Source organism: Scophthalmus maximus, chromosome 14 (assembly GCF_022379125.1).
Source record: "Scophthalmus maximus strain ysfricsl-2021 chromosome 14, ASM2237912v1, whole genome shotgun sequence".
Taxonomy (NCBI): domain Eukaryota; kingdom Metazoa; phylum Chordata; class Actinopteri; order Pleuronectiformes; family Scophthalmidae; genus Scophthalmus; species Scophthalmus maximus.
Window position 1 is genome coordinate 7056889 of NC_061528.1, and position 141781 is coordinate 7198669.

The following is a 141781-nucleotide window of genomic DNA, read 5'->3' on the forward strand; positions in this document are numbered from 1 at the left end:
AGCTTGTTTAGGCAGCGCAGACTCTTTCTCTTTTTTTTTTTATACATCTTTTTTTATTATTATTTGTCGGAGCTGGCAAAAAACAAATTGCACGACGTTGCGTTTCGTTTGACGCGGGGGTTTCGGGTTTTGTTGGCGATGAAATAAAAAATGAAAACGCACACCTGGTAAGTTCCTTTATCCCACCATCGCCTCTGACCTCACCGTCGGTGATGTTGTTCGAGGGAGTTGGTTTTATTTCCACTTGTCTCGTGTGTCGCATTGTGGCTGTCGAGGTGCGTTTGCGGTCGTCACGTTACTCCTGACAGCTCTTGTGTTAACGCGACTCCGATTTAATAACGAACCCCTGATCTTATCCAGGTGTGGACTACTATGGCCTCGTGTGTGTGTGTGTGTGTGTGTTGTTTGTTTCAAAATGTGTAAACCGGATCTGAATATCTCAGATCAACGGCGACTGATCGACGTGGCTCCGGGCCAAGTGACAGCAGCCATAGGTCGCAACTTCTGATGGTCCAACTTTTTTAACAGGGATGACTCACGACCACCAAACGACGCAGTAAAGTTGAATTAACGCCAGTTAATTAAAAGAAGCACACACATACACACACACACACTGTTGTTTGTTTGTTGTGGTGTGCAGCAGCAGCAGCAGCTCAGGACTCGAGGGGTTTTGCTTCATCGTGGTCTGATGTTGGAGGCTTCAGTCATTTTGCCTTTTCTTTTTTTTTTCTTTTTTGAAATTGATGGAATTCAACTGCATGTACATTAAAGGAGGGAGGGGTCTAATCGGTTTAGCAAAGGAGTGACAAAACGGACCCCTGATCGTTGCATGTGTGTAATGTAATATTCCGCCTTGTGCTTCTCATCTTCAACATGACTGCTTGTCTATCAGAGAGAGAGGAGGGGAAGAAAGACAGGCTCCATATAATTGTGCGTCTGAGCCCGCCCCCTTTTACTTCCTCCTAAGTAGAGATCGGTTTAACGTGTTACATAATGTGAGGCCTTCCTATCTTTTATTTTTTTATTTTTTTATTTTTATTTTTTTACAGTGTCACGCTTATTTACAACAAATAATCGTCCACATTGTCAAGTGTAATGTTCAAACCTGTTAAAATAATCAAATCCCCTGTTCACATTAACCACAGGGAGAACGTGGAGGGAAGGAGTGCAGCCACTTCTGTCCATTTTCCCCTGGAATATCTGTTTCCTGGGCCGGTCACATCTGACTGTGTGCGCACTAATAGCATTCCCCCCCCCCCCCCCCCCCCCCAGGATTTTTCATTTTCTCTTACATACTCTGCGGCAGTAAGGCAGAGACTTGAGATTATACTTCGATTTAGATATGCATGACCCAAATTAAAAATTTAACCAAATACCATAGTTATAAGTACAGTTTGTCTTGAGTGAAATTGCAGAAAGGGTGATACTCTAACAGCATTTTCACCCTTAAACCTCTGACCTCCATACAGTAATTTTTTGTTTCTTTATTTGGAGGGAAATTCACTATTGTGTAATTGGAGGGGAAAGATGTTGTCACCGCTTCATACCAGAGTCAGGAGGTGGAGAGGAAATTATTGTATTATGAGACCTGATGTGTCACTTGGAAGAAAACTAAAAAAAAATGTGGGTGTATGAAACATAATGAATAATACGATGACTGAAAATGTGACAGGCAGGTGATTTTGTTCTCTAAGAATAAGTAATTGTGTTGGTATTTACTGTACACCACATGGTGTATTCAAAAATGATGCGCAAATTATACCTAACCCAAGTTCTCATTTACACTATGAGGTGTAGTTGTGTCAATTGTCATGCTCCTATATGAAATGCACACAATGTTTTATAAAATCACCAATTTTATTTAATTGTTATACAGGAGATATTTTTTTGTATTATTTTTCATATAACCAGCTAGAAGGGCTGTAACTTAATGCCTGGATAATGTAATTATTCACATTTTAAAAAGCAATGGATTTGTAAAAAAAAAAAAAAAGAAGGATGATAGGAACGGTGTATGAATGTATGGATACTCGAAAATATTCCCAATCTAAATTATTCAGCCATTTTATGTTTTGCTTACAGTTGAGAGTCTCTGCCTGCCTTGTCATTGTGTAATTTCAGCAAAATTGTCGAAAGCCATTTTAAAGATAGGGAGTCAAAAAGCTTTAATGATGTGAAAGGATAAAAAAAATATTGCTCAAGTTTAGCTGTGTAGATGTGGAAAAAAGAAATGTATTTTATGTTCATATTATCGTTTTTTGTAAAAATGGAAAAGAAGACTGAAATGCACACCATGTTTCAGTTGAGGCAGCATTAGAGCTTATTTAAATCCAGTTTCATCAAATTTAGCCCACAGAAGCAATATTCTGATATCTGTTTTACAATATCAACTGCAGTGCGTGCCGATTGCTGATATTATGGTTTCATAAAAACTAGAGATTTTAATTTGTAGATCTTATCTCTAGGCGGGAGGAGGTAGCATTTTGTCAAAGTGGAAATTTCAAGATCAAGAGTCTTAGTAATATATAAACTCAGTGGTTACTTAGTTTTAGACTGCATATCTATTGTGCTCACACAGGTGAAAAATATGTGTTCATGATTTTGCTCTTATTGTGTTGAAAGGGGATTACAGCATTGTTGACTCTATGTCTGTGTGCAGTTGTCAGATTAGTACTGGTGTGTTTTAACAGTTTTTATTCCTGTAGTGCCAACTGTTAATCTCCTGTAAATGCTACAGGTCCATGTCTCCCCTCCATTTTCCTGGTATTTTCCCATTTCAATCTCTTTGTGGAGCACCGCTGTGCTGTTTCAGACTGTTAGCATGACATTCTGTGACTCATCATTCTGTCTTCTCAGACCCCTCCGGCAAAATGGGCTCCCACCCCCATTTCCTGGTGAAACTGTGCCTCTCTTCTTGTACTTGCTCACATGTGTTGTAGCCAGGCTACAGAGAACCCCCCCCCCCCCCCCACCACCACCCTTCTCTTCCTCCTTTCTGCACCACTCAGCATAAACTTTATAGTATTCAAATTTGCTGTGATGGGAAAAGGTTTTCACGGCTCACGTTCGTTGTTTTCCAGAAAGTGGCCTTGGTTTCGGTTGTGTGTCTCAGCAGCATTAAATAGAACCTGTCAAAATGGTTTTATCTGCTTTAGTCAGTTCCCTCGCAGATGTGATTTTAATCCTGGAATAGTCTAAATAGTGTTCATTCTCAGGGAACCTTAAGTTGAGATGTGATTTATAGTGAAACGGAATGTCTGTTTATGGTTTTTGGTGAATTTAACCATACAGTTGAGGCTGATAACACCAGTGGGAACAGTGCAGCATATGAGGGTGCCAGGTCCTTGCATGCTTCTTACAAGCATATGTTTTGCATTGGCTTTGGTTTTTTGCATATAGTGTGTGCTGCATCACTGAAGTGCATAGGGCTTTACACCTGTTTCAGCAAATGCAAAAAATTGATATAATTATATAGTTTGTAGGAATGGCGGTGGTGATTTTTAAATGATTGTCAGCAATGTGCCTAACTGCTGTTATGGTTTGTGTATACTTAGTAGATTCTGTAAGTTGAAATGGTCAGTGGTGTTTGTGTCAAACTAAAGCAAAAATCATCTGTTGTGAAAAACTGTTGTATTTATGATGGTCAATTAGCTGCTTTATGATATTAGTAAATTTCTAACATTTTTATCTAAAAGTTACATCTTTTGTGCCCATTTCAGTTAGAAATTTGTATATTCCCCTTTGTTCATTTATTTATGTTAATTAAAAAAAATTACTCTTTATCCCAAAGTGACAAAAAGTACTTTTACACTTGTGCGGTGTATTTAGGATGAATATGTAGCTGTTTCGGTGCTGGTGACTTCTTTGCTTGACAATTAATTTTTAGGTAGTAATATGATAACCAGCAACAGTCCTGGCAGTAAGATTTGATACAGGAAGACAATTCCTCCATCTCACTAGACACACATGGAGTTTTTTTTATTTCTGCTGCACTGGCTTTTTTTTGTTTTACCTGAGGGTGTTAGATTAGTCCACAGTACTAATGTGTAAGTGTTCCAATTTGATTAGAAAAACTGATCCTAAAATATTGGTGACTGTTGGTGTATTTCTGTATTATTAGCACTGACTTGGTAAAGCACACAACACATCATCCAATGATCCGGAGTCAGCCAGTGTGCTTGATTGCACACAGAGCAGATACTTTTACACACAAGTGTGACCAACAATGTCTCCAGTTCAGCCAGTTTTTTAATAGTTTGATTCAAATAGATAATTTGATATATTTTCAAAAGTAATATTAGCACCTATGCGTTTTTGTATTTACCGATGTAACCCACGTGGACCAGCTGGTGTGTAATTGTCACTGTATATACAGTAGGTAGGTCAAGCCTAGCAAAGGAATGTGTGGAAATCAATACAAATATTATTAATGGCCGTGTTTACATGTAATTTTTTTTTTTTGACACGCAAGAGCCGTAATACACTCTTTGCTTATTTATTTATTTGTCTCAGTGTGTAAACTCAGTTAACAGTGAGACAAAATATTTAAGTCAATGGGAAATCTTTTTATTTAGGTTTGAAAGATAAAGTGTAATGTGTTTATCAATTTTTTTTACACTGAAAACCAGAGTAATGTCAGTAAACAGAATTTAACCTAGGTAGGCATTTATTGTGTGTGTGTGTGTGTATTTGGTGTATGGGTGTGTTGTTCAATTCTCACACTTAAGCTTTGCTTCCCCTTTTACCCTCTCTTGCTTATGTGTGTATGCACATACAATATACAGTACACACTTTACATGGATATTGATTTCAGCCTTACTGATGATTCTGTAAATGATGTAAATAGTGAAAAAAAAGTGGTGGTAGTCATGTTAAAGGTTGTGGAAGTCTTCAAAACTTAATTTGATTAGTTGGTTGTGGCCATGCTTTTTAAAAAATATAGTTTAATGCTGTTGGTCAAGTGACAATCAGGATGTCACGTACTTTTTAAATTGCATCACTGTGTGCTTTGTGTGCATCCTGTTTATAGCTGCTCTGTCTTTCGTGGCAGTGGGCGGTGGCTCGAGATTTTGTTCAGTAGTAAATAACTGGAGACATCAGAAATGAATTTGCTGACAATTGGCAATAATTAGAAAATATTAATAAGTTAAAAATGCTTTGTTCATACAGTAGGAGCAGGAACAGCAAATGTGTGTTTGCTTTAAATATTTCACCACACATTGTGTGTGTGTGTGTGTGTGTGTGTGTGTGTGTGTGTGTGTGTGTGTGTGTGAGTGGTGTGACAGACACTGCTGTTGGTCTTGGAGGAACCTTATAATCTGGTCCACACTTGCAAAAAAAAAAATGGCTTTGGCAATTATTAAGTCTTTAAGATGTGCCCTTTTGTAGGACATGCTCTCAGTGACTAATAGAAAATGGCACAATGAAACATTAATCATTGCTGTACTTTTTAGATTACTATTGTGCTTCCACCAGCCAGTTTCAGACATTGGCTAAATTGTACTTATTATTTAACTGAAATCAAATTAAAACTTAATTTTTAATCCTGGGTTTCAGATTATTGTGTTCATTATTAAAAGTATTGTGTACCTCGAGTGTAAGTATTCCTTGTGTAACAGTCACACCTGCCAGTCAATGGAGGCGTTGGTGTGTGCCTGTGGGGTGTAAAAATTACTCCGAGGTCTCTCACATATCTACCAGTAATGCCCGGTGAAATAGTCTTAGTCAGGTTTGTTTCTGGAGTTTTCTATAATTTATTTGGAAAGACCTGCCCGCAGCTTCCCAGTCACTATTCCTGTGTTCTGCCGGACAGGTTTTTTTTGTAACCGGTTTTTCTAGGATTGACAAACCCACTGCAGTAACGTGACCGAGTGTTTCATCGGTAGCATCCCGGTTCTGCGAGGAACAATCACACTTTTCAGCACCCTCTGTGCTGCTTTTAGACTTCACACGCCCTCCAAAGTGTTATTGCTTAAAGGTGGTATTAATTTTTTTTCCAATCATTAACATGTCATCACAGTCATCTGCTTTGTCATAATGCAAGAACTGTTTTTTGTATTGGCTTGGAGAGATCACATACTGTAGTGTGTACATGCTGCCCCAGTAGCTGATGAAACATTTGTTACATCTAAAGTTGTGGCATAGTGTACATGCTATATTTTTACTGCTTGCCAAACACGGGACAGCCATGATTTAGGTATCCTAGTACCTGCTGTTCATCTGTTTTAAGATTACAAGTGATGGATATTTAATTCATTTTGTAGATATTTTTTGTTTTTTGCACAATACACCTACTTTTACATTCACTCTATCCTGGACTTAGTCTTAATACATTCTGAAACTAGTATTAATTGGTAATTTTTTAAATGATGACAAACTAAGTGGCTGTGTCTGCATATATTTAATTTTGAGTAGCTTCCTTCCTTGCACCGATGACTTAGCGGTATAAAGCATTATAAACACAAGGAGAAGCTCAAATTTGCACAGATGTTTTCGTGTGGATGAGATGTGATTGCCAGTCAGGTTTATTTTTTCCCCACAGACTAAGATGTCATTGCAGATCTCCCTTTAGTTTGTGCTTATACAGGCAGAAGACTGAGAGAGGCCAGCCCAGACCACTTGATCCGGGGAGGCGATGGGTTGTCATGTCCAGGTCCTCGTAACCGATGGGGTGTAGGAGGTTACTTGACCCTCAACCTCGGGGTCAGGTGACTCTTTGAGGCCATTGTGTGAGGAGCAAATGTTGTAGTAATGGGTTAAAAAGGCTGCGCAGGGAAGGTGACATGTCCGGACATGCTTCCTTAAAGGAAAGTGAGGAAAAATAGGGAGAGGTTAGAGTCCTTGATGTGAACAATTCCACTCGGACTTGTAGAGAAATTATCAGGTAAAAAGAAAAGTACACAACTTACCTGGTGAGTTCCTTTTGTGTGTGTGTGTGTGTGTTTGGTAATTTATAATGATGGACAAGGTTAAGTGGTTGTTTCATGACGACTTCGCATTAATTCATTCAGCAATGTCTGGGCCTGACATTTAAGACAAATGGAAATGATAAGTAGAACTTTCAGATGTTGGTGTGTTTCTTTTGGTTTTCTTCTTTGAGTCATAAAAAACACAATGTGTGCTCCCATGTGTAAAATGTCTGAGGGGGTGTATATAATTATATTTTAACCAACAATTATTTTCACTCAATTTATTATTTTCTCTTAAATTAAATTGGTAATTAATTATCTTTTCAAATGTTAGAAAAGACAGGTGCCCCCTTTTCCACCCCGGACTTTGCTGAGCACATTCACATTCAGAATTCTTATTGTCACATCTAAGACAAATGTTTCACTTCACAAAAAGAAAAACTGAAAATCTTAATGTTCAAGAAGCTGAAGATGTTTGGCATTTTTGTTACAAACTAGTGATTTAAAAAAATAAATATATATATATATATATTATTTATTATGTTCACTTTATTGGTTGCTCACATAATTTCGTAAAGCACTGCTTCAAACAGTTGCTTCAAAAAGCTACATTTTTTGCCAGGATATGTGGGATTTGACAGGTGATGTAGATCCAGGACTAAAAGCAGGAGATACAGTCACACTCCAGACATCTGACAGTAATACCCCCCCGATGTGAAGTTGTGAATTCACCTCAGTACAACATGTGGTGCATCAAATGCTTAAAGCTCAAGTTACACCTTAAACTTAGGTCATCAGGCCCAATTAGTGCAAAAGAGGATTTTTAGATGCAATGTGTAATTTATGAAATTGAGTTCAAGTGTGAACTATGTTAGTGAGGAAATGCTTCCTTTTCATACTAAATTACCTTTGTACCACATTTTTGCATGCTATGGTATTTAAGGTAATTTTTTATGTTGTATAAATTGTGCGCATAATTAAAGGTCCAGGCTCCTACTCGTCCAATAAAAAAAGAAAAGGGAAAAGGACGAAGTGTTCTGCATCCACTGGTGCTTCTGTCAGGTGTCTGCGTGTGGACAGCGTTGTTACATCTGTGCTCTCTACCTTTGTTAACCCAACAAATATCAGCTGTAATCATTAATTTTATCACCAAGAAGAATCTGCAAAAACCTACACATTTCATTATCACTTCCCTGTTTGTGAGAAGTATTGATTAACATTTTAAACAAATTGTATCTGTGCCGACGCCTTTGTAGAGAAATGCATATAGAGGAGGTAATGTTGGCCATGGACATACAACAACAATTGTAGTTTGTGTAGTAACTGTTAACATTTTTCTAAACTTAACCACAAGTTTTTTGATTGGATTCTGACCACTGCACATTTTATCTGTCGATTGTGCAGTTGATCATTTTGGTTTGTTGTTGCACATTAACTTAATTTGGAGCAGGGAGCAGGGGCCGATTTTAAAACTGCCGTTCTGTGTTTTTGAGGACACTGACATCCAGAGTTAATCAGAAAACAACCAAATTCATACAATCATTTCCAAGTGTTGAGCTTCTGACACTTTTCAGACTGTATTTACAATGGGAGCATTGTCAGTGCCATTTGCTGTGTAGGTGACAATGCAATATTAATATTTTTATATTTCAATAAATTGTCCCCATTCATAACCAGAACCCAAATGTAACTTGAGTAGAAGAATAAAAGCTACACATAATTAATGTAACTGTCCTTTAAGGAAATGAATGAGATGGCTTTTATAAAACTAGTCTTGTCTGAGCTGTGCTGGAGTTCGTGTTGGGGTTTTGTTTTATTTTTTCGGAAGAAAGACGTATGTTAGATGTGATCAGATCCAGACTCACCGGTCCATTTCAGACCAAGGTCATAATCACAGGTCCATTGAGACCTCTAGTGGCAACACAATCTGGACCCGATCCCCTGCAGGATTATTATCAGGACGGAGTTTAACACGTTGGCACACAAACAAGGATTTTGTTTTTAAAATTCTAAAATGGTGTCAATGTTTCTCTGGATAGACAAACGCCTCCCAACTACAGTCTTCTGTATGGAAGATGTACCATTAGGATTCAGTTGTTCCATGTGTGTGATCATGTTTTCACATGTGTGTGTTATAGCTCATTTACATACAGGAGTCTCTGTTGTGCGATGGATCATGATTATTATTGGACTAGAGCGCTCAACCACTGACGGAGATCTGCTCGCTCCCTCATCACCCACCATCTTTATAAATCTGGCCTCATCTGTCAATGGCACTGATGTGTGTAACAAGGGCATGAAAAAAAAATGCCACTGTATAATAGTGGTTTGCTGACAAGTGATTCAATTCTGAGTCATGCAAAGTACAGGCTGCTCTCTCTTTCTTTTTTTTTCAACCCTGCCCCCTTGTTTACACAAACAAGTGATCCCTCCCCCCCTCATTAGTGTTGTGAAATCATTTCGAACATCGGTTGTGTCACAAAACCACTCTGGCACAAATTGGCACATGCAGTTCTAAACATTGTAAAGTTGCGCAGCTTAATTTAAACGTGTAATAGTTTTTACTGTTTCTACTAAAACGACATAATGCAATGTTTAACTGTATGGGGGGGGGGGGGTTTGGGTCTGTGAAAGTCCTTGAATACAGTATGTGGACAACCTAATCCCTGTGCTGTTGTTTCATTGTTGCATGTGAGTGTCAGTAAGCAAAATCTCCATTTCCTGAATTTGGAAGTATAAGAACCACAACACTATTGGAAGCAATTGTGCCACAACTCACCCCCCCCCCCCCCCCAAAAAAAAATATCGCCAGGTTCCAAAAGGTTGTGATAGTTTTCCCAGAAGAGTTAACCAACAGCTTTGGGAGTGAAATATTCTGGGGTCCACATACTTTGGGCCATATTGCATTTTGCTGCAGGTCTGCACTTGCCGACATCTGACTGCCATCTTTTCTTCTCCTGTGTTTCAGATGGAGAGCCTGCTCTTGGACAGGAGGCGAACGAAGCTGATGGTCATCTGAACGTCTTTTAGGCAGATTAACACCACGAGGAGTTAAGTCTGCACCCGTCTGTGAACATGAAGCCTGGAAGACGAACAGAGAGCAAATAAAACGATGAGAGGGACCAGGCCTGAAGCTCGGGTGATGCTGTAGCAGCACGGAATGGTTTGTGGGTTACAAAGAGATACAGGCCGTACTGTGCTGCATCAGTAGAACCTGAACGTACCACACTTCTTCAGCCCCTTTGCTTTTTTCTGCGGTAATGATTGAAATAGGCTTGTTTTTTCTGTGACTTGTGCACATACAGTACTCCTTCTTCCCCCCCCCCCCCCCCCCCCCCCCCATAATAAAAGTTACGTCTCACCTGCTGGTCGTTTTACTGTAGCAGCACGTAAATATTGGAGTTAAGACTCTCGCTGAAGCCTCCAGTATTGATCGTGCTGCTGAAGCAAAGCTGACCACCCGCAATCGGTGCGAACCCACAGCTGAGTGTAGACTCGCAGCCCCGGAGGTGTCGCCACAGGTAAACTGTTTACCCTTTCAACACAGTCTTGTTGTGGTAGTTCGAAGTTGTTGAGCCATTTTTTTTATTATTTTTTTTTTTGTTGACGTCACTGTTTTGTCTGTGCACTTGCAAAAGAATAAATAAAAGAACAAAATCGGGTCTTGTCTGTATTGTGTATTGAACATGACGTGCTAAACTTGCAGTTGAGTCCTACTCACGTGTACTTTGTGTCCAAGTTATTGTGACGTTGTAGATTTTAAAGTGAACATCAACGTGTCGGGGTAACGTACCAGAGGAACAAGCCGCGGACCCCTCGGCCCGTGTGGGCGCCGCCGGGACGTCCGGCCTGTCCAGCACCGCATCTGAGAACAGGACAGATTTGATGCGGATTAAAAACCATTAGTCATTGTGCTGCGGATTACGTATGTACATCAAACGTCTTTCAGAAATATCAAGGCGATACATATAGGTCGGGGTATATTTATCTCTTGAAGTAATTTTATAAAAACCGATCAGTGGCCGGTTTAGGCCCGATCGCCACGGAGGTCTCACAACGACGCGGTCACTTCACGTCCATGTTGTCAATCGGTTCTGTTTCATTCATATCTGTAATATTCCGATGTGCACGAGACGCGTGACGCAGCGCGGCCTCCGTTCGAAGCGCCACGTGAGCGTCGTCTGCAGCGGGACGGACGATGACGATCGTCCCAAGTCAGATGTTATGATGACCATGAATTCAGATTCGTGCTGTCCCACCGGCTTCTGGGATTAATGTGTGATGACCGCTGGTCATTGTCTCTCCTAATCCCTGGGACCGCAACGAGCTCCAGGTAAATTAAATAAGTCGTGTAAGTGAATAGAGGACTTGTTTACAGAGATAAACGGACCAGTCCCTGCTTTTTGTTAAACACTGAATAGATACACTCGTGACATTTGCATTACTTCAGTGATAAACAAAAAAAAAAAAAATCCTAATAACACAACAGTAATATTTTGCTGTGCATCACTTTTCTTCCGTTTGGCCTTGTGGGCCTTTTGTAGCCTATTGATAATTCTGAATTTACGTAGATTTGTGCAAATATAATTCTTTTTTAATAAAGCAGATTACGGGATTTGGTTTAAAATAAAAAAAAAGTAGCAGTGTGTTTTGAAAAAGGGGAAAATTAGCATTAATTAGACATAAACAAACAGATTCTGTTTTTGTATGTATTTCTTTTTGTCATATTTAAAAGGGGATAACCCAGACTATAATATCCATTATTTTATAATGCCATAGATTTTATAATGCCATAGATACACGGTGGACTTTGAAAGTAAAAATGTTGTGAGTGTGTGTGTGTTGTGTGTCATGTAACCCTCAGTGACCTAATATTTTAGGAATAAGTAAATGTTTGTATTTTTGTCAAAGCGTAGTGATTTAAATCTGGAGCGTGTTGAAATGTTTCATGTCTTGAGGAAGAAAAAAAACATCTGTCTCCACACACAGCACATCAAAATGTGAAAGTGTAGTGTTGATGGTGACGTGTGGCTGGAAATTCCACATTTTGTCTTACAACTGTTTTTAAGCTTCCATTTTTTAAATTATTATTTTATTATAATATTGATGTTAAAATTGTGTTTTTGTATTTTTTTTCCCTGCTGTGACTTCGACCAGAGCCGCAGTGCGCCCGGTGGCACCGGTCACCGCCCCACATCTGTGCGCACTCATTGAACCAACCACAATTTCCAGAAAAGCTTGATGATCGATTTGTTTAAAAAACAATATTATAACAGTAGGAAATAACATCGGAAAACAATATGATTATTAACAGGGATAATTAAAAAGGTCTTCGTTTAAATGTACTATCCAAAGCTCAGAGCCACAGTGTGTGAAGAGTGGAACCTCACACTGGACACACTGACCGGAGTTTTCTGTTATTCGGTGATTTATTCATGTACATAGATTATAGGTGGCGATTAGAAATTGATTTTTATAATCCATCATGGGCCCACTTCTGATTTGAATGTCCGACTCTGCGCCCTGGCTTCATGGTCATGTTCCACAAAAAGTCTTAGTTATTCTCATTGTTAGATAAACATATATTTTTTAATTTGAATTGAGTCAACGTTTGTCAAGGCTTTATTTAAACTCGCGTGCCGTCCCAATTGAAATATTAATGCATCACGGTCGTCTTACTTTCATCCTATGTTTGCCTGGCAACACAAGTCTATATATATACATGTTCGAGCGTGTCGTGACGTACATCCTGAATTATGGTCAGTGCTGACATCACGGGATTCACTCCGTGGTCTGATTTGTATACGTCCACTCAGAGGGGGAATACATAAGTCAATAAATGTATAAGGTTAAATGATGAATTCATTATCGGTCCTTTTGGCTCTGACTTCTTTTCGATGAAGACCACAGTTGGTGATATAAGATCTTGAGCTGACTCAGAAGTCTTTTTAAAAAAATTTTTTTAATATAAATTCCATTTACACACACAATTGCAATTTTTGGATTTTTACCCTCATGCAAGTTATAATTTTCCCCTCAAATATCAGACGCATGGCAGGAAAAAGGGCCCACGCTGTACTTTTAATTCAACATCCTGCAGATATTTGACTTCAGAGACCTGACGAGTTACATAACGAACCTCCACTAATTAATGTTGCGTGGTAATAACGCGGCTATATATATATATATATATATATATATATATATATATATATATATATATATATATATATATATATATATATATATATATATATATTCTCATCTGTGCTGAAACACACCCGTCAGTGTTTTGTGTTTTTTTTTTGTGTGTGTATTTTATGAAAACATATTTTTGAAGGTCTTGCTTTGTGCCCTGCAGCCTGCTGAATATTTCACACGGGCCCATCATGTTATGTAACGTGTGTAACCTTGAAGGAGGCTGCAGCAGCCTGACTGACGAGGAGGCCACAGATGGATCGTCACACTATTATATCTCATCATAGTTAACTCACTTGTTTTATTTCACTGCCTCGCACTTGACCCTAAAAAATGTCCCGTAAGCTCTATGACAACAAACATGGAGGTGTCTTAAATCTCTTATAGTTTTTATTTATCAAGATCATCTTGGGAGAGGTATAAACTTGTCAGCGTTTTAAAAAAAATGAGAATATAGAATAGATTGTACATTCATGGACAGAGAAGAATTAAATTCGTGGATTTGCATCTAATGTAAATGAAGGCTGCAGCCTCTCATATGGAATAAACTGTTCGATCCTGTGGCTTCAGAGAGGTTTGGACTTGTGGGGGGAAATAATACAAAAGACACAGAGAACAGTAAAGTAAAACAAGCGTTTCCATAAACGCAGGTGCACATCTGTCAGCAGTTTTTTTCTTTTTTTTGGCCACTTGAGATAGAACAATTTGCTGTAGCTGTGCAAAATGCCACGGGGTTGTGTGTTGTAACTAAAACAGGTCACAACTGCCGATGAAAGATACAGCGGAGTCAATTATGTGCACGATGCATTCCTGGCCCGCGCCCACCAGACTGCTGCACGCGTCAGTCACCCCCTGCAGGTACACGGTGGTGTGGCCGAGGTGCGCGGACACCGCGCTGAGGACCGGCTGCATCTGCGAGGTGACGGAGGCTGCGGGGTTGTGCGGCAGCAGCAGCGGCAGCAGCGGCAGCAGCAGCAGCGCCGGCAGGAGAAAGCTCATGAGTAAGGCGATGCACCTCGGCGCTGCTGCCGTCCACCGCGAGCCCCCCACTCGGTACGAGCCGCTCTCGTGGGGGACCGAGATCCTGTCCACCTCCCTGAGCCTCAGCGAGTCCCACTTTTTCACGTCGAAATTGCGCACGAGGGGACCGACGTCCATCTCTCCTCTCCCGGCGGGCAGCGACGTCTCCTTGAGGACGCGGAACTTCTCGCGGAACTCCTGCATCTGCTGCAGGAAGCCCAGCGGGTCGGAGGCGCCCCGGAACGACTCGGCGAGGACGAGCGCCTGCCGCTGCTCCTCCAGCGCCGCGCCCAGCCGGGTGATCTCCGGGTCGTACGCCTGCATCACCACCAGCTTCAGCGTCTCGAAGTCGGACAGGATCTCGTTCTTTTTGCACTCGAGGGAGCTGATGAGCTTGTCGAAGTAGTCCGTCACTTTCTCCGCGTCCTTGGTCACCGACTGGAGAGCCTTCTTCTTACTGGTCTGCAGTGTCTCCAGGCAGGACAGGATGTCGGCGCTCTGCCAGCTCTCCACCCCGCGGAGCAGCTCCTCGAACGCCTTCCTCTCCCGCTCGTACGCCTCCTCCAATGAGCAGAACTTGTGCCCTCTGTGGTCATCTGTCGTGGCGCAAATCCCGCAAATGAGTTTCAGGTCCGTGGCGCAAAATATGTTCAGTGGCTGGCCGCAGTGGTGCGCGCAATCGGACATCTTGGGCATGACCCTGATCTTGCTGTACTTCTCCACGATTCCGCGCAGCGAGTAGTTGATCTGCAGGCTGTTTGCGCCGTTGTGCGGGGTCTCTTTGCGGCATGTGGGGCACTTGAACGGCGTCCTGAACGCGGGACCCCGGCTCCCCTCCAGCAGTCCCTCCAAGCATTTCTTGCAAAAGCTGTGCGAGCACAACAAGACCCGCGGGTCCTCGAAAAGACCGCAGCAGATCGGACACGTGAGCTCCTCTTCGAGCTGCTCCATGATGTCCTGTAAACACATCGTGCATGCGTCAAATTGGTGCCTTATTTACATAAACACCCCTCCAGCAAATCAACACAAACAATAAAAAAAAGAAGCAGGCTTCACAATACGCACCCACACTCAGAGATGCTGCCACGTAATAGGACAGCAGCAGCGGCAGTAAACTACCAGCGAAAACGCTGAAGCATCGTAAAGGATACAGATGTTCGCAGTCATGTTCCAGCTGCGCGTGAAGTATTCCCATCCTCAAAAGTGAAAGTGAAATCTCATCGTCGCTTCCAGAGGGCAAAACGTTGACATGCAGGGCTGTGCCAATGAAGGCTCCGCGTGCCAAATCTAATGTTTAACCACATCCTGATCTTGATGTGCGCAGAGCAAAAACAGCTGATGGCGTTGGGAGACACACTCGCAAAAAAACAGGCTGAAATATCAAATCAAAAATAACTTATATAATAAGTATAAGAGCACCCCCCCTGGCTTTGTATCGCAGGATAGCAGCACGGCGGTTAGCTCGCAGTTGAATCCTGAATCAGCGTCGCCTGAACCAATCCAATGCGACAAATTGGCGCTCGCGTTAAGCGCTGCTCCTGTTGGCAAGGTACTGACGGAAGAGCTGTGTGACAGATTTCAGCGAGCGCATAGTAACATGCAACTACTGGACCAAAAGGAATCACACTCACCAGCTGCCGAGACGCGCAGTGCAACGCAATCATGGCGCTTGTTGCCGTGCAGACTTCGCCCCCTTTTTTCCGGGCATGGCATGTTAACCGTTTCGGCGACGATCGGAAAAATATAAATGCACTGATTCGTCTGCCTTTGCGCGCACACACACTCCGGGGTGCGACATATAAATATATATATAAACGCCACCGACACGAAAGCTGCCGATGTGCGGATTTTATTTGACAGCTCGGCTTTGGTGATTTGGGGGGTTTTGCGTTTTTGTGGCGGCGGGGTAATTTGCAGGGGATCCCTGCCCGGTCGGATGGGGGGGAGGGGCTGTTGCTATGCAAAACATTACAGCGTGAAAAACTGTCAACTGGGTTTTTTAGTCTCATCTTAGCGTCACGTTTTTTTCTATATATATATATATATATATATATATATATATATATATATATATATATATATATATATATATATATATATACTGCCCAACTTCAGCCTCTCGTGTGAGGTCTTGTCAGTGGATGTAAACAGCCCACACCTGGATGCATCAGCTGGTTTAGATAATAAACTGTAATAGTCAGGTTGCACTGTAAACACAAGTGGAGAAAGAATCTGAGACAGATTTTTTGAAGCAACAACTATATTCACTTCCTCCTGTGACCAATTCAAACCAACTTCAAGGATGCTCTTCTTCAGCTATGAGTCCGTAGTACCAATTCAGCATTTGTCAACCACTCCCCCCACCCCCCACAAAACTCACTTTCGGTTCACTTGTGGTTATGTAACTTCGATATCCAATAGTTACTTAGTCACGTGTAGACATTTTTGACCTTGATTTTCTTCCCTTGTTTCCATGCCATCAGGAGCAACTGCCTATCTTAGCCGCTGTGATTGGATACAGTTGTTGTAGCTGGGGCTTATGCAGCGCCGACCGCCGCCGCGGGGGGTCGCTGTCGCGTGGCAGCGTGGCGTTTTTAAACACCAAGGCTCGCTCGTTGGTTTTTGTTCCCGGATGTTCAGTCTCGGGCAGGAATCATGGCAGCGATGTTTACGTGTTGTCTAGGCTGCTGCGGAGATGGCGGATCGGGGCATATCCCCCTCAAAGAAATGCCCACCGTTCAGTTAGACACTCACCACATGGGTACGTGATTGTGTCCGTAATCCTGCTGCGTGTCTTCACGCGTCGACTGCGTATGACTGATTTAATGGCCTGCTACTTCCGTTGTCGGCTAGCTGGCTAGCTGACAACGCTGTGACATGTTGATGTTGGGGAAGGGTGGTCGCAGTTGCGTGTGTGAACACCCTCCCCCTCTTTGTGTACATCCTATGAGGTTACACCACTTTGCTACATACTTCACGACTTCACGCAGCAAAATTATCAAACAGGAGAACACGTGAAATCTGAGATTTCCTCCTTGCAACTTAACCCCAGTGTTACACACCATCAACAACTCAACTTTAAAGATCACCTCTGAATACACGAGACACGACAAACAAAGCACTGATTGAATAGGTCTGATATGCTGTTGTACAACATGTTTGAATCTGCGACGATATGTAGGTTGTGAGGTCGCCCCCCCTCCCCCATACTGATTATCTCTGTATAAAAGCACTTATTCTTAGCAGAAACATTATAGTCCAAACCATTCCGAGATCACTCAAAATATAGTCAGCAGAGTCAATGAATATAATGTTATTGATCGTAGTTGATTCTGTAGTTGCATCTCAAAAATATCTGCCATGTCCTTGACCCGCAAAATGTATTCTTGCTTTCTTTTCTTTTTTTCTACCAGGCACAGATGTTGTCATCGTAAAGAGTGGTCGGAGGATATGTGGCACTGGAGGCTGTCTGGCCAACGCTCCGCTGCACCAGAACAAAAGTTACTTTGAGTTTAAGATCCAGTCCACTGGTAGGCATATGGGTTTTTGTTGGTTTCCATTACTCTTCTGCCTCTTTCCCTTCCAGAGTAAGCACCATTTTCTGGTGCATTCCTAGTGGTGGTTATTGATTCGGACACACTTGTTTGTAGAAGATACACATATCTTGCGATTGCATGTAAACTGGTGGAATTCTCTTCACTTACACGGACGGCATCTGAAACCACGAGACATTTTCTTTCTCACAAACATTCATAGTGTTGGTTGGAAAGAGCATGAGAACCCCGAGGCTAATACCATCAACCAAAGCTTATTGAAGTCAGGATTTAGGTCAATAAAGACTGGACGTGTGGTTCAGAGCTTCTTTGACTCAAACACATTCTCAAAACAATTTAAGTTTGCTGTTCACAAGAAGCATCCGCTGACAGGAACAGTTTCTCTCCCAAAGAAGTCTTCCGATCCTACTGTACAAATTACCTAGCCAGTAGGTTGGCATGTTGCACGTTACTTTGTGATGTAGATGCATCACGGGGAAAAAAGCCAGGGCTGCAAAACAAGGTGTTTCAGGTACTTCAGGAGCAGATTTGTCATTTAGAGAGAGGGGCTCCCTTTGTTGCAGCCATTGGCCTTTGTAATTTCACGCACAAAAAGCTGCACAACACACCATAGGAAAGAGGAAAAATATGGGCTCCTAAAATCAGAAAACCAGGTAACTCGACCGGGTTCAATTTTTTTTCATGCCACTCTAAACCCTGAGGCAAAGCTGTCCTCAAGCAGCTTCACACTTGTCACAGACTGACTAAACTTTAGTTTTAACTAGCACAATGCATGTGAATCTCGCCTACTTACTTTTTTTGCAGCTGTTTTTTGTCATAAATATGAATGCATTGTTGCCTTTGTGTTTAAAGTGTTTTTAAAGTAGCAGGAACTTGATTGTTGTGGTTGTGCTGTTCAGGTGTGTGGGGAATAGGTGTGGCCACGCAGAAAGTGAATCTTAATCAAGTGCCTTTGGGCAGAGACACAAACAGCCTCGTCCTGAGGCACGATGGGTCTGTGTACCACAACAATGAAGAGAAGAATCGTCTGCCTGCAAACAGCCTTCCCCAGGAAGGGGACATCATTGTGAGTGCCAAGTTTATACAAGTTTTTAATCACCTAATCTTTGAATTAAGCAGATAATAAAGAATCCATTTTTTTCATTTGAGTCTCCATCTTGTCACAACTACACAGAACAGAAGATATAGACACTGCAATTACTAATTAGCTGAAATCAGGCCAACCGGTTTCCATTCCAAAGATAAAGATTGTGTTCTCTTACATGGTTACCGAAGCAGATTTGTTAATTGAGATTGTGCGATCTCCTGGTCTTCCAAAAAATGCCTAACATTAGATTGTGTGTATTTACAATACGTTAATCAAACCTCTAACAGACTAATCATCTGCTACAGGCCTGCTGGAGCAGGCTGACCTGCAGGTCCCATGAGACCCACAACACCCCCCCCCCCAAGGCATCAGGCTGACAGCAACAGTCACATTGTAATGCATGGTCTAATGTGGCCTGTGTTGCCTTCTGTTTATTCCAAAGTTGACCACATTCCAACCAAATAGCTATTTTATTAACAAGTCTTTGGCTCAGCTCACACCTGGACTTTGACACATTTTACTTGTTAATAATCTTGTTTCTTCCTATTTCCCAAAGCTAAGATATAAGCAAATCCACAAATTGTTTTCTTGATTTATGCCAGTCATGCCATACACAATTCACTGATATTCTTTCCACTTTTGCTTGTGGTCCTCAGGGCATCACATATGACCACGTGGAGCTGAATTTATATCTGAATGGAAAGAACATGCATTGTCCTGCCTCAGGGATCAGAGGCACCGTATACCCAGTTGTTTATGGTAAGTCTATTTGTTGGCTCGACATGCTGACTAGTAAACCAACGTTTGTTAATCCTACATTACATTGTTTCCTGTAGCTCCATATTCTTGAAAGGTTGGATTTGAGAGGCAAAAACCAAGACCTTGAGAGTTTTTGAAAATATTTTTCTGTGGGTTAAGTGAACCTTGTCTGCATGTGCAAGATTCACACATTCACACCTGCTAACATCTGTAAAACCTGCGTGTAAAAATTCTTAATGTGGTAAAAGTAATTATCCTTTAACCATGTCTCAAACTATCGCATGTTGGGTCTTTTGAATTTGAGTGAGTTGGTCCTTTAAAGTCCCAGTTAATTCCTGTCAAGGTGTTGTGGGAATAGTGTGGATAATTTTTAACTAATTGTCTTAACATTGAAATAGTTGTATTCAAATGTTATTGACAGTAGAACTGCGTACTCTGGAAATGGCAATACAGCAGTTACACTTTCATTCCACTAGAGGGCTGCATTTGTACATTTTTACATAACCCCGGTCAATTTAAGTCATTAGTTAATAATAATAATAATAATAATGAATTTAATTCATAGTTGCCCTTAAATGTTTTTTATTACTATTTTTATTTTATTTTCACACGAACAGACTCTACATATTTAAGATTGATTTCATATGAACTAATGAAAAAGTGAAATCAACTGGCAAATAAAAAAAGAAATTGTGACTAGTGTCTAATTTGTTTGAGCTATCTAAAATGCTGCTAATATTTGTGAGCTAGAAAATAAACCTATTTTTCTAATCAGCATAATTTGTAATATACATTTTCTGAATATAATACATAACAAGAGCAGACCCCCGCCAAAGGCTGAGCAATCACCCCCTTCAAAATAAAAATCCAGATCTGGATCTGGAACACTTCCAAATATGTATAACTTGTTACCATGATCAAGACCTATCTTTGACAACATTTTCATGCCGATCCTTCCATAACGTTTTGAGTAATCCTGCTAACAAACAGACAAACTGAAAAAAAAAATCACATAATGATATTTCAATTAAAAATATCAACGTTTGATGGGTCAACCAATATATATCTTTGACTGTAAATCTAAGACTTTGAATCAGCAGGCATTTATCAGACAGCAGACATTTTGTCTTGTAATAATAGGAAAAGCCCAGGTGATATGAATAATACGGCTCTGTTCTATTCAAGTGTCCCAGTAAGTTATGGCAGTGGGCCAACATACACAATACCAGGAACCAGAAACTGAAGCAGCTAAATGGAATTTTAGCATCATTGTTTACACTTCCAAGTGTTTTCCTACTGTGACATGTCAAGTAGTCTTCGGTGAAAAAACACCAATAAAAATCAGGAAAGAAAAACAGATGTACACTGTGGTTCTACATGATCACTTTTTTGTAGGATAAGTTTGAACAGCCAGGGGTTTTTTTTTCTATACAAGATTTTTGCATTTGACTTTTTGTCTGTTCTCAATGGGCTCAACTAGAAAAACATATTACACAGCAATATGATAGCTAATGTTTGGTAATGTTGCCAAACTCTCAATCAAACCGGAAGAAAATCACACCCACACAAAGGTTTGAGAGAATATCCCTTCATGATAATATCTAAGGATTTATCTTTCCAGAATGTTACGTAGGAATGTTACAATTTAAATGAGTTAAATGAGTTTAACAATGTAAACAATGTCTAAGCTTGTGTTTTCCCTTCTGCCGTTGCAGTGGACGACAGTGCCATCTTAGACTGCCAGTTCAGTGACTTCTACCACACGGCTCCGCAGGGATTCGAGAAGATCCTCTTTGAACAACAGATCTTCTAAAGGAAGCACCTTCAGCCTTGACTCTACTTTACGTCGTCGTCCTACTCCATGTCTCATAGCAACCTCTGTGGCACCACAGTTTGACCATAATTGAATGTTCCTTATTCTGTGTGGCTTGAATGGCCGTTTTTTTTTGTTTCCCCTGATTGCTCTTTACCTCTCATTATCACTGCTCTTGATTGATGTTGGAGTATCCTTGAAGAGGTGGGGATTTCTGATCCTTGGTTGGCTGTGATTGGCTGTTTGAGTCTTATGCTGATGGGAAAACCCAAATCATCACCTTATGTCAGTGCTGTATTACCTGAAACAGTCCGAGTTGCTGCTTACATCCTTTGTCTGCGTGCAGATCAGAAAGCCGTGTTTGATTGGCATCGTCGTGTTTTCTCGTCATTGCTAACCTGACATCTCAGCATACACTCCATATTTATTCTTATTTATTGGAAACATCGATCAAAGTTTTGTTTTTCGTTGGTGTGACTTAAGATTAACTTTTTTTTGACTATTGTGCATTTGTGAACTAAAAGATGTACTTACACATCCGTCAACAATATCTCATTTACATGTATGCTGCCTTCTTTGTCTAAGAATACAATTAAAAGTGAAGATATTGCGGCATTGTCTCAATTTGATTTGACCCAAATACTTACTGCGTTTTGAACCTGTGCACAATCCAGTGTCTTGAGGTTGACTTTTCTTTGAGGTATGCTGAGGTGACGGTGCTAATCATTTCTTCAAACAACCCGTGAGTTCCCCCACACTCTTCTTGTCCTGAAATGTTTTTATGGAGTATTTAATTCTAAAATATCAGAAATATTACCAGAGCTGGTGCTGGTCGTCTCCGATTAGAGATGTGTGATAAAAAATGTCAATCTGTCGTGTTGTATTGGCATTGCATATCCTTTTGCTGCAGTGTGACAGTTAAATATTTCAAATGCTTGCCCATTGTTTGCACTAATTATTCCTGTTGTACAAGCAAATCCAAATATTGTTCATTCAATAAACTGTTGTGTCTAGAAGCATCATTTTTGTTTTGTTTTTTGGGCACGAAGTGAGTTAATAACCAAGATATGTTTTGTAGTTTGACATAACCTAACATTGACCATCCCTGGATAACCTGTACTACGAAGCTGGATATCAAGTGTCTCAGTCAACCCTATCAGGGCTATGAACAAAGTTTTCAATATGATGCAAAAAGAAGTGCTGATAGGTGCAGGTCAAATTGTTTCAAGTAACATGTAAATGTAACATTTTACGAAGTGAAATGAGAATAATATGATCAAAAATCTAAAACAAAAAAATGTAAAGTCAGCCTTAAAATATAATGTAAAATAATCCCAGGAATGTATCAAGTTAACTATTGAGTGAATATTTTTGTCTGATGACGATCAAACTATTATGAAGAGAAGATGAAGTGATGTAATTCTGTTGCGTCTTCTGAGGCAGAGGAGAGAATAAGTCTATCACACACTGTTCATTCATTATCATGAGAAATATTGATCAGTGTGTTGATCATTGTTCTAATAGAAGAGATTTATTTATGTACTAATATTTATCGTCATAGGCTCACCGTGTTGTTCCTAGCTGCCATGATATAATCGTGAAATCATTGAGTACTACAATACCCACAATCCTAGGGTCCAACATCGACGTCTCTGGTTGGTTGGAAAGCATTCGCAATGGTTTGTGGGATGTGTAGTTCCTTCACTCATAACATAACTACGGAGTCTTGTACCTTTTGACTTTTTTTCGTTTTCCAATTATATATATAAATATTTTTTGCTCCGGATAAAATGTTTTATTTCAGTCAGGATCCTGTACAATGATGTAGAGCTGCAACAGTTGATCGATTATTAATCGACTACTAAATTAATCTGCAACTATTAGTAGTTTTTATGAAGAAAAAATAAGTTAAAAATTCTCTGATTTCAGCTTCTTCAATGTGGATGTGTTCTGATTTCTTTGCTCCTCTGTGACTGTAAACTAAATATATATTTGGTGTGTGGACAAAACAACACATCATCCCGGTGGTTTGGGGAAACACGATTGACAAGATTTTCACCATTTTATGAAAGTTTTCTGAACCAAACAACTAATCGATCAACTAATCAACAGATTAATCCTTACTGTTAATAATCATTAGGGTTCGAGCACTACAATGATGACGCTGGTTTCCCCAGTGATCTGATTGGCCAGTAGTTGGCTTTGATCCCTTATCTTGACCCTGGCCCTGTCCGGAGCAGACTCGCCTGTTCATCAGACAGTTACCATGGTGATGTAGAGAGACGAGAACCTGCCTCGTAGGACGGAAGCCCCAGAGTTACACCTGAAGTCGCCTCGATAACCGCGTCGTGTTACAGGATCTCCGCTGTGTCTCCCGGTGGCGGTTACTCGTTTGAAGACTTGTGCTGGGGGGGCGGGGGCAACACATTTGTGGCTGAATTTGTTATTACTGCGTCGAGGAAGTCGTGGAAACCAGGACAGCCCATGAAGGAGGTGCTAGCTCCTCCCCTCACTCTGCGATCTGGTACGCCCCCCCCCCTCCCCCTCCCCCTCCTCCGCCCCCGGATCCAGCAGCAGCAGCAGCAGCAGCACAGGAGCTGCCGAGCCTCGTCCCTCACCGAGGACATCCCGACAGCCGGAGTAAATAGCGAAACACCCGTACAGCCATGGCAGAGAAGGCCGGCTTGGAGAACCACCGCATCAAGAGCTTCAAAAACAAGGGACGTGATGTCGAGGTGAGTCGGCAGCCGAGCGCCAGTGTGAATGGCACGAGTGGAATTAGTTTGGGTTTTTTTCTTTTCTTTTTAACGCAGAAAGCGGCTAGACTGTGTGGGCCTCGTCGGGGAGCCTGGCCCCGGCTGCAGCTGTCTGCCAGCTAGCCAACCAGCCAACCAGCTAGCTAGCTAGCTAGCTACTTTAGCTAGCTAACGTAAGCCACAGTGAGGAGTTCGCCATCAGAAGAGCTTATTAGCAAAAACAAAAAAAACATGTCCCCATGAGTAAGTGATCGTGCTGATAGTTGTCAAGTGAGCCGGTGGTGCTCCACCAACCCCCCCTGTCGGTGTTCGCTACGAGCCGAGCGACACCACTGTCGGGACCGGTGGACAATCGAGGGAGGGCAGGCGGCTGTAGCTGTCACCGCCGGGGCTAACGTCAACTAGCTCAGCTGGGATGGACACCGGTCGAGCTGGGCCCCGGCCCCCGGCACCTCAATCCCCGACACGTAGCTCCGTCCTTTCGTTTCGAACAGCCAGGCGACTCCAGATGACGCCGGTGCTACGTAACACACACCCGTCGTGGTTAGTCAGCCGCCGGGTTGTGTTGCATCGAAGCCCCTCGCTCGGTCCACATCCACCCCAATCCAAACACTGCCCCTCCTTGCTAGCCGTGCTAGCATGTTGCACTCAGGTGAGCCAGCTACACCGAGCTGCTAGCCAAAACGTGTAAACCGTTAGCCGGATGGGTCTGACGCGATAACGGTCATTTCTCATGTGAAAAACAGTGAAAGAAAACGTGTTCCATGAGCTTACTGTTCATCATTTGGAAATAGATATCATATACTTTGATTACATGTAGCTCGAAGTGCTCTTTGAATATAACTTGGCCTTAGATCTCATATTTAATAATGCTTATGCTTTGACTTATAACACGTTGTTATATCAACCAAAATGTGGAAAATGATTGTGGTGGTGTAACGTGTGCCAGTGGCAAAATCCACAAATCCTGAAACGCTGGTACGAGTATTGCAGCATCATTCCACCAAGAAGTCTAAAGAGGATTTCCGGTGGCGATATTTGTCTGTAATGCTCCATTTGCCACGAAGACTGAACCAGTTAGCGTGATGCTGTGTTCAGACCGACCAACAATAAAGGATTAAAGGAAGTTACAAAAAACACACACACATACATATATATATATATATATATATATATATATATATATATATATATATATATATATAATACTATAATACAGCTACTACAGCCTCATTGTTGACCTGCAGTTGGGCTGCTGTGATGATCTATCTGTAATCCTGAGATGATCCTTCAACAAAGGTGTGTCTGACAAACCCCATAGGTGGTTGTTTTGAAACTTCAGAGTCCGTGTGACGAGCACATGGCTACTATGACAGACAGACTCCGCTCGGTACATTCCTGGTGCTATTTCAGGCATCCTGGATGTCTGACCCGGGTCCTCTTACATGCCCCCTGTATGAATATGAGTTTTCCTAAAGGGATGACTCAGACTAAAGCAACACACACACACACACACACACACACACACACACACACACACACACACACACACACACAAAAGAAGCCAGTTTGGGTTTATATATTTAGGTCAGGCACAACAGATTCCTCCTTATTGCTGACATCATTGGTAACAGCTTTGAATTCCAACGCTGTAAAGTCTCACATGCTCCATGTCATGAACTCTTAAGATCCTCCTTTGTTGTCCAAGATATCGGATATGGGGCTATCGTGAGGATTGTTCAAGTGTTATCTAGCCCCAGATATCATGTCCTTCTCCCCCTAGTAAAAAGTCATATATATATTTGTTTTTTTCTTGAGTATCTACTGCCATGACTTAATAGGCTTTAGCAAGAATATCTTTATTTTAATTTTGTATTTAGGTTCACATTTGGGGTAAATGAATCAACAGAATTGGGCAAATAAAGCCAATATAAGTGTGTTGGGTTACATTAATTACCACTTGAGTCAGGCTGAACTGTTGTATTTTTAATAATCTGCTTTCTGTGAAGGGGCATATTTTGTTTGGGTCAGTGTGGTCCCATTGCCGTTCTAGCAGTGGTTTGGGAGACACCGCTCTGCTCCACAGCCTCCTGAGTTATGACTGTCCAAGGTTACGTAAAAGGCTATTTAGGACGGCAACATGAACCGTGTCAAACAGTCACAAGATGTTCGACCATCTCAAAATGTTCAGGATGAACTGGAAAACCAGTAGACGCACAATTACGGCGATTAGTTGAGCCGTATTTCGTCACTGGTGCCATTTTTTGAGTTGTTTTATGTAACACTTCACGATTTAATGTGTTTGTCTAAAATAAAAGTCATACATGTACTTGTTTAAAATTAAGAGTTTAAATTAATGGGAAAAAAATTGATTTGATAACTTTTGCTGATGGGTTTTTTATTTGCTCATGAATACATTTAATTTATTATTAGACCCTGCAAATGGCTCAATGTTTATTATTCCACAGTGGTAAATTTCTCAGAAATGTGTGTAAAAAAAAAAAAGAAGTTACATTTTCTGTCTTTGTTTTGTTTTTGTGTTACAGACTATGAGAAGACATCGAAATGAGGTGACAGTTGAGTTGAGAAAGGTGAGAAAAGATGCAAACATCCATCATTATCATTATTATTATTATTCACACTTATACTTTTTAGTTTTAAACACAGCACTTTAGATATTTCAAAAGTCAGATGTGTTTCTCAGATCAGATCTTTAGGATCCACTGTCAATGCTGTTATTTGCAAGGGTTCAGATAAGATCAGATTTGTGTGTCCACATCACCAACCCACCTGCATGGGTTGCTGTAGAACCAGCACAGCTACTGTCACTCTGAATTTAATGTTGTCGAGACCCAAAAGACACTTTGACATCCAGATGTGAGTATCCAGAGCATCTGGACTGAGATGCATCTTCACAGATCTGATTGGAATCACATCTTTGACCTCCTCAAGTAAAGATTTTATAAAATAAATCAGGATACCAGCCACACTTGAATCTACTGTTTCAAGTAGGATTGTTCAGTTGATAGTGAAGGATGATTTCCTGAAGAAACCATCCCTGGCAGAACATTAGTGGTACAGACACCGGCTACAATAACAGTCACGTTTTTATTCGGTCCTTTGGTAAACTGAAATAATTAAAATTAATTAGCTGCGGCAGATTAGATGAGTTATATTGTAGCCTATGCACGGTGGTGTAGTGGTTAGCGCTGTCACCTCACAGCAAGAAGGTTCTGGGTTCGAGTACCGGTTCAAACCAACCAGGGCCTTTCTGTGTTGAGTGTACATGTTCTCCCCGTGTATGCGTGGGTTCTCTCCGGGATCTCCGGCTTCCTCTCACAGTCCAATGACATGCAGAATGGGGTTAGGTAAATTGAAGACTCTAAATTGACCGTAGGTGTGAATGTGAGAGTGAATGGTTGTCCGTCTCTGTATGTGGCCCTGTGATAGGCTTGCGACCCGGCCAAGGTGTGGCCCGCCTCTCGCCCAATGTCAGTTGGGATTGGCTCCAGCCCCCCACCCCCCGTCGACCCTTAAGTGGATTAAGCGGTAGACGATGGATGGATGGATGGATGGATGGATATTGTAGCCTAAATAAAGTCACAGACAGGATGCTCAGACTACCCAGCGGTTTGTGTGCAGCAGGTCTGATTTCTTCTAATTCAACCATGAGCTCAGAGATTGTCAGACCCACAAAAGACTGAATTCGTTGCAACTTGAAGGAATGGCCGCAAGGCCAATTGTGTATTTTGCAGTAAAATTGGGTTTTTGTTGGACGTTTATTTTCAGTGGTCAATGACGCAAGCAACAGGCTAGACAGATTGTAATCAGTTTGGACGCTAAATTATGTTGCAGGGCAACAGAAGAGGGGGAAGAGGGGCCAAGATCATTTTTATATCAGCCTGTTGTGATTGTCGTTTGTACTGCATGGTGCTGAAAAAGAAAGAGGAGTTTCTTTTTTGACAAGGCACCATTGTCTATCTCGATTGTTGGTCGAAAACATGGGGGGGGTGCATATTCTTTTAGCAGTCGTACAATGTGTAGTTTGTGCAGTCGGGCAATCTAAGTTAGAAGGTTTAATACAGTTGGCTTTTGATATCATTTAAGTGTTGCTTAACTGTTTTAGTACTGAGAAATAAGTGCTGTCATGCACCTTTGCTCGGGTTACACTTCTTTGTTTCTAAAAAAGTGATATTGCTCTAACAACCATGACTTTCCACAGCACGTTTATTGGTCATTTTAGTAGTTTATTGGTCGCATCCTTATTGATTAAATATTCCCACATAAATCTTACTAGAATATCTTGAGTCATGTGATATCAGACAGAGTTCCTTCTCCATGGAATAGGAAACACGTGTGTAGGTAGTAGGAGGTGAAGATGCCCTCTGGAATAGAACTGTCTAAAAATAATAAATCACAGCACCAAACATCATCCCTGGGAAACTTAACATTTCAACGACTGACCAGATTCTCATGCAGGGACCTGACTCTGTGTCGGTCCAACTCTTGGCACACTTCAGACAAAGTCCTAGAAGGCTTGAACACAAGCTTGTGTGACAACACGGCCGTCAGCAGACGTTTTGAAAGTGCTGATGTCATAGCCGGGGGTATTAGAACATTGAGAGTGCTGAGGTGGTCTGAAGTCTATCACATTCTGTTTAGCTGGATCAGAGCAGCAAAAGAGGCACCGCACTAGCTGATTAGTCATCAGTGACGCACATCAGTGTGGTGCACAGGAATGTAGGGCAAGGGAATCTCCTCCTACCACTGACTCACTTGCCCGGTGAACTGATTGGGATGTGTGGGTCTTTTCTGCCCACACGTCGGTGGGTGTCGCACTATGCGCAAAGGTCCAATGTCCTTCAACGACAAGTGTGTTTGCTTTGTAGATTAGCCCGCAGGCAGATTGCTCAGAGTTGGCCACCTAGATTGGGATTTCAAACATTAAGGCCGCTGCACTCCAGAAAGTTAAAAGTTTGTAAGAGAGACATTGTTTTTGATGCCGAATTCATGAATGCATTAATGAACACTTTCATCTCCTCCCCTCATTGCTTTTCTGTCCTTTTTTATTTTTTTTCCTCTTGTCAGAACAAACGAGACGAACATCTACTGAAGAAGAGAAATGTCCCGCAGGAGGAGAGTCTGGAGGACTCTGATGTCGACTCAGACTTCAAAGGAGTAAGTGCGGTTGTCTGCGTATTTGTGAGAGATGTAGTGAGACTGTGCTGTGTGGATAACGGGTCCAAATGGCTCAAATCAAGTGGGCAGTGTATCGATTTGATTTCAGATTTTTTTATTTTAAATCTTTAGCTGAACTTTGCTGTCGAGATTGTTTTTTCTACATGATTTGTGGGCAGACGAAAGTATTTGTCTTCAAAGCCATTGATCTCTGATGACATTCATTAAGCAGTTTAAGGACACAAGTGAGAATTTTTCCGGCCTTAAGCCAATTTGTGCATTTTAATCATAAGTTGGAATTGAATTCTCAACTTGAGGCTCAGAGAGAGACAGGTGAAAATGTACTTTCTGGTAAATACAATAATCTTCAAAATGAGCAGCGACATCCCGAAACGATATCTGATCAGAATAAGATACAAAATATTTATTAATTGTAGTGAAGAAATGGATCATTTAGCAGATGTTGTGTGTCTAAAGCCACAGCTCTCGGCTTTGTTATTGTTGATGATCGGATCAGTTTTTTTAACTTACGACTCTGCTGATATCCATTTTTCATTTCTCCTTTTGCAGCAAAATGTTACACTTGATGCCATCTTACAGGTAAGAGTTTACATCATTCACACCATCCCAACACGGTGCCGTGCAAAGGTTTTAGGGATTAAAACTAAAGCGAGGATGCTTTCAAAAATAATGACACAAATAGTTTTAATTCATCAGCTAACATCATACAAAAAGAATGCTGTCATGCTGCAGACATCAGACGTCTCCATGATGGTGTAAGAATCTAAACATCAATCTAAACTAGTTCTTAAAACCTTTGCGCTGTACTCTGTTAGCCTTTTCCAAAACTCTACCAGTTTCTTAATTGTTGGCTAAACATGCTTCTAACATTTATCACGGCCTTCCACTCTATGTCACTGTAGAACGCTACCAGTGATAATGCGGTGATACAGCTCAGTGCTGTACAGGCAGCCAGGTGAGTGACGCACAGAATACACACACAGATGCCTGCAATTTTTTATATATGAAGCTCTTATTTCATTCATTTTTTTCCTCCCTGCTTTTTGTCAGAAAACTGCTCTCGAGTGACAGAAACCCTCCCATCGACGACTTGATAAAATCTGGGATTCTGCCCATTTTAGTCAAATGCCTGGAAAGTGACGACAAGTAAGTCCGCTCCCGAAATCGGTTTACTTGATGCTGCTCCAACGAGTCTTTGCCGCAACAGAGGCTTTGTGTGCATGGGGTTGTGTGTATCCTGCTGTGTCCACACGTGAGAGTGTGTGGAGGCACGCAGGGCAGTTGGCTGGTCCTCTCAGTGCAGGCCAAGCCAAATATAACAGCATTCCTATCTCTTGGAGTTCCCCAATTCCCAGGACCTTGTGTTCACCGAGGGGTGAGGGGGCAAATAGTTGGAGTTGAAAAAAACATTTAAGGAAGAAGTTGTCAGGATTTTTTTTTTGCCACAACAACCCACAACAGATTTCATCGCGTTGAACATGAGCTTATGTCGGACAATTGTGTTATTTTTTTGAGTTCGTGCAGAATGCAGCGGTGCAGTAATAATCCATGTTCATCCATCAAGAGGGAATAATTGTCTCCTACGTTGCTATAGCAGTATGGCAGAGAGCCAAGGCAGCTCAGCTTGACATAATGAGGTACAGAATTACAATGACATGTACAGCATGGAAGCCGGCAGCACTTGACACGAGCAGGAATAGACAAAAAAGACACGAGAAGAAAATAAAACCCACACCCTGTTAACTGTTTTACACCCCAATCTGAAACTTTACAAACCACAATGAACTGATATATCTAGTGGGTTTGGCAAACTTACTAACATTTGGCTGGTGGGTGGTGTGAAGCCCACTTGCTACTGTGTGCTGGCTTATATTTTGCGTTGCATTATATTTTAATAATTTCATGGTAATCTGCCCCTTTTGAGCACTGCCCCCTTGGTTTGCCAGCATGACATCCAGACCACGGGGGACCGCTGGTGTCAGATGCATTATCTACTGCACAGACGGGTTTTACCAGGATTTCACAGAGATTGCCGAGCTGATTGTTAATCTCTTTTTAAAGAAACCAGTTACGATAAAAATCTCTCATGAGCTACAAGCTTTTGATTAAAATAGTTTTGAGGTACTTTGCTCTAAAAAGCCCTTTTAGCACTGAAAGCGCATTAGGTGCTTAGAGGGATGAATCCGCCTTGTAAAGACATGTAATTGCAACTGGAAATGTCTTTTTTGTTTGTTATTATTTTTTTCCCTCACTACGTGGAATCCAAACAAGCTTTCTTTATGTCTTGACCTGTTCTTTTTTTATTATTCCTTTGTCTTGCAGCCCCTCTCTTCAGTTTGAGGCAGCTTGGGCTCTGACCAACATTGCGTCTGGGACTTCAGCACAGACTCAGGCTGTGGTTAAATCCAGTAAGTTGACCCCAGTGTTTGCCGTCCAGTCTGTGTTTTTGCACCGTCTGCAATTTGCCAAGCACATTCATTTGTTTTTTCACTCAATGAGGCACAGTCATTTTCATTTTTGGATGATGGCTTTGTCTCAAGATAAGAGTTCTGTTATCTAATGAAAACACGACTGGAGATCGGGAACCACGATCAGTACTCATGATTAGTATTTGTAAATAATTACTTAAACATTTCATACATTTTAATTGTAATAGCTAAGAACTAAGTTTGGTTTGGATGCATATTTTATTTTAGGATAAGTCACGAGGCCTCAGTCACAGAGGCCGAAGGTTTGATATTTTGATGTTTGTGTGTCCAGATGCAGTGCCCCTGTTCCTGCGACTGCTACACTCCCCCCACCAAAATGTTTGTGAACAGGCCGTTTGGGCTTTAGGAAACATTATTGGTAAGTATCGTAAGACAGGTGTGTGTGTCTGGTGTGTGGAAGCAACTCGGCAGAGTTAGGCTGACCTCTGCCCCCTTGCTTGCCCAGGTGACGGTCCAATGTGCAGGGATTATGTCATCTCCCTGGGCGTGGTCAAGCCCCTGCTGTCTTTCATCAACCCGTCAATCCCCATTACCTTCCTCCGCAATGTTACCTGGGTCATTGTTAACCTCTGCCGCAACAAGGATCCACCACCGCCCATGGAGACTGTGCAGGAGGTGGGTGTGCGTAGGTGTGCGTAGGTGTGCGTGTGTGTTTGTGCGTGTGCAGGCCGTCATGTGCCAGACAGATGGATGTGTTGCTTTGCAGTTGACTGTGTCAATGCAGGCTGAGTCACACAAAGATCTTTAGAAGCTGAATCCGCCTCATGTCCCGGGAGACTTTGTAACTATAAAGCTCTTGTGGTGCCACTTTAAGTCTGGTTTCGACAGCTATTCCTTTTTGTGATTTTTTTTTTTTTTTTGCTGCCCTGATTTTTGCCTTAATCTGATCTTTCTATGCCTCTCCTTACATCCAACCCACTCACAACCTACTTTTCTTTCCCCACAGATTTTGCCTGCCCTCAGTGTGCTTATATATCACAACGATATAAATGTAAGTATCAAGAGTGGAGATTGATTCCTTCAGTCATTAATCATTTGCTGATTCTCATCGTGTTGTCAGCATGCCATTCTATCTTAATGTTAAACAGCATAATTATTGCACATTGTCAGTACATGATATTAAGTTGTGTGACTGTCGCATTGTCTAGATCCTCGTAGACACAGTGTGGGCTCTGTCTTATCTGACGGACGGAGGCAACGAGCAGATCCAGATGGTCATCGACTCTGGAGTTGTTCCATTTCTTGTGCCTCTCCTCAGCCATCAGGAGGTGAAAGTTCAGGTGAGGTTTTGTTTTTATTGAGAAAATTAATTTGTTTTTGCCTTGCGTCTTCTGTGAGACAACCATTTTAATATTCATCCTCCATAAAAAAAATGCAGACGGCGGCTCTGAGGGCAGTGGGAAATATAGTTACGGGGACAGATGAGCAGACACAGGTCGTGCTCAACTGTGACGTCCTCTACCATTTCTCCAACCTGCTCACACACCCTAAAGAAAAGATAAACAAGGTATCCAAACAACGACCCTTTTCTTATTTTTGATTTTTGATTTGAAATACTTGTTCTTGTGAATTAGAGCCAGCTCCTGAGTTTTGGCCCCATTCCTGTGGAAGCTACTGTGCTGGTCTTGAATTTGTAATTGGTCTGTTTGCAGGAAGCTGTCTGGTTCCTGTCCAACATCACAGCTGGGAACCAGCAGCAGGTCCAAGCTGTGATCGATGCCGGATTGATTCCTATGATCATCCAACAACTGGCTAAGGTTTGTCTGTGGTGGAAGAGCATAAAAGAAATTCCTTAAGCTTTAAATCCTACACTCTTTATGTTGAGCTCTCTCAACAGATGGTACCAGACTCTAAATTTGGAATGGCATAATGTTGGCATCGCTTTTCATATTTATTCAGTTGCATCGACACACATACCATGTTTTGAAGCAAGAAAAGCAAAACAACTTATACTGATAAATGAAATGGGCACCGAAGGCAAACGTAGCCCAGATATTCCCCGTGCCCTGGCATCATGCTGTCGTGGAAAAGTCCTGCTATGTGCACATCTTAGTGACAGCCTGTCTCTCCATAGGGCGACTTTGGCACTCAGAAAGAGGCAGCGTGGGCCATCAGCAACCTCACCATCAGCGGGAGGAAAGACCAGGTGAGCTGGGCTTTGGGACCTGTGATGTGAAAATCTGGTGCTTTGTTGTTAAATATGTTTGCTGCCCTAAGTGATGTATTTTATTTAAACCGCAGAAACAATACATAGCATGCAAGTCAGTCTTTTATTATTCTATAATTTCAAATGAAAAAAAAATGTTTACCCCACCATTTCAAGTTCTGAAAGTCATTGTGAGTGAATAATAAATGCCTGTTCCACACTTGTAACCATGCACCTGTGTTGTAATCAAGTATGGATGTGGTGGGTATGTGTGGGTTTGTGTAGGTGAAGTTCCTGGTGGAGCAGAATGTCATCCTCCCGTTCTGTAGCCTGCTGTCGGTGAAGGATTCGCAGGTGGTGCAGGTGGTCCTGGACGGCCTCAAGAATATTTTCATCATGGCGGGTGACGAAGCCAGCACTATTGCTGAGATCATCGAGGAGTGTGGAGGTCTGCTCTCTTCATTCCTCTTACTCCAGGGTTCCCGCATATCCATAAGTAGTCATAAAATACATCATCATTCATTTTGTTTATTGTAAAATTTAGTAATAAATTCCAATTTTAGTGGCATTAAAAAAAGTCCCAAAGAGGATTAAATAATCCATATTTGTCTTCTACATATCGCATATTCTTTTTCTCTCTCTTTTTTTCCCCCACACTAATATTGTGCAAATGTCTTTTTTGCAGGTTTGGAGAAGATAGAGAATCTGCAGCAGCATGAGAATGAGGATATCTACAAACTAGCCTTTGAGATTATTGATCAGTACTTTTCAGGAGATGATGTGAGTTTAACCAACAGTGTTCTCCACCTCAAATGCTTCATTTGTTTTCCCTGCACTGTCAACAACTTACTCTGCTTTGATGTTCATGTCCGTGTCTGTCTCAGATCGATGAAGATCCCAGCTTGATCCCCGACACCACTCAAGGAGGAACCTTCAACTTTGATCCAGCTTCCAACATGCAAACAAAGGAGTTTAATTTCTAAAAGCCAGGATATCTGGTTCGACCAGCTGCACGGGTACTCTGTAATCACCCCAGACGTTCATCCATCTCTCCTCCAACCTGGCAACCTGGTACCAAAGGATTTACTTAGGATCACTTCAACATGGAAACTCACCACTGAAGGATTTACCCACCTCTGCACTGCGGGGTGTTTTTTTTTTTTCTTTTCACATCATTCACCAAACACGGCATCCATTCGTAGGAGTCCTGGTCACTCAACAGGCACCATCACCACCTGACTACCTGCATCAGGAGGATCGTCAGTATCCTCTGCCAGTGCTTCTAAGTATCAAACACAAATAAAAAGCAGAAGGAAGGAAAAAGCCTTCGGGGCAAGATATAATTGCCAAATGTCAAGTTCTCACAAAGACAAAAACACAAGCACATGTACACACACACACGCGCACACCTTTTGACACGTAGGATTTGTGTGCATACTTCTGTTAGAAGCCATCATATCACTTGTTACTTCACCCACGTGCACGCACACTAATATTCAAGTACACACACATCAACACACTTAAGTCACACTGACACCTGGCACCCCGATAACCCTCTCACCCAGTTTAAAGAGTTAATCCCAGAGCTAAGCCATGATTATCCACGGACCCCTACTGCCCTCCCAGGAGCGTCCTGGGCAGGTGGAGGTGGTGAAAGGGCTCCAAGGCTAAAAGAGGACTCCGTGGCAAACTGACTGACGGGACTTTTTACTCAGTGGCGTCACTTATTTTTTTAACGTGACCTGTGTTGAATTATCAAACTTAAGTTTGTTTTAAAAAAAAAAACAAATCAGCAAAAATGTGAAGAAAATGCCATAATACTCCCCCCCCCCCCCAAATACATACGACTTTGAGACCTGCTAATTGCCTGCTGCTGATTCAGCAGAGCAACAATTTTTTTTCTTTTTCTTTTTGGTATGTGAATACCTATCATGGGAGGAAGCACCTTACAGGGAAGGCGCAGAGACTTGAGAGAAAAGGAACATGTCAGCTGTAGCGTTTATCTCCCCCATAGGACGTCATTTCTGCAGCATGAGCTTGGTCACGTCCTCCGACCCAGTGAACTGTGTGCTCGGGACTCCCCTCAATGTGAAACTCGGAAGGGGGGTTCAACATCAACAACAACAACAAAACAAACAGAGAGAAAAACGAGCTAAAATCGACCTGAACTGCTTATCTGACCTTAAGCTTATTTTAATTTTGTTTATTTTGTATTTTATTTTTTATTCTCTCTGCAAAAAGATTTTTTTAGATTCATGTTTCATTTTCTTCTGGTCGAGTCTGTGGAGCTTCCATGTGTCGTTTTTTTTGCATTCTCCTTTTCTTCAGTCTTATGCACACGTCTGAGAGGCATATCGATGTCTGCCTGCAGAGAGGGACCGATACTCATCGAAGACTAAACTTGTATAAGGAGTATAGGTCCTGACATTTATAAAACTTAACTACTTTTTTTCGATGAAGGGGTCACGTCATCACTCAATTTAAATAATTGTACAAAACTGTAATGTGTATCTCTCCTTGCCGTCTAATGAATATATGAATATATTTACATAAAGCCTGTACAAAGCTGCTGCAGCTGACAGTCGTTGGATGGACGATAACTTTACTGTCAAAGATGGCTGGGGAGGGATTGTTTTTTTTTGTTTTTGTTTTTTTTCTTTGAAGCAATATTACTTTGTTTCATTGTTTTTATTTTTGACTTGCATACGTATTGTGATGACATGCTGATGAATTCGAAACAGGCTGTGTTTTTCTTCTCTTCATAGTGGTGACGGGCTGTTTTAAAATGTACCGTCCCGTGTCCCAGTCGGTGTGTAGGTTCGGGATTTGAGGTGTCAAACTCCGAGCCCAACCCTAAGCCCTGGTCTCGAAGACTTTTACGATCCTCCGGATGGCTGCTAACTACTGAGAGGGGGTCAGCGCAGGGGGTGGGCGGGGGGCTATCACACTGGGGTTTAAAATATTGTGTGGGGTTGTTATGAGCAGCCCAGGCTTGTTTATGGGACTAGCTGTTTATTACTGAACAAAAACTATAGAGAGGGTGTACAGTCATGAACTAGCAGAATAGACCGAGCCACTTTAAAGATTTACAATTTCGTTGCCTTGTATCTGAATTGGATACAAGCGTTATGTTTGTTGCAAGATTTTTACTTGCTGATGAAAAAGTTTTAAATGAAAATAATAGGAGAGAAGCAACAGACAGCGTTTTGGCCTCTGATTGTTTATATCTTTTTATAAATTTTAGATTGAATTCTTCTCTTTAAGGTGGCTCATTGATGCTTTCAACTCTTGTGCATATTAAAGAAAAGAATGAGTTGAAAATCATTGTGCCTTTTGTTTTTCATTTCAACTAAAACTAGGTTTTATTGAATAGAAAAAAAGATTCTGTGAGCGTCAGGAGAATGTGCGCGATGTGGCTACGGTCATGTGTGGCCCTCCGTGGTGTTGAAGTTTGCCGTCAGTCCTGCTCGCTGCTGTTGAGAGCCACTGCTCCCCTCCGATCGGATTCATGGAACATTGTAATGCACCATTTCTCCCACTCGACTACGCTCCTTCCCCCGAAACATAACAAACCATCATTGCCATATTTCAGTCAGGGGATTTTGATATCATTGCCTCTCATCTCGCCCTCAGGACATGATCTGTGTTTCTGATCCTAACCAAAATAAACTTGATGTTTAGCCACTGGATCGTCCGTTCTTGTAAGTTGTTGTGATTCACACGCACGCACAGTAGCTGTTATTTGAATTTAAGTTGAACCAGTTTGAATGGGACTAGTTTTAAATGAGGATGGATTCCAGGTGTTTGAGAGGAAAGGACCCAATTTTACTTGTGGAGTTTTTATGCTTTTGAATTGGTTGTGCTTCACTTCCTGTCTAAGGGCAAATTGATGTCATATCTTATCAAACTGAAAGTTTAAGTTCTCTTACACCTTCCTCTGTGACACGCCTCTATAGTACACATCAATATCTGTCGGCCACAAAAGACAAGATGGGAGTCAGAGGGTCATTATCTGTTCATGAGCCTCAGGTCTTCTCTGCCTTCAGCGTGATGTTTTTAAATGATTGATGATTGTGAACTTCCCTCCACCCAGAAATATCAAAACTCATGATTACTGCAGAGACAAGAACAGGCCAGTTTCTGGCGGGCACGTGTTCACTGCTGAGAATTGAGTAACGTGATGAACCCTTGGAATGGCCCATTGTGTATCAAACATGTTTGTTTGCTTAGTGGCGCAGTTTCCTTTTGCTGAATGTGTGTTGTCGAACACACTGATCAGAGGGTGATGATTAACTTGCAGACATTTAATCTGGATTTTGGACTGACTGTGTCACCAAAAAGTGCAATGTAAGACAACAGACTACATTAACGCTGCTCAACCCAGATTTAGATCACACAGTTTTACTGTGTCCTGTTTTGTAGGCTTGTGTCAGAATTAAATTAGAATGCCCTTAATATTTTCTGTGGATGTCATACTAACATACTAATAACTGTATGTGTACTTACGATAAACAGACACAGCAAGCCTGGGGCTGAAAAATATTCGATCTAAGAGAAATGATCTGATTTGAGATCTGAATCTCACGTTTTGACCATGAGATCCTGGGGATCTCCATCTGCAGAGGAAGACCGTTTAATATGATGGAGAGCTCCAGAACAGTTACTAAGTGGACTTTGTGGTGGGAGTTTGTTTCTGGGTCTCTAGGCAATATATGATGTTGCCATATGTTGTCAAATTTGAATGCTCAGCTTTGAATAAAAAAAATTGTCTTTAACCTCATTGTAAAATAAAGAAGATGAATATGCCATATATCATATATCTGGCTGCCTGTGACCTACAGGACATAATCCATATCCAGGCTGAACCAGGATGAACTCCGTCTACAATCGATTAGTTTGGTCTTCTTTTTTTTTTTTTTTTTTAAACACGTGACATTATTTTTCTTCCCCACTTCCGCATATCGACGGGAGCGGAGCGGAGCATGGCGGCGGCTCGAGCGGAACCACCGACGGGAACATTCCGCCACCGACCCGAGCTCAGCGGCCGTTAACGACACCTCACCACACACACACACACACACGCACACGCACTGGACTTTCTTGTTAACTGATTGAACAGGTGAGGTTCGACCGTCGTGTGCGTGTGTGTGTGTGTGTGTGTGGGTGAAGCCGATTGGCTCTGGGCTAATTTGCTAATGAGCGAGAAAACAACAACGTCAGCTCCAGATCAGAGAGACTTCTCCCAGCGGACGAGTCGAGTAGCGACTCCGTTCACGGTTAGTTTGCTGAATAATGCAGTTTGTAACAAGGGCCCCCGACGTGTAGCCCCCGACGTGTAGCCCTCCGCCGCCGGCGAGCCGCGTTCACGCGACCGCGACCTGGAGCTGCTGCTGTTTCTTTTTCAGCGAAGTTGTGACGACTCATTAAATCTCCCTGAGCTGACGTCATCGACTTTTAATAAATCCGTTAAATAATTCAAATGGGGGTTCATTGTTTTTTTTTATCTCACAGTGATATTTATGAATATTTTTTATATTCATATATATTTATATTTATATATATATATATATATATATATATATATATATATATATATACATTTATTTATTTATATACTGTATATATATTTATATATAAGATAAGATAAGATATGCCTTTATTCGTCCCACAATGGGGAAATTTGGACATTACAGTGGCAAAGTGGATAGAAGAATATAGGAAGACATTCAAAAAAGCAATAGGTATGTACAAAATATATAAAAGCAATAGTTACACATAGAAAATAAATATAAATATAGATGTGTGTGTGTGTGTGTGTTCTACTGAGAGCAGTATCTATATATTATTTTCTTTTCCATTTCATAATGTCACATTTTATGTGACAGTGGTTTTGTCAGGGTCCTCTCACCTTTTGCAAAAAGAACACACATCCCTCGTTAAGTCCCTTCATAAGCTCTTTTCACCTGAAACAGTGTGAGACATGCAGAACAACATGTCTGGTCTAAAGAGAAAGTAAGAAAAAAAAATCACGCCCTTTTCACCCTGTTTACATCTGACAGTGATATGGAGCTGCGACGATTAGCCAATAAAGTAGTTATCTATCTAACTAAAGTAATAGATAGATACATAGTAACACTTTGTTTCCAGCTTCTCACGTGATGATTTGATGCCTACTCTTGTCGTACTTGATAATAAAGTGAATCATATTTGTGTTTGGCCTGTAGGACAGACACAATCTGAAGATGTCCCCTTGAGCTGTGGGCAATTACAATAAGCATTTTTTTTGTATAGATGAAATTAATTATCAGTTAATCAGGAAACCAATCAGTAGGTGAACAATTAATGAAAGTATTTGCTTTGTTGCTGCCCCAATGTCTACAAGGACGTCTGGAAGTCAGAGACTAAAACTAATGAAGCTTTTTAGGTGACACTTCAAATTGACATAAGATTTGGGACATTTTAAGAACAGGTAGTTTTATTTGAATCTGGATAGAACAACATATTACCAACACTGCTTCAAAGGTGCTTTAAAAGGTTGTAAATAACTATGTTTGGCCAGTATTAATATATATATAGAAAATTAAGAACACTTATGGCAGACAAATAATCAATATAACAATTCTAGTACTCATTTTTTTTGTATTGTGGTTGTCTTGGTTTCACAACTGACTCTCATGCAGTACTACGCCCTAGTTGCACCTTTTCTTTACTACTTGTAGAAGTTTAAAACACAAAATTTTACTTTGAGCGGCTTTATACATACCGGCCCTGATCTCTTGGGGCTGATGTTACGCCACATGACCCAGTTTCTCTGTATAATCTCCTCAGTGAGACCGTGCATGGATTTAACATAATTTCTTACTAAGCTGAACATCCGTGTTGTTTCTGTGTGTGAAGCCCTTTGGTCCCAAAACATTCAGCATAAACATTACAAACAACCAAAAAAACCATCAAAATTCTTTGACTTTGTTGTCAATGTCTTTTTCCAGAGGTTTCAACATTTTCTGTCATCATGTAGTTTATCTTTTCCCAGATCAGTGTGTGTACATGTATTGACTGTTACTTTCACACACATTCACAACAGCGACTGGCAGCCTTCCCCACCCAGGCCCTCCCCTCTGTCCCGTCCCCTGCTCTGCTTTAGGATTGAGCTTCATCCCTCTTCTCTCTCTCTCTCTCTCTCTCTCTCTCCCTCTCCCTCTCTCTCCCCTCCTCTCTCTCTCCCCTCCTCTCTCTCTCTCTCTCCAAAGCCTCACAGTGAGCGCATCATGGTGGATGTAACCCAATGGCCCCTTTTCAGCCTGATGGGGCCTCACGAGCTCGCCACGATACAGAAAGCATGCGTGTTTGGAACGTCCGCTAATGAGGCCATCTACATCACCAATGACGATGAGGTGAGAGGTCAGAGGAGAGAAACATTGTTGTGTGGTTGTGTATTACAAAAAAATAAAGTCCTGATTAACCCAGGGGGCTGAGGCATCATGTACCTCTGTGTCCTAAGTGTCTGCACCAAAACAACAGACACTTAAAATTAGTAACCGTCTGGTGGACATATCGGAGCATTTATCAGCTTAAGAGACAGATTTTCTACATTTCTCAGCGCGGAGACCAAAACTCTGCCCAGACCCCAACCGGTTGAGGCAGATGCTTGGCCAACAACTGAGTGTGGCTCTGCTAGAAATGTCTTCCTGTTAAATGGGAGTTTCTTCTCTCCACATCCGCCAAATGCTCGCTGAAAAACCAAAGAGCCGGTGTTCCTGTTTGTCACAACTCTGTTTCAGTGTTGTCGCTCTTTATTGAGTTGCAACTGACATACACCTGCAGCTCTCATCAGCTGCTCCTGTTCATGTTGATGTTTTTGTCTGGTATGTGACCTGCTGTTACCTCCTCAGCTGACTTTGCTTATCCCTGCTTATCACTGATCCACATTACATGTTCTGCTTGTTTGTTTTTTCCCTGTCTGCATTCCCTCCTCTGGCCACACTCAGGTGTATGTGTTTGGGTTGAACTGCAGCAACTGCCTGGGCACGGGGGACAGCCAGAGCACCATTGTGCCCAAGAAGCTGGACTTCCTGAGTGGGAGGAAGGTGGTCAGTCTGAGCTACGGCAGCGGACCCCACATCCTGCTGGCCACAGAGGGTAGCTGCACAAAACATGTAATCCTCCCTTTCACAGTTGGGGTTTAAAAAAAGAAGGTGCTGCAGGATAACTAATCTCTTTGTGTTGCAGACGGGGAGCTGTTTGCCTGGGGACACAATGGCTACAGCCAACTTGGAAATGGGACGACCAACCAAGGAGTCGCTCCCGTGCTCGTGTCCGCCAACCTGCTCAATAAGAAGGTCACAGAGGTCGCCTGTGGCTCGCACCACTCGATGGCTCTGACAGACTCAGGGGAAGTAAGTGTCTGCGATAAAACGAATAGTTGGAAAATGACACAGGTGACTCAGCTTTGGTCAAAGGCAGCGCTTAGTCTCAGACCATTATGAGACGCGTTGATCCCCCCTGAGCTGAAAACTCAGAAAACAAGCTCAGCCACAAGGAATCAACTGTGCCTCTAACTGCTAAACACACACACAGTCAGACTGTTTGCGTCTTCCTGCTGCTCCCCAGATACAACAACAGTTTGTGTTGGAGGGGTTGAATACACAAAAACACAAGGATTGCTCTATTAGTGTGTTGTTAGTTATTAAAGGAATAGTTCAACACAAATTAGCTGAGTTGAACGAGAAGATAGATGCCCAGACTCATGTCTGTACATTCATGTGAAGCTGCCGGGAGCCAGCTGACTTCGAAATAGATAACTGGTACATGACCTCCTGTAAGATCTTTGACATAGCAAACAAACAATTAAACAAATTTCATACTACAGAACAGTGAATGGTATCGATTAAAGACTGGAGAATTATTATGTAATGTACAATACACCATGATCTCTTGTGACGGACACTGTACAGCTGATCCACTTTGATTCTAAATAAAATATAAAAAAACTTTACTGATTTTCTCAGTGATGGGAAAAAAGTGAATTAAATGTTTTCGACGATACAGTTTGTCTTAACCCCAAGGTTTTCACAATATATAGAGGTACTACTTCCTTTAATTATTTTTTACCCCTTATTTTTAAGGTATTTGTTTTGTTATTTTAAGTTTTCTTTTTTTGTAATTTGTGTTCATATATATTTTTTAAAAACATGTCGGTAATGATGAGAAGGATCAAAGATACAAAGAAATGTTGAAATGATCTATGAATGACTCTGAATATTATAAAAAAAACATGATTATGAACTAAATTCACTTGCCGCAAGAGAGGACAAACAATATTTTGTGAGACTTCGTAACATGCTGCACTTAATCTGTAACTAACGATCTCTCTCTCGGTCATGTGAATGTCTGTTTCACCTCTCGACCTCTCGTCCAACAGGTGTACGCATGGGGCTACAACAACTGTGGTCAGGTGGGCTCCGGCTCCACGGCGAACCAGCCGACCCCCCGCAGAGTGACCAGCTGCCTGCAGAGCAAGGTGGCAGTCAGCATCGTCTGTGGTCAGACCTCGTCTCTGGCCGTAGTGGACAACGGAGAGGTGATTTCTTGGTTCACAGTGGACATATGAAAGGTGATATCCAGCCCTGCAAAAAAAAACAACCAAACATCTATCTCTCCTTGTCACTGCAGGTGTACGGTTGGGGCTATAACGGGAACGGACAACTTGGACTCGGGAATAACGGGAACCAGCTCACCCCCTGTCGACTTATGGCACTGCAGGGTTTATGTGTGCAGCAGGTCTGAAATAACACACTCACCAAAACTCTAATACGCAAGATCAATTTATTCGCAGTTTATAACTTTTATTCAGACTTCGTCTGAAGCGAAAACTACTTTTTTAATATTACATCTGACAAGTTCCCCACCCCCCGTCCAGATTGTCTCAGGCTATGCCCACTCCCTGGCTCTGACAGATGAGGGGTTGCTCTATGCGTGGGGCGCCAACACATACGGACAACTGGGCACCGGCAACAAGAGCAACCAGCTGAGCCCGGTTCAGATCATGAGTGAGAAAGAGAGGTGAGCGAGACCGGCGTCATCATAGCAGGAAAAAAAAAATGGATCAACAATCCCACCACGGTCTCACACACACTCCTCTTCTCCGACAGAATTATAGAGATCGCTGCCTGTCACTCCACACACACGTCGGCAGCTAAGACACAAAGTGGTCAGGTGTACATGTGGGGCCAGTGTAGGGGTCAGTCCTTAGTGCTGCCTCACCTCACGCACTTCACCTGCACCGACGACGTGTTTGCATGCTTTGCCACGCCCTCTGTCATGTGGAGGCTTCTTTCCATTGGTAAGACGAGGAGCACGTTGTGAGATGGAAGTTATTTTGACGTGTTTGCTGTAAACTTTCTATTGCCGGACACTGATGTGTGTGTGTGTGTGTGTGTGTGTGTTTTTCCCTGCTCCAGAGCACGACGACTTCTTGACCGTAGCTCAGTGTCTGAAGAAAGAGTTTGACAACCCGGAGACAGCCGACCTCAAGTTCTGCATTGATGGCAAATACATCTATGTCCACAAAGCAGTTCTCAAAATCAGGTTGGGATTTTTTTTAATTTTATCTCACAGCTGTTAAAAGTCATGAAGCTGTCAAAATATGAAGAAGATCTGTAAGCCAAATCCTTAAACAACATGTCATGCAGGTGTGAACACTTCCGATCCATGTTCCAGTCCCACTGGAACGAAGACCTGAAGGAGGTGATTGAAATCGACCAGTTCTCGTACCCGGTCTACCGCTCCTTCCTGGAGTTCCTCTACACGGACAATGTGGAGCTGCCTCCTGAAGACGCTATTGGTCAGTCCCACACACACACAGAGGTGGAGCTGCCTCGTCTCATACCCTGGTATTCACCTGTCAGTCATTCTTACTTCCTGTGTTGCTGTCTATCTCTCTCTCTCTCTCTCTCAGGGCTGCTGGATCTGGCGACGTCGTATTGTGAGAACCGCCTGAAACGACTTTGTCAGCACATAATCAAGAGAGGAATCACCGTCGAGAACGCCTTCTCCCTGCTGTCGGCCGCTGTGCGCTACGATGCAGAGGTCAGTCGTCATCTGTGTTTATGTTTACAAGGTAAAATGCTGTTTACCTTGAAATACACATAAAACAGCTGTTGTAGAGTAAAAGAAAATAGAAAATGTTTCATCCGGTGAGCAGGAAACGGCATCTTTGTTTTTTTAGCATTAGTTTTTTAAGGAATTACACTTATTTGCTTTCTTGCTATGGGTTTGATGCAAAGGATTAGGGTTAAGGTTATTCATTTGATCAAACAAATACACATGACCAGGAAATCATGATTGCATCACCTCTTCCATGAACATGGGGGAATTATGACCTGAAAGCCGCCAAAACTGACTAATTGTTCAATAATTAGGCAAAATTCTTTCAATTATAATAATAATATAATAATAATAATAATAGTGTCTGATTCAACAATATTTTCTTCCGGCAAAGGAGAGTGAGGATGAGCCAGTGGGCAGTGATGCAGAAAATGATGTTGACATAAACCTGGATAAAAAAAACATGGACAGTTCAGGGTCAGAGTCAGGACAGAAGCAGAGGACATGGGTAGAAGTACTGAATGATTCATCCTCTAAGAGGTGTGTGTGTGCTCTCCTTTTTTGTCCCTCAGGACCTGGAGGAGTTCTGCTTCAAGTTCTGCGTGAACCACCTGACCGAGGTGACCCAGACCACTGCGTTCTGGCAGATTGACGGCAACCTGCTCAAAGATTTCATCTGCCGAGCGAGCCGCTGCGGAGCCTTCAAGAGCTGATCTCCATCCGTGGTTACGACGGCAACAGACGGAGCGGAGGCCGTGGGACGCCGCCGAAGTGAATTCTCAGAGGATGTCGTCGGCTCCGCGTTACCTTCGCTGACAGGTGGTTTACACAGTGGAGATCTGTAGATAATCACCACCGCTGTCGAATCTGTTATTCCTCTGGTTCCAGACGAGAACCAGTTTGTACATAACGTGAGCTGCACTTACTTCAACTGACCGGACGGAGCTGACAGGTAGTTACAGTTGGCGTTCGCCTCAGTGATACTGCCTACACGTTTACACATGTTGTGTAATGGAGGACACATTGTTGCTTGACGTAGTTGTTTCTTGACTTTCTTGAGATTTTTGCCAGTTGCCTTTTATCAATTAACTTTTTCTATTTTTCCTGTTGAATTGACCAAGATACTGCTTCATGTTCTTTTATTAGAGGACCTGGTTGTATCATTTGGACTCGTGGTTTTTCAGGTTGAGGTTTTGCACTTTCCAGATGTCAGGACAGAATTAGTATATTTGAAGACAAATCTAGAAAACGCACTCGGGCGTCCAAGGCTCGATTAAAGTCTGTGTAGGTCAAACTTCAGTCAGTGTTTATTTGTCCCAGTTTTTTCCTCAGCTGAGTTTAGCTCCTTTGTCTAGTTTGTAATTTGACCCAAAGATCAGATTACAGAGTGCGATTCCGAACAAAGTGATTCAGGGCCCAAACATACAACCGACGCAAGGGACACTGAGCACGGCGCGGGTGTCTTTGTTAGTTTCAGACCAACACAGATCTCGTTTTCCTTTCCAGAGCCCACGTTGTTTAAACAGCAAATGCTCTTAAGCCCCTAAGAGCACGTTGGTCTTAAACTGAGCTTAAACTGCACGTCACACACACACACATTTGCTTTGCAAAGTGAAGCTGTTTCCTGTGCAGAAAAGTTTCCTCTCTCACTCACTACCTGGTAAACCTGCAATGGTTCAGCTCACCTGGCTTCGAGAGGGAAGGTGGGAGGTGGCACTTTGATTGGTCAATCGAACGTTGTGCTCAAAACACGACCACGATAAAGAGACTTGAGTATAAGTGGTTCTGGACTAAATGGACTTTGCTCCAGATACCTCGCACAGAGTTCTTACATCGTTAAAATGTTCTTAAACTGTGGATTTCATTTAAAATTTATGGATTGCATAGGTTAGAAAGTGTTTATTATTTTTTTGCAGCTATTCCGTTTGGTTTTATTACACAAACCCGTCAACTGAAGGTCGCCCGGTTTCCAGCCGTAACAAATGTACGGAGCCGTTAAAAACCAGTTTGAGACTTGAGGCCTTTTCAGAAGCCTCAGCTGAGCCTGGACACAGATTCTGAGGATCTGCTGGGTGATGAAAACAATATTAACATTAATTACATCGTTTAGTGACATTTGCACTACTGCTGCGAGTATTCCGAAGAACATTTTTGAAATTGCTCATTTCTATGCAGGACATTTCTAATTTAAAATCAATAACAAAGTTTTATTGATTGATCCTGAGAATTATGAAGTGCCAGTGACTTTTTGTGACCTCTGCAAAATAAATGAATAAAAATATTGATTTGTGTGTTTCAGTATATAAGATGATTTTTTTCTGATCTAGGACCATATTTATTTTGAAATTAGTTAATCTGAATGGAAAATGATAAAATATTTAAGATCAGGAAACGTACGACATTTCACATAACAGATTTTATCAGTAAGTTGTTTTTCAGACTAAACAGTGAAGAAAAGTTTAAGCAGAAACATGCTTCAAAACACATTTTGGCAGAGCTTAATTCAGTTTGCTGGGTTGGACATTGTTTCACATTCGTTCAAATTCTTCATGTTCAGTAAATATTTTGAAATCCATTTTTCCAAACTTATTTCAAAATGACATTTCTGTAACTGCATCTTCAATATCATCACATCGCAGGATTCAGTATTTTAAACTTACAAGTGGACAGTTGTACCGTATATCCAGCCCTCTGCTGCTGTAAACATTAAAGCACATTAATCAATAAAAATAAAAAAACACTTAAAAGTATCGGTGAGAATAATAAAACGTAGTTTATAAAAGTAAACTGATGTTCAGCAGCTGCCGACAGACTCATCTCCTCAGCGCTGAGACGACCTTTGACATCGCAGCTGCTGCCTTCGTCAGCTCCATTTGTTTCTGCTGTAACTCTATGAATTATAATATAGAGTGTTATAATACAACACATTGTCATTTGAAAAAAGTCCGGATACTTCTGATAATGTGGTGCTGATGTGACAAAATCTTTATATTTTGTTATTTATTAAACCTACACTTAAGTACAAATTAACAAGTTGCTCCACATTCCTCATTTTAATGCAGGCGACAGGCTCGTGGCGTGGAATTATGACTTTAGTCTCTTAATATTACAACTTTAAACAAAATCTCAGGTTGTTTATGTTGAAATTCTGTCGTAGTTTCAATCCAATCAAATTGCCTACATTATTACCCATTGTCTAATCATAGAAACTGTATTTGTAATCTGTAAACTGTAATTTAACAGTTTTAGGGCCTAACAAAAGGCCATAAAAGTACATCTATTGCGTTTTTGCGAAAATGGTGTTTGGCCTGAGGGTGGCGCCAAAGGATATAAATCAAAACCTCAGCTGTGTAACACGTCAGACTCAGCAAGAGTTTCACCTCTACGTTTTTACAAAAGCTCAACTTTCATCGGTCCGAATTGTACTTCAACCTTCAATGCTTAAACTAGCACGCTCACCCGTTTGTCATGGTAACTCTAAACTACTCTTGACCACGTGAGGGACGAAAGGTTCCAGCCCCTCGTCCAACACCCGAAGAGTGAACCTCACCTTTCTGCTGCTCGGCCACAAGATCTTCCAGCTTCCCAGACGCCGCCATCACTCTCAGCGCGCGATCGTAATCTGTGGAGAGACAAGAGCGTCCTGTAAAACTGCAGAAGTGTCGTACCGTTTTCAGACATGAACTCCCGAGATTGTACGGAAAACCCGTTTGTTTTTTTAACCCTCTCTCACCCTCCTGACTGGCCTGGTCTGACTGGATTCTGTTGGAGATGTCGTTCATCTCATTAATGAAATGGGTAAAGATGGCCCGAGTACATCCGGCCGCGTTGCAGCTTCTCCAGAAGCTCGGGGAGTCCACGCTGGGCTCCTCCGGGTCAATGGGAGGGGCCGCGGGAGAGGGAGCGGAGGAGACCAGGGCGACGCTGGCGGTTTCAGGCGGAGCCGGGGAAATGGCCGAGCCGGTGCCGGTATCACCGCGGGCTCGGGGGCGGTCGGGAGAGGGAGGGGGCACGGCGGAGGTCTGCCGCGGGACAGAGGGTCCAGCGGTTTGTTGATCGGGACTGTGGACGGGGTTCTGCTTAGGACTGAACCCTGAAGAAAGAGAGAGAGTAGTTTACACAAGCCCTGTAAAACCACCAGGACAGTAGCAGAAAATGAATCTGGCTGCATTTGAAACATTTGCCATATTCACCTTGATCTTCTCTGCCCACGGACCAGACCAGAGTGACTTTGGTCCGCGCCGGTGACGACGCTGGAGGTGTGAGTGCAGAACTGGGTGGAACGACAGGAGGCAGCAGACTCTGTGACTCGTTATCCTGAGAGGAAGCAAATACAAATCTTGTTCTGCCAGTGGTGATGACATACCTTGTGTCAATCACATATGAAAATATATAAATTCTGTGATCAAGTGAAGTGACTGTGAAGAAACAGTAAACACTGGATATCAGATTTAAAATTTTTGTTTAGCTGTTAAAAAACCCACAATAAATGGTGCTATCATTGGACAATATGTACAGTAACGACTCACGGAATGGATTGTAATTTCATCTTCATCTTTATTTGTACTCTCATCCTCCAGGTTGATTCCTGAAGAGAGACAGCAGGAGTTTACAAACCGTGTGTGTGTAAAGCGACGTATTAATAAACACAGAATCTGCAGCGACAGTTTACCTGAGGGAGGTTCTGTGGGACTGACTCTCTCGGTTCTGTGAAGGAAGAACATCATCAAAAAAAAAAATGTATCTAGAAACTCGACACGTTAATGCGAATCATATACGACAGTCCTGTGATAGAAACTTATATAAATATGATAAATACGTTTTCTATGTGGTGACATTTGGGGCTGTGGACTGGGGTGGTGTGAGTTCAGATTTACAGATGCTTTTTAGTCGTAACGTGTAGGAGCTGAGCCAATGGTGATTTAATGTGTCAATTAATCAATCATTAACTTTTTGTGATCATAAGTCTTTTAGGTGTTTGTTTGATAAAATGTCAAAAAAATGTTTAATTACATTACAACTTCTGAGAGCCAAAGATGGCATCTTTAATTAATTGCTTTGTCTGAAACAAGAGTACAAATTCCCAAAGACATTAAATTTAAAAATAATATAATAATAAAAATACAGTTAAAATTCATATTTCTTGATTAAATTACTAGATTTTTACCAATTAATTTGTGGAAGACCGTCTACTAACTGATAAATCAACTACTCCTGTAAGCGCCATTAAGATCTTTCTGTTATTTTTGTTTCTTTTTGAAATGTGCTGTGATATATTTACGGCCACACAGTGTGTGCTTCATAAATTAAAACAACAAAATACAATATTGTAAATATTCTAAAAAAACAACTTAAAGCAGTCTTATTTAAATGAATCCCAGAGTATTGGTCTTACCTGACAAACTGAAGCACAGTCGGGAAGAGGAGAAGAACAAATGGTAGAGAAGATTGATATCAGCTTATGAAAACATCTCTTATGATGATATTAGTAGTAATTAGAAATAATCAATACATAAGATTAGACTTACTTGGTGCTCTGGAGCAGAATTTGCACTTTCTTCCAAGTCTGACTCTAAAGGGGCGAAGATTTCCATCTGTGTGTTCGGTTCATTCTCATCTGAGGAGGAAACGAGAATCAGATCAAATCTGTAGGTGAACTCGTTCATTTGAACCCACACACGTTTAAACAATCTCTCTCTTATTGTTAGTGGGATAATAACCTGAGGAAGAAATGTCAGATATTCTCCTCGCCCAGCCTTCGCGTTTACGCTTGGAGGGACTCATCTCCTGTCTGAGTCAAAGCAGAGACATCAGGGGTATTAACAAGTGTCCGTGGAGACTTTTTAAAAATAAATGTAAAGCTAAAAGTGTGGCTTCTGCACGAAACAAAAGAAATTGTATCAAATTGTACCAAAACACATTAAAGCCGTAAAAATGAGATTCTACACAAACAACTCAAAAGACTGAATGGAAAACGGTCGAATGAAAATTTTCACACACTCACTTGTCATTTACACTCAACCGTCTCTGTGTCAAACACAAAAAGCAAAATGATATTGATTAAATTGACCAAATCACAGATCTTAAAAAACTAGATTAGTTTACTTGTGAATAAAAAGTGTGAACCTTGGAGGGCAGATGTGTGGAACTGCCGGATGGGGCGCTGCTGTGACCCGACGGTCCGGCCACCGCGGGATCGTCTGTCGAGAAGAAAGACGTTTAAAAAACTGTTGGCGCTGAGAAGTAAATCATATTAAATAAACGGTGGTGAGCTGAGACGCACCATTAACGTTCCTCTGATGTGATGAAGGAGCATGTTGGTCACAGGACAACCTGTAAAACACACACTCAACGTGATCAGATTAGAAAATATCTGGACTTATAAAGGACGACGTTTGCAAAGTGTGAACATACTCACATGATTATGGTATTAGACAAACTTTCCGAGCGGATGTTTCCCTCTGTCTTCTCACAGGCGAGACAGTAAACCTCATGAAAGTAAACACTGTCTGTTAACAGTTGCTAAACCGAATCTGAGACCAGACTAAAACATCTGTCATGTGATGTTTCTCACTGGGTAACATTAAAAACATTGTTAAAACATAATTAGCATTTAATTCATGAAATACAAACATTTAAAAAAAATGCATCTATAGTGACATGATCCCATGAAAAGATCAAAACAAGAAGTAGTTGGTCCTGACTGAGCCTGTTGACATTTTTGTCAAAAAGATATTAAACAAAAAAATTCTGGGTCCAGAAAGTTAAGCCAACGCAGTGACTGAAACAGGTGTTCTCTGAAATGACCAGCAGAGGGCGACTCCCCTGGTTGCAAAAAGAAGTCGGTATCTGTATAAGTCTGTGAGAAATGACTCAACTTCCCACTTGATTTATAACAGTCTGTTAACTTTTCCTGAGGAGTTTATGGTCTTAATCTGGAGTTTCAAGTCATCTTCAATACGAGCATGTAAATCTTTTGTAAATTAGATTTGCCGTTCAAAGTGATGTGCTTTACATCAATAATTCCATAAATCAAACCTTAGATGATCCTGCTCTGTTGAGACTTTTGGAGGTTCCAGCTTTTGGTGAATAAAAGTTGAGTCCATTTACCAAACCATCGTTTTCTGCTCCTGGAGAAGAAGAAGAAGAAGAAGAAGAAGAAGAAGAAGAAGAAGAAGAAGAAGAAGAAGAAGAATTCCACACATGCGTTAAAAACAAGTCACAGGAAGAAGAAACATTCAAAGACGTCCACTTACTCTGTGGTTGTTCGTGGTGTTTGAAGCAGAATAACCTGATGCATAAAAAAGGAAAATATGAAAATGATCAATTGTTTAAACATTAAATAAACGTGCAGCTGCAGCACTTTTGAAAACATTTTTCTGGACCTACAGTTACAGACATGTCGGCCTCACCCGTATTTCCCCTTGACTGGATCTTCAATGATCTTGGCTCCCCTTTGAACGGCACAGGGGTAGTGGTAGGACTTCGAACAGCTGCGGACTTCACACCCGGCGGTGGCGCCTTTCCTCTTGCATTTGTTACAATTCTAAAGCAAACAAATGAGAAAAAAATTGATTAGCACACAATGAGATGATCGTGTGAAAATGTCTGCGATCTCTTCCAGATCTTTACCAGTTTTCTTCCTCGTTTGACCTCATCCAGCACGTCCTGCACGGAGAAACCAAACAGGTCGTCGGACAGCGGCGAGTTCTCACAGTACAGACCAGAGGAATATAACTGGAAAACACAGAAACAGAAACAGCCCCAGTGAGGAGAAATGTCTTGGGCAGTAACCCTCTTAACTCAGAGACACTTCAGTTGCAATTAAAAGCATAGATGAGGAGCAGCAGCACGGGTATCCAGTTGAAATGTAAATTAAAGGATCAACAACTAAATGAAAGTTTGGATATAATCTGGATTAAAGAGTGACATCTACATAAATATCAGATGACAATGATCATATCCGCTGTAGAGCTGCAACAGTTAATCGATTAATCTGTTAGTAATCGGTTATTAAATGAATCACCAACTATTCTGATAATCAATTTATCGGTTCAAGTAGTTTTTTATGGACAAAAAGGTCAGTATTCTATGATTTCATCTCAAAGTTTCCTCGCTCCTCCGTGACAGTGAACTCAGTATCTTCGGTGTTGTGGACAAAACTAAACATCAACTTGAGGTTTTGGGAAACACGATCGACATTTTTCAACTATCTTGTGACATTTTTTGGACCAAACAACTGATCGATTCATCGAGAAAATAATCGACAGGTTAATCGATTATTTAATTAATTGGTAATTGCAGCCCTATTTGACCGTGATGACGTCATCAAACCCTCGTGACTAAGAAATACAATCGAGATTGTGTGTTTGACATTTTACAGTTTAACCTTAAACTTTGTCATAAATAAAAACCACTTCCTGCTTCTCCTCCGTCTGCTCGTTGTTTTCATCATGACTAAATGAAGACATACGACAGGTGTGTGTTTACCAGACAGTTCTGATGAGCGGTGACCTGGTCTTTGTTGGACAAGGCTCCGGTCGTCACCGTCTCTTCGGAGCGATGACAGAGGATACACGACACCTTAGCGCCGACGTCCATCTCTGCCGACAGCTTCAAACTAACGCTTGTTTATTGATGCTAAATCTGGAATATTGTCTTTTTGAATGTTTCCACGCGGGTCCGACTCATCTGGATCGTCCATCAGATGATTCTGATTCAAACTGATCACTTCCTCCTCAAGTTTCTTTCCCCGCCCTTTTTTTTCCCCTTTCTCTTTCGGTTCAGTGGTTGGTTGCCAGGTTGTAGATATCCCCCCATTGAGGGGGGGAAATGTTGATACAGATCTTCACTGTATATATTATCTTCATGTTTCCTCATGTGGCCATGGTTGTAGACATACTGAGGTAATAAACTGAACTACCCCACGAAAGACTCAAATATTAACTCAACTAAGATTTAAAAGAAAAATACAGACTGTCATAATTTAGTCTATATGTTCTTCATATCTTCATGTTTATTTTTCTGTAACATTCATTTTGCATGTGGGGAATCCTCAAATTTGTAATTTTATTTTCATGTATTTCATTTGCATCCCCAAACAATTTAGGCTAAAGACGTTCCCCAACATGTGTTTTGTGAACAAGTCTCAAAATGTACAGAAATATAACTGTGGACATGACTTTGTCCTCCTCAGAGGAATATATATGGCTCCCTCATTGCTATAATATTTTTCATAAGGATAACAGTTTGATTAGCTCAGTTTAATTACAGTAATCGCTGGTCCTATATGAATTTATGATTCTAACTATTGGTAGTTTCTTAATATTTGGTGGCTCCCTTCAGCAAACATTAGAACAACTTCCCTCTGTTATGAACTCTGTCTGTATATCTTGAGATTCAGGTTGTTTAAATATCATTGAAATAATATTTTGGCATAATAAAATACTTGAATTATATCACATACGTAATTTTAAGGAGTCACAATCATAAAAAGCCACTTGTTTTCATCTTATCGACAAAAAATAATCTGATTCAGAAACTTGGTCACTAGCCCTCATTTCAGTTGGAATAAAAACAAAAATTAATGTGATTTAATAATATTATTCGTATTCGTATTTCTTCAGGGTAGTTTACTGAATTTGATCTATCATTTTCAGGTTAAAGTAATAAGGATGACAAACCTGGCAACCCAGTTGGACAGTTTCACTTTCATTTCTTTCGGTTTCCTCTTCCGTTGCCTCATGTCTCCGAGTAAAATCTGCCCATCATGTTCAAGGAAATAAAAAAATATATTTTTTTACTGTAACCAATGAAAAATGGATCAACATTTAGTTACATGAGAGACATAAGTGTTCTGTCCCTGGTGCGGTCGGGTTGGCACTGTATCAAGCCTGCAAAATCAAACACGCACAGAAACAGTGAGTGAATTACCCCAAGGCGTTTATATATAAAACATTTTCACCATACTTAATGTACAATATAGCATCTCCATTGATAAACATTTCATGACAGACGCATATTAATAAACAATATCTACATTCACAACATGATCCCTGCACAGGGAATAAGTTAGCAGCTATACAGTGACCTCGGATTATTCACACTGGGAAACATCTTCAATCTGCAGCGTACATGAAAAATCCCACAGAGTCAAGACCATGAAGGCAGCACAGACAACGTTGGGGCGGCTGGTGGCGGAAACAGTTTTTCCAATTACAGACGGACGACGACAGACGGGAAGAGAGTGAAAAGAAAGATGTGACGAAAGAAAAGAAGTGAAGCAAAATGAAAAATTGACTAAACATATGTGGTTTTTCTTAGAAATAAATAAACACAAAAGGTGAAAACGCGGGACATAGGGTGATTAAATTCTCAGAAGACATTGTCAAGCTAAAACTTCAGCTTCACCTCTTCTTCTCTTTATTTACAGTAACAGTGGAAATGTAAACTCTCGTCTAATCGCTAATCTTTCCTCATTCACGAGAACACAAACAGATGCATTAACTGAGATCAGTCCTGCTGAACCCATTCATACATCTAGTTCATTATAATCTCGGATCCTGCGTGAAAAAAAATGAATAAGAGTGTGAATAGAGGAAGATCACAACACATTGAATTTACTATATGTTACATATTCATCTCTTCTGTATCTTCACTGTGCGACGACACCGCAGTCAAATCCATCAACAATGTGCAGTTGTCTTGATATGTGGTGATAAGAATGATGTAAAAAATACAGCTTTCTGTGGAGACCTGGAAAAATACTAATGAGCACTGATGTTGGGTCGAGCGTTCAGGAAGTGCCGAGGCCTCTTCAGGGTTTGACGTCAGAGAAGCTGGTGTACGTCTCGCTGCAGCTGGACGACGAGCTGAGGTTTCCAGAGCCGCTGCCTTCTGTTAGGGACACACGTATTTTGAGAGATTGAGGTTCAGACGTCGAAACACTTGTTTATCATCTCACACACTTTTATTTGGGATCCTTCTGTGTGAATACCTGAGCTGGTGAGCGACTGGCAAGACTTGGACTTTTCAATGAGTGTGGTGAGATTAGCAGCAGGGATCCAGCCCTCTTTAGAGGAGCTCAGATTACGCACAAACCTGCAAAAACACAAAAACAAAGTATCAGAGTAGTGCTGCTGTAAGTGTTTTTATTTCTATTAGGCAGCGGTGAAGCTTCATGCTCACCACCGTCCGTCATCTCCCTCTTTGACCAGCTGCACCACCTCGCCGCTCTTCAACGACAGCTCGTGAGCGCCGGTCTTCTTGTAGTCGACCATCACCGTGTATTTTCCGGCACACTGTTCATCAAAAGAAGCAGACGCACTCAAATTACATAAGTTATAGTAACAAGAGAGATCATTTTGGCTTTCATCAGATAAACAATTTGACTCAAAACATTTGAAACAGCACTGATAAGTTCTTTGATAACAGTAAGAGGCCTTTTCAAAAACACGCTTACAAAGTGCTACACAAGAAGAATGACAACAAATCAATAAATGAAAAGTTGAATAATTGAGACAAAAACGCAGTTTTATGTTAACAATGGATCAAATGATGTTTCTTTTCTCACAGTTCTGAAAAACCAGTTGGTGAACTTTCTGCTGCCACCATGTGGCCAAAAGGGAAAAATGCAGCTGGTATTAAAAGAAGAATTTAAAAAAAGGAATCAATTTTTATTTATAATTTTTGCTGGAATATTAGCAAATAATAATCTTATATGTAACAAATTAGACTTGGTCTGGTCCCTTTTCTACAAGTTTAATTGATAAAATTATGTTTCAGATTTCAGAACTCTTAGTACCCTATTTTATGTCTTTTCTTTAATTTCTTTCTTTATTTTAATTTTTCCTTTTGCTGAGATACTTCCCTGGATACTTAGCTAAACCTTGAATTCATCCCAACAAAACCCTTAACTTAACAAAAAAGCCAAACATTCAACTGTTTACCTTGTTGGGATCAGCTGTTTGTCCCCATATAGGCGATGAGATCTGATTTTTGTGTAACCAGGCCTCAGTCCCCAGTGTGATTACCACACAGACAGGCTGACATGCTCACACACAGTGACTCACCAGCTTCTTGGCGTTGTCGTCCTCTTGGTCAGAGTTGAGAGGATCGTCTGCGCTGGAGTAACCGTCGTGCTCCTCTGAGGCGTCCAGCGACAGGGACGTCTTGTTCCAGCCTGAGGAGAGGAAAACGACCGGAGTTAAGTTTACAGCAGCCGGCTTCAACCACGTCATGTCCACCAGACATGCGAGTGACCTGCAGCGAGAGAGCTACAGGGGTGAAAGAGGGGGAAAAGGAAGAACCACAAACAAAGCTCTTAAGGTGGAACAGCTAATCCCGGGAACACCAGCATGACATGACCAGACCCACAGATATTATCAAAAACTTTACGACCGAGGAGCCGGACATGCAGCTCTGAGAAACAAAGTGGCAGGCAACCATTTCTCCATATCTGTGTGCATTTCTTTTGATTCTCACAAGGTCTGAGGGAAACATGGAGAAGTGAAAGTGAAAAGGGACGGTGTGGTCTAATAAAGGCATTAAACAGTGGATGCGTCTCTTTCCCGGGTACCTCTCCACTTTGTCTGTAAGAGACTGGATGTGCTGGACCACCTGGCCCTGCTCAGGTGAAGGGGGGGAGGACCTGCATCTGAGGGACAGGAAGCAATGGAGACACAGCCGGTCACTCAGCAGCAAGCTAAAGCCAATCAAACTCATCGGTGCTGGAGACCTCGGCCGTGCCCGGGCATCATGGATGAACATGGGGGGTGAGCGAGAAAACGCAGTTGTTGCTGAACGAGACAAATTAACCTTTGAAGCCGAAGGGCGTCGGGTCACTCTGGCGTTTCGTCTTGTGGTCGGGGCTCGTGGGGGATCCTACGACCAAGCAGGACAAAAAACAGAGACAAGGTCGGTTGTTGAAACAATGAGCAAGATAAAAAGGTTGATGAGCTCAGACTAGAAAGACGGACACACAAACTTACAGAGGTTGAGGAAGAACGAAAACAAGAGACAAACTAATTCTAACAAGCTACTGCAAAACGAAACTCAGTGTTACGATGCATTAAAGGGAGAATTTTGCACGCTAAGCGGAACTGCGCTGAATACATCTGGGATCTAGAGCTGCGTGATACCTGTCGACGGAAGGATTGTCACGGGTAACGTACAACTTTTATCATCGGTAGGTGACGGCTCTGTGGAGGGAAGCATGCAGGAGTTGACCAACCGACCCAATGTTCTTTAAAATATCTCTTCACTCAAGTTTTGTCCTTGGACATAGTTTGAGAATTTTGGTAAAACGCTTATTAGTTAGATAAATAGATCAATACCATTCTTATGTCTGTGTGGTAAATACAGTATAAGGCTACTGGCAGCAGTTGGTTAGCTTAGCGTAAATACTGGAAATGCAAGCATGGTATCTAGCTTGTCAAACTCTCAGCAAGAAATATAACAGGCATATGTTCTAGTCATTATGACGACGTGAAGTGACATGTTGGATGTGAAGTTGACGATGGCCTGCAGTTACCTTTCTGAGCTTTGAGGTTACTGAAACCTTGTAAGGTAAAGCGCTTTTTAGCTGCAGCAGCTCTGTCTGAGGTCGGGCTTGTCACAGCCTCGCCTGACACCGAGGAAAGACAAGAATACAGGACAGACACAAGGGAGGGAGGAAGGAAGGAAGAAGGTAAGTAGAGTAAATGTAAAATGAGAACATCAATAAAAGGGGAGAAGACAGAAGACGTGGGTTAAACATTAGAAGACGGAAAGCAAAGAGGTTTGCACAACAAATGCTAAAGTCAGATTTGTTGTGGGGAAAAAAAGTTAAAGAAATGTGGCACCTGTCTAACTGGTTCTTACCTTTTCCTGTGGGCTTTGATGAAGAAGAGTTGACGTCAGGGATGCAGGCCTCGCCTTTCTTCTCCTCTCCCTTCTTAAAGCTCCTCTGACCGGTCTTAAACGGACTGTGGGTTTAAAAAATGTTTTTAAATCACCACAAGTGAAGAGAACAAGTGCATAAAGAGAGTGCAGACCTCTGCAAGGGCTGAGGAATCCCCACCTATAGTATACTGCTTCACCCAAAACATACATTCCCATTTGTGTCAAGTTTCAAGATATGACTCAAAATGTCAAGTTTTCTCATGATGGTGAAGAACGCTTATGTATCCAGGTTCGGATATGTATCCAGGTTCGGATATGTATCGAGATTCGGATATGTATCCCTCCCCAAAATCTAATCTGTCACCTTGGCTGAGATCTTTGATAACATTTTCATGCAAATCCGTCCATAACTGTTTGAACAATACTGCTAACTAACAAACAAACTAACTGAACCAAACTGAACATTTCCTTCTTGGTCAAGGTAATAAGTCAGGTAAGGGGAATTCAGACTCACCTGAGACTTACTGCTCCACTGGATGCAGGAGTGGAAACCTGGTCTGGTGCCCTCTGCTGGCTCGCTTTTGAAACACAGAGGGAGGGAGGGAGTTTTAATTTCATAATCATTACAGCTAAACTGTTAATGCTTCAGTTTCTGGTTATGCTCCGATATTAGTATGACAATTACTCGACATTGGACTTAGGTGTGCATTCATATAAAAAACAAAAAAGTGTTTATCTTGTGTCTGTACCTCTGCAGGCTTCCAGCTGGGTCGTCAGAACTTTCCTGATCTCATTCACCCAGGTGGTTTTTACTTCAGATGTTGGTGCCTGAAATAGGACAGTTAAATATTAAAAAGCCCCAGTGTGAGTAGTGTAACATGTACCACTGTTACATGGAGATAGACAATTTTTTCCAATTCTGTACATTGTACTTAAAAGATAATCCATGTCTTTATTTTTGTATTTTTCTTATTGTCAAATTCCACTTATGGCTCAGTAATTCCCAGAAATAGCTGGACACTTGTTTTTTTAAGAACATTACAAAAACAATAGTAAATTATTGTTGATAATCTTCAGTCTCAGATTAATGAGTACATTCATGGAGCAGGACATAAACGAGGGACTGACTCAAAATAAACTACAGTAACTGTCACTGTGAATCATTAATGTGTTTTAAATAGGTTTGGGACAACATAGAGTCTCTGTGGTGAAGACGATTCAGTTTTTTTTGCTCTATAGACAATAGTTATTAAAAAGATATCATCACCAGACTATTCATTTCTATGTACCTGAACAATATAAACCTCTTCTCTTGAGTTGCACCAGACTTCAAACTTCTTGTTGTCTCCCTTTGCATTCTCAGTGATGCCCACAACACTCATCTGTTGAAGAACATTCAGCAAAAAAATAGTTAGGCAGTGCAGGACGGAAACGCCGCGAACATTCACAGCATCGCTCCTGCAGAGGTGCTCACATTCAGAGACTGTTTGAAGCTGTACGAAGGAGCCTTCTCATAGCCCTCGCCGTTCTCCTCCCTCCTCTTGCAGAAGAGCAGGGCCTTCTCGTGGAGGAAGAGGTGTCTCTGCATGGGTTTGAAACGGGCCAGATCCTTGACCTTGGCGTGACCCTTCTTGTGCTCCATCCACACACTGAACGACCCCTGCATCAGCAGCTTTCCCAGCTCACTCAGATTCCCCTGTGGAAAGGAAACATGCTGTAAGATGGAGCTGATTGACCACATACTACGTATGCTCTAAAATACTGTATAGACGCCGTTATCTTTAAAAAAAGTAATGCATTACTTAAACAAACATTATCATATTCAAAGGCAACACTCAGCGTTACTGTCTTTCATCGTCTATCAGTGACAAATATGAAGCATTTGCTCTTTGATTTGCCCGGATCCTGTTCAACGTCTTACCTCATATCCTGTAATGGCGATGAGGTGCATGGAGTCATTGACGGCCTTCAGGATGCCCAAGATGGAGGTGAGCGCCTCCTGCAGGTCATCTGTCCCCTCACAGCCCTTACTGTACTTCAGCATTTCCTGTAGAAAGCAACACATGAGCAATAAGCTAATTTAGCACAGTTTAACAATCCAGTCGACTTGTTGCTAACGGACCCTATCGTACCTTCAGTAGCAGCTGATATTTGGTAATCCTCTGAACAGGCTTCAGCAGATAGGAATCCAAACCCAGTTTATGCTCCAGCTTTTTCTGACACTCCTGATGCAATAAAACAGAAAGGGATTACGTAACATACAAAAAACATTAAACATTAAGTTAAAACCATAACGTCTGATCATCTGTTCACCTGGAAGAAGGCGCAGTCTGAGCACTGCCTCCAGAGGCTTTCAGAGCGAGGCTTGTTGTGACAGTACTTCTCATAGATCTGCAGATCTGTCATCTGAGGAAGGAAGAGCAAACACTTTATTTTCAAGAAACGGCATCAGCACTGCTGGAGTCACATCAGCTGATAATATGATAATTCACTCACCCTCTCGAGAAAACACCTTCCGACCAACTCTGGGCAGTCGGTGTACTGCTCCAGCTCCCGCAGAAACGTCCTGGAAACAAACAAAATCATGAAAGAGAAATAATGAGAAAGAATAAGTCAAAAGAAGATGGTTGATTAAAGGGCTTTGATGAGTCACTGTGCCAGTAATTATCAATGACAGCCAGATGGCACTCATTCACCTCTTGTGGAAGTGGTAAATTTCTGGCATGTTGCCAAACAGAACCTCCTTTTTGTTCTGCAAAGGAGCAGGGATGAGGTTAGACATTGCTGGATTATCCATCTCGGAGGCGTATCCCTGAAACATACAAAAACAAAAACATGAAATGGCAGGCACGCGTGAAAGGCAGATTGTGACTCCTCCATGTGTGGTGTACACACACCTGCAACACGCAGAGCAGCTCCTCTACGTAGGCTCTCTCGGTTTCCAGCAGCTCATTCATAACATGTCTGCAGACGGACGGATAACAGAGCGGGAATCAAAGTGAGATCAAATAAAGCGTTCAGTGTTCTCAGAAAAAGAAAGATGTACAGCTTTATAGAAAATGAGAACTGTGTTCACACAGTCCATCTGCTGTGTAATGTGATTACAGACGAATGAGCGACAGACGACTCCGCCCCCTCACCTCCTGAGCACAGCCAGGTTCTCCTCCTCCTCCGACAGAGAGGCATGTCTGCTGCTACTGCCTCCATTCTGCAGTTGGTCATTTCCCTGGGAAAGAACAACAACATAGGATTCGCCATAATAAGCGACAGAGGATACAAATTTTCAAGAACAAGTGGACGGACAATGTGCAGACACAAAAAGACCCCCCCCCCCCCCCCCACAATACTCACTTTCTCACAGTTGTTCCCAGGGTCTGTCTCTGAGCAGGTTTTCTCTTGCTGTGCTCTGTGAGCTAATGGACGAGGAACCAGAGTCAGTTTTTTGTCATTAAAAATGGTTTTTTTTCTAATGATATGGTGTTTGAGTTTTAATAGTCAAATCTTCAATTTCTATAAGACAGTAAGTTACTACTGTGTGTAAGATTAACGACAGCTTTTTTTCTACCTGGTCTTTATTGTGCTGATGGAACAAAAAAATTAAATTAAAGTTAATCCTATCTGCACATGTTGTATCTACCAATTATAGACATTAAAAGTAATTTTGCTGCTTCTTTAGCCAGCAAACAAAACAGATGTTGTTTAATTTAAGTATGTTATATAAATATATTGTCAGAACAACATGTAATGTATAGAAAGAGTTCCACTTATAGGGTTATGGTCTTGGTAACAAGTATAAACTATTCTGCCCTGACGTTATCTGAAGGCAAAATGTGCCCAAGCTACATGCTAAGAAAGATATTTTCTTAACCTTATTTGCCAATAATTTCATGAGGAAATAGTCTCTTGTGAGAGGATCATATTTTAAATTTTGTGTAAAACCAGTAAATACTCCAATAAAAGTCAAGTGCAATTCTTGGAAAATAGAACCTGATAATAGTGTGAAATATATGGTCCATGTGTGGCTGTGAGGAGACTGACCGGGTGAGTTGTGAGGGGATTTGATGAAGGCCTCAGGTCTGGGGGCTACCGGCTGCACCGGCCTGGTTTGTTTGGCTGCTAACTTTTTCAGGCTCACCCTCCTCTTGTCAAACATCTCCTGCATGGATGTCTGCTTCTGGAAATTCCTCTCCACTTGATCCTGACACGCGGGAAGAACATAAAAACATTTGACGCTTGTTTAGGTAAATTTTTCAGTCAGCAGGTCATATAAATTAACATTAAAATGTGTTCAGGATGTTGGCACCGGTAAAGCAGCTCCACAGTAATTTGACATCTGATTACATAAGAATAACGTATCTATCTTGTACCTTGAACTGCTGGTTGAGCACTGCGTCATATTCTTTCCAGATGGTACTGAGGTCTGTCAGCTGGTTCTGGCCTGGGTTATCCAGATAACGCTCCAGCTCCTGCAGGGCTAACTCAGCCCCCTCATGTGACTGACACTTGTCGACTGGCTGAGACGCCAGCAGGTAAATACCATCATCAACCCATTTAGAAGCCTGAAGAGGACAGAAGATGAGGAGGAATCAGAAAAAAAAAACACACAAGACGAGGAGAAAACACAAGCTGTGTCTGTGTGTGCTGCTGTTCCTCACCCTCTCCAAACAGTGATGCAGCTCCATGGCTTTGAGGAAATGGTCCTTCTTGTCCTTCAGGCTGCTGCTCACGTTCTCACCAATTGTTCTGAGCTCGCTGCATTTGGGCTGGATTGAGTCTTCAGCGTAGTGTGAGTTCTGGATGAGTTGCTCACCCTCACGAGACAAGGCCGAGGCTCTGTCCAGCACCTCCTGTGGAGCAGTTTGGTGTGACAGATATTACCTCTGCCAAGGAGGCTACTTTAGCATTTCTTTCCTCATCAGTCTTCCTGTAAACTTTATTTTAAATTTTAACTTTTAGATTTTAATGATCGCTACAATAATTATCTTCATGAGCTGGAAATTTGATACTTTTACACAATCCATACATTTTCTATATTGGTTGTGAATGAACTCCAGACTTTTGAATCCACTGTGCATGAACTGCAAATTTTTATGGCATTTTACTCAAAGGTGATGCAATAGAGCAAGTACAATGCTCACAACTCCATTTTGCACAATTAGTATTGTTTCATATCTGGTTCCAGATTAAGATAATTCTTTTTTAAATGAATGATGAAATGAATGATGAAATAACTATTTTTTTGTAAATGTCTAAATTTAAATTTAGATGCCTGCAAAGTCTTGGCATAGCAACGCACTCAGCTCTCTAGTTGTAAATAAATGCACAGGCAGACTCTATTCAGGTACTATGTAGACAAGATCATACAGCATTACGGATTTGATTATGTAGAATGACAAAAAAATTTGCAACAGTGACTGGCTCACTGCAATTTATTGTCTCCCACGTATTGCACAACATCTTTCCAAACACCTTTTATTAATTTTCTTAGCTCCTGATGCCAAAACCAGACTGTATGATTGATTATATTAGTTTTATCATAAGACATATCAGATATTGAATAAGTGATTTATTATACAAACAAACAGAATAGAGAATGTAATAAATCCACCTTATGCAGACATTATTCATGCCATGGGTAGACAAAGCTTTGTTTGTGAGGGGTTGGGTTTGACTTACACAGACTCTCTCCTCATAGGTGGTGAGTTCACAGAGGATATGCTCATCATGGGCCGGGCTGATTCCAACCTCAGAGAAGGTTGCAAGTTTCTCAGACACCTGGTCCAGCAGAGCTCTCACCTGCAGCAGAAACACCACAGTCAGTTTTCAGGTTTAAAAAAAAGGGATCATGTTGTCTTCAGAGGATTTCAGCTCAGCTGACGGTCTCCTGCTCACCTCTCTGTAGTTGTGCTCAAAGTGGCGCAGTTGGAGACACTGCTCCAGTTTGGTGTGATGCCTCACCCAGAACTCATCGAAAGCCCTTTCGGTCTCATCCAGCTGAGAAAGCAGTCTGACAGAGGAGCAGAGAGAGAGACAGAGATGAAGATGGACTTCAAAAAAAAAAGGCAGGTGAGTAACAAGGAAAAAAAACACAGTGAGGGGGAGAATGAATAGATGCAGCAGGGATGCTGCCAGAGATATCTGGATATTTCTGTATGCGTCTTTGCGTGTGTGCATGCTAAGTAGAATTAATGCCTGTTGACAAGGGAATCAGTGCCTGTAGCATCGCTCAAAATATTGACTGACCACAAAGAACTCTGCCTTGGGAAACTATTATTGTGACTGTATGATGGGAGGAGACATAAACACATCACCTGCCAACAATGCACAAAACAAAAGTCTTCTGGCTTTACTCTTTGTTATGTTAACAACTCAGATGCACCTCTGAGTTACGTAAATCTAATTTATTATCACGTGACTGTAGATTTCCTTAAATGTCTCCAGAGATTAATAATCTATCAATATTAATATTTTATTCTTCTAATTCAAACTAATGTATTAAAACAATGTATTTTTCCGTTCGTCAGCGAATTGCAGTGTTCCTAGTCTAGATAATCAAACCTTTGCACAGTAGCTAGGTTCTCCAGTTCATCCTGGTTCATGTTGTGGTCAGGGTCTCGCGCCACAGGCTCGTTGATGCTCTCCAACAGTCTTCTACCCTGATCCAGAGCCACCAGCAGATCCTCCTACAGACACATGAGACCGATGGAACCACATTCATAATCAAAAAAGACATAAAGCATAAGTGTATAGAAATGGTATTACCTTCATTTTGTCCTTCTTGCTGGTGTGCGTGCTGAGCAGGACACTCGTGGCGTGAATCTCATTTGGCAGTTCAGTTTCAGCTAGCTCAGTCCCAAACGACTGCAGGGTCTGTGCCGTTTTCTTCACCATCCGCGCAAAGCCTTCGATAGCCTGATGTGTACAAGACGCACTTTTTAGATTCAAGTGGGTTAAGTGTGATGCAGATATAGTGAGCCGTTCATGTTTGTTGTATTTTTGTTTGTATTTCTAATTCTTAATGTGCAGTCATTTCACTGTATATATATATTATATTCATTTATAGAGCTTCTTGAGGTACTTTGCCAATGCCAATTGTTCACATATAATCTGGTGTCATACTGTACAGTGTACACATACAGTGCGGTGAGAGATCCACTTCTCATGATTGTACTCCTGCGTGCCTCCGAGTTCCAGGGTCAGCTGGGAGCCGTCGATGTAGGAGTGCAGCTCAGTTACAGAGCTCAGCATGATCACCTGAGACACAAACACACCATCACTTACATGTCATTTGATTAGAAAAACTGTACATTAACTGTCATTGTTTTGTACATTGATAATTCTCCATATTACAAATATCTATTATCTATATTAAAAATTGTGTAATATATATAAACACAATATTTGCACGTGAGAGAGTGGCTGTACGCACCGGGACCTTCATCTTGAACTCATCCCTGTTGAACTTGAAGAGGATGTCGGACAGTGTGCGCTGCAGGAGGGTGGTGGGCCTCAGAACCAGAACCAGCTGGAGGTTCCCTGGGAAAGAGCCCTGAGATGAGAGAGCAAAGAGACAGTCAGTCACTTAACAAAAGACGACAGGATCCTCCTCCACCTCGAGTCCATTACAACATCACACTTCAGCTGGACAACCAGCAACCAACCCCACATCCCCCCAAGGTGTGTGGGGGGATGTTGGGCACTATCCTGCGGTAGGGACATTAATCTTCATGGCCGAAAGACGCTTCTGCGGGAACAGTGAGCTACAAAGATCCACCACCAACAGATGATGGCACATGGATTCAGGGTTTTATTTTCCCAGCTGGCACATTTTACTTTTACTCAGCACAAAGCAAAAACATGCTGAGCTAAAAGAGTTTGACTAAATGCTTGCTTACATCCATATTAACCCTCTTCATTTTTTATCACACTATGTATCCTCCATACACTCAGGTCGGCCAACAAAACCATTAAGCGCCATTTAAATATGTCAAGGCTGACGCCCACAAAGAGAAGAAGAAGAACTGCTGTGAAGGCAGTTGGATGATGGTTAGGGGTTGGACACTGATCTCTCCCCCACTGAGGCCATGCAACCGTTAATGCAGCTCTAATTAGCTAATGACCTAAATGGATGGTTCGCCTGATTGGCCACGAGTTGAAGAATGCTGGTCCGAGCAGAAATAAAAATGAAAACATTGTTAATGGAAAGAAGATGAAAAAAACCACACTTGGGATCTGGACTGTTAATGAAATTAATAAATCAATTCAGTGATTGTCCTCACTGACCTGCTGGATTTAAGGATAATAACTGTGTTCATTTACCATGAAAACCACAATGTGTGGGACATACAGGTGTTTTTTATATTATACAATAAATCATATGTATATCCTTCTTATTGTCAATAAATACCATGAAAAGACGTGTATCCAGTCGCGGCTCGTAGGGGCCTCCTCAGAAATTTGAGAGGGGGGAGGCGGGTAGGGGGGAAGTTATATGTGATGAAAATAAAACACTCCAGTTCAACATTCTGTAGTAACTGAATAAATAAAGTCCAATTTCGACTTGTGCGGTGGCTCACGTGACTGTGTGAGATCAGACGAGCCGTCAAAGGCACATGGACCTATCATGATCAGAGGAGGCTTGAAACAGGCTTTCCCTCCATTAAATAACCAATCAGAATTAAGTTATTTGCTGTTGGCAGGTAGAATTCCGTATATCTCTGACATCGTAAAACAAAAAGTTGACCGGAGGCTAGCGAGTGTGACCTTTCGACCAATCACAGAGCCGTTGATAGCTACGCCCTCGCGACATATGTTGTGTTACTTGTTAAAGAAAGTGAAGAGAAGCTCCAACATGGAGATTAACATTACAACACCAGCTACAAATCAAAAAAAAATTGAAGACCAACTCTTTAAAATGGATTCTTACTCGCGAGTGGAACGGTTAGCAGGCTCGGCTGCTCGATTGTAGTTGGATGCACTTACTTCCAAAAACCAGAAGTTGTATATACATGTTGCATAGTCTCCCTCCTCCGACCACTGATTTGGTCATGAATGAATTCAGGGGTAAGGGCCACAGGCAGGGTAGAGATGTTGCTCATTGTCATTTTCTTCTTTTCATGGGCTTTGTTGACAACAACCACCCAACAGAATATCTCGTCTTACCCTTTAAATGAAATATATTCTAACCATTCAACCATGCTGCTCGGATCTGTTGTCACTGGCAGTCATGGTCATGGTCGACTTGTTCTTTGTCAATGTCAGACTGTGAGATGAACAGGAACATGCACACAGCCTCAAAGAAGAGCCAGATAAATGACAAGGGGGGAGGTGTGCTTTAGGGACTGACACTGTAGACTTTATACAGACCAGTCTATAAACACACTGTGTCTGTCGTCAGATCAAACTCAGCCACGCACAGCAGCACACCTTTTCCTCGAAAATACACATTCACATAAGCTAATGTGTTCACAAGTGTGCTCATATACATACACACAGATAAAGACAAAGAATCAATCAACAGCAGAAACACTCTCTACACTGACTAAATAACCTTGCTGAGTAAATACATCAGTGTGTTAATGTAGCCCATGAATTACTGCCCACAACAGAGATTTAGAAATTCCAGTTTTCATCATGATGTGTTTAGCAGTCTGTCTGAATCACCCCCAAACAGGACATTATTGCAGGGATGACTGACTGCCCCCCTATTACCCGCCTGTCAGCCTGTGAGAGTCCCCCTTGTGGGATTAATAAAGCTTGATTTAATTTGAAATGTGTGAGTGGGTCTCCCATCTCTCTGGAGACCACGGGTGGTGATATCCATCCCTCATCCTCCTTCACTCTCAGACGTTTCATCTTTTCATATATAGCCCGCCTGTGTTGATTGTGTGGACATCTGTCCAACGCAAGATCAATTCAATTGCTTAAAAAACTTGTTATTCTCTACAAGATTTTTTAAAAAAGAAGATTTTTTTTGTCTATGGAAAACAAACAAACCTACACTACACTGGCAGGGAATATATGATAGGTGCTATAGTCAACCGTCCACTGTTTCAGCCCAAAACATACGAGAGAATGTGTAATGGGGGTGATTCTCCCACACACAAAGACACAAATAGATCAAATAAAATCACCATCTCTTTCTGTCTTTTTTGGCATGTGACTCTTTATTTTTCACTGTAAGCTATAGACACACATGGCATGCTGTAGTGGTGATGGGGGAAGAGTTCAATGGTGGTGTTGGCTCATATCAACCCCCCGAGGCTGGTGGCCAAATCAGAGGTGGAGATGGGGATGCTCAAACACCTCTCTGTGACCTGACAAACCTCCTCTCCCCATGGTTGAGGGAGCAAGGTCAGTTTCTCCTCAAACTCTCATCTCAACAGTTTATCAAAGTGCAGTTTTTCTCCCACACAGAGACACTCAGACATTCGCAACACAGACAACGGACACAGAACATCGGGATCAAATCCGTAGACACAAAGAAAAACTTACTGCAATACGAAGCAGGGTCCCCTTAACAGCCGCCCATCTGTCTTGCCGGCGATCAATGACCAGGATGAATCCCACGTCTGTTGACGACAAACTGGAACACACAGCAGGGCAGCAATTTACACACTGGGCAATTTCACTTACAGAGGTTTGGGGGAGCAGATCTTGATTTGAAACCACAGTTACTGATAAGACTGATGAGATCAGACAAAGTGACTAAACTCACACTGTCAAAAAATACGAAATCAAACACTTCAGCATAGTTGGGAGGGCCACAGAGAAAGTCAGAGGTTTAACAGAAGCTGCTGTGCACTTGTTCAACAGTGTAATGTCTTCTAATTTTCACTTTTGAGGACGGAAAATTATGACGCACACAAAAAACAAACACAGTAATGAAGACCAAACAAAACCAAAAATGAAAACACACAGTTGGGGAAGCCAACTGCTTGTTCACAGCTCGTCGTTTTGTTATGCGACTCTTTATCTTCTTACGCAGCTGGTGCAGTCCATAAAAGGAGAAGCTGTGAAGCACCTCCAGATTTCTTGGCCATCCACCTCCAGCCCCCTGTTCTACCCCCTGCACCCCCTTCCCCTGCCGTCTCTCTGGTCCCAGAATAGAGGAGGGGTATACACTGACAATGACAATCCCACGTGCAGCTCACCAGCAGAACCCCCCCCCCCTGCTTACCTGAAAACATGATGCACTTACAGCACAGGTGACACGTAAGCCCTGTAGCACTGTCGGTACCCTGCAAAACTATCCCTGCGCTGTAGTCTTCAAGTATTTGCTGCCATTCTGCAACTATTAACTGCACAAACAGGGTGGCAGCAGATTGAAAGAGTAGTCCGTACAATAATAACAACAACAACAACAACAAAATCCCTGACAAAATAAAAAAACGAGATGAGAAGATCCCAGTGTGCTGTGTTGTTTGCAGGGGAGGGAGACAAATGCCCCAGACAATCACAGCATCCAGCCCTTTGAATCCTCTGTGCAGAATCTGTAAGCTATCCAATGAGACAGGGAGCTGTTGGGACACGAGCCAATAACAAGATGGCTGCTAAGTGATGAGCAGCTCTTGTAGCCAATCAGTAGATCTTTACAAATGTGGGGGCAGGGACAGACTCAAAGAAGAGGCCACTGTGAGCATGAGGGTTAGGGTCTGCCTTTCTACTATTTTTTCACTCTTCTCATCCTTTTTTTCTTCCTTCTCTTTCCCCCCTTTTATCTTTTCCCATTCTCTTCCTCCATCATCCCCACTTCTCTGCTCCATATATAATCAGTCATCCCTCTCTCACAGCCACTCGACTCACAAACTGCTTTACATCTCAGCAGCAGAGGAGGAGGAGGGGGAGTGTGGGACAAGAGCTTTTCTGCCTCCAAGACATTTACCACTACGTACATGAGGGTGGTTTATGTTGAACATACAGTACAACTACACTGGTAAAGAAAAATAACAGATTTACTTTCCAAGGGCAAAGTGCAATAGATCAAAATTTTCTTTTGAACCTAGTGCAATATGTATACATAATCTCCATGAGGGAATCAATCCACATTCATCTTTTTATAAATTTAAGGTGGCTTACACAAAAAGACACTGTTTTATTGATCTCATTGTGTAATAGTTGTAGTAAATGTGCTTACTGTACTGTCATTGTTTTGTTTATATCTGTGCTCTGCTGCTGAATTTCCCCTAGCGGCATAATAATGTACAGAACTGAAGTGAACTGATGATATGGACTTCAGCTGTTTTAAACCACAAGTACACAACTGTGTCTGCCAACTGTCCCATTTATTTTATTAAAAATACCTGACATATAACATTAATTCATATTGTTTCTTATCTGTTCTGTTTCTTTGTTGTGTATGGGATTTTGAGCTAAACCTCATCTAAACCTAAATCTAAATCAAAATGTTGACAGAATTTACGTTGCATAAAAGACACAGTTTAAGGAAAAATTCAAATTTCTGGTTTTGCAATCAAAGATGATTTTGAAATTTTATAAAAATGTAAATAGACACTTGAGACATTGTAAAGCATACAATTTTATGTATAATTATCATATCATCTTGCAAACAGACACTGTCATTTCACATATAAACGGCTTAATCTAAATATTCATAGATTTGCTTGGTGATACACATGCAAGAGTATCCTAATAATAATTGGAATGGTCAGGTCAAAGTGTGTGGAGGCGATGAGAGCTGTGAGATGAGCTGTGAAAAAGCTCTGCCTAATGGCAATGCAGATGAGAGAAATTTGCTGCATGAATGCATATGCAGACATAGCAACACAGACACACACGATTCTTCACCCTCCCTCCCTCTGAAGAATTTAAAAGAGCAGGAAGAAAGTGACTGAATATAAGGGCACTGGTATATTAAATTAAAAACAGATTAAATAACCATAACCATTACAAATCTGGCCAAATATTTTAGCGTAAGTTGTATCTTTTTTTTTTTTTTAACTTAAAACCAGTCAACCAAACTAGATCCATGCATGAATGAAAATATACTAAGCTAAGGAGAGCTATAAAAAGAGATATGGGGGACGTAGATAGGAACATGCAAATAGCTATTAGTAAATGTACAGTGTTTGAACATGCAAATCCTAATATCAATTTATAAGGAATCACAAAAGGATGTCACAAGAAATAAATTCAATAATAAACATATCCAGGTCAACAGTCAACCTCTGCTTTAAAGAATAACCATTAAAGTTAATAGATATTTGAAGACAATCATCTAGGGTTTGATAGAATTAAATAATAAAAAACATGTCTTTAATTGATATTGATCCAGAGATATTCATTTCAAACTAGCAGCAGCTGTTCAAGGTCGTAATACACAGATGCAGGACATTTGCCCCTGGCTGTGGTCTATGCCCTGTCGGTCCCTCAGGTAGCTCCAGCCGTCTGTTTCTGTATTCACAACAGCTTCTGTGGACGACCCTCCTTCAGATGACTGGTAACCTCTACAGACCATGGAGGAGTTGAATTTAGACGTGTGTAAATTGTATTTGCCTTTTAGACGCTTTTCAGCAAGGATTTTGAAAAAAACTCAGAAGGTGAAAGATGAACGATGATACTGTTCACAAGAAAATGCCGAAAAGTTAAATCCTGATTTAAATAAAAAGTATGTTTTGTCGTGATGAAATAGAATGGAATAATTTAATTAAAAAATGTTGAAATCCAGTTTGTAATACTTACAAAAATGAGACTAGCCATACTGACACAAAAATGCCTTTACACATTAACATGTATAAAAACAGACATGTCTGTTTTAAGGCATGAGGCAAACATTCGCCTTCTTCTGAACACAGCACTGCTTAGCTGTCTTTATGCATTATTCACATTTAAACACTCTGCCCTTCCTATTTTTACACACTTTGCCAGACAGGAAGAGGGGCTAAATCAAGAAAAGGACATTGGGAGAAAAATAACAAAGAAAACAAAAAAAGAAATTACAGAAAAGAGGAGGGGAAATTGTTTTCTGGGGATTACTTGTAGGAAAAGATGGTCTTATACTTTTCTCCCCCTCCCCCCTTTGTCTCATCTGGTCTACCCACGTGTACAAAGACAATCTGCAGAAGACTGATAAAGACCCTGGATTATGACTTGGCCGTCTTATTAATGCAGGAATCACAACCCTCCTCTCCTTTTTCAGATATCCATACCATTATCTGGCCGTGTCATCCACTGACAGAAAATCCCCTGCATCAACGTCTTAATGAAGTGAAGCTGTTATTAAAGTTTCCACTGCCACCTACTGGCAGGTTTCCAACATAAAGCCATCTTCACCATTCACTTGACCTGTATGTCTTTGGACTGTGGAAGAAAACCCCAAGAACACGCACACTACGCACAGAAAAGCCACAGTCAGGCATGTTTGAATTTGTAACCACACTCCAACTTGCTCACAATCAGCCAGCGAGAGACATTACCTGGGTACACTAGTCAGGTAGGTCAGGACGTTGTGAAACTCTCTGTCCGTGATCTCTCCAAATGCAGGGAATTCTGGGAACACAATGATGGGACTGCCATTATCTCCTCTACCCCCTAGAAAACAGGAAAAAAAGAGGAACACTTATAAAATATATATAATGCGAAGAAAACCATTTAAAGTTATCAGAACTTCAGTGGTTTTCAGGCTACTGACTGAAAAATGTTTTTCAATATTACAGTAAATAAAAGAAGAGGGCACTGAGTAGGGAGACACTGCAGCCACATGGGGGCACTGATGTTAAAGCAGTTTGATGAGGTGAAGCTTCACAGAGGGGAAAAAACAAAACAATGTCCATGATGAAAAATTACCACCACCAACTAAAAACCAGTGAGAAAAACATAAAATACAGAAATCTCTTATGAGAAAGAAGGTTGATTGTTCCTCTAGGATGTCATCACTTACATTAAAATATGTTTTGAGGGAAAAATCTCTCACTCACACACACACACGCGGTATGGAACAGCTGCTTTGTCAGTACATGTGACTGGAATATCAATCTGTTCTCTTGTCACTATAGCAACAGCAAGTGCATGGTCATGGTTTCAACATCTGCTTAGATCTTTGCCTGCTGCAACCACAAGGTCACCACACACACACACACACACACACACACACACACACACACACACACACACACACACACACACACACACACACACACACAGCTTCTTTTTTTTACATTACTGTAGGAATGGATATGATTATAGGTGTCACATATATCAAGCAATCTCTGGAAACAGAAGGCTCAAATATTATGAAAAGAAACTTGTGGGGATGGAATCATTACGTTTGTCATGACTTGGCATTTAGAAGCAGTAAGTGAAATGCTGATAAGGAAACAGTAGCAAAAACAAAAAAGGAAGTTGACATTTGAATAGCAAATTATGACTGCCGGGAAGAAAACAGTTCACAGGAACTATGCAAATATCAAGTGGAAAAGTTTATATAAATGATTCCACACATGGAAGAGATAAAACGTGGAAGATAACTCATGTTAATGAAGAAATAAACTGACAGACAGAGAGAGACAGACAAGTCACCTGTGAGGAAGGCAAACTGCTTCTGGAGGTCAGGGGTGATGTCGGCAGCGTGGAGAGGGCTGCTGTCCAACTGCATGATTTCATCTGGAAAACAGAGTGATGATATTTATTAGTGAGCTGCAGATGAACAGCATGTCGTGAAGCTTCTGAGGTGTGTTAAGTTATCGGGGCTTTTTAATTGCGGTGTTAACAATATGGCATGATAGTTGGTCTTTTCACATTTAACCAACTTCTTCAAGAAATTGCAAATATGTACTCATATGTACTAAATACACAGGTAGATATAACACTTAAAGTTTGAAGAAATAATATGGCATATATAATATGGAATATATAATATGGAATTTCCAGTACATTAAGGTGGTCATCACAGGACCACTAGATCCCACACATTTGCTTTGTTATACTCTCGGATGCCCCCCACCCCTCACTCGGCCTTCTACGGCTCTCTTCCACCCCGTGGACTCCCGTCATGAGGATTAAAATAATCAGATTTAAGACATCTTCCCACAGCAGGAAATGGAGATTCTGGATACACAAGGACTCAAACCGGAGGCTGGGCAGCAGACACTCAATGGGAAAGGGGGAGGTGGGGGCATTAGTAGTCTAGCCAGTGACTCTTTTGCCAGCTGACAACATGTACAGTAACCATAGAGTAACCATATTTTATATCAACTTCCCGAAATGGTTGTTGTTCCCAGTTCTTAAAATACTTTTCCATTTTCTATATACAAGCACTTACAAGCACCAACATCCCCCGGGCCAAACTTCAGCATGAAAAATGAAAATTGTACACAAACTATTTCATGATACTGTACTTGAGGTAAATTAGACTGCAGCTGTGAAAATTATGACAAAGAGGGAGCAGAAAAGTCGGGAGTTTCTCACAGTCACTATCCTGTGAATGGTGACAGTACAAACAGACATGTACAGTAAAGAAAGTAACAGTGTTGACTTTTCATCTTAGTCCGACTTTGTTTGCTCTAGTTTCCTCAGGTTGTCTACTCTGAGTCACTGTGCCACTGAAACCCTGGAAATGGTCCATATACTGTAGTCTTTCTGGATCACTTCATCATTCGTAAAGCTCATAAACACTATTAATCAAAATGTTTTAATTTTATACATACATGAGGGAAGTTATAGTTAAGGGAATAAGGAAATGTATTTTTATATGACGGCTTTAAACAGTCCCTTTAATTCCAAAGACATTTCCGTCACCCTCATGCTGAGTAGGGTGGAGCATGAAACATGTGAAAAGATATTCAATGCTCCTGGCTCCATAAACCTTTAGAGATATCATAAGCCATAAAAAGTTAACAAGTACAGTCGCTCTCTCTTTGTCTCATTTAAATGCAGGTTTTGTACCAGCATGGTAAACTCTCAGACAAAAAAACCCCCACAAAGTCTCAAAGAAACAATAATATAATAAACTGCTGTGTATAGATAAAAAATAGAAATAAATACACATCCCAAGCTTTTCCCTGTGTCACTGTACCTGTCCTGGGATACACGGCAAAGCAGTGACACCAGGTTCAAGACCCGCAGGCCAAGAGACATCCCCCTAGTCTGGCTTCATACTCACTGGAGCTGTCCGTCACGGGAATATCACATTATATCCCTCAATGTTACGTATATGTCGCCTCTTTTCCTTGTATGTTAGGAACGACTGTCTCCGTCTCTTGACAGGCACATCCCTTTCACGCTGAGCCTTGCTCTGAGTGCAGTTTAAACAAACCAAAAATACTTGCTCTTACTCTTTGTTTGGCAATGAGGCCTATCAGGTGACTTAGCCTTAGGGAATATACACCACACTGACATTCATTACTTGCTGCCTCTTTCTCTCTCTCACACACACACACACACACACACACACACACACACACACACACACACACACACACACACACACACACACACACACACACACACACACACACACACACACACACACACACACACACACACACACACACACACACACACACACACACACACAGGGATCTGTCTTTATATGCCAACGTTAACCATAATAATTGAATGCCTAACCCTTATATGAAACCCAAGTTTAAAGATTAATCCTCTAACATCCAGTTGAAATTTTGTATAATGTATAATGGGCTCTGGGTTCCCAAACACAGACGTGAGGACAGGAGACATTCAGGTGTGCCATCTTGCTCTGGCCTACTTTAAACCTTTTTCCTCTGAGACCAGCTGGGGCTATGTCTGTTGTGTCAAAACAACATCAATCAAAAGGTTTTACCTAATCAGCGGACTTCAAGGACCGTACTAGACTTTTTTTTCTCGTTGACACCTGTACAGTGCAAATCTCTTACATTTTGTATCGCTGTTGTCCCATGAGCATTTCAACGCCTGGGTTTTCTTTATTCAAAGTAGTGTAAGTGCATCACATAACATTTATTTGGCAAGAGGAACAAGAGATGGATCGAAACATTATAGGTGTGTCTGTCCCAAACAAACATACAAATGTATGTTTAGTGCTACAGTACAAGACGCTGCAGTTGCAAGCAGGAATACTTTGGAAAAATTACCTTGGTGCTTTGTTAAATGATGCTCTGATACCCAAAATTTGAGGAAAGTCTGTCAACAAGTATTTGTGGCGTATGGCACCTATCCACTTCTGTTTATGATCCAGTAAAGTGTGTACTATAGCTCATCCATTATAAATTATAGCCTCCCTGTTGCTGGACAAACATTATTGATCGTGCACAGGACACTCATGGACTGTGCCAGTTTTTGTCTTAGGAAAAATGATCTGTCTAATCAGTTTTGTAGACCATTGACTGGATACTATTTCCTATAACATCTGTAGTAAACAGATATTGATAACAATATTGATTAGTGACAAGCGACCCCCCTACTATTAATTTTTGTTACTTGAGACACGGCTTCTTTTTCTTCTTTTCATTGAATCAACCTAAAGCAAGGGTGTGCGCACCAATATGGCTCCTTGACTGAAGCCAGGCGAGTGGGAATGAGACTGGATAAAGTACCATATCTGTGACGTTTGTAACTCAGTAAAGCAGTGAGACCATGTTGATAAATGGCCACTCGCTGCCTGAGGTGTTTGGACACAAAGCTGAAACCGTCTGGTCTTCTACAGAGCGCTCCACTGACACCGAACGGACTCAAGTTCACACAGAAACCTCCATCAGTTTCCACTTTCTGACCCTGCCTCGCTCAGCCAGCCACACCTTGCCCCCAGCAACTCCCACACATATCAAATCAAACACCCCCCACCCCCCAGCCCACTCCACCCAGGCCAGCAAGGTGGAAAGAGGCTATTCTGTTACCGAAAAATCCCCTCCCGAAAGATGTCAGATTTGAGTTTCATTCCCGTCTCTGGGTCACTGTGTTTTTCTCTTCCTCACTCCCACCTTTCTTACTATTATACCACAGACTTGCTTCCAAACTTCCACTTGCCGTTCACACAGCATTATATAATACATACAAGCCCCTTAGGCCATCTGAAAGGGAGTGGATGAGCCAGTATCAGGCACTGCTGTATTTCCAACAAAAGGACGGAACAGTGAAACCACCCAAATGTCTTCTCCCGACTCTTTTCCTTATGTGATCACTCATCAATGAGTATCAACGATGTCACAATGATCTAATCAGAGTTTAGGGACGCATATGTAAGAAACCAAGTTAATTATTAATGTCTTATTGTGTCTGAGGTGGTCTGAATAAAACACAGTCTCAGTCATAAATAAGAATTATGAAGCGCATTGACAACAACAGTTTAAATTACTTTAAGTATTTACAGTTTTAACCTTGCAATTAAAGGACAAATTAGATTTTACTCCCTGATATGCTAACACCCTGACCTAAAATATTCCAACATTCAAACACATTTGCAAAACGCCCACATGCACACCACCAGCTGGATGAAGCGCTAATGTTCTTTAAAAGGCTTAAAGATGGGGATTAGTGTCCACTCACGCTCACGTTTGTGGGCGACAAGTCAAACGTTAGTGGGTCATAGTCACACACCTGGACCGCCTGCCACTTACCACACAGATTAAAGTAGAGCCTGAAATCCTGGTTCAAACCAGAGCGGATAAAAACACACGTCTAAACAAGCTGGTTATTTGAATTTGAATTAATGTTTGTCTAGTTGTAACTCTTTATGTTTGGTCATTTAGTTTGTTTTGTATCTTTTCTGGTCATTTATTGTTTTGTTTTTGTAACTGTAGTTATTACTGTCCCTTATATTTTTGATTTCCATTTGAAAGTGTTTGGGACCCCCTCGAAAACGAGACGGTGCATCTCAACGGGTTTATCCTACATTAATAAATTCAATATGTGACAATAACTCCTTCAGTCAGAGCTGCTTGGCTCCTCACAGTCCTTCCATTCCCTCATAAAAGACATCAGAAGGCAAAACAAAGTGGGGGAGGGCAACAAGTGGAAATAATGTTCTTTAGAGTCATGGTCGTGGCAGAGGAGGAGGGACAGAGATAAAGCAAAGCACTAAGTAGGGCTGAGCAGCGACAGATGAGTCTGTACAATATCATGAAGGAAGTCAAAGGGTTCAGATGAAGGTTATAAAAACAAAGCCAACATGTCAACATGGTTGACAATTTCTTTGAGCAATTCAAGAAAGGTCGGATGCTTCACAGAAATAAAATCATCCTTTTTAAATTAATCAAATTCATGTAAAACAAATCTGAAAAGCCCTGGTTCTAGTCCTCTATTACACCTCAGATAAAATAAATAAGAATGAAATGAAATGTTTTTCCAATCCGAGCACTTGATGGGAGCAAAGGTAGAGGGCAGGTAAAATCAGGAAGAGGAACAATTGGTGTTAAGATAACAGAACCTTTTGAGGAGGAACTGCCAACAAAAACATCTAAATACAGTATGGTTATATCAAAACAAGGGAAATAATCATGTGACGAGAGGAAAAAGGTGATAAGATAAAACAATGATGAAATATGTGACACCTACCACACAGCCAGTGGCAGTAGCGTGAAAATCTGTAGTATCTTTCCACCTCCTCCAGAGAGATGCGTACATGACCCCCACTCTCCTCCGCCGGCCACAAACACACATCCAACGCTTCCTGTTCCCTTTTGACCTCGTCACTCTGATCACCAGACCCTTCATCTTTTACTTTTTTTGTCTCTGTGTCAGCTTCCATCTCATCTTCCTCTTGAGTTTGACTCCCTCCATCTTCTCCTGTGCCTCCATCTCTTTGCTTCTTACTCTCGGACAGAGAGTCCATGTTGCCTGTATTCACTGACCAGTCCAACTCCTCTGTGTCTGGACATTCATCAGAACCTGCTCTCACCTGGCCGACTAGACCCAGCTCTGAACCTGCCTCCATGATGCAAAACCCAGAGTCTAACTCAACCTCCCCATCCTCCTCCATCAAGAAGCCCGAATCTGCCATTTCCTCTCCTCCCATCCTGCTGTTCCAGGCGTCCTTTAGTTCACTCCTTGTCTGCAATTCTTGTTCCATGCAGTTTGGCAGAAAAGGATCAGAATAACGATTTCCCTCTCATTCTGACTCACACTCTGCCCAAAGGTTCCACACTCAGCCCATCCCGTCAGGCTGCAGGTGCTCCACAGCCTGCAGGACTCAGTAACTGCGAGGACTTCCTTCTGCGACCTCAGGTTACTCTTTCTGTAGACAAAAGCCGCAGTGTCGCACTCAACCCCACCCTCTCTGCTTGCCCGACTACCTTTATCCCTCCCCTTAAGGACAATTACCTGACCTCTCCTGGCTCAATAGCACTGCCTCCAAGCTGCTAATGTATGACTGAGTTGGAGTCCACTTTAAAAAAAAAAAAAGGATCCAGAAAGTTCAAAAGCTGAAATGCTAAATCATGCTAAAGAATGTTGTGTCACGGTGGTAAGGTAGGTGCTGCAGCTCCAAACGCTCGTTTACCTAGGCCAACAAAGTCTGGGCTTCCTCGGCTGCCTTATCTCAGGACCAAAAGTACAAAGCGTCCATTCTGAACGACCCATTCAAACACTGGCCTGCATCCCCATTTAACCGTTCATAGACCGAATCCATTCAAAGACCTCTATTCTTGTTTATACCACTCAAAAGACCCCATTCTTACAAACTCGCTGAAAGGACCTAATTCTAGTGAGACCTCTCAAAGACGGACACTGTTTCTTAACAGAATGTGGCAATTTAGATTCCATTTCAATGACTAGTGCAAAAAGATACATTTCAGTCGATAGGAGTCTCCCAATGCAGTCATTATCGTCTCAAAGCAGTCCAGTGGTGCGAAGAGGTTTGTGCAAGACATGTTTGTGTTGAGCGTGTGCGTGTACCTGGTCAGGAAAGCTAGCAAAGGCATAGTGTTTCAATGTTTACTCTATGACCAGAGTCATGCTGGAGGTTATCAGTGTCGTAAACCTTGAGATAAAAACCAAAGCCATTTAGTTGGAAAACGGCACAACTTGAAGTGATCAAACAGTCTCAGTACAATTAAGATACAGATTACAAACTTCTTTTTTAACTCACATGTATCCACCAGAAACTCTCAGCTGGTAAGAAATGACAGAAAAAGACACCTTCAACATACAAATCCAAACAAAGGATTACTTATTGTGAGACATGGTCCCTTTACTTTTTATATTGTCATTACTTTAAGCTCCTAAGTTTGGGATGGTTAGTTTACCACTGCGCTCTCTCTCTCTCTCACTGGTTTCCCAACTGTCAAATGTGTTTGTTTTAAATCAATCATTAATAAGTCCTCAAGTCAAGACTGTTTTTCTTTATATAGCCCCAAAGTTTGTCACTTTGAAATCTGAGCAACACAAAAACTCAGTAAGGAAAAATAAAGGAATTTTAAGAGGATGACACACTTGTTTCTGACTCATTTTTACACATTGGAGCATTAACATCAGCTGATGTGCTTTGGAAATTGGTTGTTAGAAACCTTTCACTCGCTCTGTTTTCTGTGAGTAATGAAAGCCAGCACATAATACTATCCAGAAAAGACTAAATATTTCCCCATTATCACAGATTGTCATGCAGTATCAATGCTTGGTGGCCTCCGTCTGTCAAACCAAGGAACTTAAGAATGAAAAAACATTGATTTATCTCTTGTAAGGACTCTCCATATCACTAATGACCTTAACAGAGCTGGGGGAAGGAAAAGAAAAATCTTCCCTGAAACCACACAGCTTAGTGAACAACCAGCAAAAAAGGAAATAGCATTCCCCATACAGTACGTCCATGCAAGCCACCACACATGTACGTATGCAGAGATACAGATGCACACTGTATACACTCAGTCCATGAGAGCCAGGTAGATAAAGACCTTGGACTCTACAATAGCAAATAGAAAAGGCAGAATGGGGGCAGAAATAGGAACAGAATAAACAAAAATAACCGAGGATGACCTCTATGAGGAACAAATGAATGAAGAAGGACTTTAGAAAAAAAAAAGCTCTGGACATATAAGGAACATGCAACGTTATATTATATAGTACAATATGGTGGCAGCGTATGTAGCTTACACATGCAGACACAAAGTCAGCTTGTCCGACATCGAGAGGCATCAGGAGATGGCATATCGCCCCATGGAGAACCCAGAAACCATTCACTACCCGCTAAACATAATTTTTAAGTTTCACGAAAAAAGTAAAAATGGTTTTCAAGATCTGCTCCGGAGACAAAATGATTACCGACGGACGGACGGACGGACGAACATACTGACAACTACATCCCCCACATTATATGTCTGGGGAGGATAAAAGATACACAAGTCACCTCCCCATAAAAAGACACATAAATATATCATCCATACGTTTCCCGACTCACGTGGCTTAAGCGGGACCATCTGCATCCCACTATCCCACTGAGAAGCACTCCTCTTGGTTTTCCTCACCATGCTTTCTTTGCTGCGCGTTGCAGAGATCTGGGAGAGTCCTTTTCTATGCAGCAGCAGCAAAAACCAAGGTCTCCAAGTGGCAACAATCTGAGTGTGAGGACGTAAACTTGTAAACTCAGCAGCTTTAATCAGCAGTTCCCACTCCTTTGCACCAGCTCGACGGCTGGAAAGTTGCTGTGTCCACCGAATTCTGCATTTGCTTTAGAATCTATTGCCGCTACAGAGGAAAATGTCAAGGCAGCTGCTGGGATCTGTATGTAGGAAACTGAGGAGGCTGTTTAAGCTGCGCAGCCACACGCTCGCTCATACACCGCACAGTCACAAACTGTTACACACACACAAAGAAAGACACAGCCAACAGCCCAGTGGGGAGAAAGGGAAGCCCACAGGAAACAGTGTGTGAAGCTCTGGGAATGATGCCCTACAGAACTCTGGCCAGAGTGTCATTCAGCAATAAACACACACTGTGCTCAGGCACACAGACATGTAAACTCATGCAACTTTCCAAAGCTGAAAAGTAGCGAAAAAGTGCGCTCTCACACACACACACGCACGCACACACACACGCACACACACACAAACAAACACACAATCTCCCCTCCTCAGTTGGTCTTACCATCCCAGTGTCTCCAGGAGTTCCTCCTGCTGGCAGGGCTAAAAGGGAAAGGAGTTCCCATTCCAGACATGTCCAAGTTCTGGATCAGATGACTGAGTCGGTACATGATCCGGTGCGACGCCTCACCACCCTCCCGCAGAAACTCATGCAGAGACATCAGAGCTGGCTGCTGATCTCAACCTCTCAAAAAAATACTGTCATCCAGAGAGACCCCCACGCTGCACCTGCAAAGCTCCGCTGCACACGCTAATAAGACTCCAGAATTCAGCCCCGAACGCATGCATGGGAAGGCTCCTCTCCTGTTGTAATGTACCACCAGGTCACTGGGGATCAGGACGACATGCTCTCACACATACATCCTGTGAGGAGTTGTCTGCACTGGCTGCATATGAGACGAGCCCAGGGTCCTCTGCAGAGCCACATTGGGGACTTCAGGAAACAGCACAGTGCAAAGCCGACAGAACCAAAACGAGCTGAGTCACTGTCTGCACAAGCTCTGGGACAAACACTGGAGGTGAGAATAGGTCCACCTCTGCACAAACACACACACTCACACTCTGATACACATGCATACCTCGTCGACAGTGCAACTATTGACAACTGAGAGTAGCATAGGTTTCCTGTGGAGGAGGAGAGGGGAGGAGGATAGTGGGGGGCAGGAGGGCAGCCGGTGGAGCACAAATCCCCTTCTGCTGCTCAGGCTAATTATATTCCTCCAGTCCTTAACTAATCTGCCTTTTCTATACCTCTTTCTATCTCCTCAGATTCTTCCACGCATTCCTCCCAGGTGATGCAAAACACATAAAACTTAGCGTGAAAAGAAATCAGCAATAAAATTAAAATTGCAATTTAAAAAATAATTGTGTTGTGCACAGACAGCTCAGGGTGTGTGGTTGCCCAATTTATGGTCAGTAAATGAGGTGAAGGAGCAAAGGGTCGCCTTTCATGGGAGAGGAGAGGAGGTCGTTTTCTGGCAGTTTCCTCAAGTTTGTTTGTGTGTATGTGTGTGTGTGTGTGTGTGTGTGTGTGTGTGTGTGTGTGTGTGTGTGTGTGTGTGTGTGTGTAGATTGGTAAAAGCTGGCGAGCAAAAGGCAGCTTGCAGTTTATAGGCTTAGAGTAGAAATGAGAGGAGCTGCACTCGCACACATACTGATGAGACTGTAGGGGACGACACACAAAACATCAGCTTCCTCAGTTACATCCACCGTTACCCCTCTACTCTATCTGTCCGTCTCCCCCCTATCTTTTTTTTCTTCTTTCAATTCCCCTCTTAATAACGTCTGATCCTTTATGGCATTTCCTGATGCTCGCCCCCCCCACAGCCCCTCAGTGTTTATACACACATGGATGCCTCTTTTTTAAATTTACTTTGATTATCTAATTATAAATGTAAACTTGGATACCTCTTGACTTCAGCCTGGGACGACACAAATTGTATTAAAAGAATAGGATTATTGACTGTACAAAATAGTGTGCCAAATAATCAGTTGTTGGATTGCCATTCAAGGAGCCTTCCTATTAGTATGGTTAAAGTCTGATATTGATCTATTCATATATGTCACCATACAACTACTGACAAACACAATTAAACCAAATATAAACATACAGTAGATAAGAATCTGAAACAGAACATGAAAGGTTAGCATTTAGCAAAGCTTTCAAATTCCTCCACAGACAGTTAACATTATATTCTCTTATATTTCTCAATAACTGTGATTGTAGCCTTCGTAAACATACAATGAAATTAACTGAGAATGTTTTATTACTGATGAAATCTCCCTGGCTCTGGCTACTTGCGTCTTTCTTAACCATAGGTGCCAAGCCGGAGACACAGCTCACCTAGAATGCAGCTGAATGAACCCTTGACCCTCAAGGAACAGAACAGTGAAATCATGTTGACAGTAAAGTCTCACATATCTGATGTGAGATAATCAATACATCAGAGGATCACAGCTGCTATGGCCAGCTCAAAAGGCCTCAACCACAACATATGTCACCGTTACTACACGATAAGGAGGATAACCAGCTGCACATGAACACATTGCTATGGGAAAGTCTGTGACGCACTGAACTCGATGTGTCCCTTCAAATCAACCTGAAGTAGGTCAAATGCCCAGTTAGAGAGTCGATGAGGGGAAAAGCTAAGTGCAAGAAACTGATTAATCATTCTCTTTTTAAAATAAAATATATATCACAGGTTAATAGAGTTTAATGTGCAGAATTTGTCATGTCATGGCTGATGACATACATATGATACGTATGTCATCAGCCATGCTAACGTCGTGATATGGAGGGCAGTTTCAACTGGTAGGTCAACTTCATCTCAGCCCATTTGGTGGATTGCCGGGAAATTTGTTAGAGACATTCAAGGTTCCCAGATGACGTATCCAACAGACTTTGACGATCTCCTGACTACATACACGTACATTTATGTTCCCCTCAGGATGAACTGTAATAACTTCGTTGATCCATTGACTTCTCATCTAGAACCATTATGACCAAATATCTGTAAAAACTATCTTTTTCAATGATCTTCCAATGTGTTTTGTTAATTAGCAGAGTGTTAGCATGCTAAATTAGAATTTTGCCAATTTGGTAACAGGTAAATTTTCACTGCTGTTAGTCTCGATTCTGTCTGACTATTAGTCATAAATCGTAATTTATTATTTGTTTACAGATATATGAAATTCAGAAATGCGAACATTTATTCCTCCCATTTTTTTGTGTATAAGATTAACTGTGCTATAAAGCACTGCCCAGTGCAGACTGAATTACTAGGACGGATGGACTGGATCTCTGCCACCGATTATATTAAAAGAAAAAAAAAGAAAACTGGCAATCGCATTTGATGCAAACAGCACAGATGATAACAAGATCTGTAACGGTCTCTGGGGAGAAGGAAAAATGGGGATCTACGTTTTCTGCATCTTAAAGACAACTTCAACACAAGTCTAAGGGAAAGGAGTGATTTGCCATATTAGACAATGCTAATTCCTTTAATCCTCAGTTGACTTTCTTTCCGTGAATCTCTCTTTTCCTCACTCTCCCTTCCTCACTGCTGTCATCTGTAATCAGTCTGAGACTCTCATCCCTGAGCCAATTGCAGCTCTCATCCTCCTGCCACAGCAAATTCCTTTCACATTCGCCTTATGAGCAGAATGCTAACAAGGAACTGCGAATGTTTTACTACACCAGCACTCACTTGTGCATGTAAAAAGCAAACCATTGTTTTTCATCATTTGCATTTAATTTTTTGTAGTGTGTTTAAGTGGAGTGATTCAGCATGTAAATCACCTTCAGATATGTAGCCTGAGCATTTTCAGTCTTGTAGCTTGGGTAAAGCTATGTCCCCCTCCTTCCTCATGTCCACCCACTCACTCACTCACTCCTGTCTTTCTTTTCCCATCTCTGGAGCTAAGAAGGAGAGAACTGCACTAGACCCCGGTGCAGGAGCTGCAAATAATGTCAAATCAAGTAAAATTGTACGTGTGCACAATAAATGCATCTACGAAGCATGATTCCTTCTCACTCCACATACCGTGCAAACGGTGGCTGCACATACAAGTTGCTACAAATACAGCTAAAAAGAGCCAGTCAATACCAAATGAGCAGCAGGCTTCTGCAAACGAGGTAAGAAGGTGATGCAGTGACTAGGATTGGTTTAAAAGGAGATCTCCATAAATGGATCAACAGAGAAGACAAGCAATTATCAGTAGCGATACATGCAGGGGCAACAGGACGTCATAATATCTGGTGTCCACTAAATACAAAAAAAAAAGGTTCCGAAATAGCTTTCTTTTAAATGGCTACATCATGAATTTGCTCTGCAGCTAGAATCAAGAGCCTCAATGATTTTCTCTGCCGCAGCTCTGATTGTTGAAAGGCCATGAACCTACACACAAAAGCTCCACAAAAAAATACACAGTATCTTGGTCCTCTGGACAGAAAATCTACAGAGTGGTGTGACTACCTGAAGGTGACAAGTCTATGTTACAGTGGTGTGGTTATCATATATAGTTTACAGTGTCTCCCATGACTTTTTTTTTGATCAAACATATCAAAAACTGTAACTGGTACTGAGGAAAGAGGTCAGTAAGGTAGTATATCACAACCCAACACCGCCCGCTGCCTCTTTTTTTTGCATATTTTATAGACCTCTGTGTACAGATTACAAGTGCGATGCAATATAACAGGACATTTTCATATAATAACTGGAAAACCTAACTGTGATAGATAATTTCAGCTCCTGACCTCACAATACCATGTTATACTTCTTTCTCTATGTGGGATCAAATAATATGGGTGAATATCACATTTCCCACAGAAAAGCACAAGCAGCTCTTTTTACCAAAACACCTGCCTAGCCTGAGGCAGCAACGGCATGAACATTAAACCTGGTGTAGAAACAAAGCTTTGTAGCTTATTGACATTAAAATCAAGAATCATCTGTAGTGTGTTGGGTGTTTTTCTCACGCACCTATGCTTTGGTTGACGGTCCTCAGTCTCTCCAGCAGCTCCCCCAGGGCCATTTCTTCTGTCTTCATCCACAGGATCATCCTCCAGAGGGACAGTGGGAGACCAGCTGCCCAGCCAACAGACACTGTAATGGGAAGAAGAGACAGCTTGCCTGCTTTTACTGTAACGGTGAAGAGGAGAGCGGATGGCGGTGAAGAGGACGCGAGAGGGGGATCGTTGCGGTGACAAGCCCAGCTGAGCAGAAGGAAATGAAGGGGACGCAGCAGGGTAAACTAGCCCAGGATATGACTGCCGGGCTGCAGTCTCGTTTGACACACGGACGCCGGAGGAGAGAGATTCAAGAGAAAGGGGGTGTGTGCAGCTTGGGAGCGTTGGGATGCTTGTGGGAAATGGATGGAGAGGATGCTGCGGAGACGGCTGAGGGAATGATGCTGATGCTGCTGAGACGGCTGAGGGAATGATGCTGATGCTGCTAGGGCTGTCGCAGCTCAGCTGCAGTGCCGAGTCCCCCGCAGAGGGGTGCAAAACACCGGATTCCAGCAATGGAGATGGGGAGGATGTGGAGCAAGAGGCAGCCTCATTCACATATGCATACTTCAGCTTCAGCACACATGATGGTGCAAACGGGGCAAACACCGAGGGGGGGAGGGGAAATGAAGGTCAGCGGCAATAGCGACATCCAGTGTGGAGGTTAAGGCATAACAGCTGCGTCATGATGAAACCTCCTCATGGAAAGAAACATGCACACACTGGTCCATTGGTTGTGGTGCATCGCCACCATGTGACGGCACGTGGGTATGACAGAAATATCCTGGGTCTTTACAATTCATTTGGTCATGAAAGATGTCGAATAACAATTCATGCTCTTTAGGTGACAGCCAGCAGTCTTAAAATGTGAACAGATCTGACATGGCTAAAGATTATTCACTCATACTCAGCTAGTCAAGCCAGTCAGATATTAATACATACACACAAAACTGACCCATACCAACGAACCATTCACAGAGAAGATGGAACAAGAAGACACTCCATACAGTTGTAAGACTGTAGAATAAAAGGACAAGATACTGTTAACGGGCTACTCAAGCATTTCTACAAACAGTTGGGGCAGTTGTGAGCGGAACACTGTTAAAGATGATCCTGACTTTTAATCATGGGTGCGAGTCAAGCTTAAAAAAGGCAATACATGTTATCAAATATGTGCAGCTATTAAAAATCATGCTTTGGAAGTTTCCTAATTCATCATTCATCATATCTCGTGTCAACAAGTTATTAAGACAAGGAAGTAAAAAGAAACTTTTCGGGCCGTTATAATTTGAAGGGGCTTTCCTTACTTTCCTCAAGGGAAGTCACGTTTGAAACAAGAAACAAGTGAGCTCTGTGCTCCACTCCTCGCGAGGCTAGCAGCCCGGGGCGACGTTAGCCGCTGCTAGCATAACTCACCTGAACGTCCAACCCGAGGCCAGGAGATGGAGGCACACTGTGGACGATTAAAGTGTGAAATCATTCTTTTTTCCATATTCCATTTTAAGTCTGCCGCGCGAAACGTTTAAAGCACTTTTTAATAAACCGAGATAAGACAAATAGCTTGTAGGCTACTTGTAGCATTGGCAAGTTGAGTGGTTGATAAGCGGAAGTGAGGGGCAGGTGTGCGGATCGATACGTGTCTGTTCTAGGGGCCGATACCGAAAGATCGATATTTACACTGTACACAAATTTTGCGTAACTGCTTTTTTCCCCCCTCCATCACGGTAGGAAGTAACCATTCTATGATTGTTCATGGTTTGTGAAGTGCCGTTTTCGAAGCCTCCAGTTTAGAATCGTGGCCAGCGCCATCTTGTTTTTATCCACGCCCCCAATTCATACCGTGCTTTATTGTCTATCTCACTTTGAATGGGACCATAACCTCACAAAATGAACATCATGTTGTATAGAACAAGACTTGGAATTATAGATTGAAACCATTCTCCTCAGGAAAATGTTGGCTGACACCATAAATCAAGTGAAATGTAGGTTAATTTTCTCATACACTTCTATAGAAACGGACTCAATGTTTGCACCCAGTGGAGTCGCCCTCTGCTGGTCATTCGAGAGAATACATGTTTAAGGCACTTGTTCTTTGGCTTTACCTTCTGGAACTGGAGTAGCAGAACAGGTACAGGAAAGATGAGCTGAATCAGTTGCTGTGAAATTAATGATTATCATACGACACAATCAGAGGGCAAGTGTCTTCACTCTTTCTTTATTACAGGCAGAATGACAATACAGTGTTTTGCCCTCATTTGCTACAGACAGGCTGGCAAAAAGTCAACAAGTGAACTTTTAAAATCTGTACCCCACCACCCCACCCTTTCCCCCAAAAAAGTAATTTCTCAAAAACCTGTTTAGTAATACAAACAGTGCTGTACTGAGGGTATGATATGAGGCGTACTGCTCAAGAGCACAGAAGCCGACGTTTCAGACCTTGGCCAAGCTCAGGAGTGACGGGATGAGCACCTGCTGTTGTGCTGATGGACTTAGAAAAGCAGTTTGACATTCTGATCAGCAGTATAGAAGAAGGCTGGTGTGGAGAAACCCATTTTCAGACAGAGGCCGACACCTTCCGTCAGTTCATTCCATGTCAAGTTATTTGGTCACTTTTTTTCTTTCTTTTTTAAAATCTCAGACTACAATCTTCTTAGAAAAATAACTAGTGAGGAAGAGTGGACACTTATAAACTCAAGTTGATAGACAATAGACCTTGTGTTTAGGGGAAAACTGATCTCTTCTAGAACAAAGTGCAGTGTGTAGACCTATTGGTACTCTGGTATCTCTAATGAATCATATAGCATATAGGTTTGCTCTCATTTTGGTTACAAACTTAAACACACATTCTAACAGAGTTAAAATATAGTCTTCTCTCTGGGATACAAAAGTAGCAAACAAAATTTTCACAATGGAAAACACAAAAATGAAAAATTGAGCTGTGGAGGACTTGCCAAAAAAAGTGTCTGAAAAACGATTACAAATAATATTCCCCATCACATCATGAAAGTACAGTAAGGTGGGACACTGCATAACGAGTACCAAGGCCTTTCCTTTCAATCAACTGAGGTCAGGATGTTGAGCCGCAGCGGGTCCAGAACACTTGTGGAGGTTGTGTGGGCTTTTGGGTGCCAGAAGAATCCAGACCTCCAGCCAAACTGATAAATCATCAAAAATACTGAATCTGTACATGTTGGCAGATGGTGATGTGTATGAAAAATAAAACTGTATAAAAATCTGACATTCAGTCACTCGCTGTGTAACACAACAGATATGCTTTGGACAAAGAGGACGTCAGATGTTCGAAATGCAGAAAAGAGGTTCATCCATGATGAGCTTCAATCTCTCAGCTGGAGGACATGATGGACAAATCAGTTCAACATTTTCACCGATTTGATTGTGACATCGCCGATTCAAGTCTCCCTCCTACTGACTATATTCACACCCCTTCTCTCTAGAATACATGTATATCAAAAGTTTTTTTTAAGTTACATCCATACATAAACAGTGACTGTCATCAATAACTTTAGAACCATACAGAAAAAAAAACTCATGGATTAATGCAACACAGGGAAAAAAACCTCAAACCATGAGACATTAGCATTCTGACATTAACTTCTGCATAACACCCGGCATGGCAGCAGACATACGCAAGCACAATGCAACAGTGAGGAATAGTAGGTCATTTTTAGGGCATCATAAATAAAGACTGCTGCTGTTACCCTTCACGGCCACACGGTGGTGGGAGAGGGTACAGTGTGCTCATTGTTCAGGAGAAAAGAAAAAAGAGACAGTGTCATGATGATATACAGTACAGTAGTTTGTGATGAATGATGTCTGGGACGACGGAGGACAAGGGAAGGACAGATCGGCATGCAGCAGCGATCAGACATGCTACACTGGCAGATAAGGAGGGAAACAGCATGACACTATCGTGAGTGTAAAAGGAAGAAGAAAGAGGAAGAGGCGCACTGTACCAGACATGTGCGCCCTCTAAACCTCCTTGTACTCTCACAGAACATGTTTAAAATGACCTAGATGTAAAATCCACTGAAATGGGTATCGATGAATTAAGGCAGGTCGGCGAGAATACTGCACATCCCTCTTCAGATGTCCCCCCCCCACATATCTCTCCTCCAGCTGATGGGTGTGTGTTTGTGTATGTGTGTGTGTGTGTGTGTGTGTGTGTGTGTGTGTGTGTGTGTGTGTGTGTGTGTGTGTGTGTGTGTGTAAGGCTTAGCATTATTATTATTTTTTTTTTACATCACATTTGTCCTTTGGCTCCTAGCCTGCTGCTGTGTGGTTACCTGTAAGGCAAAGGTGTCACATACAAACATACAATAACAGGCAAAATTCATGCATACACTGCCGCACATGCACACGCACACCAAAAAGGGCAGAGCTTTGACGGCTTCCCCCTTTACTTGGCCAGACCACATTAACGTTAACAAAGCAACAAAAAAAAAAGGACACAAACTATAGTGTAGATGGAGCAGAATGAGAGACTGCAAATGAGGACGAGGAATAAAACAGGCTCCGACTGTTGACATGCTGAAACTGGACAGTTACATAATGCAAGAAATAATGTTTGAGTTTGAGAAGGAACTTTGATGAGACTAAGATCGGGGATGACACTGAAACCAAAAAACGTGTTGCCAAAAGTATGAGGATGACAAGTCAGGGCATTAATATCTAAAAAGTTTTCCACTCAGGTGTATCACAGTAAATGCACATGGTGATCTCATGGAGTGTCCATGCTTCTGATGTACGTGACCGTGTTTGTATTTCATTCTAGGAATCCTTGATCCTTGAAGTGCAGATCTTGGTCTCACATCTTGGGATGTACAACATGCTGTATGCTTTAGCCAACAAGATTCCCCCAAAAACACAGCTTCAGATCTTGCGTCTGTGTTCACACGGAGGTCTCTGGCCCTGGAGCGTAGTAGGCGAATCCTGCCCCCGAGAGGCGGAGCTTGTAGGGGCTGAGGGAGCACAAGTCTGCCCCTCCACCTTCTGCCAAGTGGGCCAGTAGTTTCTGGGGCAGGGGATCGGACCTGCGGAGCGACAGCGTCTCAACTGCACCGAGGTGGAGGTGAGAGGAGTCTGTGCTCTTGCCTTTGAAGGACCGACGGGAAGAGCGTGGAGTCGATTCAGCCACGCCGCCCTGCGAAAGCCTCTCATGTTCCTACAGAGAGAGGGAGGGAGGACGCATCGTCAATAGACAATTAAAAACAGAGAGGAGGAAATGAAAACATAGAAACGAGCAGATCGAATGAAGGAAAAAGGTGTGAGATGACTGAAAAGCTGGGTTAGAATCAGAAGGTAAAAGCTTGTTTAAGTTTTAATGATTAGTGAATGCATGCGATGGACACTGGATCAAATTGACAAAATATGACAAAATATATTATAATAATTGAACATCAATTACACTAAGTCTGGATACTAGAATTTTTGGATGAATTATTAGAAACCCTCTGTAAATTCCCACCATGATTGAAAGTCATGTTAGATTAAGCATGCTTCAGAAACAAACACAAAATCAGCACTTGCAATTTCACCCTCCAACACCAGATGTCATCAGTGTTTTGTTCGCCGAGCTGCAACCTGGATAAATATTATTCCAGATCAGTCATGTCTGGGACACCAGTGTTGGATTGGGTAACCTACGAGTAGCCTATTAAGTAAACCTGTACAAATCTCTGAAACCTAAAAAATAACATCTCATATAAGATTATTAAACCTCCTCTTATCCACAACCAACCACTGTCCAATCTGTCCTATGCCACAGTCCAGGACCAATAAGGCTAGAACTTGTTTGAGAGCACACGACAAGTGGCGGTGGATTTTAAGAAGCCTCGGTCTAATAACAGCGAAGGATAAAATTTCTCATTTGGCTGCAATTCATCAAGTTAATTCCCCCTGTCCCACATGCAGCGAGAAGCATAGCACACGTTGAAACCAACACTGCGAGCGAGTTAATTGGATATTGCGATTCCTTGAAAGTAGGTTTGACGGAAAGAAACGTCTCGTGCACACACACTGTCCTGTGCCCAACACCCCCCCTCCTCCTCAAAGCCTGAGCCATAGCACGACAGCATGCTCCCACACAATGCACAGCGGCAGCAGGAAGCATCGTGGCAGCAGCATTAAGAACCCGACTCCCCACTGTTAATGCCCTCTGTGGGCTGTTACCATGGTGTTCAGAGCCCACCTAGTGTGGGGGGGGGGGACTCTAAGGTTTGCTGAGCAGGTTGCTGTGCCTGTGTGACATCATGGAGTCATAGGTCCTAGTAGCTTTTTCTCCACTGTCTCCCCCACAGGTCCCATCGGGGCGGAGTGGGTCCTGCTCATTGCCTCCCCCTCCACCAGCGGGGCCAGGGGCCACACACCCCTCCAGGGCCCCTGCTGCTCTTACCTTCTGTGGATGACGTGAAAGGAAAGGAGGTGATAATGCGATCTACTCAAGAGCTCGTGTCTTGTATCTTGTAACATGTAATATTAATAATAAAACATTTCATTTATAGAGCACTATTCATTGCTAAAAGCAATCTCAAAGTGCTAGCAATCTCAAATGTAGCTCGTGTCTAGGTCCAGTTGAAGCTGACTACATTTGAATACCTAGAACTGAACTGTCAATCTATTAATATTACATTTTTTCCAGTTGTATGAATTATCATTACTATAAGATCCATCCAGCCATTATCTATACCGCTTAATCCTTTGAGGGTCATGGCAGGGCTGGAGCCAATCCCAGCTGACATTTGGAAAGAGACGGGGGACTACTGTGACAAATTAATTTTCATTTTTTCATAATCAATCATTTGTTTTAGCAAAATTAAAAAGATATATATAATAAATGAAGCTGGTGCCTTATACGGAAGAAAATCTGCAAATTGAAACGTAAGCCCAAGTAATTTCTGTCTACAGTCCTGCAGGAAAAAACTTACAAACCATAAAATAGCATCTTTCAAAAACAATATACATTCAAAGTGAAAAACATAAAAAAAAAATAAACATGGTGGTTTCTATGCAACTTACATTTCTTAGGTGGAAAATAAAAACAAAAGGACACAATACAAATGAGATATACACTGAAAATATGTTTTTATAAATAACACAAATAGGATGAATGTAACCTGGCTGACACTGTGGCATCATCTAGTAGTTAGATTCACATTAGGTGAGGTGTTGAAACGGTGATGAGTGGTTCACAATGGGACATGCCACCATGCAAACAGAGGTGAGGGCTAAAAAAAAAAGAGAGAGTGTCACCTCCTCTTCCCGCTCCTCTCTCGTCTATCTGGGCCAATTAGAAACTCATTCTGCTGGAGGACTGAGAAAGCATGAAGATGGTGGACGGCTCCACAGTAAGGCATGGGCGAGTGGACTGCAGTTACCACGAGAGAGTGAGAGCGAGCACAGGGGGGCAGAGTCATGGCCACACAGGAGCGGTGGGGCAGGAAACAAGAGAGGAGAAGAGAAGGGAGAGGGTGATGAAGAGGAGGAAGGCAGAAAGAAAAAAAGGAGGATGGTAGTAGTGTGGCATTGAAAGGGCAAATGAAAAGAAAAGGGGGGAACCATGGAGGACAGTGTGAATTTTGATTAAGGTCGGTCCATCCGGGTTCAGTGACAAGGGAGAAAAGAGAAGAAAGAGCACAGGAAGAAGAAATCTGTCAGAGCCGTCATGTATTTTTCCATTCATGGCGAAGCTCGCTGCACAGGAAGGTGAGGCAAAGCCACAGGGAAAAGGAAATCACACTAAATCACGCTGATGCTCAGAGCCTTTGGGAGTCTTAATGGACTTCCTGGATAGTTAATAGAGTGGAACTGATTAAAGGCGTACTCATATGGTTTTATTACTATCAAAATATGAAGCGTGAGCTGCAAGAGTTTTATTTACTGTACCAGGTCATTTCAGGTTATGAGCTGACCAGAAATGTGCAAAAACACAAATATTTGATCTCTTAAAAATGTGGTAGGAGTAATTAGTTATTGGTTAATGGCTTTAGCAAAGCATTTAGTTAACAAAATATCCGAAATCACTTAAACGAAAACTCTAAAACATAACTTGGGAACAAGAGAATTGAAAGATTCACAGTGGAGTTGGTGCCAAAAAATCCTACCTGTGCACGTTCGGTGGCCGTGGGACACATGGCCCTGCAGAGAACCTTCTTGATGACATCTGGCAACAAGCTGACCGTAATAAGAAGGATGATACTGAGCCAGGCTGGACCACTCGACAACATCTGCATGAAGACGTAGTACATCCTCTGGTAGTTCAGGAAAGGCCTGAGAAGCAAACAGGGAATGACAGAAAAGGGTTGGATTTTTTTTCCTTCAGATTTGTACCAACAAACATAAAGACTACAGATAACAGTAAAAAACTCAAAGGATATTTTACCAAATTATGCCGCCCCAGAGAAGAGAGAAAATAACGTAGAAAAGTAGTGACCCCCAGATGACAAAGTGATTGATCCAGGTCCAGTGCTGTGTGTCCAAGGCGAGCTGAAACAAACAAGAACGTGTACATCGTAAACACTCGCCCAGTCAATAAAGTCATCGACTCGCTCCCTTCAGGCTTCACTGTTGTGCAAACTGAGCAGCCTGCGCCAGTTGATCAATTACGTAACATGATAGTGAACGTGAGCGCCGCGTGCTCATGCACGCATGCATGTACTCAGGCACTCGTGCGATAGTGATGAACTCTCTCATATGGAGGGGTCATGAAATACAATCGACATTAGTGTTTCCCTCTCATCCTCCCCATCCCCTCCCCCACCATGATTTAATTTCTGAGGACTCACACACCTTGAGTGTAACGGTGAACACAAGCACAGTGAAGACGAGAGTCCCGAAGGTCCAGTTCCCAAACATCTGCGGTGGGGGGAGGGGGAGAGAAGAGGGGTTAGTGGCCACAGTCCGCCTCATGGTTCAGTGAGCATCCTATGGTTTTACAGTGCATCTATCGATGAGCATGGAAAAAGGAGGAGACAGACACATTCACATCACATCTGCTGTGGTGGTAAAGGTTTTAATCTGTTGGGAAGAGAGTATTCTCTGCAAATTTCCATTTTGAGGTTTGGAGCCAATAATCCGAGGAATGTTTTAATTTCACCTCTCAGCATCCACATTTTACCCTCTGCTGAAATCCTACAAAGGTTGAAGCAGACATCAAGAGGAAGCAGATGGAATGAGAGAAGGGAGGGGAAGAGGGAAGGAGGGAGAGAAACATCACAGCCTCAGCTGGTTGTTGGTACCAGTATGTTTTTTTGTTTGTTTGTTCGCCAACGGACGCAGAAAGCGAACTGGATGACAACTATCTGGCCACCCAATGAATGCTGGAGCAGTGGAATTAAAAAACAACAAACCCACAAAAAACTGCTGCCACAAATACAACGAACAAACAAATACACACACAAACACGAATGCACAAACACATTAGACAGAAAAAACAAACAGATGTTGGATCTTAATCTACTGTACATACTGGCATTAGTCAATTCATTATCACAACAAAACAAGAATAATGTGGGGGGGGCATCTAAGGTTTCTACTATGTCAGTGGGGTTGTTACGATCAGGTACTGAGCAGGATTCAGGGCTTTACAGAGATTAGGGGAATAATGGATCACTAGAAAACTACACATTCAAATGAAAGTGCATGGATGACGTGTAGTGAGACGGGATGAAACCGGATGAAACGGTCAAACTGAAAGCTTAAACGGTACGACAGGAACTAAAAGAGCGTGAAAGACAGAGAGAGCTGATAGGGAGGGAGACCGGCTTACCATCTGTGTGTTGGTGGTCATAAGCTGAGGACGAAGAAGAAGAAGAAGAAGAAGAAGAGGAAGAGGAGAAGGAGCAAAATAAAGAGAGCGGAAGCAGACAGAAGATAGGGGGGGGAGAAAAAGAGAAAGGAATCAGGACAAAGGGAAAAATGAATATCAGGATGTTTCAACTTAAAAAACAGGACCAAAGGCAATTGAAAACAGTTGACATGATACAAATTAACAATACAGAGAAAGATGCTATTGCGTTGTCGATATGAATGGAGATCCTATGTCGCTGACCTATAAGGAGGCCCCAGGACAGAGACCTTACTGTTACAGACAACAACAACACGACCACCAAGTCCTCCCGTAGCACTTAACTCTTCTTGCATGAGAATCCAATGGAGATGGATGAGTGTTTGAATAGACTGCACTTTCTTTTTTATCCATTATCCTCCTTTTTAATTTCCTGAAGGACACGTCGAACGCCCCACAAAACTGAGTACCGTTTCTACTCATTTCACAAAATAGACAGAAGTCCACCGTCATTGGCTCACCTGGCCATTGCTGGTGAAGGTGGTGTTGTCGAACAGGAAGTAAGCACCAAAGAAGAAGATAACAGCATCAAACACGCCCAGGCACGTCCAGTACAGGAAGACCGGCCAGCGGAGGAGAGAGTTCTTCGCTATGTCCCTGAGAAAGAGGGGTTAGGAAAAAAGGAAAAGTGGAGTAAACGTTTTATTGTTTACCAGCGCAACAGCAGACGTTTTCTCCCAACCTCACCTGTACAAGGAGGGCTCCCTCTTGAGTGTCTCCATGGTGACATGCTGCTCAACCAGGCTGTAGAGGAGGATTGGGAGTGAGGTGAAGCTGATGTTGTACAAAGTCAAATAGGCGGTGTCGTACAGTGGCTGCCAAGGGACAAACACAACAAAGACAGTGTTAAACATCTGGAACTTAAAGGCCATCTTAAAAACTTGAAGCCATAATTTTTTTTTTTTTTTTTTTGGACACTTGGGGGAAGCAGCAAGGTACAAATCACAACATTTGACAAATGCTAATGTTTTTACGGCAAACATGTTTGCAAACAGCTGTGTAGTTACACATCTAGCATCCACGAAAAATATTAACATATTTTGGGAAGTTGAGTTTATGGCCACCAGGCAAATGTCCAATATTAATTATTTTTTTGCTAAATGCTACACAATGTTCATCAGCTTGTTACTGGATATGTAATCAATGTACATACTACATCGTATACTTGCATACTGTCAACCCGCCGAGGAATATAAACGACTTACCTGTTGGGAGAACCCACAGAAGAACTGATACAGGAACTGAGGAAAGATGAAGCATACATTCTGGAAAAGATTTAAGAGTTGGGGGAAAAAAACAACACACAAGCGGAGACGGTGTTAATCTTGTGACAAGTACATGTGAAGAGATTTGAAGAATCTAAAAATGCTACGATCTACACATTTCTGTTTATACCGAGATTGTGCTATAAGCTCACTGAGTGGGCCGCAAAGAGCCGGCCTGCCAAAATGAAAAAATGAATCAGTTGGCAGGCCGTTGATTTGTGTGGAAGCCGCCCACACCCATCATCGCGCCCGTGAATCCAGGAGAGAACGTTGCACTGGGGAATCATGAATCCGGTAATCTGTCAGAGTAGCTGCAAAATCTGGTGCTTTTGTAACTCACTGTTTCCCTGGGAATTACGATAAAGTGATTAAAATGTGTGAGCCACTGGAGGACACAAAGCGTTTGTCTAGTACCTTGTAGAAGAAGTACTGAACAAGCTCAGCAATGCGAATGTAGTAGTAGTGGCCGTGAACGAGTAGCATCTTTTTCAGGTGTTTAAACTTTGGGATGGCGTAGTCGCTGTTCCGCGCTGCCTGTCGGCCCTCTTTACCCATGATGCCTGTGGGAACAAAAGAAAAGAGGTTGTTAATCTGATCAGGAATGACACAAATCCAAATAAGCACAAATAATACATTGCAAAAACAAACCTAGGTGATTTATTATGTTGTTTTTATAGTTTATTTATAAGTATATAATTTCAAATTATCATATCATATTTAGCTTTGCAAGGACCTTTGACAGTAAAATTTTAATAACACATTTTCTATAATCATCCTCAGAACAAATATGTAAAAAAGGTGACTAACTTCCAAAGATTCTCAGCAGAAATGTTGGTTTATATTTTGTGTCTGTGTAAAAAGCTTTAGAGTAAAAAGATTATTTAGCAAATTAGTCACTAACTAGCGTAGTGAAGGGAGCTCACCAATGCCCACATGTGCTTCCAAGATCATGCTGACATCGTTTGCTCCATCCCCGATGGCGAGGGTTATGGGGTGCTCCTTGGAAGCTTTGATTAGCTTCACAATCTGCAGAAACAATAAAACCTGGCATCAGTCATCACGACTGTTTTGTTATTTAGCGTAGAACATTCACAGAAGAAATGGGCCTGTTCTGTCACCTGTGCTTTCTGCAGTGGCGCCATTCGACAGCAGAGCACAGCGCTACAGTTGCGACAGATTTCCAGAAATATCTCTCTGTAGTTGCCGTGACCCGCCACTTCCTGGTTGGGCTTTAACACTGCGGACAGAGTGGCCCCATCGATGATTAGACCAAAGTCGAGGCAGTCGACTGACAACCTGGAAGAAAATGTCAGGAAAAGAATTCACCAAAAATGAATTGTAGATAGATTATTATGTGATATGCGGATCCACAGCATTTAACACGAGGCAGTACACATGCAACCGTCTCACACCCTGAAATAGAGCGTTGTCTGAGAACGGTCCTGTTCAGCTCAAACAGAACATCATGCAGACTCTGCTCCTCTGTGCGTTTCTTGGTCAGCTCCAGGATCTGCGTGCTCCGACGGAACAGTTTACTGGCGTAGCAGGTAGCCGCCGCCGTCTCCATCTTGTCTCCCGTCAGGACCCACACCTTCATCCCAGCCTTGTGCAGCGACTCGATGGTGTCTGCAGCCTTCTCCTGGAGCCTGCGCGTCAATAAGTCAATCAGAGTTTCAGCCTCCAGTCGGGTCGGTTAAAGCATCCATCAATTAACAACTGGTGACAACTTATCAATGCATGATCCCCCTGTCCCCCTGCTCACCAGCAGTTTATCTATTGGATAGTCAAACCGTTAATCAGTTAGGGTCAATACCGGAGTCCACCTTGTCAGATGACAACAACATTTTTTATCTTAGCAGAGGGGAAAATAAAACAAAGGGGATCTTTTTTTTTGCCCTCATGAGTGAAGACAACACTTCCTTCCTTTCTCTTTCTCTCCATGGTGACCAACCTGTCCTCCACTGCTGTGGCACCCAGAAGCACAAAGTCCCTCTCGATGATGTCATAGGCCTGCGCCAGCCTCTGCTCCCTGTTCTGCAGGGCCAGCTTGGCTTCAGTCAGGTGATGACACGCCTCCTGGTATTCGGACTCCGACAGCCTTCGATAGGCCACGCACAGAGTCCGCAGCCCCTCCTGGTATTGCAGAGAGATGACGAGAGAGGTTATTTGATGTCGCGTGACCCCAAGTGAGTTTGTTTAAGTTAGACAAATATGGGCTCAGGTAGGACAAAACAAGTGTTTTATCAAAGCAATTATATATCTATATTGTTTATACTCTGTAAACTTACAACAGCGTTCTGCTCTACTCGCGCTTTCACTTGTTCCACCTTCCCAGACACCACCCGTGGAAAAATGGACGAGTCCGCGCCCTTACAGAAGAGCAGGTATTCTCCTGAGAACACGCAAACAACAACAACAACAGTTTTTAGTCTCTGATTTATAAAGTGTATTAGCATAACACTCATTTCTGTTTCAGCTCAGCGTCAAAGTAAATCTTACCTGAGCCTGACTTGACAATGACGCTCATTCTCCTCCTGACAGAGTCGAAGTTCAGCACATGGAGCAGCTTAAACCTGAAGGAGAGACAGCGTTGGCATTTAAAGGAGTTCTATTTCTTTTTAATTTATATCCATTAACCTCTTCTGATGGCTTTTCCAAAGTAAAAGCAAAATATGTCAAATTTGAGACCAAGACCAGTGGTCATCAAGGTCTTCTTTCCCCCAATTTATAAATTTAATTAAATACATATTCTACTTTCTTCGCATGTTCCAATCCGTTTCCAGCCTTATTTGTGGATGTGAGAAAGAGGGAACAGTAAATCAGATATTGAATGACAACAAACTTCATTGTACATCTGCAGTGCAATAAAGTTTGAAAATATTTTATGAAATTCGGATTGAATGAACCACAGCGAGCACTGGAAATTTGTGTACAGGAACAAAAGCTTCAGATTACATTTAAAGCGTTAAAAAACAGCAAACGTGAGACTAATCCAGAGGCTTTAGTCCTCACATCACTGGACCCCCCCCCCCTTACTCCTCTTCCTGCTCCAGCTCCCCTGCCTCCTTAAAATAACTCACTATTGACGGGCCACTGCAGAGAGTGATGGAGAGAGAGGATGGTTACATGAACGCTTCCCACCAATCAAAACATTGAACACTTTCCACAAAACATTGCTGCCTTTCGATGAGTGGGAGGAGTATCTAAAATCAACTCCGGCCACTCTTTTGTGGTTTGTAAATGTTTTTTTAAGTAACCTCTATCGAACATGTAACCCAATCCAAAGGCTGTTTCCCTGCAGGCGACCGACAACTCCATCAACTGACTCGCTCCTATTCCATCTCCTGTGGCCTAAACCACAGTGGGCACTTGGCAGACCGACCTTTCAATCTCATCGTCTTTGTTGAGGATCTCCATGTAGTTGTCCTTCAGTCTCAGATAGGTGTAACCCAGTCTGGGAACAAGAGTGACAGAAATAGGATTCATTACATTCTCATAGAAACATTACCACACATTGGAAGATAAAATACAATCCAGGACTCCAACTTTAGCAATAAATCAGTCATTTTTTAGGATAATCCGTCACTAAAACACTACACGGCTGTTTTAAAATTATATAAGGAAGCATTACACAACTCTGTTTACATTTTTTACTGCGGCAATCAGGTCTTCCTCTGTCTCAGGTGTTCAGCTTTAAAGGATTTTACTTGGCGTGTGCCTCTTTTGTCCCCAAAAACTTGTATTACCAGATCGTATAGTCGCAAAAGCTGAGCCGGGGGCCAATTTTTTTTTATTGAACGAGTCTGCGTTTTTTTGCCGGCATCCTCTGATCCAGGACCCCTGCTGTTCCAATGCAGAAATCAGTGAGGGCGGGCTGTGTTCTTCTAAAACACAGCATAGAATGATTTCAAGAGAATTTTCTCCGTGCCTTGGTTCATAAAGGTTCATAATAAAGGTTTTATCTCACCTTTATAATAATGGTGTTTGAGGATGTTTGTTGGTATTGGTATTGTTTGTCGACCATGTAGGACTTTTTATAAATCGTTCCTTAGTTTTAGGATAGCTGCAACCAAACAAGTATTTGAACCACATCTTTTATGGCTGGAGAGCAAACTGGCAAAATCTCTCCGATGACCTCAATCTGACTGCTGCACTGGCTTCTTTGGAGGAACATGTGATGGACGTTTCCTAAAATTGGCAATTAAGAACGTCGAGGGCTGCATCTCTTTCACTTTCTGATGTGAATTTAAACTCCTTCATATTGCCACTGCCCATCGTTTCTGTGTTTACCTCTTCATTCCCTCCACCAAAGCCACCTCATCCGGTGAGGAGGAGATGTAGAAGGAAGTGGGCCTGCCCTGGTGGATGCCTCTCTTGATACCATCCACCGTCTCCTCCTCCTTTACCTGGACCGTGTGGCACAGACACAGTGCCCGGAAAAACAGATCCTCGTGTTCCTACAGACAGACAAATACAGAAACAAAGTACTCTACTTTTATTTCATTCAAGTCAAAGGTGCAGCATTGAAGGAAAACACAAAACTGAAGAACTTCTTTCAAACTATATGCAGTTTGTTACTCTTTACTCATTGCTGTGGTATGCTTGAACTACATAGTAGTAAAGCAGCATATCCATGATATCATTTTTAAATGAGTTTTCTGCACTTTTAAGTTTTGGCAGGGACTGCTCTCTTCTCTCTCTGGTCATCTGCGGAGGCCGCTGCAGCTCATGCTGACTGCACAGCTATTCTTCGATTAAATCCAAACAAATAACTGATGCACCTTGCAGGAATGCAAGGCGCATAACCTTTTCTCTGCATCAGATTCCCTTTTTTTTCTATGTAAGACAGAGCAAACAGTGGCTACAAAGCAAATGTTGACTTTTTTATGAAAAGGATAAACTGGAGGATGTGTTGAGAAATGCAGGTTGTCAGAGGAAATTACTTTGATTGTCCTTCTTCCCACTCATCCAATTCACACTGGATTTAGACGCCTATTCACTTTACAGACACACACACACACACACACACACACACACACACACACACACACACACACACACACACACACACACACACACACACTTACTCTCCTGTATCCACCAGGTGAGGAGTCAATCATGTCTATACTGGAAGCAGCGCTGAGGATCTGCCCGTTGCAAATGGCGTGTGGGATGTAGACGTTCCCATCGACGCAGCATTCAATGAACTCCATGTTGTTCTCAGTCAGAGTGCCAGTCTTATCGGTGAACACGTACTCCACCTGGAAAGTGAGGACGCGTAGAGTGAGGGCATGTCTACAAAAAGTTTGCATTTAGATACTGTTTGCAAATATGTGTGTGTGCACCTGTCCCAGCTCTTCGTTCAGGTCGGAAGTGTTGACCTGAGCTCCCTCTCCCAGCTCGTCATCGAACATCTCCTCGTCCCAGGTGATGAAATAGGAGCCGAGGAATTTCTGCATCTCAACCGTCACGTACATGGACACGGGGATGATGTAGTTAAACAAGACCATGAAAGCAAGGAAGTCTGTAAATGCTCGGATCACCTGGGGGTTGGGAATGAGATAAAAAAAACCGAACAGCTATGAAGTTTGAGCACGGTGAGATTTGGAATTAGGCATCAAGATTTGGTTTCTAAAGTAGAGTTTTGATGAACGCACCACGTGCCGCTGGCGCTCGATTTCAGTTCTGTGGTTGTACCAGGGCTCGTCTCGGTCGGGGGACCACTGCCAAGCGTATTTCAGAACAGTGTTGATCACCGCTTTGCTGATCAAGATGCACAGATACACGATCAGAAAGGCATTCATCGACCTGCAGAGAGACAGAGAGTCGGTCAGGATCATGGCTCGGGAAATGAACAACTCAGTTTGATTATGCAGTGAAAGGGAGTTTGGACATTAATCATACTTTTCTACCGCGGAGCGCTTTTGAGACTTAGACTGGTAGTTAAGTGCCATCTTCGTCTCCATGCCTGTGTAGACTGCAACAGCTGAGGTGAGAGAGAACACTGAGTTACAAAGACAACAACGACAGCATCACTTTTAAACTGTTGAACAGCGTGAATCTGCATGTTACTACCATAAATATGTTGTGTGTTCTTCAGTGTGGCTCCTCTGAGGAGCAAGTTCTCAGCTCCGAGTGGTCTGAAAGAATATAACAGGATTCTTCACTGCATTTATAAAGACATTTAATTAATTGAAGAAAAAAGTTGGCCTCAAAACTAAAGAACAAATATAAAAACTACCTTTCAACAAGAATAAAAAAGTACCCACCTTGCCATAGGCTCTTCTTTGTCCTTGTAAATATTGATGCGTCCCACAAACCTGGAAAAAGGTCACAGCAAAATCAAATCAAGACATTTCAATGAAGGCCATGTTCATAAACGAAGATTCAGTGTGTGAGATGCATCAGTGAGTACGTGTCAGACTCACTTGTAGAGGTCAGGCTGCGGCTGTTCACATTCAATAGTGGCATGTAGCGAATCCACCTCCTGCTCCGTTCTAAAGGCCATGGTATCTTGTACGGCATAATAGGTCTGAGATACAAAGGCCGCGGACGGGGGAGAGAAGACGACAAGAGAGGAAAATGTCACCCACGGCCACTAATGAGAGCAAGGATCATTTGATTCCTCATCCTCGCCTCCACCAGGAGAGCCGGGGAGGTGAGCTGTCGCAGATCGCTCCGCGGGTCAGCATACGACAGCATGCTGGGAAGGTGAGCAGCAGCAGGAGGGCACCCTGGGGGCATGTATGAGGAGGGGGAGGGGGACATTATGCTGTGGGATGTATATGTTTGAGTGTGTGTGCCTAGTCATGCAAATGGTCGTGTGAGTGACACCAGTGAACATCAGAGAAGTGAAATGCGGGGCGTGACTGTGTGTCACCTAGATCTTAATGCATTTGTTAGTCTGAGTGAATGTGAGGCCTCAACTGGCCATTATTTTAATTATATTCAATCTGCAAATTTATATTTGGGTCCAAAGTTAAACATGCCCGTCACAACTTCTTAAAGCCTGAGGTGACTTCTTCAATTTGCTTATTTTGTCTTAATAACAATCCTAAACAAAAAAAAATCAACCAAGACTAAGACTATTTCAGCCTTTTTAAAAGCTATGTGGAATCTTATTTAAAATCTGTGACAAAGCAAAAAAATAAAACAAAAACACAGTTTCTAAATGAACAAATTGGAGGAAATTTTGACTTTTCAAACAGTAAATGTGCAGGATATGAAAAAAAAAATAGTTATTGGAACATTGTGTGAGATCCATGCGTGTTTAGTGAAACTATTGCAAAGCATAAGAACGATGACATAATGTTTGTGATGCCAATGTCTGTTTGTGGGTTGTTGTTTTCTTTTGTTATCATTGACATAAAATGATGGAAGGAACAATGCTGCTGATATACTATAGCATTGAGCAGGAATGTTTGTTTAGTGTTTTAGAAGGACTTAAATATATATAAATATCATTGAATCAACATCATGTTCTGGTCCTGGCACCTTGTGACTCGACTCCCCGTCCAGGCTGGTTGTGGTGACATAGCAGGTCCCATCATGGCGGCTGGAGGAGAGCAGGATGAGGTCACAGGGGAAAGTCTCGTCCTCCCTCACCACAACGATGTCCCCAACCTGACAGAGGTGGACAGCCACATCACACACCCCCGTAATGTCTTTCCCACATCCATAATGAATGGTGAGAATGTTGTTTTGAGGTTCACGTAAACACGGGAGAGTAAAAGAAATACAGACATCCCCTTTTTTTCCCCTCCAAAGGATTAAGAAGTTGCATAACCGATTATGCGAGCGGAGCGGCTTAAGCTCTGATAAATCCCATCTCCACGCTGACCGTACACATGACACACACTCCCTGATTTTGCATGATTAATATATTCATCATTATTCCTGCTCCAAATTCACACTCTAATCCTCTGCGTTTGATCTTGGGAAGGGAGGAACCTCGGTACAGAGAACGGCAGAAGATGGAGCGGTGGGAGGAAAGGACGGAGGGAGAGAGGGACGGGGACAGAGACTAAGGAGGCGACGCTCGACGTCTCGCACTCGGCAGACGCAGCAGAATTTAAACATAACCTGCACGCATCAAATACCCTCTCGACACAGTAGTGAAACGACACTGAATATTGTACTGCACATGAACATAGCGAGGTGCTGAGCTCGACACTCACATAACGCAGCCTGACACCTTTTTTTTCACTCACTCTGGGATGATAGGTGAGAGATTTCTGCAGAGCAAAAACACAAGCTCAGTGAAACCGGTTCTTGCTTTTCGACAGAAATCTTGACATGCAGCGCTGCGTCTGGTACCAGTACTATGACGAGCATAAATAAAACTAATTAAAACCTACATTTCCTGTGTCTTATTCTTTTACTCCATCATCTCTTTATCATTCCAGCTGCACATGGTTAATTATTTAGAACAAGTGCTGTAAGATACATCTGTGGTTGTCGTCAATTTAGGTGACGCTCAATATAAAAATACCGCAAAAATCAACATGTGACGGTCATTGTTGATATTGTAGTGATGGGAAAAGTGTAAAATACCATGGGAAATTAAAATCCACTGTATAGAAAATTGCTGAAAGTTTTAAAAAAGATTGCAGAATGATACAATAAAAAAATCTTAAGGATTACGAGGCATATCCAGGAATTAGACAGAGCCACAGCACCAAACAGTAATCTGCTGTTGCATCAGAATGACATAGAGGGATGATGATGACAGGAATATCCAAACTTGTGAAATACATCAGTCCCGTTAATTCCCCCGGGGGAAAGGCTCTCGCCTGGTGAGCCAGGGGACAGCGATTGTTTCTCTGCGAGAGTTATTCATTTGGTGGGAAAGACAAGAGAGAGCGAGAGAGGGCAGGACACAAAGTTGGAGAGGACTGCAGAGGCGAAGACAAATGGGGGAGGTGAGAGCGACAGATATAGCGAAAGTGAGCTACGCAGCAGTACAGTCGTGTTGCTTTGTGGCCTCAGGTGCTGTGCTGCTCTAATGAGGCCATTCTTACCCGTAGCTTGTGACTCTGCGTCCTCACCACCTTCCCCTGCTGCACCACGTCCACCGGACACTCATTTATAGAGCAGTCGGCCTTGTGTCGGAGCCAGTCCTCATAGCCCTGAGAGAGAAACGCAGCAAGACGAATGCCGGGAGTGAGAGAGAGAGAGAGAGAGCGAGAACAAGATTATAACGGAAAAGGAAGAGAAAGCCAATGTGTTTGTTGGCCGGGTGGAAACAAGCGAATATAGATTATTGTGCAGAGAGAACCAGGGCCAGAACATAGCATGAGATCAAGAGAGGGGGGAAGAGGTGAAAGTCATACACTGTAATTAATTAGCATTGTGCTCCCTGAGCTTTGTGACCTCTTTCCCTGGATTTCTATCCGACACGTCATTGTTTCAGATTTATGTCCTGGAAAAGCTCAGCCTCCTTTAGCAAGAACGGCTTCATCTATCACGGACAGTACCCCATCTCTCAGCACCAGCACACGGTTAGAGAGGACGCCTCTCTCCCAGGGGCACGGGATACTCAGCTGGAGTGATTAACAGAGGAGGCCATTCATTATCATATTTCTCACATCACCAGACATATTCAATGGCACGTCGTTTTTCGCTGAGCGAGGAATGCGCATACACACATAATAGAGCAGCCCGATTGGTGAGCGTATTGGAGGCCGGGAGTTGGTGTTGGTGTGTTGGTGTGTGTGTGTGTGTGTGTGTGTGTGTGTGTGTGTGTGTGTGTGTGTGTGTGTGTGTGTGAGAGAGGGATTGTTGTGGGCAATGTTTTCCTGGAAATGTGAGCGCGTCTTTGTGTGTCCTACCTGTTTTATGGCGGTGACAGTGATAACAAAGAAGAGGGGCAGGCCGCTGGTGACCGGGCTGGTGGGGGTGTCGATGATAAGCTGCAAAGGGAGAAGGAACGGTGCGGGGGAGGAGAGGGGAAGAGGATGCCAAGTAATGCAATGCTGAGTAAGGAAGTGCAGCAGGGAGAAGCTTCTGTAATAAGGAATCAAGCATCAATCTTGCGGACTAAAAAAAGTATCCCAGTGATAAAATCTCGTTTCATCTTTTCCATTCGCACTAACAGGAGAGATGCAATGCAACAAAGTAGGACCTTTGCAACTGACAAAAATAAAAGGAGGATAACAAACACATCCTGTGTGACCTTCCGTTAGGAGGATACAGTATTTCACACGCTTCTGTTAAAACATACAACACACAAGACCAATACTGTGGCTACATAATGTCGGCTCCTCCTCCCTGAAGACTTGGTCTTTGTATGATATGAAAGAGGTTCATAGATGAAGCTTTTTCACTTTGGTTTCAAATTAAGACAGAAAGACATTGAGACAGTCACTATATATATAAGATAAAATCTTATTGGCAAATAGTTAATTAAATTAGCAAACAATTTTGTTTAGTTTCATGTGGGCATGAAAAATATTATATCCCCAAATGTACTCAATAATACAATGTTTGTAACTAGTAGTGATCGACTGATTTCCTAATCTGATAAAATGCAAATTTAATAGTAATAACAAATAAGAGACATAACAATGATTTATTCATGTACTATTTCCTGGAAAAAAAAATGTTTTATAGATCTCACCTGGACCAGAAATATGACCAAGAAGTAGAAGTTAGCGATTCTGCGGAACTGCTCAAACAGGTTCTTGGGAATGAAGTTCCAGGAGGTGTACTGTGGGTCGGAGTGACAAGATACATTACTAATCACACACGTGAATGGAAAAAAAACACAGAGAGAGACGCACAGCTTGCTGAAATATGTCATCCTAAAAAAAGACATGGCCACAGTTGGGATTACATGGTTGTTGGAACTCAGAATATGAAACAAAAGGAATGGCACGATGATAACGCTGTTGCGCCACCGACTCACGGGCTGTGGCTCGCTCACCTTGGAGGAGACAATGCGGTTGTCAGGGTAACGCTGAGGGATGTAGGCCTCGACTCCCGGAGGGGGTTCTTTATGTCCGATGTACACCGTCCGACTGTCCACCCAGATCTCCTCCCCCACACACTGATGGTGACAATTTATGGATATAAATAGCAATACAGGTGGAGAGGATACAAATGGGTTGACTCACACTAAACAGTGTTCGCTTCCAATTCATGACCTACTTACTATCATCTGACTTTTATTATCATTATTATAACCATTTCAAACTGACAGTATGATGATGGTTAACCATATAACTATATTTGAGAGTTTATTATCTGATGCTGCATTTATTAACCTAATTTTACTGGATGTATAATTTTGTATTTTGTTCTCAGCATTTACAACACTAAAGCTGTAATGACTAGTGGACTAGTCAATCACCAACAATCCTGATAATCAATTCCTTGTTTGCGAACCCCAAAAAATCAATTATTTACAAGTTTTAGTTTTTTTCAAATGTGACGGTTTGCTGGTTTTCTATTTATTGATCATGGCAAATTGATTAACGCTGGGTTTTGGACGGCTGGTCCGATCATGCCGGCCTGTTTATGCAGTACATAGATTTTTAATTTTGTGAAAAAGATCAGATCAGCATCTTGCATCAGTAGATACTGAGATTAGATTTGGTAATAAGTATAGAGAGATGGTTCTTTGCATTCCTAAATCTCATTCCTCATCAATACAATAAACTTAATAGAAATTATAAATAACAATTTATACAGGCAGCTGTTTTCAACATATTGATCATCTGAGAGCGACACGGGCTTAACTGAGCCGGATTAAACACTGTGAGGAAGAAACAGAAAAGTGTGTCACATGACTTCAATAACTTCCTTTTCACAAACAACCACGCAGACGAGACCGGGGCGACTGACTGATGTGTGTGTGTGTTTGTGGAGCTGGTGTGTATTTGGGATCAGCTCTGAGTCACACAAGTGCGGATTTTTCATTTATCTTTTCAGTTCTTCTTCCAGCTGAACCTCTCAGCAGTCTGCTCTCTGCTCCGTCCTTTAATCATCCTCTTTTTTTCTCCCTCTGCACAGGTCAAAAAAACTCTTAATCCAGTGTCCTGATACAAAATGATCAAAAGATGATGAGCATCCATTTCAGTTCATCTCTCATCTATATTACATCCGAGTAGCTCCTCTGGGACTGACGGTGCATTCTGGGAGTTTATCTGTTTTTTCCCAACGTGTCTCTCATTAAAACGCTATTGCGGGAAGAAGAGAGAAAAAAAGAAACAGGAGTCAAGGCGCAACAACAGCCCTCAGCTGTTTGTTTCCATCTGGCTTCCTGCGTGGCTCCTGATGCTTTGGCCTGACGGTGCAGTGCGAGCGTAGCTCTTGGCAGAGCAGCCGGGCCTGACACAGCTCAGAGGAGAAGTGTTGACCATTAGCAGAAAAAAGTTCTGGAACAAGCGGCGCGGTGGGAGCAGCGCTCCGCTGCTTTAAAAAGTCCTCAACATTTTGGCAGCGGTGTAGCCCGTCAATGCCAATGGCTAAAACTTTTTTACGAGTCCACATGTAGTAAAATTAACACTCTAATCCTGTTACATGTCTTTCTCGCTGACCTTTGCAGACGCAAATCCATAAATATTGTGCAAAGTTTGGACATAAAAAATCGAATGAAGGCCGATGAAACTTTTCCTTGTGAAATCTGCGATTTAAAAAAAATAGAAATAGCAAAAGCTCAGAGTCACGGATCTAAACTTATCCACTGCACGATCAACAGGCGCTTAGAAGTGGGATAAAAATAGACGGGGAGCCAGCCGACTCCAAAACATTGGGGGGGGGGGGGGGGCGACATGACCCAGAAAGAAAGAGAGGGAAAGAAAAGCAGATTGAAGGAGGATGAAAGAATATGAGCCAACGTAATGTTGAAACCACCGAACGTGTCTGTGTGTCTTGGATTAAAAAAGGAAGAGTCAGTTCTCTGCACCAAATTGTACAAACTCATAGACTCATGCATCATGTCTTACAGCAACATTCATATATTATTTCCTGAGACATTGACGAAAATGTCAAAAATGCCGCAAGGTCAAGGACAATGATAAGAAAAAGCGAAGCCACTTTAACTGGATCCACATCAAAATGTAATGAGTTCTTGCCTGGCCCATTTCCCCCATCGCTCCACCAAGCCTGGTGCAAATTGGTTCTGTACTTTTTGCGAAATCTTGCTGAAAAAATAAACAAATCAACAACAGGGTTCCTTCTCTTTCCTACATATCATTTTCCAGGACTTTGCCACGATGCAAGGTTTCATTTAAAAGGAGCATTTAGTTGATGAGTTTTTATGTTTTTGGTCTCGTACACGGTTCATTTCTTTGAACATAGGTTTCATACATTCCATCCATAGTGTGACATACATCAATTCTGGAAATAATTCCTAATATCTCCCATCTGTGTCTACGCTCACTGCATTCTACTTCCTCGACTCAAACATTTTCCTCCACAACGCCCGATTCCGTCGTTCCGTCCCGTCGTATCTCTATCTGCACCGTTTCGCCCCCCCCCCCGTGCGAGTGTCACGGCCTGACAGTGCGAGAGGGGACGGAGAAAAAGACACAGAGAGATTGCATTGTGGTTTTGTCGCTATCTGATCATTAATCCTCACTGATCCGTATCAACCCCGGGCCCACTGTTCTCTTTTCATTCTGCTGCTCCATCAGACAAAGTGCCGGGCTGGTTGGTTGGAGGACATGGAGGCTTTGTCTCCATTAACAACACAGCGACAGCCTCCTCCTCACACACAGAGGCTGGCCGCACACCAATCATAAACACTGACAGGATGGATTTGATAACAGCAGACGTCCCCACCAATGAAAGGTCTCCTGTACCGGGGTGCACTCTTCTTGGATGGATGGTTTTTCCAACTCTTTTAAACTACAGCTTCACAGTACAGAACAGATGCATGGCTGCTGTTTCGCTGCTTTAAAAAGCCAGGACGTTATTTGTAGCTCTGGTCTGCTGCGCTCGTGTGCCTCACACTTGCAGAAAGCATTGCTCCACAGCCTTTTACAGTACGGACATGTCACCCATGACCCTTGAAGTGGGTCCTCTCTCCACCACAGAGTAATGTAATAAAAGGAATGCATCATAAACCGGCCTGATTAAATACTCATGTCCAACACCCCCCGCTGATGCACCACGCTGTGCTGGAGGAGGTATCCCTCATTAACTCATACTGTAGATCTAATTCTTTAACTCAATTATCTGCCCGTGTCAGCTGGAAGATGGAGAAAGACTCCGATTTAGAACATGAACGCACAATCCTTCCTGAAACACTTTGCTGACGGACGAACAAACGGCAATGGAAATGAACTCCGTGACAAAGGTACTTAGTTGTTGCGAACACACATAACTCCTGCTGTGACTGCTGCATCGCTGACAGGGCTGATTGTTCACTCACTAATACATGAACAGTTCAGAGAGAAAGTTAAAATATGTGAGATTACATATGGTCGACAAACATGACGTGACATATGACATCATTTACACTGTAAAGACTTTGAATTACATTTCGGGCTATTTAAGTTCATTCTAAGTTGTATAGAATAGCGAAGAAATATTTTTTTAATGTGTGCGTACACAAATAGAACAAAGTAAAGCCTACATTGATAAACTGACAGTTGAGTTTAATATGTAATTTGTGTAGGTTTTTCTACAGAGACTTGTAAATTACGTGATGGCTAAGTAGTGACAAAGAACTTCAGAAGGGTTTTTTTTACACACAAACCTAGTAATGACTTTATTCAATCCAATCCTGTTCGCGTTTCACTGATGTAACGGTTGTGTCTTCACATTAAAATGAGAGAGAGCGTGGCGCAGCGCAGTTTAATGTAAATCAGTGCTAGGAATATTAAAAAGAAAGCAAAAGATGAGAAGAACAGAAGAACAGAAGGGGGGAAAACTTGTCGGCGGGAGCCGTGAGGTCCGTCGTAGCATCGGGCAAAGATACAAGGAGCCTCGAGACCTCGATCAGCTGGAAAGGGAAGAGGCTACCTGTTCAACATGCACTCCACTGCTACTCGTTTGCCATTAATCACCATGGCAACGCAGTGTGCCGGCAGCTACGCTAACGCACCAGCAAGATCATCACACAAAGAAACAGCTTCACACCGAGGTTTCGTTACTCATATACACTGAAGATCCAATGTGTAACATTTTCTACTAAATTCAATTATGTTATTGGATTTGACAAGATACTATGACACTTTAAAGAAAATGTGAAGTATTGCTGCTTCAGACAATATTCTCAAGATCTTCTCAGTGCTTGCTATTCGCTTCCGCTAGGAACTATAATCTCTGTGGAAAATCCTTTTTTTTGGGGGGGGGGGGGGGGGGGGGGGGGGGGGGGGGAACAAAGTAGAATGAAACAGCAAAAGCAGCATTGAAGAAGCAACTGAAAAATACAGCCAATGATTCATTCGAGAATAATACTTTGGGGGAAATGCTGCACGGGTGGAGACATTACACACACGTGTACCAGTATTCTGGTGTGAAAATTTGGGAAATATGGAAATCAACCTGTACGCAAAGGCTGACGCCGATGACAAGAGCCACTAGATCCACGGTGACACAAATAACTATCTGCAACTAAATCACAAGGACCAATATGAGATTACTCCCCCAAGCTTCCTCTCCCACTTGACTCGCTGCGATCCAACTGTTACATAAGTCTTTAATCCAGCGGTGCTACTTCTCCTCTCCCTTCCTTCTCTTCTCTCCTTTTTTCCAACACCGCTGTAATCTGCATGCTTTGAAAGAAAAAAAACAACCCTCCTCTTTCTCAACCTTTTTCTCTGCATTTAGCGCCGACAGCATACTAACACAGGCGTGAAAGTGGGTTTTTCCAACAAGACCTCTGTCTTCAGGGGGAACGCTGTGGGAAGCGACCAAAAAAAAAACCCCAACATTCCTATGAAGCGACACGCGCCGATGCACGGCTGTTTTCTCTGATATGCACGCTGGGCCAGCGGGCGAAGCTCGGCCCGAGCCGCAGATCCTGTGTGTGTTATTGTCACCTACAGCCTCTGTGTCTCTCCGCCAGGGCCCCGGCACCGGGGGGGGGGGGGGGGGGGGGGGGGGGGAGGACAGGGGACAGGGGACAGGAATAGCCTGCTGCCCTTAAACGTTTGTAGCAGTGAGAAGTAAAGAGGGAAACAGTAATCTAGCAGGCTGCGGTCTGCCTCTCAACACCGGGCCAGCGGACTCAAAGAGCTGTAAAGCCGCAAGGAACCTTTCTAAAGCCCCCTCAGCACTCCTGGACCTGCTGGCACCTTTTAGATCAAAGGGGGAGACATTACTAGGCTTTTCTCTCTTACCTGCTGAGGTTGTGAGAGGTCCCCGAAAGAATAACAGTTGCACATTCGGAGATAAGACGTAAAGGAGGGTGAGGATAGAAGGGGACAAGGGCAAATCAAGCCAAATGCAAGATAGCCCCGTGGCCACGAGGCGAAGATATATATCAAATTTGTTCTTATCACAAGAGGCTGTTACGTCCAAAAAAATAAGTCATATTAAAACTCCTATAAGTTATTATTTTTAATACGACCATAGACCATATAACCAAACATTTCTCTTATCCAGATCATGACCTCGTGCTGTTCTCACGGTGTGTGTGTGTGTGTGTGTGTGTGTGTGTGTGTGTGTGTGTGTGTGTGTGTGTGTGTGTGTGTGCCTGTCTGAGGCATCACGCCATCGCTATTATTATTACCAGACGACAAAAGGGCACAGGAGAGAGGGAAGTGGAGACAGTGGACACACACACACGCGCACACACACACACGCACATTATGATCTGATCTGATCTGTTCAAACTACAGGAGATAATATTACAGATAAATCTCTTCCCGTCGTGTCCTGGCCCCGGGTCTGCTGACATATCAGAACAAGAGTGCACACAACAAACACACACTCGTATTATGCTGTACATTGCACAAAGGCCTCGCCGCTCTTTTAGCTTATTACACAACAAAATGCCCTGTTCAGACTTCATGCGTTGAAGAATGAAAATACCATGACACCACATTTATCCTCACAAAAACTCTTGACTCAACTGTTAAGGCTCAGTTCACCAGCAATCTTTCTGATGTCAGGAAACGGGCTCATACGCAGGACTCGCTGCACTGCCTTTCGAAAAAAAACCTTTTGTCATTATGCAAAGCATCAGAGGGGCAATGCATAATATAATATCATTTATTGGCCTTTTTTTTTTTTTTTTGTTGGGCTGCGCCGGCCCTTAAAGAACTAACAGCGGCCCATTGGTTGATTTTCTTTATTGGCACTGGCCGCAAATTTCGAAGCCGATTGGTCAGGGGATGGGACCTGTACAAATGGGGTTACGTTACCTTGCGTAAGCATGGACGCCTGGCCAATAAATGCTATTGAAGTCTGACCAGTCATGGTGGGTGTGGACCCCCTGGGCAAAAAATGCCAGGGCGGATTTTTTGTCCCAGTCCAGCCCTGATGCAGTGTTTCCCACCATACTGTAGTTTCATAATGATAATGAAAAACTTTCACACTACATGAAACATCTCAAACTTTATGCTTTGTGTAGTTGTTCCATTTTAGAGCTGTGTGCAGTGCTCTTTGCCCCCACTGTCGCTCTCTCTTTCTCTCTCTCCCTCTCTCTCTCACACAAATGCATTGACCGTATGTCAGACCATCTGCATCCATAAATTGTTTGCCATCCTCTGTAAGAGCCCGCCGTGTATCGTCCCATGTGTGTGTGTGTGTGTGTGTGTGTGTGTGTGTGTGTGTGTGTGTGTGTGTGTGTGTGTGTGTGTGTGTCCCAAGCCTCAAAAGTTAATAATCTGGAGCTGTTGAGTTATTTTGTCCACACAGACAGGGGTGAAAACAATAACCCAGCTCCCAGCCATGCCGGTGCACAAGGGTAACAATGATGGTGCTGCACTGGAAACATTTGAATAACCGCCTGCAGTTGATAATAAAGTTTATCAGGCAACACAGTTTACACGTTGCAGTGAAAGTTGAGGCACCAGAAGACAAGATGCAGTAATATGCACAAGTGTGAACAGTGCTTTTTCTCTTCACTGCATCTGCTTCCTTGTTCATATCATACATTTTTCTAGATGTTTAGTTCCTACTTTTTAAGCTCAGACACCAATTGCTTGGATTGTGGACAAACCAGGGAAGAACATGTAGCGTCCAGGACCTTATCGTTTTATCCCTGAAACAGTCTGGTGCGTCGTATTTTATAGATGCCGTAAATTAAAATATTGTTAACAAACCAAACCAAAAGCAAAGCAGAGCTGAGAAACCCAAATGGCCCGCGTACAGAAACACATCAAGGACAAGCCACAAATGCAGACAGGGGGATAATAAGGGGAAGAAGATCTGAAGTGAAAGGCTCATAAACTCCCCTAGTGCAAGTGAACTTAATCAGACTTACATGCTTTAGTGGCCGAGGATAATTTACAAATTCAGCATTTTTTGGGGGGGATAAAATCATGAAAGCGTTTGGGCATTGACCTTGATGGGAGTTTCCTGCTCCATCTGAAGAATAGGCCCGGCCGCCCTGCTTATCATGTTAATCACCTCGCATGATGTAATGTTTGTTCTTCTGCGTATAGTCTCATTAAGGCTGAGCAGCTACTCTGAATATGTCAGGGTTAACAGAAGGTGATACGCAAGTAATAGCAGCTCAGGTACAAAACCATCAACGATCCTTCCGACACCCTAAATCAATATGTGGATAATTGAATTAATGATTCATTCCTTGGTCAATTCATAATGTTGCAGAGTGTGGGCCTGCGAAGGGAGAAGGGGTGAGAGACGAGGGGCGTCTTCACTGACCCCATCCTTCCCCTCCTCCTCCTCCTCAGTGGTGGATCTGATTTCCCCTGATATTAGAGGAGCATCCGTCAAGCTCCATACTGTCAGCTGCCTAATGCACACACACACAAGCGCACACTAATTTGTACAACGCGAGCTTGACGAACGAGACACACAAAGAGGTAGTTATCTTCACAGCACCTGAGCCCCTTTCGAGGTCAGGTGAAGGGGTCGCAGACTGTACAGTACACAGTAGATGTGTCGATACTCCAGAGGTGCCCGGTCTGATGAGCATCACTGGCCTGACAAGAGCTGCTCCCTATTACAACACATACTTTTTTTTCTTCTTCTTCTCTCTAATTCAACCTCCTCTCCATCCAACCAGCTGCTTCCTGTCCTGGCATCAGATAATCAAGAGGCTGCTTGATGGTGCCAACCTAAATCATCTGACCATCTGACCAGCGATCGTGGTTACGGTCACTATGGTTACATCAGAGGTAAATGTACTATCATCCGCTTCGTGATGATGAGGAATATTTCATGCTCACTCACAACAGGACTCGGCCGCTGATTAAGGATGAGGACGAGGAGGTTGCTGGAGAGTGAGTGTAACAACTGAGCGGCTGCAGGGACTAACTGCTGGAACTGGAAGTGAGAAACGACTCTGCAGAGCGAGTCTGTCTGCCAGGGCTGCTGGGATTTATGTCCCCCTGCAGACCGCAGCAGGGCGAGAGGGGGCCATGAGGGCGGTGTTTAGTATGCATGCATGTCGTAAGTCCACTGACAACAACTTAAGTGGGCCAGCCAAGTTCATTTCTATTCCACGCATCCACCAGAGCCACCAGCACTGCGTCTGCAGCCACCAGCACATTCCCCATTCACCAGCCACCACAATCGAAGCCACAGCGGAGCGGACGGCGCTGCCAGAGCAGCTGGAGGGGAATGTTTATCACTGCAGATGAGCCGAGTGTGTCGTGTGCCGGTCCGGCCCCTGAGCAAGGCAGCGTGCAGCACAACAACCCATTAGACGACAGATGCAAAGATGAGAACATGCATATATTCTTTTGCTGCACTTGGAGAGACACGGTGCTACAGTTGTGTCGGTGTGGGCGGACCGGAGGGGGGCCTTACGTATCTGCTGATGAGGTTCCGGAGCTGGGTGAAATCCATCCTTTTACGCAGCTCCGGCGCCGACTTGGCTCTGCAACGGGGGGGAGGGGGGGGGGGGCGTTCACGCTCTCCTCGGGTCTTCGTCAAACGCTACCTAGTGTGGCTCTGTCAACTGGTATCCATCGCTCATCCTCATCATCATCATCTTCATCGTCGTCACCGTCACCGCCACCGCCGCCGTGTCTGTGAAAGCGAGGAGCCGCGGACGACGCTCAGTCGGCGGGTGTTCATGGCATCCCTGGGCAGAGCCATGCAGCGGCCGGGCGGGGACATGTACGAGCTGCTGCCGGGCTACATTCTCCGGAGGGGAAGAGCACCGCCGCCCGGGCGAACCTCCGCTCCACCGGGCCGCCTCGCCGGAGAACTCTCCGCCAGGTAAAGCGTTTCAATTCTGGAAGAGGGCGAGAGAGAGGGAGACTGTCCGAGTCCCGCTCCGTGTAGCAGCTGTGGCAGCTCGGTGCGGCGGGGGGAGGGAGGGCGGCGGGACCTGGGGGGGGCGGCGTCCACAGGCAGCGCGCCGCCGTCAGGTGACTACGCTGCGCATGCGCGCCGGGATTTTCTCGCGCCTCCTGGAATATGGAGATGTGTGTTGTCCACTGAAAGATGTGAGCACATGTACACGAGTCTAAAGTCATATAATACTCGTGTTTAAAAACTGATATCACAACTTATTACACAGCAGAAGCTCACAAGATCATCTCACTGTGGTTAAGTGCTTTGTAACGAGGAGTTTTTAATATCGAATCAGTGTTGCAGGAACAGATTACAAAAAAACAGTAGTGTAAAGTCACTGAGATCAATATAAGTAATGTACAAAAGCAGGCAGCAGTTTCGAGGTACTTTCATGTACTTCGCCACTAACATCAGAGTGAACTACTTTACCTTTTTTTTGCATATAAACTGAAGAGAGTAAAATATGATATTTTGTAATATATGAAACTACCCACCAGTAAGAATAAGAAGTATTAGTTTGAGTTTCGGTAATTATTGAAATAAATAATCGTCTCAGTAACACAGTGGGCACATCTGTGCTATTTTATGACTGTTATTCTAACAACTGTATATTTAACCTCTGAGTATAATTCGACAGACACTTTTCACAAGCTCTAAATACTTTGCTCTGTGGTAATGTTCCATTAATGCCCTGTGGAGGCATTAAGTCTTTACAACCTCATAATTCATGGCTTTATCAATGGTCAATAAATCGTTTTTATTGACAAAATAAGTTTTGTGTTGAGAGGTTAAGAAAAAGCCTGGTGATTATCCTTCCTATGTGCTAATAATGTATTTGTACATATTAATAAACCACGAATGTTTATCAAAATGTATCAAGAATACATGTGTTACAGTTAAAAATATTTTTTTTGAATAGATAATAAATAAAGGTTGTTGTTTTTTTTACAAATGTTGTTCTTATTAATTCTTTTTAATAGATCTATAAATAGTTACATAATTAAAGCCGTTAGATACAGCCTTTAAATATTTCATAGAAAATGTTCCTTTCCCAAACAAGATACATACACTTCTTGTATTTGAAGCAAGAATGACACAGTAATGTCCAAAATCTATCTCCTTTGAAGTATTTTAAGTAAAGTAACCAGGTAACCTGTTGAAATGATATTACCAAAAAAAATCAATATTGTCATCAATAAATTTACTCCACGGAAAAAACACAAAATACACAAAAACAGACAAAAAATATGAGTTGACACATGGGGTGTGAATTTTGTGTCAAGGTTAGGTAACAGGGCTCATGTTTACTGCACAACAGATAAACTTGCCATAGTTGTGCCTGTCGTCAGACAATGTCACTGACGAAACACTGACAAAATCCAAGTGCGTTTATCACCAAGAGAAAATCCTAAATTTAGCCTGGTTTCCATCTAGGGGGATCCTGTGGCAGCAGGGTGGCAGGGCGTGACGTCTGCCCCAGACATTTCATTTGTGGAGTTATGACTTTCAATTAGCACAGACACTATTAATAATGCATAGGGGTTCCAGCCCTTTCAGCTCTGACCTATTAATGCCTGATGCCTCTGTTTACCTCCCTCAAGACCCCGGGGGCACTCAGTGTCTAATGATGAGTCCGCCTCAGTGGACACATTACAACGTGCTCTCTGTTTATGGGCTGTGACAGGTTAAATTCATTTAGTGTTTTTATGTCCATGTCTTGTTTCGAACATAAAGTCTCATCCTCTTTTTTTTTTATCTGTTTGTGCAACAAAAGAAACACAAATATTTAGGAGACTGTAGGGCAGTTGTAAATATAACAGCAGCATAAGTTGATGTTTCCACTGCTGTTACTGTATTTATCACATGATTGACTGACTTGATTCTGATCCATGTGCACTGGGTCATTGTTCGTAACTTTTGTGTGTCTCCTGTGTGGGCGAGCGAGAACTGGGTGACTTTAATCATGCTGTCCAAAATCTGGAAAGTCATCTTGGATATTGTAAGAGATCATAATAATGAGGGAGTTATTCTAGCAAACAGGGAAGTGTCAAATTACAAATATAACTGCAAATGATGATGTGTCTAACACCACGATTTTCCTACAGCATTATAAATGTTTGTCATTATGTCTGATGGCAAAGAAAATACCTTCTACCATTCCTGTAAGCTTATGGATCAGCACCTAGGTTTACAATATGTTGCATTTCAGCATGTGGGCTGCTATTATTATTTCAGTTGTCTGGACATATAATGAAACAGAAAGTTTCAGGTGGGGTGTAAACATGTGCACAACAAGGTGTGATTAAAGTTTGATAATGTCTGTATCGTGTGGGACAAGTCCAATCTCATGAAGTTTTTTTTCCGTCTGACGTCGGAGAGCTCCGTCCAATCTGGCCATGTGAGACATTTTGCAACATGATGTTCTCACAGGCTGATTAATTCTCAAGTGACGAGCATGTGTACAACGGGTGGCGCGGCCCTGAAGGCTTCACTCAGAAATTACTGGATAATATTAAACAAAACAAAAAGAAGAAGAAATGGGTTCAGCCCACCAATGTATACATGCTGAGATTTAGCTTAAACCTCACAGTTTTTTCAGTGATAAGCAGGTTTTTAGAATCTATTTTCTGTGTGTTATTATCATTACAGCTCTTGTTGCAATGCAAACAGCTGACTCTGTACTTTTGTCAGTGAAAACTGAGAATCCTATCCTGCTGTAGTCATGTGAAGTGGGAGGTTACCTAGACATGAGGCAAGACTGGAGCTCTTCATCACATCTCATGTTGAAGATGAATATTACAAGTGACCCTATAATTACATACATATTTTATCACAGCAGGTATTTGTCGGCCGTAGCAGGAAAGGCACAGGTGAACACCTGGTGAGCGGCTGCGCGTTTCCTGCTACGACAAATTAGTCAAAGTCAAATGTCTGCTGTGAAAAAGATCAGTGGTCCACAGCGGGTGAGGGAGGGAGAGTCGAATCTGTTTCAGCCGCTGGGCTCAGGCTCCTTTGACTTCCTTCGTTTCCCACAAAGCGTCGGACTCTCCTGCAGGTTGAAGCCTTTGTCTTTGTCGGGATCTCCACAGGCACCTCGGTCTCCAAGGGTTCGGGACGAGGGGGAGCATTCGTGAGGGACTTCACCTTGTCAAAGTCACACTGAAGGTCGTCACCTGTCACTGTGAGGATCTGACATTACATTACATCTGTACCTAAACCTGGCTCCGCCTGGAGAGGAGGCAAAGACACTGGCTTCCTGTTTGTTTTAGGATTTTTTTTAAGATAGTGTTGATCACCTTTAAGGTGTCCTTGTCCTGATTATATTTCAGATCTTCTAATCTCGGAAGAACCTTTGCGTTTCTTGAGATCCTCGGACAGGGGTCTTCTCACTTCTCCAGGTTGGAAGCTTGAGGGGACAGTAGAGTCTTTGCAGTTTGGGCCCTGAAGCTTTGGAATGACTTTGGCTGAGAAAGAATTAGGCCTCGAGAGTCAGTGTGATCTTTCTCAAAACATACCTCTACTGTAAAGCATTTCCTCATTTCAATTATCTTATTTTTTTATTTTGATCATTTTATATAATATATTATTCCTCGTTAAATTCACTTAATTGATTTGTGGTGTTGCTCAATGTGAAGCACTTTTTTTTAAAACTCTGTAGATAACTAAAGTTATCATCATCATTATCTTTAAATCTTGTGCTTTATTGGTGCATTGTGTATCTGTCTTTTACTATTTGGCTGATATTATTTGTATTTGATGAATTGAGAAAATCAGGAGCTGGTAGTGATGGGTGGTTATGTGCAGCAGAAAGAGACTGTGGGTTGAACGTGCAGTTGCCTACTCTCAGGTATTTGGTGCCATCTAGTGGCCATTAGGCAAAAGCACATCGGTTGTGTCCGCTGCAACAACGCTCATGCCTGCCACATGGGTCAGCCTTCTCTGTTGGTGTAGATTCAGGTAATTTACCAGCTAATTAATTGCTTTGATTAGTCGTAATTGGAGGACCATTAAATCATGCGTTCACCCTCAGCTCTGTGGGAGTACAAATTAATCACGTGACAATTAGGCCTGAAGTCTTTTGTCTGCAGTTTATTTACTCGTGAAACTTAAACAGTATCTACAGCCACCCTGGGCTGATTTGTTTCTTATTTAGACTGAATGAGTCTTTGAGTGTGTTTTGGTGTGCGAGAGTTAATTTTAGCCGACGAGTGAATGAGTGAATGGAAGTGCATCCGAGAGAACCAGCTTACGGGGTTCATGCGTGACCTCTCGACTTACGTCAGAGGTTAGTAGATGTGGCAAACAGCTTTGTGGGACTAAGACTGTGTGAGTAAGCACTGCTCTCGCCGCAGGATGCCAGTCCCTCTCCGAGCAAAGATAATAGGTGTGTTTGTGTCTCTGGCGGTGCTTATGTGCGTCACATGCTTTCTCTCTCCGTGCCCAGTCCGGGTGCCAAGAGAGGGGCTTAAACCTGCGTCTGGAGATGGGAGCTGTGGAGATCCCAGGGAGCGGATGCTTGGCACCGTGAAATAGGATTTGGGAAGGACCAAAGCAATGAAGCGGGAGGGAGAAGAGCAACTGCCAAGTCCTCTCTGCGGATTTGGTGCCCCCCTCCTCACCCCTTAAACATATTCAGCTTGTGCACACACACGCACACACACACACGTGTGCAGATGTGAGGGAGAGAAGGGGGAGTGCATGGAGACAGATAGGGGAGAGGGGAGTATAATAAGAAGAACAGTGTTTGGAGCAATAACATAGTTCAGTCACATAGACAGTGACCTGAACATGTGTTCCTCACTGTAACAAACTCACACAAGTCACTAATCCGCCATGGCTTTACCAGGTGCCTCCTGCCTGAGTGTGTGTGTGTGTGTGTGTGTGTGTGAGTGAATGTTCAAGCCTGTGTCGGCAATGACATGTGTTCAAACCTGTACTTATAGGTTTTCCCGCATGCACACCGTGTAGATCATCTTCTATTAGTGACACATAGAGGTTGACAAAAAAAAAGGGGGGGGGGGGGCAGGAGGGAGGAGAGGGGGAATTAAGGGGCAGGGCAACTCGCATGGCTGTCAAAGGAGGTGATTGATTTTTCCGCCCCTGTTATCGAGACTAGCAGCCGCAAGGACCCCAAATACTACCCCAGTCTGACTGACACACACACACACACACACACACACACACACACACACACAGAGAGAGAGAAAATAGACCTATCAAGTAACATCTGCCTGCTTCTGTTTTTCACGTGATCATAACAAATATCTCATAAGCGTAGTTTGCCGCGTGTGTGTGTGTGTGTGTGTGTGTGTAAATGTAGTTGGCTCGATCTGCCTGCAGCTGACGGCGTACAAGAAAGAACAGTACAAGACAAAAAAAAAGACATCAGTTATGAGGCGATTGAGGAAAGAAAGATGGATGTTTTCAAACGTGTTTCCTGTGTATCTCTGTGATCTGAGGTCAGCGCTCTGACCTCCGTAAATGTTCGACACCTCTATTCAAAAGTTTCAAGGCGAAACCGCGGAGCCCCTGCGTCTCCCTCTTTCTGTTCCTGCCCTCACCTCTCATTCCTTTTCCTTGCCTCTTGTTCCGTGCCGTCTCCAACTCCCTCTTGAATGATTTCTTTCTTTTTTCTCTTTTTTTGGTGTCAATTTTCCACAAAAGGACTCGTGTAATTTCGCCATTACTCATATTATTGGTGGTGGCTGCAAACCGAGACTTGGCGCCATTCCTCCGGGGTAATTGGAAACTGCAGGTGTGAGAGGGCACATTAGCATACACAAGCCTAGCTCAGCATACTGCTTCAGCGCTAATGGCAGCATGAAAAGTACATCTATCACACTAATGCAGGGCAGACGGATGTGTGCTGTGGTTACACCACTGAGACCAGTCATAAAAATGTGATGCCCTGCGGTTCTCAGAGAGCTCGGGCACATTTTCCCCCCCGCAAAGTGTGAGTCCGTGTATGTTTGTGTGTGCACCTCGCACACCCAAAAGAAAGAGGAGAGCGAGACAAAGTGCAACTGAACGCTTTTTCTCTAAAAACAACGTTAAAGAAAATGCGCGTGTGCGACTTCGAGCGGACCACTGGGTTCGCTCCGTTCAGAGCGGAGGAGCCAGTGTTTGATGGATTTCTGGCCAGGTGTTGGAATTAATCAAATAATTTCATTGCACACTCTATTCTTTGCACCTGTGATTAAGTGTGACCTGCAAAATGGAGATTGAATGAAAGGTGACCGGTTTCAGACGATTCAGGAGGGAGGAAGAAAACAATATTTACCAGTGAGGAATTATCAACCTGAGTGCAGCTCTGAGCATAATGTGAGCTTGCCTGCTAAATAAAACGCATTAACGGTAAGTTACTAATAAAGGCCATCGCACCAGACAGAGCTCAGTATTTTAGTATTTTAGAGCAATGTGATGAAAAGGTACCAGCAGAACACATTAAAGGCCTGGTGTATTCTTTCGTGGAAGGAACAAGATTAAAAGCAGTCGCTGAAAATACCGTTTTAATACTGCGCTCAAAGTCTCTGCATCACATAATGGCTTAAATGCAACTGCAGCTCTGGATTGAATTTGAATAGTGGAGAAAGTCTTATCTCTAGCAGATGTTGACAATGTGAAGGTAACAGGGAGGAAAAGGAAAGTTACCAGTTGTTAATAATGTGAAATGGGAGTTTTGGCATTTGAAAGAAATAAGTGCTAAATTTATCAAAGCATTTAAATTTGTTCTTTTTCCAAACCTGTACATCTGTTCATTATTCAGGTTCCACCCTCAGAGTCACAGAGACAAAGGCTCGCGGAAGTTTGTTTTGTGCATGTGAACCGACTTTGCCATCAGATGAACTTAATAAATTCTACACGGTGTATTGAATACATCTGATGAATCAACACTTAAAGCCGACTAGGCTGATGGCTTGATGGGGAAGAAAAAAGATATTAAAAACCATAATGCCCATCTGTGAATGAACTATTATTTTTTCAGGAATATAATGTGGAAATATTTTACATTTTGGTCAGATTTTCCTTCAAAAAATAAAAGTAAAGTTTTAAACAGACTTTTCCTGAGTATGGTGCTATTATCAGTTACAGTATGTTTAAGTTATACTTGACTGTGTTGAGAAATGATGATGGCTCTTACGAATAACTGAGGAGAAGAGCTGGGGTCACTGCAATCACTGACAACATAAACATACTTCAAGAACATGTAGCACAATAGGTGTAAATAATAACATTTATTAGTGAAATTAGAAGCATCAGTAAAAAGAAATAAAGAAAAGCAATACATAAGTAAACACAATATAGACACAAGGAACTAGAAAAGAAAACAGAAATAAATTAAGTTCAACCTGAGTGAGTTTGCAGTGCAGTCGCACACGGTGGCCCTTGAAGGGACACACACACACACACACACACACACACACACACACACACACACACACACAGTAGAGAGAGAGTCTTTCTTTGTCCTGTCTGCAGTACTCTCCCAGCAGTCAGGACGGTTCACGGAGGGGAACCTTCAGGAGAGGCTGTGGTCACCTCACATTGACGGAGCCACACACGTGTCCTGTGCACATACAAAGGGAAGAATAAACACAGGTCAGAGGCTAAACGCATGTCAGTAAAAGAAGAACAGAATAGCAGAGAGAAAAGAGGAAAAGCCGTTTGCAGGTGACTGCTGGCAAACGGCAGCCAATGACCAAACCCCCCAAAAAGGCAAAATGGCATTGATGTGGAGATTTTAATGTTTTGATAAATCAATCTAAAAATCCTGAAACGTATTACGAACAGTGGTTCTGATGCATGTGGGCGGTGTTGGAGCTGAAGCCATCCTGGATTGGCCGGAGGTCTGACTCTTGACAGTGTCATTATCTAATAGTCAGATACATCAGATTTTGACTTTGTAAATGAAAGGCAGAAGGCCAGTGTCAGAGAAATACGAGTGAAAAGGACAAAGGATGGAGTCCTCATGTGGCGCTGCTCTGCGTCTAAATTTAATGGAAACTAAGCGGTGGAGCTGGAAACACGACTTGTGCACTCTTGTCTTTGTTTTCTTTGAAAAATGGGAACGTGGTCATGAGTGTTAAATGTCTACGTGCGCTCGCGCTTTCTTTGCAGGAGGTCAGGATACTCGTGTGCTGACTGACTGTGAAGGATTATTATGGGATTAGGGGTGTCTCGGTTACCAGTGTGAGATGATAATCACAGTGGCGGGCCTCTGATCTCTACAGGGATAGGAGCGTCAATCAAACCGGAGACACTCGGAGATGAGGGGGGGACACTGCTGTGAGTGTGAACACTGTGTGTGTGTGTGTGTGTGTGTGTGTGTGTGATGTTTGCTCTGGACTCGTGGGCAAACATGTTGTGTGCTCACGGTTTGTGTGAACCAGCTTTGAGGAAAAAACAGAAGAGGATTTCACGTTTTGTTTTTTTCCATCTTGACATCAGACGAGTGAATTTATGTTTTATGGGAATCAAATATGGCCCCCACCTCCCTCCCCAGCTCCAGATGGTCCCTGTGGAGAGAGAGAGGGTGATTATCTGGCCCATCTCAGCCAGGGAACCTGAGAGTGTTGATGTTGGGTGGGCAGTGCGCTGCCACGCCAAGCCTCCTGTCCCCAGGAGCCTGAATATGATCCCCTCTACCTGCCCCCTGTCCCAGGTCCTCTTCCTCCCTCCTCCACTCCACCAGCGGCTAGACTTACTGCGACTCCCCTCTCCTCCTCCTCCTCCTCCTCCTCTCCCCCCCTGTCTCCGCCCTGGGATAGACTTTCTTCCACCTGACAAGGCTTGGCCTGGATTACTGGAATACCTGGACAGGTGAGTCTACTCAGGAAGGTGTCAAGTGCATGTGCATGCGGCGGAGACGGAGAGAGATGAAGAGAGGGTAGAGTCTGCAAATGCTTAGCAACAGCAAAAAGAAACAGCAAACAGGCACAACATGGTTGTTGGGCACTTGGCAGGGGCACTCTGCTCCAAAGTCCTCTTTAGTGATGCCATGAATAAATGACCAGGGGGTCACCAGCCCTGTCAATAAAGTCTTCCTGGTTTTGATTTTCAAGCTTCTCTCCCTCCCTCTTCATCAGCTGATCAGTCCGGGTTATTAGTTCCGCTGCCGTGTGTGACACGAGTTGATCAGAGCTGCCTGTCAAGCTGCAGGGGTCAGACACGGAAATGGATCAGAGCTTTTTTTTCTTTTCCAAAAGCTCAGAGACGGTGTTAATAGGTTCAGACAAGAGTTTATTATGGGATATCCACATGATACAATAAAACTTGCCACATCATTTTTCTTTTTTCTTGCAAAGTCTATCTTTATTTGATCTCTTTCAATCTTATTTAATCTACGATTATTAAAAAAAAACGTGACACAGATGACGCTCTGATCAAAACTTCACTTCTGATTTATTTCCTACGTTTCATACTGTGATCTCATAAAGATTTGGAAAGGGTTGGTCTTTTGTGAATAAATCCAACATAGTGGGTCAACTCATTTTCTTCTTCCTTGGGACGTACTTACTACCTGCTTTTATTCAAATATTTTTTCAATGGCATTACATTCATTGATACCATTTACACATACCGAGGAAGATGGAGCCTGACATATTTGTACTTCAGTGGATATCTGATTTAAATAAAAGAAAAATGACAAGAGCTTCAAATATTTATTTTTCTCCGCTCTGACAATCTATATACATTTTTTCAGACAGTAATATGAAAAAGAAAAATATTAAAAACTTGGTTTAACATAATTTGAGTGTTTGTAGAGGTTCTCCAAAGGTCTTAAATTATCTCTTTTAAATCCATTGCCTCTTCAGAAAAAAAAAAAGTTTTTTCAAATCCAGTCTGGATATTACTGCACTGAACTACTCATTTAATAAAAACCTGAGTTAGTTATTCATCGTGATGCATTTGTTGAAATTATGTTCATTCTGTGAACAAGGACAAAAAACAGAAAACAAGTAAATGCCCTTGAGCTCTCAACGTCTTTCACCTACAACATGTTGGAGCTGCGTTCAAGAACCTCTTTTTCTCTGAACCCTTTTTGTGGAGAGGACTAAAAACAAATGCGAGAGTCTGCGATTCAGGTACAAAAAGACGAAATCCATGCACATAAATAAGTGTTTGCATGAGCACATATAACACCATTGCTGCCATACAACTTCAATTTGCTATGATATTATCATTTATTGTAAAAGGTTCATTCGTTTTGGCCTCATTCAAGACGACCTTCAGTCCTGTGAGATTTCTAAATGTTAACATTGCATCTTGCTTTATTAATTTTTTTTTAATGATTTCAGTCATGCAGCAGATTACTAGGATGCAGTACCTTCAAAAGAGGGCAGTGTAACCACACATGCAGAGTTTTGCTTGTGGCGGTTCCGTTTTCTAGACACCACATCTGTTTGGGTTCAACTCTGAACCTTTTTTTGTTGTTGTTTCAAACTGATAATCTACACTGTCCAGACACGAGCCCACAACCAGTTACTGCTCTCGGCGGACCTGTGCATTTGTCTGTGGAGAAACGGCCTGTGAAGAAGAAGGAGAAGAAGGAAAAAAGGAAAAGAAAAGGAAAAGAAGTATGACGGATATAATTTCAACAGACATTTCAACAGTCAAGCCTGAAAACCCCGGTGGTCAAGCTGTGAGGAAAAGGCTGCACCTGGTAATTGCTGCGACACCCACTGACCCCTGAGCAATGTGCACGGGCATGCCCCCCGACCACATGTAAGAAAATTGCTTCATAGTTAGTGCATTATTGTTTCAGCGATCACAGAGAGGCTGCTTTCGCCTGGCCCTGGGTGGCATCATTAACACAGTCTGGAGTAACATGTTCAAATCAAGATGGCATTGTCACAGGTGTAACTGCTGCTGTTCATGCATGTGATTAATGTCCCCGTTTTTGATTAATTTCCCAACGTTGGCTGAGGAGCCCTCGCATTTGTGATTAATGAACCTGCAGCCTAATACAATATAACGGCGGCGAGGCATTTTGTGTGTGTGTGTGTGTGTGTGTGTGTGTGCGCGCGCAATTGCACGTGTATCCCTCGATGAATGGCGAGCGTTGTGCGACATCTTTCAAATCCCAGTTTGGTCCACAGTCATAGCCAGGCGTCAGGCTGGAGGGAATTAGACGCGACGTGTGGACTCTCCAACCTCTCAAGAGTGGCGTTTGGGCGTGTTTGAGGGGAGTGTGGTCACGACAGTGGCGCTACGTTGGTCTGCTGCTACAGGGAATCTGAAAGAGACGGAGAGACAAGAAAAGCGCGCACAGGAAAACTGGCACAGTCCGGGGATGGGAAGTTGGTGGGAGGCTGATACATAAATCCTCGTACACTGACGCAGCTCTGATCCCATGGGTCTAAGCCTCTATCTCTGCCTGAGGCCTGGGAAGGGTGTGACCAAGATGCTGGAAAAAAACAAAAAGCCAGAGCCTCACACTCGTCGTGTACAGCTCGGTTATAGTCCTTGTTGACCTTGTGATGTCTAAGTCAATATTCGCTCTCTCCCCGCCCCCCCCACTTCTCAGGCTTCTTCCCTCTGCGCTCCACCTTCCCCGTGTCCCCGCTGGTGACAGAGACAGAGGACACAGGGGTCTGTAATTAGCTGGTTGACCCCGGGGTTGGGTTGTGACCCCGGCAGCCGTGAAGCGTAGATCCAGCCTGATCAGATGAGTAGTTCTGAGGGGATCAGTGGTTGAAAGACAGCCGCCGCGGCACCTCGGCCAAACCGGTCACACTAGCCAGTGTTTTTTGCCGAGACGGGCACAGTTACAGGAGCTACAGCTGCCGAGGGCCCATGCGGCGTCGAAAACACCTGTCCGGGTCACACGGCACAAACGCACAGACGTGCTTTTCAACATGCGCGGACACTGATGCAGCTGCAAAACACACTACCTGCCACCACCCAAGGAAAGGAAAGGAGACGGAGAAGGAGAAGGAGGGGGGGCTGAGGGGTAACCTGACCCAGGTAGGGGAAGGAGAGGGCAGGGAGGGGATGGGAGGCGAGGGCGGAGCAGAGCTGGCCCTTGGTCAAGTGCCTTGTATTCCACAAACCGATCGCATCCAGTTACACTCTACCTGAGAAGCCGAGCCTCAGGAGAGGATTCAAAGAAAAGCACGCGGACCTCCCTCCCTTTGGTGCGCCCTCTGCCTCATACAGATTTCACTCTCAAAACACTTTCTGGTTCATGAAAATCAAGGTGGTTTTTTTTGGTTTTGTTTTTCTCAGCTGCAGTAAAACTAAAAGCGTCGCAGTGCCGTCACCTTCGTACGAACAGGTCGACAACTGGCCGACGTGTCTCGGCGGTCGGCCGCTGCCTCCACTGCTCACTACGGCTAATTAAAAGCGGCGAGAATGGGAGAAAGGGAGAGAGTGTCATCAAGGACACGCTGGGAGATGTTCACCTGAGACGCCGCAGTCACCGATGCTCCGGGCACATCAGCATGACCCGATTGCCGGCGCCCGTTTGAAGCCGCGGCAGAGAGAAGAAGAGAGACAAAAAGTGTCTGGATCTGAAACTGTTGCCCTTGGGGGGAATGAAGAGATAGAGAGAAGAAATAGAGAGGAGAAAAGACACAAAGAGAGAGAGAGAGAGAGAGAGAGAGAGAGAGAGAGAGAGAGCACATGAAAAGAGAAGGAAATTTCTTCTTGAAAATATATACAGCCGAGGAAAGGAAGTAGGACACTGGGAGAACCGTGTGAGAGTCGAGGCCTCCTCCTTTTACTTGTCATTCGGTCTCACTTTTCCAGTCGCTCGCCGCTCGCTCATTTCCACCTCTTCACCTCTCTCAAGTCATCGTGTTGACACAAGCAGTTACTGTCTGGACCCTCTGCTTGTTTGTTTTTGTCACTCCTTCTTTTCCGTCTTTCTTTGTCTGTTTCTTCCCCGTGCCGGTTGGAAATCTGCAAGGCTTGCTCATCGGCGCCAGCCTCTGTTAATCCCCTCCCAAAGCACCTTAGCAACGCTCGGAATTTAGAGATGCTAAAAAAAAAAAACACCACACGACGACGACGACGACGACAACAACTGTTCTTAACACTGGGCCCCGTATTGGCAAGTGTGGCCACATCTTGAGATGTGTGTTTTCCATAAGTAGTTCAGAACAATCTGGAAGGGTGTGATAACCAAGGATCTCTCAAGTGTGTGTGTGTGTGTGTGTGTGTGTGTGTGTGTGTGTCTGAATGAGTGTGCACAGAGTGGGAGTGTATGTTTATGTGATATAGTTCCTATAACACCAGCAACCTGGTAATCACTGCATGTAGTCACCTGAGATGCTCATTATCTAGTCTCTGTACACTCTTCTGTCTGTGTCTGTTCGCCGACTCATGCACCTCAGCGCACACACTAAGTCTCGCAAGTGTTCGTCTTTGTGCCGTTGACTCGACACACACACACACACACACACACACACACACACACACACACACACACACACACACACACACACACACACACACACACACACACACACACACACACACACACACACACACACACACACACACACACACACACACACACACACACACCTGAACAAGCCCCTGATAGAACAGGAGGGCGAGAGGCTGAGAGAACAGAATAGAAATCCTCAGAGAAAGTGGTGAAACAGTTATTATGAGTCCAACTTTGATGTTGGCCGGACTGAAGAAGAAAAGAAAAAAAAATCAATAAACCAAACCAAGGTTACATCACTCATAGCAATTATGCCGTCGCTCGCTTATTTTACATTTATTGGCTTTGCAGTGTTCACACATCAACACCAATCATCCCTCTCTCCTCCTCCTCCCAAAATCAATTACTCAGGGGCGACGGTAAAATAATTGAGGGCACATTTAGGCCCTGAAATTAATAAATGTTCAAACTTTTCTGTAACTTCGCACCGTGATGTATTAAATCACCTCTCAAAAAATAATGTAAAGGACGACATTTGCGGTGATAAGATGCAGGAGTTTATTTAATACGTAGTCTCTCTCTTTTTTTTTTTCTCCAGAAAAAGCTGTTTCAAGACGACAAACAAAACAGACTGTAGAATACGACTGTAGAGGGAAGGATGACATTCAAACCACCAAGAAAGCTGAGATTATAGTTTCATTTTCAAAAAAAAAAAGAAGAACAAAGTAAACCCATGCACAGGAAATATGTTAATAGGAAACTAAGAACACATCTGAATAATAAATGTTTATTCTTATATCTTACTCTCTCGATAAAAGACCAGAGGTCTCAACCGTTCGTTTCCACACTGACTGAGGCCTCTGTCCAATTATCTTCTGGTCCGAGTGCCAGATCTGTGGAAACCGTCTCCTACTGGGGCCGGTCACACAGCACATTAAACACACTCAAGGCTGTAGAAATATTCATTACAGGCATTTGACGGATTTTACAAATCTGAAAATGCAGCGGGGTTCATGGGAAAACATGCCAACTGAGGGGATAAGGATATTAAGACGGCGGAGCTGGCTCCAGCGAAGCAGAATGGGGAAAGGAGAGCTGCTGCAGACACTGCAGTTTGTTTATGTGTTTCGTTTTTTTTTGTTTTGTGTGGTTGAGATTGGGTGAAATACAGAGCTGGTGTTGTTTTTTGTTTTTTGTTGCATTCGATCTTTTGGTAAGAAAGAAAAATCCACAAGCTCTGAAATGTGACACTGTACTAAGATACAAAACATTGGATAATAGTAATAATAGTAAGGATAATAATAGTAATAGTAATAAAAATAATAAGGGGTTTACCGAATAAAAGCATCGCAGGCGAAAGAGCGAATGGAACAAATTTAGGGCTCTGACTTTTGCTGACATTTTCCAAAAGGTCTCTTTGCCCACTTGCACCCGTCTCCCAGCGCTCGTCGTAATGATGGCCCGCTCGCCGAGGAGGCGACGCGCTATCTGCGAATCACAGTCCCCCCACGGTGATCCGTGTCCGCCGGTGGACACTCCGCTGAAAGAGACAGACAGAAAAAAGAGGGAGATGGACAAAGAGAGGACGTTGATATCAAATGGCAAAGGTCAATAAATAAAGACCTATAGCAGAGCTGAATACAGAAAAACCCTGTGGTTTCGTATTTAGGGTTATTATAGTATAATGTTTGTATGCTGTGCACAATACATGTTCATACATAAGTACATTATTCAGTCAGCTGAATGCCTAATAGGCGGCGTGTTATCAATTCAAATAAATTAATCAAATTCATCCCGCAGCTTAAACAGCCTGACGGCCCGACAACAATCTAATGGCTCCGGAAACAAATGTGTAGCGTTATAATCGTTAAGAACTATTTATCTGCACTGCTCGGACATATATTGGCGCGACATACGCATCCTACACCCGCTCCAAATCGGATCCTATCTAAATGACCCAGTTTGTTGATCACTTGACCCGCCGGGGTTCAAAGGTCGGGCCAGTTCAAACAGCTATCAGCGCGCTGCAGGTTGCAGCAGGCGCCGTGTGCCGCTCCTTATCTGAACTCTTTGACCCCTCATTAACCCCACCGCCGCCGCTTTGAGAATCATCACCTGCCACACGGGAGCAGAAATCCTTTACAGCATCTGGTGGGTTTGTGTGCGTGCGAGCCGGCGATAGAGGAACACGGCGGGGGGCCGTTGTACGCCACAACTTGATTGAGTGAATTTGCCCAAATCAGGCGAGAGTCGGCGAGTTAGTGGGAGCGCGAGACTTGTCGTTCAAACGGTGCGGCTAGAGGTGATGGTTGTCACAAGACTGAGAGAGACTGCAGCTGCACTGAGACACAAGTCAGAGCAACATACTAACGTCAGCAAGTGGATGTGCTCTCACTGACAATGCTAACATGTTACTGCGGCGTTCACCACACGTGAGAAGAGGATAGTAGTAGCAGAAAAGAACAGGACCAGAGAAATCTGTGTGCTGCAGGAAGAAACGGTGTTCCTGGAAGGAAGGAAGGACGGAAGGAAGGAAGGAAGGAAGGACGGACGGAAGGAAGGAAGGAAGGTCGGAAGGAAGGAAGAAGGACGGAAGGAAGGAAGAAGGACGGACGGAAGGAAGAAGGACGGAAGGAAGGACGGACGGATGGAAGGAAGGAAGAAGGACGGAAGGAAGGAAGGACGGACGGAAGGAAGGAAGGAAGGTCGGAAGGAAGGAAGAAGGACGGAAGGAAGGAAGAAGGACGGACGGAAGGAAGGAAGAAGGACGGAAGGAAGGACGGACGGATGGAAGGAAGGAAGAAGGACGGAAGGAAGGAAGGACGGACGGAGGGAAGGACGGACGGAAGGACGGACGGAAGGAAGGAAGGAAGGAAGGTCGGACGGAAGGAAGGAAGGAAGTATGCAGGAGCTGCCTTTACTTCCAAACCCGACTTCCTCCCCTGAACACGCTGTGCAAAGTTCTTTGGGACTGAACTCATGATTTAAAGTGTGTTTTAACGTTTGCCAAAAAAAAGGGCTCATATTATCGAAGCTCTTGCTGATTGAAACTAATTAGTAAAAATCTCTGATCTGAATCAATGTGAAATTAAGTGATGAACAGGAGGCCACTTTACACATTTCCATTCATATTTTATTCTAAATCCCCCTTTCGCTCCTCGGCACATGTTCAAACAACACCAAGTTTGTCTCTTAAGCTGATTTCAGACATGCGCTGAAGTCGGGACATTCTCCTGAACCTCTCCAGAGGGGCTGGAGGAACCTCTACTCTTTCGCTTTCCTGACACATTAATATCTGCCGCTGTCACAGGAAACGGAAATAGTAATCTACTGTACAAGCAATCCCGTTGCGATCTCTTGTCGTGTTGTGGCGGTTCGATCCCACCTCTCGCCAGTACACATGCCGTTGTGTCCTTGGGCAAGACACTAAACCCTAACTTGCCTCTGACGGCTCTTCCGACAGTGCATGAATGAGTATGAATGTGACAGAAAAATGCATGGTAAATAGCACCGCTGTATGAATGTGTGTGAATGGGTGAATGTGACTTTCCTGTAAAGCGCTTTGAGTGGTCTATATGACTAGAAAAGCGCTATATAAATACAGTCCATTTACCATTTACTTGGCTAGTAGTTTAGCAAAGTGTTGCCTATTGCCCCGAGGGAACATTTTGGGTCTAATGGGTACATTTTTCCGTCTGCTCTCAGCTGTTGGGGCAGGTTATGGGATTGAGAAAACTTCGGGGGAACTGCAGAGTCCGTCAACAGTTTTGTGTGGGTTTGTCACATCGAGTGATCCCTTTCACGTCATCCATCCATCCCTCCATCCATTTCCTGCCGTTCATCCAGAGTTGGTTAGGGCTGGTAGCAGGTTGGACAAGGCAGCCCAGATGTCCCTTTCCCCTGCTACACTTTCCAGCTCGCCCTGGGTGGTTCCAAGGCGTTCCCAGGGCCACATGAGATATATAATCTCGCCAGCATGTTCTGGGTTTAATCCGGGGGCCTCCTTCCAGTTGGACATGCTCTCCAGCAGAAGGCACCCAGGGAGACATCCTTAATCAGATGCCCCCGAAACACCTCGACTGGCTCCTTTCCATGCAGAGGAGCAGCAACTCTGCTGGAGCCCCTTACCCCCTATCCAATTCTACAAGACCGAGCCCAGCCACCCTGCGGCGGAAACTCATTTTTAAGACGTGTCTATCCGCGATCTCATTTTGTCTGCCAGGTACCCAATGGTTGTGACCATGTTGGTGAGAGTCGGAATGTTGATCAACTGCAGTAGAAATATATGTTGATTGAGATTAGATTTATAACCATGGTTTGACTTGGCCTTATTTTAGTGCACCCAACATAAAGACAATAAAAAATACATTTGACTTTTCAGCAGATTTTTTCTAGTTGGAACACTTTTCTGTTCCATATTGGAGGCATGGCTGTTTAATGGCATCAGCAGTTTGTCAATACTGACTGTCCACAGTGTTTTTAGATACATTTCATTATTTAAGTATGAAAACGGTTAGTTGGATTAATAAAATGTTAATGTATGTGTTTTTTATAGATGATTATAGGACCATGGGAACATTTTCTGAGGTGCAGGTTGGTGTTGGGGGACTCTGGACTCATGACCTCAGTAGAATCCAGGCCGCAGCCCTGATTGGGAGTCTCTTCATCCTTTCTTTCGCTGATGGACAGTGAGGCCACGAAGTATGCTGCACCCCCCCCCCCCCCCCCCCCCCCTCCCCTCCGTCCATACTTCCATCTTCTTAAAACTTATTCTTTCCTTTCTCCTTCTTCTCCCCACCACCACCACAAAAAAACACAACCCGGTTCCTGTGGAGAAGGCTGGTTTTGTGTGGTCCCCAGCACTGTCCCCCGTTTTTATCACCTCCCCTTGACGGGCGAGCCCGCGGTCTCCCTCGCACCTGCGCCGCTCCCAGGTTCCCCTACAGGAATGCGCTGGGGCTTGTAATCGCCTTTGTGGGGGCCATTGAGTTGTGCGGCTGACTGAAACTTCCCAACCTCACAGCGCGCTGGCCGCTGAATGGGGGCTCAGCGTGGGGCGACTCTCCAAACCGCGGCCGCTGCCAAATTCCTACAGTGGCGCTCCACAATCACTCCCACACAGGCCCCGGTGCACCGCCAGGCAGGAGGGATGGGGAGGGGGACGGGAGGGGGACGCGATGGGTCCGCGTGTGTGTGTGTGTGCGCGTGTGTGTGTGTGCGTGTGTGTGTGTGTGTGTGTGCGTGCGTGTGCGTATTGGACAGACAGATGATTTAACCCTCTTTTTTTTGCGTTTTATCAACACTCAGGAAAAAATATTGTTTTGTTTTTTGGATTACTTGTCAAAGTGAATTTAAGTTTAACAACAGAAACATGATTAGATGTGTTTGAATATCTCACCTCTTACCAGAAAGCTCCGGATCAGATGCTATTCCAACAACGGAGAAATCTGAAAACCAAGAAAAAAAGAAAGAAAGAAAGGAAAAGAATGAATTGAATGGCGAATTGCTGGACAAAGTTCGAAAATAATAATAAAAAAAAAGCAATTTCTCATAACTTTCAGTGTATTTTCTTTCTGTGCTGCGTCTCGGTGCATTAGGTCTGCGCGCCGGCGAACAGCGGAGGCTAGTAGCTGTGGGCAGATAGAGCAGCAGCGCAGGATTAAGAGGCAGCAAGATTGTTAAACATGTCAACGTGTAATTGCACGATAAGGCCCTTCCGAGGAATCCATTGGCCCAGTTGCTTTCTCTATTCCGCGCTAATCTCGCGCGGCACATTCGCTCTGTGCAATCTGTCTCCATAATCTTCTGTGACAGAGCGGGCGACGTGAGCAGGGGCTGCTGCTTGGTAATTTTTTTTTTTTTTTTTTTTTTAGTAAAGTGGGAGGAGGGGGGGCGGAGAAAATATGCAGAGGCGTGATAAAGTGACGCTAATTATCCCCATTTAGGACAGCGAAGTGCAAGGGATCGGGGCTTTGCGAGCAACCCGAGTGTGCGCCGCGGCTGATGGGCCTCCGAGCGCGCAATATATCGGTGGCTACAAGATAAGAGGAGCATATCGCGCCGCGGAGAGATTTATTGGCCCGGTCAGCCCAAACACAGTCGCGCACACACAGAGGCGCACGCACGCGCACATTTCCATCAGCTGCAGCCACGACACACGCTCGCACCCTGCACTTACCGCTCCTCCGACCTCAAGGTGTCATTTATGCGGGTTAAATTTGCCAGAACGCGCCTCTTTTAGCGCGGCGATGCGCCGTGACGCGCTCCGCCCTCGCCGGCGCTTTCAGCGGCTAATCCGCATCTCTTCACATCAACAGATAAGATTTGAAACAGATGCAAAACACGTGAGGGGGAGGAGGAGGCCAACTCCCACCATACACCCCCCCCCCCCCCCTCCTTCTTTGCCATAAACACACACTGTATAGTGCGTAAAGATGTCTCCATAGACGCGGGGCTTCCTTTTGAATTTTGGAATTTGAACTCATTTTTTCCCCAGACATTGTTCCTCTGATTCCTTTTCACTATAGATTGACGCGCAGCCAGACGTTACACGCTTCCACTGTGAGGCCTAACAGGTTTAATTGACATACCATGCACGTCTTCATCATCAGTGTGAAATAGACCCCTTAAACTATGTATTTGAGATTAATTGATTTTTCTTTAAATAAAAATGCCTAACTAGGCATAAATGTCCCTCATTTGCATGTGTATGGCTATTAGTGTGTGTGAGGCCTACAGGCGACACAAATGTGCATGTCACAAAAGCAGCTGTGGCCTATCAAAGAAAATTAAAATATATAATAAACCAATGTAATTTTCTGACTAATTTTCTTATGTTGAGAGGATTAATAATCTGAATGACATGGGTTTCTTTTCTCTGCAAGATGAAGGTAAAGATGACTGTCATCTATAACCCATCTACAGATTTTAAAATTCTGATGACTCATCAATGACCTTTATGTCACGCGTGTGGTGGAAGTTTGAGCCCCTGTGTGTGTGTGTGTGTGTTTGATGTCTGTGCTCCTGACCTGATATCGGGTTAATCTTCAAATATATCTGATGCTCTGTTTGTGCAGAGACTCAAAACTTTTATATCTTGACAAAATAACCGTAATTTTTCTTCTTTCCCCCAGACAGTTTATTCCTCCAAAAGTTTTCTCGTAGACTGTTTTTAAGAATGCCAAGAGTAAAGATTCAGAAACAACTCTTCTATCGTCTTACTGCTATTGATTAGGAACATCAGGATAAAAGCTCGGCTAGTATAATAAATAAAACTCTTGATTCGAAGCCTGGTAGGCTCAATGATTGTCATAAAATGAAGCTAAAGAAACGGAGATTTTGAGACGCATTTTCTCTGAGGTCTACCGATCAAGATGTAAATTAAGCTGTAACTTATCATCTCGTATAGATCCATTTTTTAATAAATCTCCAAAATAAACAATTAAATGGCAAAAGGACATAACGAGGATGATGGGGGGGAAAACCTCCATGTCCCGTGGGTGGTGGAGTTCAGGTGACAGATGAATGGAAATAGAGTCTTTGAAAAGAAAAAAGAATTAAAAAGACCAAAATAAATAATAATAACCCCTTTAACATTAAACTGTTGATTAAAATAGATAGTATAATATATTGTTCATGATATTTTCCACCCGAGTCTCATGAGTTGTGTCAAGTGTTGCAGTGAAATTAGCTACATCAAAACTTTGTGCTGAAAATTCCCCCACATTCCTCTCAGTATCATAAGATATGAATGATGTTTTATTCATATTCATTTCTAAAAACTTTTTTTGAATTTGAGCATTTCCTCATTAAAACTATTGTGGTTTGCTCAAGAGATGGAAGTTGACACAACTTATTCTTTAGCAAAATAAAAAATGTAAGATCATTACAGATATGATGCTGTAATATATTATGCATTAGTTAAAATAGGAATATATATTTTTTGCTGCTTAAAATTGGTTAAATCTCGCGAATAAGTAAAAACTCTTACTCCCGTTAAATGAGGACGTTTGGTTAAAGTCATTAACAGGTGGTTTGTCTTATGAGGCCTTCTCACAATCTATATACATCAGATTTTGTTTTTTAACTTCAAAAACGTACGTGCAAGGAATTATATTTATGTAAAAAGGGGATGTGGGCCATCATATTGTCCTTTAACATATAAAAAGACTTGAATATGTTTTTGCCTGACTACTGAAATATTAAAAAAACTTTTTACAGTGTGTGAATAAATGTATATTTGCTCACATAAAGGTTTGGCTCATGAATCAACATTAATACTTTGAAAATGTTTCTCCATAGGCCAAACAAACTGTAGCTTTTACGCACAATTACGCACAGACAATTAGGGGGGGGGGGGGGGGGGGGGGGTGTTTAAAAGCTCATGGGATCTGTGTCCAGCAGCGGTGTCAAAATTATAAGAGGTGGCTTTTTTTCTCATCTTCTTCTCAAAAGGAGGAGTCGTGATATTGTGTCATAAAACGTGAATGAAAAATAATCAACGTCAGACCGTTCTCTTTAAGAATCAAAGCAACATCTTGTGAAATTTATTCAATTCTTCTTCATTGCAATATCAGGGCTCTTCACTTCGCAGAAAAGCGCCTAGATTACAACAGCAGTTGCCCGTCATCCTTTGAAATATTAAAATTATTCACAATTTACAATAATTAAAGAGTGTTACAATAAAAAGAGATGATCTCCAAGAATTAAGACACAGGCTTTTCTGCAAATGAACACAAATGTTGAAAGAATGCGATGTTTTCTACCCATTTCTTTTAAAGCACTTTCTTATGATTATGACACGTTTTTCTCATTTTTTTCAAATAACTTACAAAGGAAATTAAGAGACAATTGAACCAAATACTCCCACGTGAACCTGGCATAACCCTCAACTAAGACTGTGAAGTGATGGACAAAAAGAATGACTATAGCACAATATCTCAGCATCATATTCGTTATATAATTTCACTGGTGGCTATTCAAAAAAAAAGAAAAGAAAAGAAGAAAAAAAGAAAGAAGCCGAGATGATTATGCTATTTACCCTTTCATTTACAATATCATAAACATTCTGTACAAAATGCAGGTAGTTCTCGGGGCCGGGGTCTATTTAGAAAAGAGGTAAATATTTGGTTATGTGTTCGTTTTGCAGTTTTCAATTACTCTGTGAGTTTCTAAATGTGTGTGAGAGGGACCGTCCCGTTCACTCCAGCCGCGGCGCTCTGGTAATGCTGCGGCAGGGCATGGAGTCTACTTTGCATTGACGGGTCCCCCGGCTCCCCGGTCGGTAAATACATGCTTATCATCTCTCTCAAGTCTCCGGGGCAAGGACCCCGTGAGTGTGTGCTGCTGACGGGAGGGCTTACACTCGGCTCCGATTTCACCAGCGACCCTAACGTCCCCATGGCGGTCGAGGAGGAGACGCCGGAGC

At 42.8% G+C, this 141781-nt stretch overlaps 8 protein-coding genes and 1 long non-coding RNA gene across 53 annotated transcripts in view; 4 read left to right on the forward strand and 5 right to left on the reverse strand.

Moving 5' to 3' along the window:
* Positions 1–6385: 6385 nt before the first annotated feature.
* On the reverse strand, positions 6386–15996 carry trim13 (tripartite motif containing 13). Of its 3 annotated transcripts, XR_004796372.2 has the most exons (4): positions 15758–15996; positions 10630–10773; positions 9799–9990; positions 6386–6799 (listed from the first exon to the last, which is right to left on the reverse strand). XR_004796372.2 is itself a non-coding variant. In XM_035651647.2 (2 exons), the coding sequence occupies exons 1-2, from the start codon at positions 15788–15790 to the stop codon at positions 13854–13856; spliced, it is 1263 nt and encodes a 420-aa protein (XP_035507540.2). In that variant the 5' UTR covers positions 15791–15907; the 3' UTR covers positions 13475–13853. The 3 variants fall into 3 exon arrangements, 2 of the variants coding, with proteins under 2 accessions (XP_035507540.2, XP_035507538.2); XM_035651647.2 differs by lacking the exons at positions 6386–6799; positions 9799–9990; positions 10630–10773 and adding an exon at positions 13475–15083 and having other exon boundaries at positions 15758–15907; XM_035651645.2 differs by lacking the exons at positions 6386–6799; positions 9799–9990; positions 10630–10773; positions 15758–15996 and adding exons at positions 13475–15083; positions 15192–15751.
* A 738-nt stretch (positions 15997–16734) lies between these two features.
* On the forward strand, positions 16735–22361 carry spryd7b (SPRY domain containing 7b). The gene is made up of 5 exons (XM_035651648.2): positions 16735–16887; positions 17540–17656; positions 18580–18746; positions 19424–19526; positions 21242–22361. Exons 1-5 carry the CDS (start codon positions 16782–16784, stop codon positions 21337–21339), a joined length of 591 nt encoding a protein of 196 aa, XP_035507541.1. The 5' UTR covers positions 16735–16781; the 3' UTR covers positions 21340–22361.
* A 1228-nt stretch (positions 22362–23589) lies between these two features.
* Positions 23590–37616, forward strand: kpna3 (karyopherin alpha 3 (importin alpha 4)). The gene is made up of 17 exons (XM_035651187.2): positions 23590–24074; positions 26642–26686; positions 29184–29273; positions 29844–29873; positions 30197–30249; positions 30345–30440; positions 31617–31702; positions 32055–32141; positions 32229–32398; positions 32730–32774; positions 32932–33063; positions 33162–33290; positions 33436–33540; positions 33858–33929; positions 34215–34377; positions 34615–34709; positions 34814–37616. Exons 1-17 carry the CDS (start codon positions 24006–24008, stop codon positions 34910–34912), a joined length of 1566 nt encoding a protein of 521 aa, XP_035507080.1. The 5' UTR covers positions 23590–24005; the 3' UTR covers positions 34913–37616.
* Positions 37617–38870: 1254 nt separating this feature from the next.
* On the forward strand, positions 38871–47316 carry LOC118320410 (RCC1 and BTB domain-containing protein 1). Of its 4 annotated transcripts, none has more exons than XM_035651181.2 (12): positions 38871–39048; positions 41180–41323; positions 41918–42068; positions 42159–42325; positions 43351–43509; positions 43602–43709; positions 43849–43991; positions 44081–44271; positions 44390–44516; positions 44621–44772; positions 44887–45017; positions 45608–47316. In XM_035651181.2, the coding sequence occupies exons 2-12, from the start codon at positions 41198–41200 to the stop codon at positions 45746–45748; spliced, it is 1596 nt and encodes a 531-aa protein (XP_035507074.1). In that variant the 5' UTR covers positions 38871–39048; positions 41180–41197; the 3' UTR covers positions 45749–47316. The 4 variants fall into 4 exon arrangements, with proteins under 4 accessions (XP_035507074.1, XP_035507073.1, XP_035507076.1 ...); XM_035651180.2 differs by lacking the exon at positions 38871–39048 and adding an exon at positions 39065–39205; XM_035651183.2 differs by lacking the exon at positions 38871–39048 and having other exon boundaries at positions 41185–41323; positions 41944–42085.
* A 116-nt stretch (positions 47317–47432) lies between these two features.
* Positions 47433–53810, reverse strand: phf11 (PHD finger protein 11). 2 transcript variants are annotated; one of them, XM_035651185.2, is made up of 18 exons: positions 53526–53810; positions 52668–52772; positions 52448–52581; positions 52292–52326; positions 52074–52165; positions 51454–51524; positions 51319–51368; positions 51162–51235; positions 51040–51062; positions 50756–50826; positions 50564–50652; positions 50431–50438; positions 49708–49742; positions 49565–49623; positions 49229–49352; positions 48769–49128; positions 48586–48657; positions 47433–47925 (listed from the first exon to the last, which is right to left on the reverse strand). In XM_035651185.2, the coding sequence occupies exons 1-18, from the start codon at positions 53634–53636 to the stop codon at positions 47849–47851; spliced, it is 1590 nt and encodes a 529-aa protein (XP_035507078.1). In that variant the 5' UTR covers positions 53637–53810; the 3' UTR covers positions 47433–47848. The 2 variants fall into 2 exon arrangements, with proteins under 2 accessions (XP_035507078.1, XP_035507079.1); XM_035651186.2 differs by lacking the exon at positions 51454–51524 and having other exon boundaries at positions 51319–51331.
* A 1150-nt stretch (positions 53811–54960) lies between these two features.
* On the reverse strand, positions 54961–89263 carry mcf2lb (mcf.2 cell line derived transforming sequence-like b). 6 transcript variants are annotated; one of them, XM_047337154.1, is made up of 34 exons: positions 88863–89263; positions 87421–87543; positions 74454–74537; positions 73352–73466; positions 69411–69501; positions 66346–66465; positions 66054–66170; positions 65679–65828; positions 65475–65599; positions 64809–64923; positions 64593–64712; positions 63572–63763; positions 63284–63475; positions 62955–63114; positions 62268–62329; positions 62057–62142; positions 61814–61880; positions 61613–61728; positions 61413–61482; positions 61230–61322; positions 61049–61141; positions 60838–60963; positions 60391–60612; positions 60206–60298; positions 59666–59744; positions 59431–59494; positions 58896–58999; positions 58567–58659; positions 58175–58234; positions 57852–57917; positions 57107–57216; positions 56223–56335; positions 56032–56135; positions 54961–55931 (listed from the first exon to the last, which is right to left on the reverse strand). In XM_047337154.1, the coding sequence occupies exons 1-34, from the start codon at positions 88936–88938 to the stop codon at positions 55852–55854; spliced, it is 3681 nt and encodes a 1226-aa protein (XP_047193110.1). In that variant the 5' UTR covers positions 88939–89263; the 3' UTR covers positions 54961–55851. The 6 variants fall into 6 exon arrangements, with proteins under 6 accessions (XP_047193110.1, XP_047193108.1, XP_047193105.1 ...); XM_047337152.1 differs by lacking the exons at positions 87421–87543; positions 88863–89263 and adding exons at positions 57613–57690; positions 82944–83406; XM_047337149.1 differs by lacking the exons at positions 87421–87543; positions 88863–89263 and adding exons at positions 57613–57690; positions 79422–80113.
* LOC118320616 lies at positions 67687–70146 on the forward strand. The gene is made up of 3 exons (XR_004796365.2): positions 67687–67979; positions 69100–69269; positions 69904–70146. It is a non-coding gene; the product is annotated as an uncharacterized LOC118320616 (long non-coding RNA).
* Positions 89264–89633: 370 nt separating the features above from the next.
* LOC118320615 (phospholipid-transporting ATPase IH-like) lies at positions 89634–119013 on the reverse strand. 9 transcript variants are annotated; one of them, XM_035651601.2, is made up of 31 exons: positions 118470–119013; positions 109498–109620; positions 109192–109281; positions 108404–108484; positions 107594–107701; positions 106068–106196; positions 105002–105105; positions 104843–104893; positions 104649–104713; positions 104478–104559; positions 104231–104381; positions 103919–104116; positions 103661–103834; positions 102864–103030; positions 101956–102027; positions 101073–101146; positions 100862–100965; positions 100525–100706; positions 99986–100219; positions 99692–99869; positions 99497–99599; positions 98988–99133; positions 98514–98573; positions 97996–98123; positions 97770–97905; positions 97231–97254; positions 96252–96317; positions 95845–95948; positions 95567–95732; positions 93636–93858; positions 92493–92628 (listed from the first exon to the last, which is right to left on the reverse strand). In XM_035651601.2, exons 1-30 carry the CDS (start codon positions 118506–118508, stop codon positions 93676–93678), a joined length of 3522 nt encoding a protein of 1173 aa, XP_035507494.1. In that variant the 5' UTR covers positions 118509–119013; the 3' UTR covers positions 92493–92628; positions 93636–93675. The 9 variants fall into 9 exon arrangements, with proteins under 9 accessions (XP_035507488.1, XP_035507489.1, XP_035507494.1 ...); XM_035651597.2 differs by having other exon boundaries at positions 93636–93861; positions 118470–119012; XM_035651603.2 differs by lacking the exon at positions 93636–93858 and adding an exon at positions 94716–94830 and having other exon boundaries at positions 92494–92628; positions 118470–119012.
* Positions 119014–126193: 7180 nt separating this feature from the next.
* Positions 126194–141781, reverse strand: part of sox1a (SRY-box transcription factor 1a) — a 79731-nt gene continuing 64143 nt past the window's right edge. For 9 of the 26 annotated variants that reach the window (XR_007032144.1, XR_007032141.1, XR_007032139.1 and 6 more), the window contains 2 exons: positions 137753–137984; positions 132889–133894 (listed from right to left, as the gene is read on the reverse strand). Coding sequence is in view for 2 of the 26 variants with exons in the window: in XM_035604470.2 (XP_035460363.1) it covers positions 137781–137801; positions 141717–141781 (86 nt within the window). In the remaining 24 variants the exon portion in view is untranslated. Of the gene's footprint in view, positions 126529–132888; positions 133895–137752; positions 137985–141716 lie in introns of those variants that run through there. The other 17 variants (XR_004784400.1, XR_004784387.1, XR_004784381.1 and 14 more) reach the window with 8 other exon arrangements.

Bases quoted from the DNA above. Each gene is read 5' to 3' on its own strand.
- kpna3 (XM_035651187.2), top strand. From the start codon at position 24,006: ATGGCAGAGAAGGCCGGCTTGGAGAACCACCGCATCAAGAGCTTCAAA. The intron at 26,687-29,183 runs GTGAGAAAAGAT...TCCTCTTGTCAG, and splicing joins TGACAGTTGAGTTGAGAAAG to AACAAACGAGACGAACATCT. The intron at 32,142-32,228 runs GTAAGTATCGTA...TTGCTTGCCCAG, and splicing joins GGCTTTAGGAAACATTATTG to GTGACGGTCCAATGTGCAGG.
- LOC118320410 (XM_035651180.2), top strand. From the start codon at position 39,125: ATGAGCGAGAAAACAACAACGTCAGCTCCAGATCAGAGAGACTTCTCC. The intron at 42,069-42,158 runs GTAGCTGCACAA...TTTGTGTTGCAG, and splicing joins CATCCTGCTGGCCACAGAGG to ACGGGGAGCTGTTTGCCTGG. The intron at 43,992-44,080 runs GTGAGCGAGACC...CTTCTCCGACAG, and splicing joins ATCATGAGTGAGAAAGAGAG to AATTATAGAGATCGCTGCCT.
- phf11 (XM_035651185.2), bottom strand. From the start codon at position 53,636: ATGGACGTCGGCGCTAAGGTGTCGTGTATCCTCTGTCATCGCTCCGAA. The intron at 52,327-52,447 runs GTGAGGCCGACA...TTTATGCATCAG, and splicing joins CCAGTCAAGGGGAAATACGG to GTTATTCTGCTTCAAACACC. The intron at 47,926-48,585 runs GTGAGGTTCACT...TATAATTCATAG, and splicing joins TGTGGCCGAGCAGCAGAAAG to AGTTACAGCAGAAACAAATG.
- spryd7b (XM_035651648.2), top strand. From the start codon at position 16,782: ATGGCAGCGATGTTTACGTGTTGTCTAGGCTGCTGCGGAGATGGCGGA. The intron at 18,747-19,423 runs GTGAGTGCCAAG...TGTGGTCCTCAG, and splicing joins CCCAGGAAGGGGACATCATT to GGCATCACATATGACCACGT. The intron at 19,527-21,241 runs GTAAGTCTATTT...CTGCCGTTGCAG, and splicing joins CGTATACCCAGTTGTTTATG to TGGACGACAGTGCCATCTTA.
- trim13 (XM_035651647.2), bottom strand. From the start codon at position 15,790: ATGATTGCGTTGCACTGCGCGTCTCGGCAGCTG. The intron at 15,084-15,757 runs GTGAGTGTGATT...ATGTGTTTACAG, and splicing joins ACTGCGCGTCTCGGCAGCTG to GACATCATGGAGCAGCTCGA.
- mcf2lb (XM_047337149.1), bottom strand. From the start codon at position 79,935: ATGGAACAAGAATTGCAGACAAGGAGTGAACTAAAGGACGCCTGGAAC. The intron at 65,829-66,053 runs GTATGTGTACAC...TGTACACATCAG, and splicing joins AGTGGATCTCTCACCGCACT to GCTATCGAAGGCTTTGCGCG. The intron at 55,932-56,031 runs GTATTCACACAG...TGTCCCTAACAG, and splicing joins CCAGTCGCTCACCAGCTCAG to AAGGCAGCGGCTCTGGAAAC.
- LOC118320615 (XM_035651595.2), bottom strand. From the start codon at position 118,508: ATGGATTTCACCCAGCTCCGGAACCTCATCAGCAGATAC. The intron at 104,382-104,477 runs GTATGATTAATG...GTCTCTCTGCAG, and splicing joins AAGCGCTCCGCGGTAGAAAA to GTCGATGAATGCCTTTCTGA. The intron at 97,906-97,995 runs GTGAGGTTGGGA...CCTCTTTCTCAG, and splicing joins AGGGAGCCCTCCTTGTACAG to GGACATAGCGAAGAACTCTC.